The 136655-nt window shown below is 45.3% G+C and overlaps 1 protein-coding gene across 1 annotated transcript; it reads left to right on the top strand.

The window, feature by feature from the left end:
* Positions 1 to 31508: 31508 nt before the first annotated feature.
* On the top strand, positions 31509 to 79092 carry LOC141102344 (CD59 glycoprotein-like). The gene is made up of 3 exons (XM_073591300.1): positions 31509 to 31657; positions 43304 to 43426; positions 78817 to 79092. Exons 1-3 carry the CDS (start codon positions 31606 to 31608, stop codon positions 78921 to 78923), a joined length of 282 nt encoding a protein of 93 aa, XP_073447401.1. The 5' UTR covers positions 31509 to 31605; the 3' UTR covers positions 78924 to 79092.
* Positions 79093 to 136655: the final 57563 nt, after the last annotated feature.

Here is a 136655-nt window from a genome sequence, read left to right as displayed (position 1 = left end):
GCTCTCTTGACCCTATATTCACCTCATGTAGTCAGTTAACAATGTATTTTATCAGCTCCATAGTAGTGCTTTACCCCAAACACCCCCTAAAATGTTATTAAATGTGATGTGTAATTTAAATTCAGGCAGAGTGCCAGAGGCTTTTTTTAGGGGTCCCCAAATCATTTGGAACCCTCAGAGGAGGCCTGTAATGCACACGCAGTGCTCTGGATGGACGGTGGTCTGAGTGGAGGCCTCAGGCCTGCTATAATTATAATGTATTACACACTCACAGTCTGCTCTCTGCTCTGGACATCTGGCGGTCGTCTTGTGAGTCGGGACTCAGGAGTGGGACAGTCTCGTCGGGACTCGGGAGGCCTGGCTGTAATGCACAGTGCTGCTCTCTCTGGTCTCTTGCAGTCGCCGCGATGCACACAGTCACTTCAACTCGCTTGCTGGGAGCAGAAGTGGGCGGAGCTTTGTGAAAACCGGAAGTCAGTTACAAGGGGTAAACATCCCTACCTCACATTTTCGTCGTAATTTCATTCATTAACGAAAGTGGATTTGATTTCTCATAGTTTTTGTCAGTGGATGAAAATGTGCTGTACTTTTCATTTTTGTCACTGTAAAAATGCCGCTGATGAAATCTTTGGCAAAGACGTTTTCATTGACGAAATTAACACTGCTGTCTACCAGTAAATGAATGGCCTCTATAATAAAATGTTAAGGTAACAGCAATAGTAAATATGTATCATCATCCAGAAATCAATAATTAATGAAGTTGGAAGCCTGATCCCCAGTCAGGCGACTAAAAAATGGGGGCATGTTTGATTATTACGGTACAGTAAATGTTGGTAACAATATAAAGCATATAACAGCAATAATAAAAATTATAGTTGATTTTATTGATGCAAAGGACAAAACAGTGGTAATGCGATAAAACATAATAAAGTACAAGTATATCACCAATGGGATCATTAGTATACAGTACAACACATGATCTCAGATATCATTCCTCGACTAGTTTCGTGGACATAAGTCGCTTTGTCAGGAGGGAATCTGAAAATGGTTTATTCTGACTAAACAGTCTGAACCTAACAAATAAGGAAACATACAATGAGGTTTACCAAAATACATGAACAATACAAATTATGTTCTAGCATCAAAATTAACAAAAGGGTAATAAATATTGCAGGGGAAAAGGGGGCAAATCTGCTTACCCATGTCCCAACAGACCACAGGAGCAAGGCCCTACCACCAGAAGATGGTCTCCCACGGTGACCTGGGGGAGCTAACGAGATGACGGGGATAATGAGGATAAGATGTATATTGTAGAGAAGTAAGGTAACCTAAATTACCACACGCGAGACAAGTGAAACATATAATAATGATGATAATAATGATAATAATAATGAAGGGAGAGTGAATAGTGACGGATGTGAAAAGTGAAAAATGAATTAAGTTGCAGAGTGCAAAGAATAAGAGGGAATACGTGTGGTGAACAATAAAGATGAGAACAATAGGAATATATAGTGTTGTGTGGTGGAGGTGAAAGAGTGGCGGGTGAAGGAAAGAGGACCAGAACAGGGAAGGGAGAAAGGGAGGAGAAGGAAAATTGGGGTAGGGCAGAGGATAAATGGTGAAGAAGGGAGGAAGGGGAGGGGAATGGATGGGAAAACCAGGGAGGGGGGGAGGGAAAGAGGAAATGGGGAAAAGGGGGGGGGGTGGGGGGGAGGAGGGGGAAGGAGGGAAGGGGGGGGAAGGGGGGGAGGGATGTGACAGTGTGGAATTGTGGAGTGAAAAAGGGCATAAGGATACCTGATGCTAGTATGAGCATAAAAAGGTTCCCGGGGGAGGCGCCCTGCCAGGGGCTGGTGCCATAGTAAGGTAGATTGGAAGATACTAAGGACTGCAAGCGAAGGGCGAACACATAGCAAGGCATGTTCACCTCGGCCTGGAGCATATAAGAGGAAAAAACACGGTATGAATTATAACCAATGCTGGTGCCCTGGGGTGCGGGACTTAAATATAAAGGTAAGGTTGGTAATCCCCTCAAACTTACAATTGGCTGGCTAGGGTACAAAAACCCGGGGACCAAAAACCGGACTGTCAAACAAACAGGCGGGACCTGTTATTTGTAGCTCCCAACCCCGCGACGCTGTGTCACACGCCAGTAGGATGCCGGCGCATGACGTCACAGGGTCAGAGGTCCCACACAGCACACGCGCGAGGTGGTTGCGCGCGCACCCGCCCTATGGCCACGGGAGCGAGGTCCCTGCCAGGACCAGTGCAAGAGGAGGGGGCGGTCCCATTTGCCGCGGGAAAGCACAGGGAAGGTGCCCGTGCCGGATGCCATAGTTGGGAACAGGGGAAGGGGAAGCAAAGGGTCCCAATACAACAAAATAATAAAACTAAAATTGGAGATTATTCAAGCATAATAAAGGGATAGATTATTAATTGAAAATAACTTAGAAGACTTGAATAGGTAAATTAGGGTTACTATGTGGCTGGGCGGCCCTCAGTGTGATACAGCACCTCATCCCAAAATTTTAAAAGTCAAACCAAAGGAAGGGAGTACAGGGATTATGGCGGTGCCAAGAGAAACACAGTATATTCGATTATTAAGGTTAAAAATAATTTTTATTATTTGACAAGAATTGTTTAAAAATGGACATCAGAATCACAAAAACATGGTGTGCATAATTACTAAAAACATATCTGTAGCAAGCTTCACGTCACTTGGCCTGAAAAGCGAAGCGGCCAATTCAGTGGGTAGGTATTTTAGATGCCCGACATGTTTCGCCAGTGATGGCTTCCTCAGGGACAGATTATTGATACCTAAAGCGCTACAGTGCACTCTATAGAGAGAAATATAACAATCAATATACATGCTAGGACAGATGATACATTAAATACAAAAAGGATATAAAGCAAATAAGTGTACACATGTTTGCGAGCCGTCAGGGTAGACAAAACCCCACCAACCAAATAATGCCACAGGAGACCTCCCCACAACACCAGATAGCCAAGAACCCCCAACCAGACATTCTAAAGATGGAAAATATGTACCTGCAAATCACCAGGAAGGTGCCACACACCTCCAAAGCAGGGCCTCCAACAAAGATCACAATGGGTAGCTGCAGGGAGCAATAGAAAAGGCCTGGCCGAGTATATGTCTAAAAAGTACAATTATTTGTAGATAAGTTCATTATAATGGGTTCTAGAAAGGTCTTATGGCCCCCCATTAGTTAAAGAAAAAAGGAGAAATATAGGACTAACATAGTCTCTTAATAATATACTTACAGAAAATACTCTTTATAATGAATAACAGGACACCGATAAGTCGCCAATGTTGAGGGGAGTTCAACAACGGCAGAGAGAATATCTCTATAAGTTAATAGAAAAGGAGAAATTTTGTGGCATATGATATTGTCCAAAGGATAGTGCGGCTACAGATTGCACAATGACTGTGTCAATAAGTGGACTAAACCAACAATAAGCAGAGTTAGTTTAACACTCACCACTAAGTAGATATGGAATGAGATAGTGGGCTGAGAGAGAACCTGCAGCCGGTTACAGCGCCAGATGAGGCAAGCTGAAGGACAAGAGACAATATCAGCATGGAATAAATCTTTGGAAAAGATAAACCAACTACCTCAAGCACAGATGGTTAACAGAAATACCTACCGGACCAGATGGCAGTGAATGCAATGGTGTCCTGTACATCCCTGGCGTGTGTACTGGCCTGGGATGCCGGCGTTCTTATGCCCCCCACACACGAGCGGCGTCTGACGTCACCGCACGTGTGAGCGGATGAGGGGGAGCCACTGCGCATGCGCCAATCGCAATTCCGTCCGGGCCTACAAGGTCCAGAGAGCATTGCGGTGGTGTCTATGGTGATGTGTAAACACATCACAGACAGCCCGCAGTATCCAAACGCCGCAACTAGCAGCATGATACCTGGAAGATGGTATTAGTTTCCAGTGTGCCGTGGCTGAGGCGGGCAGAGGAGAATCCAATGCCCTTGGGTGTCCATGCAGCTAAGGTGTATCTATTGCAGGAGGCTGAAAGCACCAGATCGAGTGCGCACCCACCACTGTGAGATACAGTGGTGGGTGCGCACTCGATCGCGGGGTCAGGAGCCTCCCCCGGGAACCTTTTTATGCTCATACTAGCATCAGGTATCCTTATGCCCTTTTTCACTCCATAATTCCACACTGTCACATCCCTCCCCCCTTCCCCCCCTTCCCCCCCTTCCCTCCTTCCCCCTTCTCCCCCCATCCCCGCACTTTTCCTCTTTCCCTCCCCCCCTCCCTGGTTTTCCCATCCATTCCCCTCCCCTTCCTCCCTTCTTCCCCATTTGTCCTCTGCCCTACCCCAATTTTCCTTCTCCTCCCTTTCTCCCTTCCCTGTTCTGGTCCTCTTTCCTTCACCCGCCACTCTTTCACCTCCACCACATAACACTATATATTCCTATTGTTCTCATCTTTATTGTTTACCACACGTATTCCCTCTTATTCTTTGCACTCTGCAACTTAATTCATTTTTCACTTTTCACATCCGTCACTATTCACTCTCCCTTCATTATTATTATCATTATTATCATCATTATTATATGTTTCACTTGTCTCGCGTGTGGTAATTTAGGTTACCTTACTTCTCTAAAATATACATCTTATCCTCATTATCCCCATCATCTCGTTAGCTCCCCCAGGTCGCCATGGGAGACCATCTTCTGGTGGTAGGGCCTTGCGCCTGTGGTCTGTTGGGACATGGGTAAGCAGATTTGCCCCCTTTTCCCCTGCAATTTTTATTACCCTTTTGTTAATTTTGATGCTAGAACATAATTTGTATTGTTCATGTATTTTGGTAAACCTCATTGTATGTTTCCTTATTTGTTAGGTTCAGACTGTTTAGTCAGAATAAACCATCTTCAGATTCCCTCCTGACAAAGCGACTTATGTCCACGAAACTAGTCGAGGAATGATATCTGAGATCATGTGTTGTACTGTATACTAATGATCCCATTGGTGATATACTTGTACTTTTATTATGTTTTATCGCATTACCACTGTTTTGTCCTTTGCATCAATAAAATCAACTATAATTTTTATTATTGCTGTTATATGCTTTATATTGTTACCAACATTTACTGTACCGTAATAGTCCAACATGCCCCCATTTTTTGGTCGCCTGACTGGGGATCAGGCTTCCAACTTCATTAATTATTGATTTCTGGATCATGGTACATATTTACTATTGCTGTTACCTTAACATTTTATTATAGAGGCCATTCATTTACTGGTAGACAGCAGTGTTAATTTCGTCAATGAAAACGTCTTCGCCAAAGATTTCATCAGCGGCATTTTTACAGTGACAAAAATGAAAAGTACAGCACATTTTCATCCACTGACAAAAACTATGAGAAATCAAATCCACTTTCGTTAATGAATGAAATTACAACGAAAATGTGAGGTAGGGATGTTTACCCCTCGTGAACTGACTTCCGGTTTTCACAAAGCTCCGCCCGCTTCTGCTCCCAGCAAGCAAGTGAGTTGAAGTGACTGTGTGCATCATGACGACTGCAAGTGACCAGAGAGAGCAGCACTGTGCATTACAGCCAGGCCTCCCGAGTCCCAACGAGACTGTCCCACTCCTGAGTCCCGACTCACAGGACCAGACCGCCAGATGTCCAGAGCAGAGAGCAGACTGTGAGTGTGTAATACATTATAATTACAGCAGGCCTGAGGCCTCCACTCAGACCACCGTCCACCCAGAGCACTGTGTGTGCATTACAGGCCTCCTCTGAGGGTTCCAAATGATTTGGGGACCCCTAAAAAAAGCCTCTGGCACTCTGCCTGAATTTAAATTACAAATCACATTTAAAAATATTTTAGAGGGTGTTTGGGGTAAAGCACTACTATGGAGCTGATAACTTACATTGTTAACTGACTACATGAGGTGAATATAGGGCCAGGAGAGCATGCTGGGGAGGTAAGTGAAGGCAAATATGTCTGAAGGACAAAATAATTAGATAAAAATACAGCATGCATGAGGACAAAGGGGACATTCACAGCATATTACAATCATGGTAATTAGGGAATGAGGAAAGAAATACAATATATTATCAAACATTAAATACAATAAAATGTGATATAAAAGGATAAAAATCTTACCTTAATATACTCCTTCTGCAGGACCTGGATGATGGCAGAACAGGTCTCTGGGATAATGATCCCCAGAGCCTGGGAGGAGATGCCTGTCGAGAACTTCAAGTCCTGCAGGCTTTTCCCCGTCGCCAAGTACCGCAGGGTGGTGACCAGCCTCTGCTCCGCAGTGATGGCTTGCCTCATGCAGGTATCCTGCCTGCTGATATAGGGGGTCAGCGAAGCCAACAAACGGTGAAATACGGGGTTCGTCATCCTGAGAAAGTTCCTGAAATCATCAGGATTATTCTCATGGATCTCACGGAGCAAAGGCATATGACAGAACTGGTCACACTGGAGCAACCAATTCTTGGTCCATGAACTCCTCCCCACCCTGTTCATGGACTGGACTTGTGTCAAGGTCAGGACCCCAACACCAAGCCCCCGCACAGCACGAACTCTACGAGGAGTACGTATACGCAACATGGCTAGAAAACGGTCGGCTGCTCAGAACGAAGTAACAGAACGCACTGAAGAACAGCAAGGCCTGTGAAGAGCGACCTTAAAAACAGTAAAGAACGAACAAGAACACAATGACTCAAATAAGTCACACGGAGCTTGCTTGCACGCACTGAAGAGCAGATACAAACCCACAAGCACAAACTGAACAGCAGAAAATGATCTGAAAGCCACGAGTCTGAAAAAGCGTGAATCGTCTCTCACCAAACTTTTACTAACACGAGATTAGCAAAAGGAGCCCAAAGGGTGCCACGCTTGGTTCTGAACTGGCCTTTTCTAGTCTCGTTGTACGTGGTTTACGTCACCGCGTTCTTGGCGATCGGAAATTCGGACAACTTTGTGCAACCGTGTGTACGCAAAACAAGTTTGAGTCAACATCCGTCGGAAAAAATCCTAGGATTTTGTTGTCGGAATGTCCGATCAATGTCCGGCCGTGTGTACGGGGTATTACAGGTTACCATTTTAGATTTACAGAGAAGGTCTACTGCTAAAATTACTGCCCTCGATCTGACCTTCGTGGTGATACCTCACATGCATGGTGCAATTGCTGTTTACATTTGATGCCAGACCAACGCTTGCGTTCACCTTTGAGAGCAGGGGGGGACAGGGGTGCTTTTATTTTTTTTTTCTCTTTATTATTTTTTTTGCTTTTTTATCTTATTTTTAAACTGTTCCTTTCATTTTTTATTTTTTTTAATAATTTTTATTGTTATGTCAGGGAATGTAAATATCCCCTATGATAGCAATATGTAGTGACAGGTACTCTTTTTTTTAAAAAATGGGGTCTATTAGACCCTAGATCTCTCCTCTGCCCTCAAAGCATCTGACCACACCAAGATCAGTGTGATAAAATGCTTTCCCAATTTCACTTGGCGCTGTTTACATCCGGCAAAATCTAAGTCATGAAATGCTCGTAGCTTCCGGTTTCTTAGGCCATAGAGATGATTGGAGCCATTCTGGTCTCTGATCAGCTCTATGGTCAGCTGGCCAAATCCCCGGCTGCATTCTCAGGTTCCCTGTTGGGACAGGAGAGCCAGAGGAAAACATGGAAGATGGTGGGGGGGGACATTCCCTCCCGCTGCTTGTAAAAGCAGTCTAGAGGCTAATTAGCTGCTAGAGTTTCTTTTACGTGAAATCCGACCGCTGGCTGAAAAGAATGATACCAAGATGGTACCTAAACCTGCAGGCATCATTCTGGTATAACCACTCAAAGTCCAGCAACATACCAGTACATTGCTGGTCCTTGTTGGGCATATATTGAAATCTTTTTTTTTTCATGCAGCCTGTGGGCTGAACGAAAAAAAGAGATTGATTGGTGGGTATGCCCACCATTGGAATACCTCCCTTCATCCACCCACTTCTAATGATGGGCATACATGCACCATTTATATATGCTGAAGCATGGGGCATCCGCCCCAAAAGTTAGGAGCAAATTGCTCCTCCACCCCTGCTGCCCCCATGCTTCGGCATGTATCACCTATGACAGCGCTGGAGTCACGGCTTTATGTATCGTGGGAGCAAACGCTGTTGCTGTCAAGATAAATAAATCCGCGTTGCAGCTGAATGGCGTACCTGAAGACAAAAAAATTTGTTAAAAATAAAACACAGTAAACAGTAAAGTATAAAAAATTCCATACCTGACAAGCAATAATGATAAAACATAAAAACAATAAAACATTGCAGAATAGAATACAGTAAAAAAGAGCAGAACAATAGAGAGATAATAGAGAGAGAGAGAACAATAAAACGACAACTATTTTTGTTTTTTTATTTTATATTTTTTTGTGTTTTTTTTACACTATTTTTGTAACTGTAACTTTTATAACTGTAACCGGTTCCAGGTTCGGATCTCTCAAAATGCGATGGCATCTTGGGAGACCCTGTGAAAGTGTGCCTAGTCTGTTCAGTGCTGTACCCTACGCTAATACTCAACTAGTGTATGGTAGCGTTCAAAACATTCACCAATGCAAAGACCAGGATTGTCAGGACAGGAGGGACAATAATAGTGGGTGTCAACCCTATATCAGCGCTTTCTGCAGACATGGCATCTTTTTTGGGGGGTTTGTTGGGTAGGGGTACTCGGGAGGACATAAAGAAAATGCCTCTTATGCAGCAGACTGCATTTGGTGGGGGATGTGAATGGGGGAAGTCCGGGTGCTGCAGAAGTGGTGGGTTCCCAATTAGGATTGGCGAATGCAGTAGGAAGGGCATTATGGGCACGACAGGCCTGTGTTTGTCTTCTTCTTGGTGGCAGCGGGACACTACTTGTGCTTGCCACCTCACCAGCTTGAACTGCACTTATGGGACTCGCCACATCACCAAGTGTTACTGCAGTGCTGGTTTGACAACGACCGGGGTGTACTAGGCCGCTGTTGCTTGCCAGTTCACCAAAACGCTACCAAAAAACTGTTAGCGATCGCAGGGATCAGGCCTGACTCTGCACCGCTGCAGTTATGTGTTTAGTGTTTTGTAAGTGACAGTGATCGATCGATACTGCACTTGGGTGGGCTGGGCCGGGCAAAGGGGCAAAATGCAGGTGCTAGCAGGTATCTGGGCTGATCCCGCTAACACTGCGTTTTTGGGAACCCTAAACTGCTGGGGACGCTAGTATAGATCTGATCGGATCAGATATTGATCCGTTCAGATACTATACCACTAAAGGAGGTGTATGCTGCGTGCGTGGGTGTTAGCGCTACTCCCACTAACCTGACGCTGCTTGGGTGACGCAGACCCTATCTGACCCTAAAACCTAACTTATATCACTGACGGGCGATCATGGGGCTAAACCTTTATTAGGTAATAAACGGCGGGTGCCCTGACACTATAAAAAATAAACTAACTAACCAGCGTCACCCGTAACAGTTACACAGTGATCACTGGTGAAAGGGTTAACTAGGGGGCAATTAAGGGGTTAAAAACCTTTTATTAGGTAGTATATAGGGGTTCCTGACGCTATAAAATGCTGATGGTGAACCTATATATTTACCACCCTAACTAGCGTCACCATTGACACTAATACAGCGATCAGAAAAACGATCGCTTAGTGACACTGGCAACGGGGGGTGATCAAGGGGTTAAAACTTTTTTTAGGGGGGTTAGGGGGGGGTATCCTAGACCTAAAGGGGGCCTAACATTATCTGCCCTACCACTTATAACTGTCACAAACTGACACCAATGCAGTAATCAGAAAAAAAACTGCTATTGGTGTCACTGTGACGGGGGGGGGGGGGGGGTGAAAAGTGTGCTTGGTGTGTTTTACCCTATGTGTTGTGTTGGTGCACTTACTCAGATGTCTTCTCTCCACGGCGCCGGAATGGGAAATACTGAGCCGAGGAGAGATGACATCACTTCCTCTGCTGCTGTTTTCTATACAGTAACGGAGGAAGATTCTCATTCGTTGGGAGAGACCACGAGGAGGTGGCCATGAATGAGTGGTCTCCTCCTCAGCTTGGATTGCTCCCCTAACGATGCCGACCGCCTTGGGCACCGGGGGGGCAGATCACGTACCAGGTATGTGATTTTGCTTGCCCATGCCATTTTGCTGCAGTATATCTGCGTTAGGCAGTCGGCAAGTGGTTAAGGATGCACATTAGTGCTGCATGGTGAGGAGTCAGAAATGTGGATGGAACTCCACTTTGAGGGACTCATTCTTTCAGCAAATTCTGCATTATACACTGAACCCTCAGCCACAGTTTTTTCGTCCAATGCCATCTCTGAGAAATTTTATATTACCAATGACAACCGCCAGGGATGTCCCTTATCTCCTATCATATTTTCTCTGATGATGGAACCCCTGGCGGAGGCTATTACAAGCGACAGAAATATATCGGGGATTAATGTTGCAGGTCACACTCATAAGATAGGACTTTTTGCAGATGATGTGGTTCTTACACTCACCAACCCGGCTTCTTCCCTGACTAGAGTGCACTCATTATTGCAAGACTATGGAGTGGTGTCATACTATAAACCTAAAAACACCAAACCTTGTATATTGCCTGTAAAAGTTTCTATAAAAACAAATAGCCCAAATAAAACAACAGTTCCCTTTTCAATGAATGTCTAAATCTATCCCCTACCTGGGAATTAAACTAGCATTCCCAACATCCTCTACATACGAAGCTAATTTTCCAGCCTAATTAGAAAATATTAAAAGTGACCTAAACCATATCTCTTCCTACAAACTTTCCTGGTTAGGTAGAGTAGCAGCCATAAAGATGTTTATAGACATAAAGGGGGAGCTAGCATCCCAGTCATCCGTAACTATTATCTTGCAGCAATACTAGTCCACATGAAAGCATGGTTTGAACCAGAATCTGAGAAACTTTGGGTGCAAATTAAAAAGTCCACCTTGAACAATAGGGACTTACCCTCCCTACTGCTAGCTTCATTTATGAATATACAATTAAATTGCCCAAATTTTTCCTCCTGTAGCAGCGACTTTATCAGCTTGGGAAAAATTAAACATTCAAGTAGACCCTAAATTGAAATAAGGTCAAGAGGAACTACCTCTTCAGCTTTATGAATACTTGATTCCAAACCTCAGAATCCTCAGCATGGTTGCAAGACAACATATTGACATAAAAAGAATTACTCTTGAAACAACTGGTACCTCCCTCTTATGCCTTGATCTAAATGCAGCATTTTCATGCCACCCACTCAGATATACATTATGACATACATAAAGACCTATGGCAGTATCTGATGACTAATTATGATAAACCTAAAGGGTTTTCTTGGTTCTATTCCCTTATTCAAATAAAAATTATTTTGGCAAAACATCCAATATGACTAACTGGGAAAAAGAACTTGGATCAGCATACTCCCCTAAAGATTGGCAAGATGCTATGCACTCCTGCTACTGGTATTCCCACTACATTAATCATTGGGACTTAATGCTAAAAATACTTCATAGATCCTATCTTACCCCAGTAAGATTATCTTTAATCTTCCGTTCAGAACCCAACTCCTGTTGGAGACAATGTGGTGCAAAAGGTAGCATTACACATATATTATGGGAATGTAAAAACATACGCAGCTTTTGGTATGTTGTCTTTAACCACTTACCGCCCAGGCCATAGAAGAATGATGGCCAGGCAGTGGTTCTGTTATCCTGACTGGGCATCATATGATGTCCAGAAGGATAACATGCTGGATAACATGCCGGTGCGTGCCTGCGCGACACACTGCATCTCCAATCATAGTATGGAGCCTCTGACGGAGGCTCCTTTCCACGTGATCAGCTGTGACCAATCACAGCTGATCATTGCGTGAACCAGGAAGTGCTAGTAAATGGCATTCCTCGGTTCACGCTGACAGGGAGAGCCGATCAGTGGCTCTCCCTGACAGAGGGGGGGTCTGTGCTGATAATCAGCACATTGATTATCAGCAGAGCCCTATCAGATGTGCCACCACAGCTGTCAATAAGTGCCCATTAGTTGCCAGTCAGTGCCCCATCAGAAACGGATGTCAGTGCCCATATCAGTTCCAATCAGTGTCCATATCAGTTCCAATCAGTGCCCACCACAGTGCCAATCAGTGCCCATTACAGTGCCAATCAGTGGCCAGCAGTTACACCTGTCAGTACCTCATCATCAGTGCCACCTGTCAGTGCTAATCAGTACCGCCTATCAGTGCCGTCTGTCATTGCCCATCCCAGCCACCTGTCAGTGCCCATCACAGCCACCTGTCAGTGCTCATAAGTGCCACCTATCAGTGCCCATCAGTGCTGCCTATCAGTGCCTATCAGGGCTGCCTATCAGTGCCCATCAGTGCTGCATATCAGTGCTGCCCATTGGTGCCATCTGTGCCACCTTATCAGTGCAACCTCATCAGTGCCAACTCATCAGTGCCACCTCATCAGTGCCACCTCATCAGTGCCCATCAGTGCCGTCTCATCAGTGCCAGTCATTGAAGGAGAAAACTAAATTTTATAACCGAAACAAAGAAAAACTTTTTTTTTTCAAAATGATCAGTCTTTTTTAGTTTGTTTAGGAAAAATAAAAACCCCAGAGGTGATCAAATACCACCAAAATAAAGCTCTATTTGTGGTAGGAAAATGATAAAAATTTAGTTTGGGCGCAATTGTCATTCAAATTGCAACAGCGCTGAAAGCTGAAAATTGTCCTGGGCAGGAAGGGGCGAAAGTGCCCGGTATTGAAGTGGTTAAGCTAATTTCCTCAGTAACTGGCCTTATTATTAAACCTACCCCTCATTTAGCTCTACTAAACCTCTCTATTAACAATGTACCAACCCAGTTTAGAAGCATAATAATCCATATACTCATCACTGCTTGATTAACAATAACAGCAAAATTGAAATCTGCTTTAACCCCCACTACTGATGAAGTAATACAAAGGGTTAAAACGCAACACTCCCATAAGAGATCCTTTGCTCTATTACTAGAATTCTTATAAACAATTACTTAATGAGCAATCCCGTGTTCTGGTACAGTATTTTTTGTTTTTCTTTTTACTTTATGCTTTTTCACTGTTATTTTTATAGTAGCTTGCTTAACACAGCTGATAAATATATTTTTGATAACATTTTACAGCTAATCTCTGCCTATCCTCTGCAAGGGTTAGTGGCATCCACATTGCGTGGTAGGATTCGTGTGCCCGCCAAATAAAAGAGATACCCACAGGTGTACTATAAGTTAATAAGCTATACTTCTGTTGCCTAATATGCCATGCAATGCTACTGTTGTAATTTATAATGTTAAACTTTAATAAAAACAAATGAAAAGAAATGCTTAAATAATTAATTATTTAACTAAACACATTAGGTTTTAGTCAACGAAAATGATTTTGTCAAAACTGACACTGGATTTCATGAACTGGTAAGCTAATGCACATAAACATGTACAGAACATCCCATAACAGTTTGTGCCCAAGGCAGACAGAAACAATAGAACAGTGTGTACAACCACCTAACAATAAACACATAATAACCCCACCTCAAGCTATCTAGCAATAATCTATGAGATGCTTCGACAATATTCCAGCTGTGTGAAAAGTGAAATTATTTATCTTCATATATTTGATGAAGGATATTGTTCAAAAATATTACTGTCCCAAGTGAAAGAGCCTGTCCATTCTTTCAGTGTCAATTAAGTAGCTGGCCATAATTTTCTCGGTCACCCTGTGCCCCTAATAGACACAGGGTCACTTACACATAAGAGGGGCATGGGGAGCTGATAGAGGAGTTTCCTTACCTCTCTTAGGTAAGCTGGGTTCCACAGGCCCCCCGCTCATAGTGACTCCTGTCACATATCTCTTTTTTTGGGCAGGAGACTCACACACGAAGAAGACCCTAGACAGGTTGACTCTGCAGTTAGTCCATAGTACCAGTCCCCCAATGCATGTGCCCACACAGTACCCTAAGCAAGAAAGTTTGACTGTGTGCACCGTGACGATTGCCAGAGACCAGAGAGAGCAGCACTGTGCATTACTGGCCAGCAAGGCCTCCTGAGTCCCAATGAGACTGAGTCTGTCCCGACTCACGAGGCGACCGCCAGGCGCCCAGAGTAAAGCAGACTGTGAGTGTGTACACTGTGTAGTACATTAGAATTACAACAGGCCTGAGGCCCTCCTCAGACCACCGTCCATTCAGAGCACTGTGTGTGCATTACAGGCTTCCTCTGTGCACTGGAAGTGGCATCCAGGACACTGTGCATTACAGGCCATCCCTCAGACAACCACCATCCATCACTGTGCAGCATTACAGGCCTCCTCTAACCACCGGAATCCAGGGCACTGTGCATTACAGGCCATCTCTCAGACCTGTCTGAGATTACCGTCCAGAGCACTCTGCAGCATTACAGACATGATTTCATAATATCCCTCAGCTGCTTTCCCAGAATTGAAGTATCTCACCAAAATATATATAGAAGGATGTGGTCACTGGGAGGGGAACTGTCAATCATTTTCCCATGGCACAGGGCACCTAAAGGTCTAAGGACGGCCCTGGGAAGAGCCATACATGTAGTATATTATAGAGAGACAACTTAGAGCTGACTGTGTGGGGTGAGAGAGGAAGTAAAATCAGAATAACTTGATTTCCCCTCCTAATTCAACTCCGCAGATACATAAAACCTCCAATGATGGGCCAAGTCAAGCCAGTGCACCACCACAGCAAAATATTTGAACTGCTCTGTTTAAAAATACAAAATTGACTCAAAGGAACAACAGGCCACTGAGGCCAGTGAGAAGGCCATAGCAAAATGGATTGTGTGCACCGGATTATCAGTCAGACTGATCTGTTGCTGTATGCTGCCTGTCTGGGGAGATGCTCTGCCTGGGTCTTCTGCTGCATTTTGAAAGAAACCGAAAGACTGCCTGTTTAGTTGTGGATGGTGCATCTTCCACTTCCTGTGATCTTGTAAGTGGGGCAATGTATATTTACTCCTCTGCCTTCTTAAGCAGTTCCTGATATTCTCATCCACCACATCAAAAAGGGTTTTCACAGACAGCAGTATTGAAAAAAAACAAGCAGCTGCTGAAAGCAAAGTCGAGAACATTTCATCAGTCAAGGAGGGCAGGGACATGGACATGGTGTCACTCTGGGAGCAAGCTGTATCCCATCCCATGTTGTTTGCGATTTGGCAGACCAACTTTCAGCTTGATGAGTCTTTCGATCATGTTGAATGTACTAGTAATTTTACTTGACCAGCATGTGGGACAGTTATTTTAAAGAGTAGGGCCAAAATGCTCCAATCTCTTCAGTGTTGCAATAGAATGGAAAACTTAAAGACGTTCACTATTGATCTTGCTTTATCAAAGATTCTTTTAACACTTGCCTCCATGCACCAGATGAGACCACACATGTTGTCTGGTCCAACATCTTATGGGAATAGTTTTACATGAGATACAAATAAAGTGAAAACATTACAAAGATACACCAGTAGAGCAGATAACCCTATGATCATTCATCTCCTATCCATTTGATAGTTGACTGTAGTGTAATAGAATAATAAAAATGGCTCATCGCAGATCATTAATTTTGGACTTAATCTCACAGTCACTTTCTGTCATGAGGGAGTCTTCCTCCCTGGAGCTGGGTGGTTCTTCTGCTGCTGCTGTGGTTGCTGCTGTGGGTACATGTTTAATGTACTGGTAGCAGGGGTGGACTGACCCATCGGGCACTCAGGCACTGCCCGAGGCCTGGGGCCAATAGGGGGACCCATGAGAGGCACTATAACACAAGCAGCAGTCTACCAGTTGAAGCGGCTGTAATACCATTCACAGCGTGCTGCTCCACGCCAGCCCCTCCTTCCCTCCCGTCCACAACAGGTGTAAATGTAAATGACATCACCTGAGATAGACGAGAAGAGAGGAGGGGCCGGTGGAGAGCAGCACATCGGAGCAGTATTATTACAAGCATTGGGTGAGGTTGTGCATTTTTTTTTTTTACTGGAGTCTATCAACGCACCAGGCCCGCCATCGGGGGGAGAGCTGCCAGTACAAATGTAGGGGGCCCGGGCCTAAAAAGGTCTGCAAGCCCCATGATACTCTCCTGGTCCTTCCCCTCACGGCGTTCCTCCCTCACAGTGTCCCCCTGTTTGTTCTCTCCCCTCACAGTGTCCCCCTGTGTGCTCTCCCTCCCACAGTGTCCCCGTGTGCTCCCCTCCACAGTGTCCCCATGTGCTCTCCCCGCCACAGTGTCCCCCTGTGTGCTCTCTCCCTCACAGTGTCCCCCTGTGTTCCCCCCACAGTGACCCCCTGTGTGCTCTCCCCCTCAGTGTCCCCCTGTGTTCTCCTCCCCCCCACAGTGTCCCCCTTTGTGCTGTCCCCCCTCAGTGTCCCCCTGTGTGCTCTCCCCCCTGCAGAGTCCCCCTGTGTGCTTCCCCCTCACAGTGTCCCCTTGTGTGCTCTCCACCTTACAGTGTCCCCCTGTGTGCTCTCCCCCTCACAGTGTCCCCCTGTGTGCACTCCCCCCACAGTGTCCCCATGTGTGCTCTTCCCCCCACAGTGTCCCCCTGTGTGCTCCCACCACAGTGTCCCACCGGGGCCACACTGCGTCCCTCTCTGTCCCCGTCGCACTGTGTCCCTCTCTGTCTACATCGCACTGCGTCCCTCTCTGCCCCTGGCGTCCCTCTTTGTCCCCATCGCACTGCGTCCCTCTCTGTCCCCGGCGTCCCTCTCTGTCCCTGTCACACTGCTGCCTTCTCTGTCCCCAGTGATCCTCTCTGTCCTCATCGCACTGCGTCCCTCTCTGTCCTCGCCTTACTGCATCCCTCTCTGTCCCCGGCATCCCTCTCTGACTGCAAGCCCCATTATAGTCTCCTGGTCCTTCCCCCCACGGCGTTCCCCCTCACAGTGTCCCACTGTGTGTTCTCACCCCTCACAGTGTCCCCCTGTGTGCTCTCCCCGCCACAGTTTCCCCCTGTGTGCTCTCACCCCTCAGTGTCACCCTGTGTGCTCTCCCCCCACAGTGTCCCCCGTGTCACACTGCGTCCCTCTCTGTCCCCGGCAACCCTCTCTGTCCCCGTCGCACTGTGTCCCCCTCTGTCCACATCGCACCTCATCCGTCTCTGCCCCTGGCGTCCCTCTCTGTACCAGTCACACTGCGTCCCTCTCTGTCCCTGTTGCACTGCGTTGCTCTCTGTCCCGTCATACTGCGATTCTCTCTGTCCCCGGTGTTCCTCTCTGTCCTCATCGCACTGCGTCCCTCTCTGTCCCCTGTGTCCCTCTCTGTCGCTGTCACACTTCTGCCCTCTCTGTCCCCGGCATTCCTCTCTGTCCTAATCACACTGCATCCCTCTCTGTCCTCATCGCACTGCGTCCCTCTCTGTCCTCGCCTTACTGCATCCCTCTCTGTCCCCGGCATCCCTCTCTGTCCTTGTCGCGCTGCGTCCCTCTCTGTCATCATCACAATGCATCCCTCTCTGTCTTTGGCATCCCTATCTGTCCTCATCGAACTGCATCCCTCTCTGATCCTGGCATCCCCCTGTGTGCACTCCCCCCCACAGTGTCCCCATGTGTGCTCTCTCCCCCACAGTGTCCCACTGTGTGCTCCCACCACAGTGTCCCCTCTCTGTCCCTGGCATCCCTTTCTGTCCCCGTCGCACTGCGTCCCTCTCTGTCCCCATTGCACTGCGTCCCTCGCTGTACCCGTCCTCGCTGTACTCATCCATCCATCCATGCTCAGCTATCCCATCCACCCCCCCATACTCAGCCATACCCAGCAATACCCAGCTATACTCAGCATTACTCAGCCATACCCAGCCATACTCAGCAATACCCAGCCATACCCAGCCATACTCAGCAATACTCAGCCATACCCAGCCATACCTGGCAATACCCAGCCATACTCAGCCATACCCAGCAATACTCAGCCATGCCCAGCCATACTCAGCCATACCCAGCAATACTCAGCAATAGGGATGGGCCGAACACCCCCCTGTTCGGTTCACAGCAGAACATGCAAAAAGGCAAAAAGTTTGTTCGAAAACGCGAACACCGTTAAAGTTTATGGGACACGAACGTGAAAAATCAAAAGTGCTAATTTTATGGGTTAATATGCAAGTTATTGTCATAAAAAGTGTTTGGGGACCTGGGTCCTGCCCCAGGGGACATGTATCAATGCAAAAAAAAAAGTTTTAAAAATGGCCATTTTTTCGGGAGCAGTGATTTTAATAATGCTTAAAGTGAAACAATAAAAGTGAAATATTCCTTTAAATTCTGTACCTGGGGGGTGTCTATAGTATGCCTGTAAAGTATCGCATGTTTCCTGTGTTTATAACAGTCCGAGAGCAAAATTACATTTCTAAAGGAAAAAAAGTAATTTAAAAGTACTAGCGGTAGCGCCGGCAGCTATAATAAATTGTTGGGTCTCTGCAATACTCATAAAAGTCATTGAAAAAAACGGCCTGGGATTCCCCCACAGTGTATTACCAGGCCCTTTGGGTCTGGTATGAATATTAAGGGGAACCCCGAACCAAAATTTTTTTTAAAAAATGCGTGGGGGTCCCCCCAAATTCCATACCAGGCCCTTCAGGTCTTGTATGGATATTAAGGGGAATCCCGCGCCAAAAGTAAAAAAAGTGGCGTGGGGTCCACCTAAAAATCCATACCAGACCTTTATCTGAGCATGCAACCTGGCAGGCCACAGAAAAAGAGGGGGGGGATGAGAGAGCGCCCCCCCTTCCTGAACCGTACCAGGGCACATGCCCTCAACATGGGGAGGATGTCCCCATGTTGATGGGGACAAGGGCCTCATCCCCACAACCCTTGCCCGGTGGTTGTGGGGGTCGGCGGGTGGGGGGCTTATCAGAATCTGGAAGCCCCCTTTAACAAGGGGACCCGCAGATCCCACCCCCCCTGTGTGAAATGGTACCCCTACCATCTCACAAAAAAAAGTGGCAAAAATGTTAAAAAAAGACAAGAGACGGTTTTTGACAATTCCTTTATTAATGTCTTCTTCTTTCCCTGCTTCTTCTTCCATCTTCTTCTGATCTTCATTCGGTTATCTTCCTCCATCTTGTTTTTTCCCCCGCTTCTTCCTCTAATCCTCTGCTTCTTTCTTCGGTCTTCTCGTCTTTCGTCGGTCTTCGGTGTCAGAGGGGGCGGGGTCACCCGTTACGTAACCGTGTGACCCCGCCCCCCCGACATCACAGGGAAATTCATAGGGAAGTCCCCGTGAAGTCCCCGTGCATCAGAGGGGGGCAGGGTCACCGGATGGCCCCGCCCTCAGTTATATAAGAACTGTCAGAAGAACAGAAGCGTCACAAAGAGGGAACCTCCAATAGATGCGGATCGTCCGGAGAATGTAGTGGGGAAGAAGACGCCGGAGGAAGATGCGGACGAGAAGACTGAAGGAAAAAGCAGAGGATCGGAGGAAGAAGAGGAAGAAGCAGGGGAAGAACAAGATGGAGGAAGAAAACCGAATGGAGACCAGAAGAAGATGGAAAGAAGAAGTGGGGAAAGAAGAAGACAATAATAAAGGAATTGTCAAAAACCGTCTCTTGTCTTTTTTAAGATTTTTGCCACTTTTTTTGTGAAATGGTAGGGGTACACACCATTTTTTAAAAAAGATTAGCATGGGGTTACCCTTAAAATCCATATGGATTTTGAGGGGGAACCCCACGCCATTTTTTCTTAATTTTGGTGCGGGGGTCCCCTTAATATCCATACCAGACCTGAAGGGCCTGGCATGGAATTTGGGGGGACCCCCACACATTTAAAAAAAAAAATTGGTTCGGGGTTCCCCTTAATATTCCGAGGGGGAATCCGAGGCCATTTCTTTCAATGACTTTTATGAGTATTGCAGAGACCCAACAATTCATTATAGTTGCCAGCGCTACCACTAGTACTTTTAAATTACTTTCTTTTCCTTTAGAAATGTCATTTTGCTCTCAGACTGTTCTAAACATGGTAAACATGCTCTACTTTACAGGCATACTATAGAAACCCCCCAGGTACAAAATTTAAAGAAATATTTCACTTTTATTATTCACTTTAAGCATTATTAAATTCACTGCTCCCGAAAAAATGGCCATTTTTTAAACTTTTGCACTGATACATGTCCCCTGGGGCAGGACCCAGGTCCCCAAACCCTTTTTTTTACAATAGCTTGCGTATTAACCTTTAAAATTAGCACTTTTGATTTCTCCCATAGACTTTTAAAGGGTGTTCCGCGGCTTTCGAATTTTAGCGAACATCCCAAATTGTTCGCTATTCGGTGAACGGGTGAACAGCCTATGTTCGAGTCGAACTCATGTTCGAGAACAGACAGCCCATCCTTACTCAGCAATACCCAGCCATACCCAGCAACACCCAGTCATACTCAGCCATACCCAGCAATACCTACACATATCCAGCTATACTCAGCAATATCCAGCCATACCCAGCCATACCCATCCATACTCAGCCATACTCAGCCATACTCAGTCGTACCCAGCCATACCCAGCCGTACCCAGCCATACTCAGCCGGACCCAGCCATACTCAGCCAGACCCAGCCATACTAAGCCGTACCCAGCCATACTCAGCCGGACCCAGCCATACTCAGCCAGACCCAGCCATACTCAGCCGGACCCAGCCATACTCAGCTGGACCCAGCCATACTCAGCCATACCCAGCAATACCTACAAATACCCAGCTATGCTCAGCAATATCCAGCCATACCCAGTCATAATCAGCCATACCCAGCCATACCGAACCATACTCAGCCGTACCCATCCATACTCAGCCATATCCAGCCCTACCCAGCCATACCCATCCATCCCATCCATACTCAGCTATACTCAGCCATACCCAGCCATACCAAGCCATACTCATTCATGTTCAGTCATCCCATCCATACTCAGCCATCCACATTCATGGCTCAATCATGCTCAGCCATCCCCACCCACGGCTCATCCATCCCCATTCATGCTCATCCATACCACATCAGTTCTCATCCATGCCACTACAGTGCCTCACAAAAGTGTAATAGGTTGTCAAATTAGATTTGAAATGTATGCCCCTAGAACACCTGATGGTGCTCTCTGCATGTTGGGCCTCTGTATGTGGCCAGGCTGTAGAAAAGTCTCCCATATGTGGTATCACCATACTCAGGAGGAGTAGGATAATCTATTATTGGGTGTAATTTTTGGTATGTACATGCTATGTGTTAGAAATATTGTATAAATGGACAACTTTGTGTAAAAAAAATAAATGCATTGATTTTCTTTCCACATTTTCCAAAAACTTGAAGAAAAAAATGACATCTTCAAAAGACTTATTATGCCTCATAAATTATGGGGTGTTTTCTTTCCAAAAGAAATCATTTTTGGAGCGTTTCCATTGTCCTGGTGCACCAGGGCCTTCAAAAGTGCAAGAGAATTTATGCTCCTAGAACGCCTGATGGTGCTCCCTGCATGTTGGGCCTCTGTATGTGGCCAGGCTGTGTAAAGGTCTCACACATGTGGTATCGCCATACCCAGGAGGAGTGGTAGAATGTCTTTTGGGGTGTAATTTGTGGTATGCATATGCTGTGTGTGAGAAATAACCTGCTAATATGACAATTTTGTGAAAAAAATAAAATAAAAAAAAATAATAATTTTTTATTTTGCAAAGAATTGTGGGAAAAAAGTTACAACTTAAAAAAACTAACCATGCCTCTTACTAAATACGTTGGAATGTCTACTTTCCAAAAAGGGGTCATTTGGGGATTATTTTTAATTTCCTGGCATGTTAGGGTCTCAAGGAATGAGAAAGGCCATCAGTGCTTCAGGTGTGATCAATTTTCAGAGATGTGAACTCTAAAACTTTCGCACATATATGTGCAGTATATATATATATGTAGCAGTATAAATGTTTGCCAAACGTTATGAAGAAAATGACTAAATTTGCAATTTTTTTTTTCTTTTATAGCGCAAAAAAAATAAATAAACCAGCGGCAATTAAGTACCACCAAAAGAAAGCTCTATTTGTGTGAAAAAAAGGACAAAAATGTCATGGGTACAGTGTTCAGTGTTGCATGAGTAATTGTCATTCAAAATGTGAGAGCACCGAAAGCTGAAAATTGGTCTGGTTAGGAAGGGGTTTAGGTGCCCAGTGGGTAAGGGGTTAATTGACTGTGCAGTGTGTGGATGGGTTTTGGGCTACTTGTTCTTAACAACAGAAAAGAAGCATACACTTATATATAGTGTATATATATATATATATATATATATATATATATATATATATATATATATATATATATATATATAGCAAGGAATGAAGATGTGACTTAAAAAAGATGTGACTTAACAAAACTTGGTTTTACAGAGAAAAGACTTTATCTAACGGCTAAATCTGTGTCTGTGTAGTTTTTCAAGCCATAAATAATAACATGATATTAGGAGTGTTTTTTTACTCCAGAAGTGTATGAGTTTTGAAATTCTAGAGAAATGATTAAATAATGCATTATTTAACTAAACACATTAGATTTTAGTAGACTAAGATGATTTTGCCAAAATCAACAATGGGTTTTATGAACTCGTAAGCAAATCCACATAAACATGTACAGAACATCCCATAACAGTTTTCACCTGAGGCAGACAAATAATAGAACAATGGGGACACATAATAACCCCATCCCCACCGAAGACTATCTAGCAATGGTCTATGAGATACTTCTACAATAGGGATGAGCCGAACACCCCCCGGTTCGGTTCGCACCAGAACCCGCGAACGGACCGAAAGTTCGCACGAACGTTAGAACCCCATTGACGTCTATGGGACTCGAACGTTCGAAATCAAAAGTGCTCATTTTAAAGGCTAATTTGCATGGTATTGTCCTAAAAAGGGTTTGGGGACCCGGGTCCTACCCCAGGGGACATGTATCAATGCAAAAAAAACTTTTAAAAACGGACGTTTTTTCGGGAGCAGTGATTTTAATGATGCTTAAAGTAAAAAAAAAAAAGTGAAATATTCCTTTAAATATCGTACCTGGGGGGTGTCTATAGTATGCCTGTAAAGTGACGCGTGTTTCCCATGTTTAGAACAGTCCCTGCACCAAATGTCATTTTTAAAGGAAAAAATCTCATTTAAAACTGCTTGCGGGTTTAATGTCATGTCGGGTCATGGCAATATGGATGAAAATCAGTGAGACAAACGGCATGGGTACCCCCCAGTCCATTACCAGGCCCTTTGGGTCTTGTATGGATATTAAGGGGAACCCCGCACCCAAATTAAAATAAGGAAAGGTGTGGGGCCACCAGGCCCTATATACTCTGAACAGCAGTATACAGGCGGTGCAAACAAGACAGGGACTGTAGGTTTGTTGTTAAGTAGAATCTGTTTGTAATTTTGAACATTTTTAACGTGTTTAGCTCCAGCCAAAAAATCTTTTCTAAGCTTTTTGGAAAACATAGGGAAGGGTTATCACCCCTGTGACATTTGTTTTGCTGTCTTTCCTCCTCTTCAGAAGATTTCACCTCACTTTTTTGTCCCAATGAAAAATGTTTTTTGAAAATTTGGGTTTTTTTGTGGAACAAGGATTGGAAAGCATCAGTGGAAAGGAGAAATTGTTTTCCCATATTAACTCTTACAGGAAAGAATTTCCCTTCCTAGGGGTAGATTTCATCTCACTTCCTGTTGTCTCCTTCCGTTTGCAAGTAGGAGTCGTTTGTAAGTTAGATGTTTGAAAGTAGGGTCCTGCCCTATATACTCAGCAGAAATTTGGGCCTTAGGTGTTGCTGTGGCCACAACACTGTAAGCCCTCACAGGGCCCTGCTGTGAAATATTAGATCAAGAATTGTAATTACATGCCCCTGTTGAACAGGAGCTGAAAAATTAGGCCTTAGGCACTGGTGCTGGTGCCACAACACTGCAACCCCTCACAGACACTCTAGTTGGAACGCAGGAACGAGCCCTGCTGCAAAGTATTGCTTCAAAAATTGTAATTACACGCCCCTGTTAGACAGGGGCAGAAAAATTGGGCCTTAGGCACTGGTGCTGGTGCCACAACACTGCAACCCCTCACAGACACTCTAGTTGGAATGCAGGAACGAGCCCTGCTGCAAAGTATTACATCAAAAATTGTAATTACACGCCCCTGTTAAACAGGGGCTGAAAAATTGTGCCTTAGGCACTGGTGGTGGCGCCCAGAACCAAAAATGTTCTTACAAGCTATCAGCGTGATGATTGAGGAGGAAGAGGATAATTACTCAGGGATAGTCACTCAGCATCAGCATAGGCAGTCTTTGAAGGGATCTGAGATTTCAAAAAAAATTATTCGGTTACATCAGCATCAGGTGCTTGGTAGCTGGTGGTGATCCAAGACTCATTCATTTTTATGAAGGTCAGCCGATCGACCGAGTCGGTGGACAGACGCACCCTGTGATCGGTTACCACGCCTCCAGCAGCACTGAATGTGCGTTCCGAAAGAACGCTGGATGCAGGACAGGCCAGTAGCTCAATTGCATACTGTGCAAGCTCTGGCCAGTGATCCATCCTCAAGACCCAGTAACCCAGAGGATTTTCGGTGGGAAAGGTGTCCAAGTCTGATCTTGCCCCTAGGTATTCCTGCACCATGTAAAACAGACGCTGGCGATGGTTGCTGGAACCGATCATACCTTGGGGCTGCGGACCAAAAAATTGTCTGAACGCATCGGTCAGACGGCCACCTTCTCCACCGCTCCTTCTTTGACTGACCGAAGCCTCAGCAACACGTTGTCCAGAAACAGGAGTTTGTAACCTCCCAGTCTCTGGGAACGCGTTGCACAGACCTTTCTGCAAGGCCTCCCGAAGATGTTTCATCCTCTGCTCCCTCTGCGATGGCAAGATAAGGTCCGCAACCTTACCCTTGTAACGTGGATCAAGGAGGGTTGCCAGCCAGTATTGGTCCTTCTCCTTGATACCACGAATACGAGGATCCTTACGCAGGCTTTGCAGGATCAGGGAGGCCATGCAGCGTAGGTTTGCTGAGGCATTCGGTCCGGAGTCCTCTGGGTCACTAAGAACGACATGGTCCGCAGCCACCTCCTCCCAGCCACGTACAAGTCCATGTGTTTCTTGGGACTGATCCCTTAAAGACTGCTGCTGATGCTGAGTGCCAGGCTCCACCTCCATACTGACACAATCTTCCTCCTCCTCCTCTTCCTCCTCGTCCTCTTCCTGTGTGATCGGCGGGCACGCAGGAACACTGTCTGGATAAAGGGGGCCTTGAGAGCTAAGGAAGTCCTCCTCTTCCTGCCTCTGTTCTGCCTCAAGTGCCCTGTCCATTATTCCACGCAGCGTGTGCTCCAACAGGTGGACAAGGGGGACAGTGTCACTGATGCATGCACTGTCACTGCTCACCATCCTCGTGGCCTCCTCGAATGGTGACAGGACAGTGCATGCATCCCTGATCATGGCCCACTGGCGTGGGGAAAAAAAACCAAGCTCCCCTGACCCTGTCCTGGTGCCATAGTCGCACAGGTACTCATTGATGGCCCTCTGCTGCGTGTGCAGCTGCTGCAGCATGGCCAACGTTGAGTTCCACCTGGTGGGCATGTCACAGATTAGGCGGTTCTTGGGCAGGTTAAACTCCTTTTGGAGGTCCGTCAGCCGAGCACTGGCATTATATGACCGGCGGAAATGCACACAGACTTTCCTGGCCTGCCTCAGGACATCCTGTAAGCCCGGGTACCTGCCCAAGAACCGCTGCACCACCAAGTTAAGGACGTGAGCCAAACAGGGCACATGGGTCATTTGTCCCTGTCGGAGGGCAGAGAGGAGGTTGGTGCCATTGTCGCAAACCACCATTCCTGCCTTAAGTTGGCGTGGCGTCAACCACCTCTGAACCTGCCCCTGCAGAGCTGACAAAACCTCTGCCCCAGTGTGGCTCCTGTCCCCCAAGCACACCAGCTCAAGCACCGCATGGCATCTTTTGGCCTGCGTACTTGCGTAGCCCCTTGAACGCCTACGGAGCACCGCTGGTTCCGAGGAAGAGGCCATGGAGGAAGAAGAAGAGGAGGGGGTGGAGGAGAGAGGTGTGTCACAATCAGCATTTTGGAGGCGTGGTGGCGGAACAACCTCCAACACTACTGCACCTTGTCCTGCATCCTTCCCAGCTGCCAGCAGAGTCACCCAATGCACCGTGAAACTTAGGTAACGTCCCTGTCCATGCCTGCTGGACCATGAGTCAGCGGTAATATGCACCTTACCGCTGACCGCCCTGTCCAGCGAGGCATGGACATTGCCTTCCACATGCCGGTAGAGAGCCGGAATCGCCTTCCGTGAGAAAAAGTGGCGTTTGGGTACCTGCCACTGAGGAACCGCACATTCCACAAACTCATGGAAGGGGGCAGAGTCTACCAACTGAAAAGGCAGCAGTTGAAGTGCTAGCAATTTTGCCAAGCTAGCATTCAACCGCTGGGCATGTGGATGGCTGGGAGCAAACTTCTTTCGGCGGTGCAGCAGCTGGGGCAGGGAAATTTGCCTGGTACAATCTGACGTCGGTGTACCAAAAGCAGATTGCCCACAAGTACTTGGCTGTGACACACCTAATTCTACACCTTCATTCCTCTCACTGCAGGTCTCAGAGAGGACTGAAGGTCTAGTGGGGTTGGAAATCTCAGCTGATGAGGAGCAAGGAGAGATCCTCTTTGTTCTTTGGTGTGGGTCTTTTAGATACGCTTGCCAACAAACTGCATGGCAGGTCAACATATGTCTGGTCAAGCATGTGGTACCCAAGCGGGAGATGTTTTGGCCACGCGAGATACGCTTGAGACATATGTTGCAAATATCAGCGGTGCGATCTGATGCACTCGTCTCAAAAAAGGCCCACACCAAAGAACTTTTTGAATAACGCGCAGAGACTGCAGCGCCCTGCACATGTGGAGCTTTGGGGTGTGATGCAGTCAATGTGCTGCCCTTAGGCTGGCCCCTGGAGGGCATCCTGCCTCGTTGGTGATGTGCCGCCGCCTCCTCCTCCTCCTCCTCCTCTCTCCTATCAGGCACCCACGTTGAGTCAGTGACCTCATCATCCCCTCCCTCCTCATCACTGGAGCAAACCTGGCAGTATGCTGCAGCAGGGGGAGCATGACTGCCAGATTGCTGTCCTTCTTGGGCACCCCCTCTGTCCGTGCTCATGTTACTGCCTTCATCGAGCTCAGTATCGTCATCAGAGCCTTCCAAACGCTGGGCATCCTCCTGGAGCATGTACCCAACACTGTGGTCAAACAGTTCGAGGGAATCCTCATGAGGACATGGTGGAGCTAGGGAAGGAGTCACTGATGACATTGAGCTGAGGGAAGAGGCCGCTGCTTTGCCAGACAAAGCACCCTGGGCATGGGTGAGAGAGGATGAGGAGGATGAGGACGGCTTGGTCATCCACTCGACCAAGTCTTCCGCATGTTGCGGCTCAACACGGCCAGCTGCCGAAAAAAAGGCCAAGCGTGTCCCATGGCCACGTGCTGATGAGGATGCACCGTCTCCACGACCAGCACTAGACACAGAGCCTGCTTGCCCTCTCTTATTGGCTTGTGACTGTCTGCCTCTCCTTCTTGGCCTTCCAGACATACTAATGGCCTGTAGCTGCACTAAGCTGGGATAGAACACCTGTAATTTTCTTCAAGTAGCTTTATATACTGTAACCAGACAAGCCTGCCTGTCAGTAGGAAGATAACAGGAACGGATCTAGCTGAACACTGTGAGCAGGACGCACTGTACTAAATGTAAATAGTCTAGCTGCCTGACCGTGGTACTAATAGGATCAAATAGAACACCTGTAATTTTCTTCAGGTAGCTTTATATACTGTAACCAGACAAGCCTGCCTGTCAGTAGGAAGATAACAGGAACGGATCTAGCTGAACACTGTGAGCAGGACGCACTGTACTAAATGTAAATAGTCTAGCTGCCTGACCGTGGTACTAATAGGATCAAATAGAACACCTGTAATTTTCTTCAGGTAGCTTTATATACTGTAACCAGACAAGCCTGCCTGTCAGTAGGAAGATAACAGGAACGGATCTAGCTGTACACTGTGAGCAGGACGCACTGTACTAAATGTAAATAGTCTAGCTGCCTGACCGTGGTACTAATAGGATCAAATAGAACACCTGTAATTTTCTTCAGGTAGCTTTATATACTGTAACCAGACAAGCCTGCCTGTCAGTAGGAAGATAACAGGAACGGATCTAGCTGAACACTGTGAGCAGGACGCACTGTACTAAATGTAAATAGTCTAGCTGCCTGACCGTGGTACTAATAGGATCAAATAGAACACCTGTAATTTTCTTCAGGTAGCTTTATATACTGTAACCAGACAAGCCTGCCTGTCAGTAGGAAGATAACAGGAACGGATCTAGCTGAACACTGTGAGCAGGACGCACTGTACTAAATGTAAATAGTCTAGCTGCCTGACCGTGGTACTAATAGGATCAAATAGAACACCTGTAATTTTCTTCAAGTAGCTTTATATACTGTAACCAGACAAGCCTGCCTGTCAGTAGGAAGATAACAGGAACGGATCTAGCTGAACACTGTGAGCAGGACGCACTGTACTAAATGTAAATAGTCTAGCTGCCTGACCGTGGTACTAATAGGATCAAATAGAACACCTGTAATTTTCTTCAGGTAGCTTTATATACTGTAACCAGACAAGCCTGCCTGTCAGTAGGAAGATAACAGGAACGGATCTAGCTGTACACTGTGAGCAGGACGCACTGTACTAAATGTAAATAGTCTAGCTGCCTGACCGTGGTACTAATAGGATCAAATAGAACACCTGTAATTTTCTTCAGGTAGCTTTATATACTGTAACCAGACAAGCCTGCCTGTCAGTAGGAAGATAACAGGAACGGATCTAGCTGAACACTGTGAGCAGGACGCACTGTACTAAATGTAAATAGTCTAGCTGCCTGACCGTGGTACTAATAGGATCAAATAGAACACCTGTAATTTTCTTCAGGTAGCTTTATATACTGTAACCAGACAAGCCTGCCTGTCAGTAGGAAGATAACAGGAACGGATCTAGCTGAACACTGTGAGCAGGACGCACTGTACTAAATGTAAATAGTCTAGCTGCCTGACCGTGGTACTAATAGGATCAAATAGAACACCTGTAATTTTCTTCAAGTAGCTTTATATACTGTAACCAGACAAGCCTGCCTGTCAGTAGGAAGATAACAGGAACGGATCTAGCTGAACACTGTGAGCAGGACGCACTGTACTAAATGTAAATAGTCTAGCTGCCTGACCGTGGTACTAATAGGATCAAATAGAACACCTGTAATTTTCTTCAGGTAGCTTTATATACTGTAACCAGACAAGCCTGCCTGTCAGTAGGAAGATAACAGGAACGGATCTAGCTGTACACTGTGAGCAGGACGCACTGTACTAAATGTAAATAGTCTAGCTGCCTGACCGTGGTACTAATAGGATCAAATAGAACACCTGTAATTTTCTTCAGGTAGCTTTATATACTGTAACCAGACAAGCCTGCCTGTCAGTAGGAAGATAACAGGAACGGATCTAGCTGAACACTGTGAGCAGGACGCACTGTACTAAATGTAAATAGTCTAGCTGCCTGACCGTGGTACTAATAGGATCAAATAGAACACCTGTAATTTTCTTCAGGTAGCTTTATATACTGTAACCAGACAAGCCTGCCTGTCAGTAGGAATTTAACAGGAACGGATCTAGATGAACACTGTGAGCAGGACGCACTGCACTAAATGTAAATAGTCTAGAAGATAACAGGAACGGATCTAGCTGAACACTGTGAGCAGGACGCACTGCACTAAATGTAAATAGTCTAGAAGATAACAGGAACGGATCTAGCTGAACACTGTGAGCAGGACGCACTGCATTAAATGTAAATAGTCTAGATAGAAGATAACAGGAACGGATCTAGCTAAACTGAATACAGTGTATATATATATATGCAACACCTGGGATGCATATATATACACAATACACTGTAAGTGCAGCTAACTGACTGACTGTTCTGCCTAATCTATCTAACTCAAATCAAATGACACTGTCTCTCTCTCTCTCTATCTCTCAGCACACCGGAACACACACTACACAGGGCCGCCGTGCAGGCGGCCTTATATAGTGTGGGGTGTGTACTAAATCCCCTGAGCCATAATTGGCCAAAGCCACCCTGGCTTTGGCCAATTACAGCTCTCTCTACTGACGGCGCTGTGATTGGCCAAGCATGCGGGTCATAGTGCATGCTTGGCCAATCATCAGCCAGCAATGCACTGCGATGCCGCAGTGAATTATGGGCCGTGACGCGCCACACGAATTTAGCGCGAACGGCCCATAACGTTCGCAATTCGGCGAACGATCGAACAGCCGATGTTCGAGTCGAACATGGGTTCGACTCGAACACGAAGCTCATCCCTATTCTACAATATTCCAGCTGTGTGAAAAGTGAAATTATTTATCTCATATATTTTATGAGGGATATTGTTCATAAATATTACTGTCCCAAGTGAAAGAGCCTCTCCCCCAATGCCCATAAGCACACAGTACCCTAAACAAATTGTCCGAAACAGAGCATTACTTACCCAACTAACTTCTGACTCTCTCGTAGAACATACCGGCCACTGGGGAGAGGTGCGGACAGGAGAAGAGAGGTGCAGACTGGCTCTTCTCCCTGGAGTCCTTTCAGCTGCTGGAGAGAAGACAGGATTGCTGGGCTCACTCTGTCCTGCTCTTGGGGATCTGGGCAGTATGTATAGGAGTGGAGTGTGGGGGATATGACAGTGGGCAATATGTATAGGAGAGGAGTGTGGAGGGTGTGACAGTGGAAAGTATATACAGTAGGGGAGTGTGGAGGGTATGACGATGAGCAATAAGTACAGGAGAGGAGTGAGGAAGGCATGATAGTGGACCATATGTACGGGAGGGGAGTGTGGAGGGTATGACAGTGGGCAGTATGTACAGAGGAGGAGTATGGAGGGTATGACAGGTTAGAGGTTGGACTTGATGGACTTGTGTCTTTTTTCAACCTCGCCTACTATGTGACAGTGACAGTATGTACAGGAGAGGAGTTTGGATGGTATGACAGTGGGCAGTAAGTACAGGAGAGGAGTGTGGAGGGTATGACAGTGGGCAGTATGTACAGGAGAGAAAGGAGAAAAGGGTAAGACAGTGAGCAGTATGCCCACTCTCATACCCTCCACACTCCTCTCCTACACATTTCCTCTTGTCATACACTGTGCACTCCTCTAATACACATTGTGATTTTCCTAACCTCACTTGTTCTGGAATGGAAACACTTAAACACAACCATGTTCCAGAATACAGAACATTCCTTCTGGAATAATGACCAGTACCTTCTCCATGCTTCGCTTACTACAGAGGAATCATTGTACTGTCTCAGGAAGTGAACAGATTCTGATTAGCAATATTGATCAAATATTACCAACAGGACCTGCGCAAAAAAAGAAAAACAAGTTCTGAAATGTGACCAGCAGTGACATGGCTCCGCCCCCCAGTCCTATAAATATAGGGGCCCGGGGCCACTACACAGTTCATAGCAGAGCTTGTAGAACATCATGATGAAAGCTGTGATCACTCTCCTAATCCTGGGGCTCCTCTTCATCCATGGTAAGTAAGAACATTTCCATATTATACATTTTGTCTTACTATCCCAGAGTCCAGTGTATAACAATGCATTGTCCATAGTCCAACATCTATACTAGCAGCACACTGACTTTGTTTTCATCCCAATTTCTTCTGCTGAATATTTGTTACTTTATATTGAAGCTCCTGCCGGGAAGAAATGAAAAGCAACCCACATTACACAATGTTAGGCACATAGTTAACCCATTGATTGCCACCAGATGTTACCCCCTTCCAACCCAGTGTCATTAGTACAGTGACAGTATATAGTATTAGCACTGATCACTGTATTAGTGTCACTATCGATGTCAGTGTCAGTTAGTCAGTTAGTGACCCTCCCAGATAGTGTCTGTTAGTGGCAGATCTCCCACCACACTATCATAGTCACACTCTAATTTTCTGATCACCATCATTACAGTATAGCATCTATAACTGTGTAAAGCTGCACGATTAATCGTTAAACAATCGAGATTCTACCCCCCCCTTCATAATCTTAACACAGCATATTCCTGATTCAGTGCAGAGAGTTCTCTGCACAGCTGTCAAAAAGAAAAAAGCAGATATCCTGCCAAGTTTATTACAACATCGCTCAGGAGAGATAAAGAGAAATATTGTAACATTTTGTTCTTTTAAAGATCAAAGAAATGAACTTCTGTCTGTAGATGAGGGCAGTTTAACCACCTAAAGACTAAACCCTTTTCTGACACTTGTTTCTTACAAGTTAAAATCAGTATTTTTTGTTAGAAAATTACTTAGAACCCCCAAACATCATACAGTGGTTATAAAAAGTCTACACACCCTTGTTAAAATGTCAGGTTTCTGTGAAGTAAAACAAATTAGACAAAGATAAATCATCTCAGAACTTTTTCCACCTTTAATGTGACCTATAAACTGTACAACTCAATTGTAAAACAAACTGAAATCTTTTAAGGTGGGAAGTAAAAATAAAAATAAATAAATAATGTGGATGCATAAGTGTGCACACCCTCTTATAACTGGGGATGTAGATGTGTTCAGAATTAAACAATCACATTCAATCTCATGTTAAATAGTAGGGATGAGCTTCGTGTTCGAGTCGAACCCATGTTCGACTCGAACATCGGCTGTTCGATCGTTCGCCGAATTGCGAACGTTATGGGCCGTTCACGCTAAATTCGTGTGGCGCGTCACGGCCCATAATTCACTGCGGCATCGCAGTGCATTGCTGGCTGATGATTGGCCAAGCATGCACTATGACCCGCATGCTTGGCCAATCACAGCGCCGTCAGTAGAGAGAGCTGTAATTGGCCAAAGCCAGGGTGGCTTTGGCCAATTATGGCTCAGGGGATTTAGTACACACCCCACACTATATAAGGCCGCCTGCACGGCGGCCCTGTGTAGTGTGTGTTCCGGTGTGCTGAGAGATAGAGAGAGAGAGAGACAGTGTCATTTGATTTGAGTTAGATAGATTAGGCAGAACAGTCAGTCAGTTAGCTGCACTTACAGTGTATTGTGTATATATATGCATCCCAGGTGTTGCATATATATATATATACACTGTATTCAGTTTAGCTAGATCCGTTCCTGTTATCTTCTATCTAGACTATTTACATTTAATGCAGTGCGTCCTGCTCACAGTGTTCAGCTAGATCCGTTCCTGCTATTTACATTTAGTGCAGTGCGTCCTGCTCACAGTGTTCAGCTAGATCCGTTCCTGTTATCTTCTAGACTATTTACATTTAGTGCAGTGCGTCCTGCTCACAGTGTTCAGCTAGATCCGTTCCTGCTATTTACATTTAGTGCAGTGCGTCCTGCTCACAGTGTTCAGCTAGATCCGTTCCTGCTATTTACATTTAGTGCAGTGCGTCCTGCTCACAGTGTTCAGCTAGATCCGTTCCTGCTATTTACATTTAGTGCAGTGCGTCCTGCTCACAGTGTTCAGCTAGATCCGTTCCTGTTATCTTCTAGACTATTTACATTTAGTGCAGTGCGTCCTGCTCACAGTGTTCAGCTAGATCCGTTCCTGCTATTTACATTTAGTGCAGTGCGTCCTGCTCACAGTGTTCAGCTAGAGCCGTTCCTGCTATTTACATTTAGTGCAGTGCGTCCTGCTCACAGTGTTCAGCTAGATCCGTTCCTGTTATCTTCTAGACTATTTACATTTAGTGCAGTGCGTCCTGCTCACAGTGTTCAGCTAGATCCGTTCCTGTTATCTTCTAGACTATTTACATTTAGTGCAGTGCGTCCTGCTCACAGTGTTCAGCTAGATCCGTTCCTGTTATCTTCTAGACTATTTACATTTAGTGCAGTGCGTCCTGCTCACAGTGTTCAGCTAGATCCGTTCCTGTTAAATTCCTACTGACAGGCAGGCTTGTCTGGTTACAGTATATAAAGCTACCTGAAGAAAATTACAGGTGTTCTATTTGATCCTATTAGTACCACGGTCAGGCAGCTAGACTATTTACATTTAGTACAGTGCGTCCTGCTCACAGTGTTCAGCTAGATCCGTTCCTGTTATCTTCCTACTGACAGGCAGGCTTGTCTGGTTACAGTATATAAAGCTACCTGAAGAAAATTACAGGTGTTCTATCCCAGCTTAGTGCAGCTACAGGCCATTAGTATGTCTGGAAGGCCAAGAAGGAGAGGCAGACAGTCACAAGCCAATAAGAGAGGGCAAGCAGGCTCTGTGTCTAGTGCTGGTCGTGGAGACGGTGCATCCTCATCAGCACGTGGCCATGGGACACGCTTGGCCTTTTTTTCGGCAGCTGGCCGTGTTGAGCCGCAACATGCGGAAGACTTGGTCGAGTGGATGACCAAGCCGTCCTCATCCTCCTCATCCTCTCTCACCCATGCCCAGGGTGCTTTGTCTGGCAAAGCAGCGGCCTCTTCCCTCAGCTCAATGTCATCAGTGACTCCTTCCCTAGCTCCACCATGTCCTCATGAGGATTCCCTCGAACTGTTTGACCACAGTGTTGGGTACATGCTCCAGGAGGATGCCCAGCGTTTGGAAGGCTCTGATGACGATACTGAGCTCGATGCAGGCAGTAACATGAGCACGGACAGAGGGGGTGCCCAAGAAGGACAGCAATCTGGCAGTCATGCTCCCCCTGCTGCAGCATACTGCCAGGTTTGCTCCAGTGATGAGGAGGGAGGGGATGATGAGGTCACTGACTCAACGTGGGTGCCTGATAGGAGAGAGGAGGAGGAGGAGGAGGAGGAGGAGGAGGAGGCGGCGGCACATCACCAACGAGGCAGGATGCCCTCCAGGGGCCAGCCTAAGGGCAGCACATTGACTGCATCACACCCCAAAGCTCCACATGTGCAGGGCGCTGCAGTCTCTGCGTGTTATTCAAAAAATTCTTTGGTGTGGGCCTTTTTTGAGACGAGTGCATCAGATCGCACCGCTGATATTTGCAACATATGTCTCAAACGTATCTCGCGTGGCCAAAACATCTCCCGCTTGGGTACCACATGCTTGACCAGACATATGTTGACCTGCCATGCAGTTCGTTGGCAAGCGTATCTAAAAGACCCACACCAAAGAACAAAGAGGATCTCTCCTTGCTCCTCATCAGCTGAGATTTCCAACCCCACTAGACCTTCAGTCCTCTCTGAGACCTGCAGTGAGAGGAATGAAGGTGTAGAATTAGGTGTGTCACAGCCAAGTACTTGTGGGCAATCTGCTTTTGGTACACCGACGTCAGATTGTACCAGGCAAATTTCCCTGCCCCAGCTGCTGCACCGCCGAAAGAAGTTTGCTCCCAGCCATCCACATGCCCAGCGGTTGAATGCTAGCTTGGCAAAATTGCTAGCACTTCAACTGCTGCCTTTTCAGTTGGTAGACTCTGCCCCCTTCCGTGAGTTTGTGGAATGTGCGGTTCCTCAGTGGCAGGTACCCAAACGCCACTTTTTCTCACGGAAGGCGATTCCGGCTCTCTACCGGCATGTGGAAGGCAATGTCCATGCCTCGCTGGACAGGGCGGTCAGCGGTAAGGTGCATACCGCTGACTCATGGTCCAGCAGGCATGGACAGGGACGTTACCTAAGTTTCACGGCGCATTGGGTGACTCTGCTGGCAGCTGGGAAGGATGCAGGACAAGGTGCAGTAGTGTTGGAGGTTGTTCCGCCACCACGCCTCCAAAATGCTGATTGTGACACACCTCTCTCCTCCACCCCCTCCTCTTCTTCTTCCTCCATGGCCTCTTCCTCGGAACCAGCGGTGCTCCGTAGGCGTTCAAGGGGCTACGCAAGTACGCAGGCCAAAAGATGCCATGCGGTGCTTGAGCTGGTGTGCTTGGGGGACAGGAGCCACACTGGGGCAGAGGTTCTGTCAGCTCTGCAGGGGCAGGTTCAGAGGTGGTTGACGCCACGCCAACTTAAGGCAGGAATGGTGGTTTGCGACAATGGCACCAACCTCCTCTCTGCCCTCCGACAGGGACAAATGACCCATGTGCCCTGTTTGGCTCACGTCCTTAACTTGGTGGTGCAGCGGTTCTTGGGCAGGTACCCGGGCTTACAGGATGTCCTGAGGCAGGCCAGGAAAGTCTGTGTGCATTTCCGCCGGTCATATAATGCCAGTGCTCGGCTGACGGACCTCCAAAAGGAGTTTAACCTGCCCAAGAACCGCCTAATCTGTGACATGCCCACCAGGTGGAACTCAACGTTGGCCATGCTGCAGCGGCTGCACACGCAGCAGAGGGCCATCAATGAGTACCTGTGCGACTATGGCACCAGGACAGGGTCAGGGGAGCTTGGTTTTTTTTCCCCACGCCAGTGGGCCATGATCAGGGATGCATGCACTGTCCTGTCACCATTCGAGGAGGCCACGAGGATGGTGAGCAGTGACAGTGCATGCATCAGTGACACTGTCCCCCTTGTCCACCTGTTGGAGCACACGCTGCGTGGAATAATGGACAGGGCACTTGAGGCAGAACAGAGGCAGGAAGAGGAGGACTTCCTTAGCTCTCAAGGCCCCCTTTATCCAGACAGTGTTCCTGCGTGCCCGCCGATCACACAGGAAGAGGACGAGGAGGAAGAGGAGGAGGAGGAAGATTGTGTCAGTATGGAGGTGGAGCCTGGCACTCAGCATCAGCAGCAGTCTTTAAGGGATCAGTCCCAAGAAACACATGGACTTGTACGTGGCTGGGAGGAGGTGGCTGCGGACCATGTCGTTCTTAGTGACCCAGAGGACTCCGGACCGAATGCCTCAGCAAACCTACGCTGCATGGCCTCCCTGATCCTGCAAAGCCTGCGTAAGGATCCTCGTATTCGTGGTATCAAGGAGAAGGACCAATACTGGCTGGCAACCCTCCTTGATCCACGTTACAAGGGTAAGGTTGCGGACCTTATCTTGCCATCGCAGAGGGAGCAGAGGATGAAACATCTTCGGGAGGCCTTGCAGAAAGGTCTGTGCAACGCGTTCCCAGAGACTGGGAGGTTACAAACTCCTGTTTCTGGACAACGTGTTGCTGAGGCTTCGGTCAGTCAAAGAAGGAGCGGTGGAGAAGGTGGCCGTCTGACCGATGTGTTCAGACAATTTTTTGGTCCGCAGCCCCAAGGTATGATCGGTTCCAGCAACCATCGCCAGCGTCTGTTTTACATGGTGCAGGAATACCTAGGGGCAAGATCAGACTTGGACACCTTTCCCACCGAAAATCCTCTGGGTTACTGGGTCTTGAGGATGGATCACTGGCCAGAGCTTGCACAGTATGCAATTGAGCTACTGGCCTGTCCTGCATCCAGCGTTCTTTCGGAACGCACATTCAGTGCTGCTGGAGGCGTGGTAACCGATCACAGGGTGCGTCTGTCCACCGACTCGGTCGATCGGCTGACCTTCATAAAAATGAATGAGTCTTGGATCACCACCAGCTACCAAGCACCTGATGCTGATGTAACCGAATAATTTTTTTTGAAATCTCAGATCCCTTCAAAGACTGCCTATGCTGATGCTGAGTGACTATCCCTGAGTAATTATCCTCTTCCTCCTCAATCATCACGCTGATAGCTTGTAAGAACATTTTTGGTTCTGGGCGCCACCACCAGTGCCTAAGGCCCAATTTTTCTGCCCCTGTCTAACAGGGGCGTGTAATTACAATTTTTGATGTAATACTTTGCAGCAGGGCTCGTTCCTGCATTCCAACTAGAGTGTCTGTGAGGGGTTGCAGTGTTGTGGCACCAGCACCAGTGCCTAAGGCCCAATTTTTCTGCCCCTGTCTAACAGGGGCGTGTAATTACAATTTTTGATGCAATACTTTGCAGCAGGGCTCGTTCCTGCGTCCCAACTAGAGTGTCTGTGAGGGGTTGCAGTGTTGTGGCACCAGCACCAGTGCCTAAGGCCCAATTTTTCTGCCCCTGTCTAACAGGGGCGTGTAATTACAATTTGTGAAGCAATACTTTGCAGCAGGGCTCGTTCCTGCGTTCCAACTAGAGTGTCTGTGAGGGGTTGCAGTGTTGTGGCACCAGCACCAGTGCCTAAGGCCTAATTTTTCAGCTCCTGTTCAACAGGGGCATGTAATTACAATTCTTGATCTAATATTTCACAGCAGGGCCCTGTGAGGGCTTACAGTGTTGTGGCCACAGCAACACCTAAGGCCCAAATTTCTGCTGAGTATATAGGGCAGGACCCTACTTTCAAACATCTAACTTACAAACGACTCCTACTTGCAAACAGAAGGAGACAACAGGAAGTGAGATGAAATCTACCCCTAGGAAGGGAAATTCTCTCCTGTAAGAGTTAATATGGGAAAACAATTTCTCCTTTCCACTGATGCTTTCCAATCCTTGTTCCACAAAAAAACCCAAATTTTCAAAAAACATTTTTCATTGGGACAAAAAAGTGAGGTGAAATCTTCTGAAGAGGAGGAAAGACAGCAAAACAAATGTCACAGGGGTGATAACCCTTCCCTATGTTTTCCAAAAAGCTTAGAAAAGATTTTTTGGCTGGAGCTAAACACGTTAAAAATGTTCAAAATTACAAACAGATTCTACTTAACAACAAACCTACAGTCCCTGTCTTGTTTGCACCGCCTGTATACTGCTGTTCAGAGTATATAGGGCCTGGTGGCCCCACACCTTTCCTTATTTTAATTTGGGTGCGGGGTTCCCCTTAATATCCATACAAGACCCAAAGGGCCTGGTAATGGACTGGGGGGTACCCATGCCGTTTGTCTCACTGATTTTCATCCATATTGCCATGACCCGACATGACATTAAACCCGCAAGCAGTTTTAAATGAGATTTTTTCCTTTAAAAATGACATTTGGTGCAGGGACTGTTCTAAACATGGGAAACACGCGTCACTTTACAGGCATACTATAGACACCCCCCAGGTACGATATTTAAAGGAATATTTCACTCTTTTTTTTTTTTACTTTAAGCATCATTAAAATCACTGCTCCCGAAAAAACGGCCGTTTTTAAAAAAATTTTTTGCATTGATACATGTCCCCTGGGGTAGGACCCGGGTCCCCAAACCCTTTTTAGGACAATACCATGCAAATTAGCCTTTAAAATGAGCACTTTTGATTTCGAACTTTCGAGTCCCATAGACGTCAATGGGGTTCTAACGTTCGTGCAAACTTTCGGTCCGTTCGCGGGTTCTGGTGCGAACCGAACCGGGGGGTGTTCGGCTCATCCCTATTAAATAGGAGTCAGTACACACCGGCCATCATTTAAAGTGCCTCTGATTAACCCCAAATAAAGTTCAGCTGTTCTAGTAGGTCTTTCCTGACATTTTCTTAGTCGCATCCTACAGCAAAAGCCACGGTCCTCAGAGAGCTTCCAAAGTCAAACCCGAACATTTTGCCAGGGCATGGCAATTTTTTTTAGTATACATTATAGTATTGTAAAAGACCTTGGACACCTTTGGGTGCCCCAAGGCCAGTAGTAATGTGGCGCGTGTAGCGGCGGACATTGGGCGCGGCCAAATTGACAGTAGGAGGCTTAACGGGACATGGTTAAAGTGGACTTCCACCCAAAAAAAATAAAAATAAAAAAACATTTGTAGAATTTTTTTTACTCACCTCTTTAATGCCTGTTGCTAGGGGGTCCCTCGTAATCTGCCTCCTTCGGCTCCTGGGCTCCTGATGTCACTTCCCTCGGCACAGGAAGGGAGATCAGCCCTCCCCCCTCCCTCTAGGCAATCATCTGGGACATGTGACAGGTCCCAGATGATTGCACAGCCAGTCACGGCGTGCGGCGCGGTTCGCGCATGCGCAGTGGGTGCCTGGCTGTGAAGACACAGCCGGGTGCCCACAGTTAAAATGCCTGCGCCGCTGAGCGGAGGGAGAGATGAGCGGGGCTTCGATCCCCTGCATTGCTGGACCCTGGGACAGGTAAGTGTCCGATTATTAAGCAGTATTTGTAGCTGATGACTTTTATTTTTTTTAGTGGGAACTCGGCTTTAAGTAAAACAAAAACATTCTTTTCACCATAAAATATGCTTTGATTGCTGTGCCACAAGTAAGAGTCTTACAGACTCAGCACAATCATTTTTGCATTACTTCATGCACAAAAGCTGGTCATCCTGGCACACACCATCAGGCCGGCTGCTGTAAGCTGAGCTGTGCATGCGCAGCTCAGCTTACATTCCATGGATTGCTGTGAACAAGCAGGTAGGTGTATTTTATTGGAGAAGAGAAATTGCATGTCTCCTCTGCAATAAAAAAACCCGCCTGCTGGCAGCATGTAATGACAGAACTTTTGTTCCACTTTAAGACACACAAACTTTGGGACAAACTATCATTTATAAAAACACAATACAACATCTACTTTTCTGCACCCCAAAAGATCATTTCCTTTTGCAGGGGGGGAGGGGAGGAAGCATAACATGACATTTAGGGCCGGTTCACACTGCTGCGATGCGGAAACCCTGCAAATCCACTGCGGTTCTCGCATCGCATGTTTCCCGGCCGCAGTTCACACTGCCCTATGAGAACTGCTGGGAGTGTCAGGTAAAAGACACCCCCAAATCACTTCACATATCGCAGTGCCATCTGCAAACTCGGACAGGAATCGGATGAACACCCATGTGATCCGATTCTGCTGCGGACAAAAAAAAAGGTCCTGTGCGAGTTTGATGGAAATTCAGCCATACGATCTTTATGGCTGAAATCGCATGGCACAGAGATCGCATGTCATTATCAATGCAGTGCCAATCACATGCGATCTCTGACATTGCACCAGTGTGAACCGCCCCTTAAGCCGAAAGTCTGCTTTAATATTCAACAAGCTTTATTGCAAGTAGTGCAAACTCACAAAGCCAGGATGTAAGAACAGACCCTCTCCTACTCCTTCAATGTGCTTCTCCCCCGACAGGGGCTTAAGGTGGCCATACACTACACAATCTTATTATACAATCTTTATATCAAATATGCAGGCCCTTACACTAGATCATTCTTGGAAGATGAAAATCTGATTGTACAAGAAGATTGTGTAGTGTATGGTCACCTTCAGTCCTGACCTGTGAGCTGGAAACACTTGGATTACAATTTGTTGGCCTTTGCAGTCAGTTTGCACCTCCAGTAATCCCAGTGACTGTTGTCAGAGTAAAATATGTCCGACCTTTGCCATCAGTAATTAAAAAAAAAAACCTCATTGTTGTAATGAATGTAAATGTCATTGTTGGTGTCAGACCCTCCTCTCCCTGCACTCTTCCATTCCCAAGCTGACCCCATTGATGGGGGTGAAGAGGCTGTATCACTATGGAGTCTGTATACAGAAGGGGGAACGTATCACTGCAATAATGTCACAAAGTTCTACACCTCTGTATACACCATAGCAATACAGATCCCCAGACATTTCCAGCCGCCCCTCCTCCCCCCTTCACATTACACATTTGTAAAACAACACATTGAATCCGACCTGCTGAACCTCCATGCAGACTCTGGTCATTCTCTGCAACATGAACACACGGGGGAGGGGCGTGGCTGAGGGGGCGTGTCCTTCTTTCTTCAGGGAGTACATCCACCAGACACAAGGAGGAGAGCTCAGGGGACCCCTAGAGGCAGTGAGTGGAAATACAGAGCAGCTCCACGGACTCCAGCAATCTTTTACTATTTACGGCCCTGCCGATGGGACCGGAGAGAGGAAGCACGTCCCTGGCTCTGCCCCTGGTCCATGTAGAATAATGTGTCCGGGTTTCTGATAGGTTGAAATTTGGACAGATGATTGAAAAACCGGACTGTCCGGGTGAAAACCAGACAGGTGGCAACCCTAGGCGGGGCGGCGGTAGTGGCGCAGAGTTTTTTGGCTGGGCGGTGGGGTTGTGTGGTTGTGTGGTGGGAGAGGGGGTAAGATCACTTGCTGGTTGCTGCCTGGCTTACCAGTGCCTATCAATGCTGACCCCTAAACTCACCTGCCTGGCACACTGACCTACCTACCTGACCTACATACATACACTGACCTACCTGACATACATACACTGACCTACCTGACATACATACACTGACCTACCTGACCTACATACACTGACCTACATTTCCACATTTTGTCACGTTACAACCAAAAAAATAAATTAATTTTATTGGGATTTTATGTGATAGACCAACACAAAGTGGCACATAATTGTGAAGTGGAAGGAAAATGATAAATGGTTTTCAGAATGTTTTACAAGTAAATATGTGAAAAGTCTGGGAGGCATTTGTATGACCCCCCCCCTGAGTCAATATTTTGTAGAACCCCCTTTCTCTACAATTACAGCAGCAAGTCTTTTTGGGGATGTCTCTACCAGCTTTTCACATCTAGAGAGATAATTTCAAGGGGTATGAATACTTTTTTAAGGCACTGTATCCCATAGTTTGTAAACGATATAACTTTCACACAAACCACTCAATATACACTTATTGTGATTTTTTTTTTACCAAATACATGTAGCAGAATACATTTTGGCCTAAATCTATGAAGAAATTTAAATCTATTGGATGTTTTCTAAGAGAGAAAAGAAAAAATATATTTTTGTTTGTTAAATGTTCATTCTTTTTTTGTTTTTATCTTAAAAAGATAAAAAAACAATGGTGATCAAATACCACCAAAAGAAAGCTTTGTTTGGGTGAATAATGATATAAATTTAATTTGGGTACAGTGTTGCATGACCGAGCAATTACCAGCTAGCAAGTAGCGCAGTGCTGAATAGCAAAACATGTCCTATTCATGAAGGGGGTAAAACCTTCCGGAGGACAAGTGGTTAAATTGCTGGCAGAATGACAGATTGCATTCCTACATACCAGACCCGTATCATAGATGAGAAAAAAAGGAAAAATTTGGCATGGGGTTCCTCCTTGGCCTGGTATGGATTTTAGTGGGGAAGCCCCACACAAAAATCATGGCAAAAAGAGTGGGGTCTCCTTCAAAGATCCACACCAGACCCATGCAGACTGGATAGCTAGGAAAGAGAGGGGGTGAACATCTCCCTCCAATCATACCTGGCCATATGCCCCCAGTGTGGGGATGGTAGCTTGCTATGGGGTACCCCCCGGCAAAACACATTTTTCTCTGATGAGGACAAGTTCTCTCCTTCGGGTACCATTAGGTGGAGGTGTTCTATAGTCCTGGGCGGGGCTTGGGATGTCAGTGGATGAGAGGCAGTGTGTTGTCAGTAGAAGAGGTTGGAGGCTCCCTGTCTGTGTGTTGCTAATCTCTATATATCTTCTTCTAGGTGAGGCTCTGCGGTGCTATCAGGGATGCTGTACTGGGACAGATGGATGTTGCCTTCCAGTGCAAACCTGTGCAAAGGATGAGGACAGATGCCTCATGAGAAGTGGGATTGGCATGTCCCTGAGTAAGTGTCTTCTATATTATTAGACCCGTGCTTACTACTTTATCATTTAAAGTCGCAATCCAGACATTTTCTTATAATCCTCCCTCTGGCCTCCCCTTCAGCCTGGCACAGTTGTACCGGCTCCTCTCCTGTAGTAATGGGGTATATGGAACAATAAGTATTGTGTGTATATAAATGTCTATACAGAACAGCAAAAAGTTCATAGAGTCCAACTGGAGCATTCAGGTTAACTTCCTGCTGATCTCAATGTACCAGATGCAGCACCTCTGAAGGGACTGAAGTCTCTCTATGAAAACAGATAAGAAGAACAGCAGGGCACAATCTGAGTGTAGTATATTAACAGGCTTATTGTGGGGAAAAGACAAATGGCAACTCACATTGTGACAGTTAAATCAGGCTTATCACATAGTAAGGGCTTCTGATGGACAGTCTCACAACAACAGACAACCTCACACCAGGAATGAAACATTGGGTGGATGGATACACCTGCAGAACCAAGAGGACACACCGGGGGCGCCAAACTAAGTGCAGCATTAAATGTACTAAACACTAGTAAATTGGCAACTGTAGTGAGAAGAAGAAAATAGGATTTTTATAACAGTTTACCTGTAAAATCTTTTTCTTGGAGTACACAGGGGCACAGAGCAGATTAACCCGGGACACAGAGCAGCCATAGTAATTACTATGTGGGTTATAGGCCACCTTCAGGTGATGGACACTGGCACACCCAAGACAGGAAGTTGCCTCCCTATATAACCCCTCCCATACCGGGAGTACCTCAGTTTTTGTAGCAAAGCAATATACATATATCCCAACAAGAGGGGAGGGACCTCTGTGTCCCGTGATGTACTCCAAGAAAAGGATTTTACAGGTAAGCTGTTATAAAAATCCTATTTTTTTTATCGTACATCATGGGACACAGAGCAGCCATAGTAATTACTATGTGGGATGTCCCAAAGCAATGCTATCTGAGGGGAGGGAGACACAGAAAACACAGGCCGCCATCAGACATGAGGACCTATACTGCTGCCCGCAGCACACTACGCCCAAAGGCGGCATCCTCATGCCCTTTTACATCCACCTGATAGAATCTAGTGAATGTATGGGCCGAAGCCCAAGTTGCAGCCTTGGAGATCTGAGTCATGGATGCTTGGTGATGCACTGCCCAGGAAGCACTTACTGCTCTGGTGGAGTGCGCTCTAACTTGAAAGGGTGGAAACCTCCTTTTCAAACCATAAGCCTGGAAAATAACTTGCCAAATCCACTTAGAAATAGTAGACTTTGACGCTGCCTGCCCCTTCCTGGGACCTTCTGGCAGCACAAACAAAACATCAGATTTCCTAATCTGAGCTGTCGCTTTCAGATAGACTTTGACTGCTCTCACTACATCAAGCGAGTGCAATGACTTTTCCTTCACAGAACTTGGTTCTGGAAAAAATGAAAGCAGGGTCACGTCCTGGTTCAGATGAAACCCTGACACTACCTTAGGAAGAAAGGACGGGTGAGGACGCAACACCACCCTGTCCCTGTGAATAATTAAATATGGCTCTTTACAAGAAAAAGCAGCCAACTCTGATACTCTTCTAGCAGAAGATATAGCAACCAATAAAACCAATTTCCTTGTCAAAAGGACAAAAGGAATATGGCGTATCGGCTGAAAAGGTTGTTTTTTGTAATACTGACAAAACTAGATTCAAATCCCATGAGCACAAGGGCGGTCTAACTGGTGGATTTATACGCATTACCCCTTGTATAAAGGCCCAGATTAGGGAATGTGAAGCATTGAAACAACACTGATAAGGCCGAGATTTGACCCTTGATAATACTCAAGGCCAGCTTAATTTCTACTCCCAGCTGTAGAAAGGCAAGAATTCTACCTATGACATACTTCCGGGGATGTGATCTCTTGGACTCACACCAAGAGACATAAGACCTCCAGACCCTATAGTAAAATGACTCTGGAGGCTGGCTTCCTAGCATTAATCAGGGTAGAAACCACCAAACCTGAAAGCCTGCAATTCTTTAGAATATGGGCTTCAATAGCCAAACTGTTAAATTTAGCGTTTGTAAGGTAGGATGGAATACTGGTCCCTTTGAAAGCAGGTCTGGGCGCAGCGTAAGGGACCATGGGTCCCCTACTGCCATTTTTACGATCTCTGCATATCAGGATCTTCTGAGCCACTCTGGGGCTAACAGAATTACTGGCTTCCCCTCCTGCTTGATTCTGCAAAGAAAACGCTGTATCAACTGAACTGGAGGGAACACATAAATCAGTGAAAACTGATCCCACGGGGCCACTAAAGCATCTGTTCCGCAAGGGAGTGGGTCCCTTTTTCTTGACACAAAGTTGATTAACTTCTTGTTGAACCTGGACGCTAATAGGTCCACACTGGTGCCCCATCTTTGGCAAATTTCCTGAAAGATATCGGGGTGTAGAAACCATTCACAGTGAGTGGTGGAGTGTGAGCTCTCTCCCTGCCTCAGCCCCAATGCTGCTCCAATTAAGGCAGAATCGAAATACATAAACTGTTGTTATGTGCCGTAGAGTGTCTGTGGGTCCAAGAGCCCTAAAGGTCTGCAGCAATCTAACCTATTAAGGAAGGAATCTTCTGATACTTTTTCTCTACACATTACCTTGTATCGCTGTATTGTTGTATAGCCAACCATGACTAGAAAAAAAGGAGAGGAACAGCAGCAACAGCCCCAGGAGAACTTATCCTCTCAAACTACCCGTTCATCTAAGGAGAAGGGGAACCAAGTGGCATCCGCAACGGCAGCTGCAGCAAAGTTAGAAAAGTTTGCATATACCCCCTCACAATCTCCAGTCAGGGGTAATCAGTTACCACCTGAGAAAACACAGTTGGAAGGTACTGGCGATAGAAAGAGTCTGGGGAAAACTACAGCAACATCGTCCGCTAATATAAGAACAGCAAATAAAAAAAGCCCTGAGAAAGATATCCTTAGAAAAGCTACCCAAGTTACTCCTGATTTAAGTATAGTCAGCGAACCGGAGCCTACGCTAAAAGATGTACTGTGTGCAGTAAACTCTTGCAGGAGATCACTGAGTAATTTGTGTGAATAGCTAAGGGGCCTCAAGGAAGAGCTATGTACTATGGGCCAAGAGCTTCAGAAAGTAGTGCAGAGAACCACCATCTTGGAGGAGAGGCTAAGCCAAGTAGAAGATATCTTACACCCAATGAGGCAAGAGTTCAAAATAATGCAAGCCCAGTTAGATGCAAATAAATCTTGGGGCTGAGACTTTTTCGCATCTCTTCGCTATCGTGAGAGCACATAGAGTGCCTACCAGGTCTACTCACTCGGGAGGTCGCCCCAGGTTTCACGGACATTAAGCACACCTTACGGAACCACAAAATACCATACACACTACTATACCCAGCACATTTGCCTTATGGCCCTATGGGCAACCCACTTTTTTGATTCTGTTGGAGGAGTCACGGAGTGGCTCAAAGATAACAAAAAGAACTTTTAGAGTTCGAGTATAAGGAATCTAAATTATTGATGTTAACTGTTTTTTTTGCAGCAGCAGGGGCTGGGAGGGGGAGGGGCGGGTTGGTGAAAGTTGCCAATGAGAGAATTAACACGGTTGTGGGTGAAGATTCTCTTGGTGACATTGTTACAAGGGACTTGGTTGAAGGGAAGGGGGGAGGGAGGGGAGAGCAAGTGATGAAAGTCAGGGTAAATGACTCACAAATAGGCTGGGGGTCAGGGTTTTGGATGGAATGGGTTGAGGGGGTTAGAAAGGTCACAAGGAATGCCCCTAGGGCTGGCCAAGATAGGCAAGGGGGAAGGAAGAAGGGGTCACTCAAGGGAATGGGAGTCAAAGAGGTAATAGCAAAATTAAAATGTCATATTGCACTGAAGTTATGGACCAGGAGGGGGAAAAAAATGAGTATAGACACTTAAGTCACCTAAATATATTAAAGAATAGAAAAGAAATTCCAGAAGGGGCTGGGGGAAGGGAAGGGGGTGGTGAGGGTTCCCCTCTCTTGCTCTCTCCTTTCCCTCTTTTCACAGTATTAGCATTGATTGTAGTTTTGAAGGTCACAGATGATTTAAAGCAAACAATAAGCCGTCTGGTAGAAAGACGGGAACACTTGATAGGTTAGAGTTGTCAAAAGGGTGGTTGGAGTTTATTGTTAGATAATATAGCTGTTCTAGGGCAACCTTCTCTTCCAGTTCTGATTTTCTTTTTATTGAGCTGTGGGTTTATTTTTTTCTCTTTCTCCGTATTTATTTTATTTTTTTTTATTTTTTTGTTTATCTAATGCTGTTTAAGACATTCGGAATAAGCTCATGGAACATTAGGGGTATGGGTGACCCTATTAAAAAAGCTACTGTACTCTCGGAATTGGAATCTTATGGTACCGAATTGATATGCCTGCAGGAAACACATTTGACTAATGAGACTAAATTACAAATTAGGAATAAGATGTTCCAGATACAACTCCACTCAGTGTACTTCTCTTACTCAAGAGGAGTGAGCATTCTGGTTAAGAAAGGGCTGGTGTTTTACTGCAGGGATGTCAGGATCGACATGTTGGGTTGCTACATTTTTTTGCATTGTTTGATAGAGGGTAGACTATTTGTTATAGCAAATTTGTATATTCCTCCCCCATTTAAGATGGAGATCTTGTATCGACTACTGGAGTTTCTGGAGGACAAAAAAGATATGCCGGTTATAGTGGTGGGGGACTTCAACGTGGTGCTTAATAGCAGTTTGGATAGGTTTTTGCCTGGGACCAGGGGTGAAAGGGTGCCAGAAGGGTGCTAGCTCAGTTCCTTGGGGAGATTGGATGGTGTGACTTATGGAGAGTTCGTAATCTAAACGATTGGCAATACTCTTGCTTCTCGTGATCACACCGCACACTCTCCTGCATCGATCTGGCTATAGGTAACAGAGAAGTACAACCCTTAATAAGTAAAATAGAATACCGGCCAAGAGGGATATCGGACCACTCACCCCTGACAGTAATGGTAAATATACGTGATAGACATACTCAGAGAATGTGGTCAATGAACCCAATATGGTTGGAGAAAATAGGGAGTAGGGAAGAAATAACTGCAAGATTAAGGGAGTTTGTAGAACATAACACAGGATCAGCATCAGAGGGGATGGTTTGGGACTCCTTAAAAGCATTTTTTAGGGGGCTCTTAATCCAACAGATATCAAAGGTAAAGAAGCAATCAAGGGCAAGGGGAGAGCACATTAGAAAAGAGGTATTGGAGTTAGAGAGACAATATGAGATGGACCCAAGCCCGGAGAAGCAGGAGATCTGGGTTAAGAAGCAACAGGAGTATAACATGGAAAAAACTAGAAATGTTGAAAATAGGAGACTCTTCCTGAGGCAAAAGTGCTTTGAGGAAGGGGAAAGAGTGTGCCGAACGTTGGCATTATTGGCCAACACTAATTCTCCCTATTCAACAATTCCTATGAGCAAAACAATAAGAGGGGAATATCGTCCGACCCTTTGGTAATCAAGGAAACATTTCTGGAATTTTACAGTGAGTTATATAAGTCACGACGGTGCTCACTGCGGGGAGAGATGGATAGATTTCTAGAGGGTGTTGATTTGCTGGTTCACTCGGCAATAGATAAGAGCAGGCTGGAAGCCTCCATAACTCTGGAGGAATTGAAGCAAGCCGTGTCGGATATGCCCAACCAGAAATCCCCGGGCCCAGATGGACTGCCCTTAGAAATCTACAAACACTATGGGGAGGTGCTGGTCCCAGAGCTTTTGAAGACATTGAACTGGGCAGCTACAGTAGGTAGACTGCCCTCCTCAATGTCAGAAACCAATATAGTAATAATACAGAAAGAGGGGAAAGACCAACTCGATGCATCTTCATATAGACCAATATCATTGTTATGCTCTGATATCAAAATTTTGGCAAAAGTTCTGGCAATAAGGTTAAACAATTGCATTTCAAGCCTTATACACCCAGACCAGTCAGGGTTTATCCCTGACAGGTCTACCAGCATAAACATCAGAAGGACATACTTGAATCTTCAGGCCCCAGTAGAGAATAAGGGTTCCAGAGATGTCTTGTCCTTGGATATTGCCAAGGCATTCGACAGCCTGGAATGGGGTTATCTCTGGTGGGTACTGGAGAGATTCGGTTTTGGTCCCCTATTTATTAAATGGCACCCGAGCGCCAGATTAAAAATTAACAACGAATACTCAGAAAGGCTATCCCTTGAGAGGGGGACAAGACAGGGGTGCCTGCTGTTCGCCCTGGCAATGGAGCCTTTTGCAGAAGTAGTGAGAAATTTGTTCGGATTGCAGGGATTCAAAAAAAAATCTGGGGAAGAAAGAATATCGTTATATGACGACAATGTTTTACTCTTCCTGGGCAATATGAGGCCATCACTAGAAAAAGCGATGCAGTTGGTGGAGGGTAGGGATGAGCCGAACACCCCCCAGTTCGGTTCGTACCAGAACTTGCGAACGGACCGAAAATTCGCACGAACGTTAGAACCCCATTTACGTCTATGGGACTCGAACGTTCGAAATTAAAAGTGCTTATTTTAAAGGCTAATTTGCATGGTATTGTCCTAAAAAGGGTTTGGGGACCCTGGTCCTGCCCCAGGGGACATGTATCAATGAAAAAAAACTTTTAAAAACGGACGTTTTTTCGGGAGCAGTGGTTTTAATGATGCTTAAAGTAAAAAAAAAAAAAAAAAAGTGAAATATTCCTTTAAATATCGTACCTTGGGGGTGTCTATAGTATGCCTGTAAAGTGGCGCATGTTTCCTGTGCTTAGAACAGTCCCTGCACCAAATGTCATTTTTAAAGGAAAACAAGTCATTTAAAACTGCTTGCGGCTTTAATGTAATGTCGGGTCCTGGCAATATGGATGAAAATCAGTGAGACAAACGGCATGGGTACCCTCCAGTGGACTTTGGGTCCTGTATGGATATTAAGGGGAACCCCGCACCCAAATTAAAAAAGGAAAGGCGTGGGGCCCCAAGGCCCTATATACTCTGAGCAGCAGTATACAAGCGGTGCAAACAAGACAGGGACTTTAGGTTTGTTGTTAAGTAGAATCTGTTTGTAATTTTGAACTGGTACATTTTTAAAGTGTAGCTCCAGCAAAAAAATCTGTTTTTAAGCTTTTTGGAAAACATAGGGAAGGGTTATCACCCCTGTGACATTTGTTTTGCTGTCTGTGCTCCTCTTCAGAAGATCACACCTCACTTTTTGTCCCAATGACAAATGTTCTTTGAAAATTTGGGTTTTTTTGTGAAACAAGGATTGGTGATAAAGCATCAGTGGAAAGGAGAAACGTTTTTCCCATATTAACTCTTACAGGAGAGAATTTCCCTTCCTGGGGTAGATTTCATCTCACTTCCTGTTGTCTCCTTCCGTTTGCAAGTAGGAGTCATTTGTAAGTTGGATGTTTGAAAGTAGGAGCCTGCCCTATATACTCAGCAGAAATTTGGGCCTTAGGTGTTGTTGTGGCCTCAACACTGTAAGCCCTCACAGGGCCCTGCTGTAAAATATTAGATCAAGAATTGTAATTACACGCCCCTGTTGAACAGGGCCAGAAAAATTGGGCCTTTGGTGATGGTAGTGCTGGTGCCACAACACTGTAAGTCCTCACAGTTACTCTTGGTGGGCGCTGGAACGGGCCCTGCTGTGAAATATTAGATCAAGAATTCTAATTACATGATCCTGTTAAACAGGGGCTGAAAAATTGGGCCTTTGGTGGTGCCACAACACTGCAACCCCTCACAGATACTGTAGTTGGAACGCAGGAACGAGCCCTGCTGCAAAGTATTGCATTAAAAATTGTAATTACACGCCCCTGTTAAACAGGGGCTGAAAATTGGGCCTTAGGCACTGGTGCTGGTGCTACAACACTGCAACCCCTCACAGATACTCTAGTTGGAATGCAGGAATGAGCCCTGCTGCAAAGTATTGCATCAAAAATTGTAATTACACGCCCCTGTTAAACAGGGGCTTAAAAATTGGGCCTTAGGCACTAGTGCTGGTGCCACAACACTGCAACCCCTCACAGATACTCTAGTTGGAATGCAGTAACAAGCCCTGCTGCAAAGTATTGCATCAAAAATTGTTATTACACACCCCTGTTGGCTGAAAAATTGGGCCTTAGGCACTGGTGGTGCCGCCCATAACCAAAAATATTCTTACAAGCTATCAGCATGATCATTGAGGAGGAAGAGGATAATTACTCAGGATAGTCACTCAGCATCAGCATAGGCAGTCTTTGAAGGGATCTGAGATTTCAAAAAAAATTATTTGGTTACATCAGCATCAGGTGCTTGGTAGATGGTGGTGATCCAAGACTGATTCATTTTTATGAAGGTCAGTTGATCGACTGAGTCGGTGGACAGACGCACCCTGTGATCGGTTACAAAGCCTCCAGCAGCACTGAATGTGCGTTCTGAAAGAACGCTGGATGCAGGACAGGCCAGTAGCTCAATTGCTTACTGTGCAAGCTCTGGCCAGTGATGCATCCTCAAGACCTAGTAACCCAGAGGATTTTCGGTGGGAAAGGTGTCCAAGTCAGATCTTACCCCTAATTATTTCTGCACCATGTAAATAAGATGCTGCCGATGGTTGCTGGAACCGATCATACCTTGGGGCTGCGGATTAAAAAATTGTCTGAACGCATTGGTCAGGCGGCCACCTTCTCCACCGCTCCTTCTTTGACTGACCGAAGCCTCAGCAACACGTTGTCCATAAACAGGAGTTTGTAACCTCCCAGTCTCTTGGGAACGCATTGCACAGACCTTTCTGCAAGGCCTCCCAAAGATGTTTCATGCTCTGCTCCCTCTGCGACGGCAAGATAAGGTCTGCAACCTTACCCTTGTAACGTGGATCAAGGAGGGTTGCCAGCCAGTATTGGTCCTTCTCCTTGATACCACGAATACAAGGATCCTTCTGCAGGCTTTGCAGGATCAGGGAGGCCATGCAGCGTAGGTTTGCTGAGGCATTCGGTCTGGAGTCCTCTGGGTCACTAAGGATGACATGGTCCGCAGCCACCTCCTCCCAGCCACGTACAAGTCCATGTGTTTCTTGGGACTAATCCTTTAAAGACTGCTGCTGATGCTGAGTTCCAGGCTCCACCTCCATACTGACACAATCCTCCTCATCCACTTCCTGTGTGATTGGCGGGCACGCAGGAACACTGTCTGGATAAAGGGGGCCTTGAGAGCTAAGGAAGTCCTCCTCTTCCTGCCTCTGTTCTGCCTCAAGTGCCCTGTCCATTATTCCACGCAGCGTGTGCTCCAACAGGTGGATAAGGGGGACAGTGTCACTGATGCATGCACTGTCACTGCTCACCATCCTCATGGCCTCCTCAAATGGTGAAAGAACAGTGCATCCATCCCTGATCATGACGCACAGGTACTCATTGATGGCCCTCTGCTGCGTGTGCAGCCGCTGCAGCATGGCCAACGTTGAGTTCCACCTGGTGGGCATGTCACAGATTAGGCGGTTCTTGGGCAGGTTAAATTCCTTTTGGATGTCTGCCAGCCAAGCACTGGCATTATATGACCGGCAGAAATGCACACAGACTTTCCTGGCCTGCCTCAGGACATCCTGTAAGCCCGGGTACCTGCCCAAGAACCGCTGTACCACCAAGTTAAGGACGTGAGCCAAACAGGGCACATGGGTCAGTTGTCCCTGTCGGAGGGCGGAGAGGAGGTTGGTGCCATTGTCGGAAACCACCATTCCTGCCTTAAGTTGGCATGGCTTCAACCACCTCTGAACCTGCCCCTGCAGAGCTGACAGAACCTCTGCCCCAGTGTGGCTACTGTCCCTCAAGCACACCAGCTCAAGCACCGCATGGCATCTTTTGGCCTGCGTACTTGCGTAGCCCCTTGAACGCCTTATGGAGCACCGCTGGTTCCGAGGACAAAGCACAGGAAGAGGCCATGGAGGAAGAATAAGAGGAGGGGGTGGAGGAGAGAGGTGTGTCACAATCATTAGTAGTGGCATTTTGGAGGCGTGGTGGCAAAACAACCTCCAACACTACTGCACTTTGTCCTCCATCCTTCCCAGCTTCCAGCAGAGTCACCCAATGCGCGGTGAAACTTAGGTAATGTCCCTGTCCATGCCTGCTGGACCATGAGTCAGTGGTAATTTGCACCTTACCGCTGACCGCCCTGTCCAGCGAGGCATGGACATTGCCTTCCACATGCCGGTAGAGAGCCAGAATCACCTTCCGTGAGAAAAAGTGGTGTTTGGGTACCTGCCACTGAGGAACCGCACATTCCACAAACTCACAGAAGGGGGCAGAGTCTACCAACTGAAAAGGCAGCAGTTGAAGTGCTAGCAATTTTGCCAAGCTAGCATTCAACCGCTGGGCATGTGGATGGCTGGGAGCAAACTTCTTTCGGCGGTGCAGCAGCTGGGGCAGGGAAATTTGCCTGGTACAATCTGACGTTGGTGTACCGAAAGCAGATTGCCCACAAGTACTTGGCTGTGACACACCTAATTCTACACCTTCATTCCTCTCAGTGCAGGTCTCAGAGAGGATTGAAGGTATAGTGGGGTTGGAGATCTCAGCTGATGAGGAGCAAGGAGAGGTCCTCTTTGTTCTTTGGTGTGGGTCTTTTAGATATGCTTGCCAACAAACTGCATGGCAGGGCAACAAATGTCTGGTCAAGCATTTGGTGCCTAAGCGGGAGATGTTTTCGCCACGTGAGATATGCTTGAGACATATGTTGCAAATAGCAGTGGTGCGATCTGATGCACTCATCTCAAAAAAGGGCCACACCAAAGAACTTTTGGAATAACACGCAGAGACAGCAGTGCCCTGCACATGCGGAGCTTTGGGGTGTGATGCAGTCAGTGTGCTGCCCTTAGGCTGGCCCCTGGAGGGCATCCTGCCTCTTTGGTGATGTGCCTCCTCCTCCTCTCTCCTATCAGGCACCCATGTTGAGTCAGTGACCTCATCATCCCCTCCCTGCTAATCACTGGAGAAAACCTGGCAGTATTCTGCAGCAGGGGGAGCATGACTGCCAGATTGCTGTCCTTCTTGGGCACCCCCTCTGTCCGTGCTCATGTTACTGCCTTCATCTAGCTCAGTATCATTATCATTATCAGAGCCTTCTAAACGCTGGGCATCCTCCTGGAGCATGTACCCAACACTGTGGTCTAACAGTTTGAGGGACTCCTCAGGAGGACATTCTGGGGCTAGAGAAGGAGTCACTGATGCCATTTAGCCGAGGGAAGAGGCCGTGTTGGCAGCTGCTTTGCCAGACAAATTACCCTGAGCATGGGTGAGAGAGGATGAGGAGGATGATTACGGCTTGGTCATCTTCTCGACCAAGTCTTCTGCATGTTGCGGCTCAACACAGCCAGCTGCCGAAAAAAAGGCCAAGCGTGTCCCATGGCCACGTGCTGATGAGGATGCACCGTCTCCACGATCAGCACTGCTGCCTCTAGACACAGAGCCTGCTTGCCCTCTTTTATTGGCTTGTGACTGTCTGCCTCTCCTTGTTGGCCTTCCAGACATATTAATGGCCTGTAGCTGCACTAAGCTGGGATATATACATATATATATATATATATATATATATATATATATATATATATATATATATATACTGATACTGCAGCTAGCAAAATCAACTGCCTGCCTGTAGTATGAGAACACCACCAACCTTCTACAGGTAGCTTCTTTAGCTGAACACTGTGCAGAGCTCACAAAAAACTAACTTGTAGCTTATTTAGCTGCCTGCGGTAGTGATAGGATCAAGAAAACACCACCAACCTTCTACAGGAGGTAGCTTTAGCTGAACACTGTGCAGAGCTTGCAAAAAAATAACTTGTAGCTTATTTAGCTGCCTGCAGTAGTGATAGGATCCAGAAAATACCACCAACCTTCTACAGGTAGCTTTAGCTGAACAATGTGCAGAGGTCGCACTACACTAACTTGTAGTTTTAGCTGAACACTGTGAGGAGGATGCCTGCGGTAGTGATAGGATCAAGAAAACACCACCAACCTTCTACAGGTAGCTTTAGCTGAACACTGTGAGGAGGACGCACTACCCTAACTTGTAGCTTTAGCTGAACACTGTGCACTACACTAACTTGTAGTTTTAGCTGAACACTGTGCAGGGGTCGCACTACACTAACTTGTAGCTTTAGCTGAACACTGTGCAGAGGTCACACTACACTAACTTGTAGTTTTAGCTGAACACTGTGCAGAGGTCGCACTACACTAACTTGTAGCTTTATCTGAACACTGTGCAGAGGTCTCACTACACTAACTTGTAGCTTTAACTGAACACTGTGAGAAGGAAAAAAATTCTACCGAATTCGAAAAAAACTATCAAATTCGAAAAAATTCTACCGCATTCGAAAAAAAACTATCAAATTCAAAAAAATTCTACCGCATTAAAAAAAAACTATCAAATTCGAAAAAATTCTACCGCATTCGAAAAAAAACTATCAAATTCGAAAAAATTCTACCGTATTCGAAAAATAACTATCAAATTTGAAAAAATTCGACCACATTCGAAAAATAACTATCAAATTCGAAAAAATTCTACCGCATTCAAAAAAAATTTGACCGAATTTGAAAAAGTAAGTTATAAAAGTAGTTATATATAACCATTTTGCAAAATTCGAATTTCATATAGAATGAAATCGAATTCCAATAGAAAAGATTCAAATAGAATAGAAAATAAGAATAGCATGCAAAAACAATAAAACAGAATAGAAAAAATATAATATATTCTATTCTAATCTTTTCTATTCAAATTCGAATTCATTCTGTACCAAATTCCAATTCCGGAAGAAGTTTTATATATATTATTCTATTGTTTTTTCTATTCTAGTCTTTTCTATTAGAATTCGATTTCACTCTATTTCTATATGACCATTTTCTGAAATTCGAATTTCATATAGAATGAATTTGCATTCAAATAGAAAAGATTAGAAAAAAATTGAAAATAATAGAAAAGAATAGCATAGAAAAACCATAGACCAGCATAGAAAAAAATTATATATATATATTTATATATATATATATATATATATATATAAAACCATCTTCCGAAATTCAAATTTGAATAGAAAAGATTAGAATAGAGTAGAAAAGAATAGACTAGAAAAACAATAGAACAGAATAGAACAAAACATAATATATACATATATTATATTTAATTCTATTTTGTTCTATTGTTTTTCTAGTCTATTTTCTATTATTTTCTATTCTAATCTTTTCTATTCAAATTCAAATTCATGCTCGAATTTCGTCCAGAATGAATTCAAATTGGAATAGAAAAGTTTAGAATAGAAAAGAATAGCATAGAAAAACAATTTAACAGAATAGAAAAAAAAATTATCTATCTATCTATCTATCTATCTATCTATCTATCTATCTATCTATCTATCTATCTATCTATCTATATCATCTTCCGAAATATGAATTTCATATAGACTGAAATCAAGTTTGAATAGAAAAGATTAGAATAGAATAGAAGGTAATAGAAACGAATAGCATAGAAAACAATAGAACAGAATAGAAAAAAATATAATATATATATATAGATTGTAGTGTAGAGGAGAAGCACACACAGCTTTCAATCTAGTGTCAGCAAACAGGTCCTCCCACCGTCCTTGTATATATAAAAATAAAGTTCAGATGTGTTCTGACTGATCTAAGGAAGGGTGCGAACAAATCAGCCTGAAACGTAATCTTTGTCTGAACAGATGATTGTAATGATTCTGTTTGGAATTACTCTACTTGCTTTGTAATCTTTTTCTAAAGATTTGATGGAATAAAGCAACAAATAAATCTTTAAGTACAGCAACCTTTGCAACAATATATATATATATATATATATATATATTGTTCTATTGTTTTTCTAGTCTATTCTTTTCTATTCTGTACTTCTATTCTAATTCGATTTTCGAAATTAGAATATCTGAAAATGGTTATATATATATATATATATATATATATATATATATATATATATATATATATATATATATATATATATATATAAAACCATTTTATCATTTAAAACCAATAATAAAAAAGAATAGAATAGAAAAACAATAGAACAGAATATAATAAAATACAATATATGTTTTTCTAGTTTATTATTTTCTATTCTTTTCTTTTCTATTCTAATCTTTTCTATTCAAATTCAAATTCATTCTATACGAAATTCGATTTTCAGAAGCCATGTTCCGAAATTCGAATTTCGTATAGAATGAATTTGAATTTGAATAGAAAAGACTATTAAAGAATAGAAAATAATAGAAAAGAAAAGAAAAGCATAGAAAAACAATAAAACAGAATAGAAAATCGATTTCTATTGTTTTCAAAATCGATTCAAATTTGTTTTCGAATTCGATTATGTTTTTGAATTCGATTCGAATTTGTTTTCGAATTTGATCTGAATTTGTTTTCAAATTCGATTCAAATTTGTTTGCTTTTTTTCGGATTCGTTTAAATTAATCACTTTTGTAATTGGGAAATTCAGGTGCATCCGAATTTCCGAATAATAAAAAATTAGTCCGAATTTCGATTCGGAACTAAACTAAATGCACATGTCTGATTAGGAAAACACCACCAACCTTCTACAGGTAGCTTTAGCTGAACACTGTGCCGAGGTCGCACTACACTAACTTGTAGTTTTAGCTGAACACTGTGAGGAGGATGCCTGCGGTAGTGATAGGATCAAGAAAACACCACCAACCTTCTACAGGTAGCTTTAGCTGAACACTGTGAGGAGGACGCACTACCCTAACTTGTAGTTTTAGCTGAACACTGTGCAGAGGTCTCACTAAACTAACTTGTAGCTTTAATTGAACACTGTGAGGAGGACGCACTACACTAACTGTCTAGCTGCCTGACTGTGGTACTAATAGGATCAAAAGAACACCAGCAATTTTCTTCAGGTAACTGTAAATACTGTAACAACACAAGCCTGCCTGTCAGTAAGAAGATAACAGGAACGGATCTAGCTAAACTGAATACAGTGTATATATAACACCTGGGATGCATATATATATACACAATACACTGTAAGTGCAGCTAACTCACCAACTGTCCTGCCTAATCTATCTAACTTAAATCGAATAACACTGCCTCTCTGTCTATCTATCTATCTCAACGCCGGAACACACACTACACAGGGCCGCCGTGTGGGGCATGTACTAAATCCCCTGAGCCATAATTGGCCAAAGCCTCCTTGGCTTTGGCCAATTACGTCTCTCCGTTCAGACAGCGCTGTGATTGGCCAAGCATGTGGGTCATAGTGCATGCTTGACCAATCATCAGCCAGCAATGCACTGCGATGCCGCAGTGAATTATGGGCCGTGACGCGCCACACGAATTTGGCACGAACGGCACATATCGTTCACAATTCGACGAACGGGTGAACAGACGATGTTCGACTCGAACATGAAGCTCATCCCTAGTGGAGGGGTTTGGGAGATTTACGGGCCTGGTAGTCAATTGGGAGAAGTCTATGCTTCTCCCGATCGACTCAACCATTAGCACTCTCCCCCCGCGGCATACCTTGCATTAAAATAACAGAGAAGATTAAATATCTCAGAATAGTCTTGCCAAATGACCCTAACCAATATATCAGGGATAATTTAGTTCCACTCCTAGAAAAATGTAAAAGGAAAGGCGACATTTGGTGTCGACTCCCTCTATCTGTGGAGGGCCGAGCCAACTTGGTCAAAATGATATGGATGCCACAACTATTGTATATACTTCATAATTTCCCGGTCTGGATTGGAAGGAACTGGTTCTTAAAAATAAATGCTCTCTTCAGGGAGTTAATATGGAGGAAAGGTCAGACCAGGATTAGCCTACAAACTTTGCAGCGACCTACTAGGGAAGGGGGTATGGCATTCCCCCACCCATAGGCACTACTTGGCTACTCAATTGCAGCATATGGGGGGCTGTGAGACTCTGGAAGCGGCGAACGCCAGCGGAAAAATTATGTTACTGGGCAGCCCACACAAATCCTTAGCAGGAGCATTAGAGGCTGGGTCACTTCAGTGCGAGCTTCCAACACATAAGGTGGTTACTAAAGTATGGCAGTCAGTTAAGAGAGATATGGGGTACAAGGGCCTTACTGAGTTTTCACCTATATGTCACAATAAGCAGCTGCAGGAGTTACTAACCATAGAGAAAAATAAGATATGGGAAAGACACGGTATATACAGGTTGGTCCAACTGTTCAACGGCAATATATTAAAATCTTTTACTGAGTTGAGACGAGAATTTGGAATCCCAAATGAAACATTTTACTGCTACCTATAGATCAGGCATGCTTTGGACAGACAACTTAGGAACAGTCCATTGGAATGGTGTAAAAAACAGCTTCTTAACAAAGTATTTAGGACAAGCAGCACTAAAGGCTTAATATCAGCGATATATGGGCAAATTATAGATAGGATGACAATGCTACAAACACTTTCGGGTACCAGGGAGGGTGGGAGGCTGATGTGGGGGAGTTGGCAGACGATCAGTGGAGTAGGATACTGGAGCTTGGTCCGCTGGTGTCTGTCTCTCCGTCGCAGCAGGACTCGCATTTCTTGCTACTGCACAGAGCTTACTATACACCCAAGAAGTTGTATAGGTTTGGTCGAAGACTGGACGATAAGTGCCCCAGATGTTTGGAGACAGGGGATCTTATACACATGATGTGGAGATGCCCAAAATTAGTTAGATACTGGTCAGAGATTGTAAATATCATCAAAACCAGGTTTAAGATTAGATTGGAACTAGAGGCCAAAGTATGTGTTCTGGGTCTAGTTAGAGAGAATCTCGGGAATGGTAGCTCAATTACTGCAATGGTGAGATGTCTATATCAATACTGGTTGTCAGCAGTACCCCCAACCCCGGAAGATTGGGTTAGGACAATTGATGCTTTGGTGAGAACTGAAAAGACAATCCATATTAGAAGGGGAAGTTATGGTACATTTGCAATGATCTGGAAGCTATGGCTCCAAGGAATGAATGATCCTTTATGAACCCCCTAAAGACACCTGTAGGAGTTCTGTGGCTCAGAGTGAAACCTAGAGGGTATAGAAGTAAGGAGAGAAGAATAATTTAATCTTGTATTACCAGGTTTTTTTCTCAGAAAAGAGGTGCAGGAACTCACTCTCCCCCGCCAACTCTCCACCCCCAATCCTGTCGTTCCATGGAGAGAGAAGTAAAGCATTGCCAAATCCATGTAGACCCAAAAGGCACAAAGTGCGGCACTAAGGAGCGCATAGCACACAGGGCTCAAAAAAGTGTACTCTGCAGTGATAAGGTGTGTGTATCACACATGGCACAGAAAAAAAAATCAGCGGACAGTGCTTGCATATCTCCCCCAATGTAACCATCTTTGCTCACCTCTGTGCCCCCCATTCAAACCTCACCTCTGCAAACCTTGTCCACAGATGACCTATGCCCCCCTTCCACAGCTCACCTCTTCTTCCCCCGTCTGCAGCTCACTTCTTCTTCCCCCCATCCACAGCTCACTTCTTATTCACCCCATCCACAGCTCACTTCTTATTCCCCCCATCCACAGCTCACTTCTTATTCCCCCCATCCACAGCTCACTTCTTATTCCCCCCATCCACAGCTCACCTCTTTTTTACCCTGTCCACAGCTCACCTCTTTTTTACCTTGTCCACAGCTCACCTCTTTTTTACCCTGTCCACAGCTCACCTCTTTTTTACCCTGTCCACAGCTCACCTCTTTTTTACCCTGTCCACAGCTAACCTCTTCTTCCCCCCGTCTGCAGCTCACCTCTTCTTCCCCCCATCTGCAGCTCACTTCTTCTTCCCCCCATCTGCAGCTCCCCTATACTTCCCTCCTGTCCACGGCTCACCTCTTCTTCCCTCCTGTCCATGGCTCATGTTTTCTTCCCTCCTGTCCACTGCTCACCTCTTCTTCCCTACTGTCCACGGCTCATCTCTTCCAACCTCCTGTCCACGGCTCATCTCTTCCAACCTCCTATCCACGGCTCATCTCTTCTAACCTCCTGTCCACGGCTCATCTCTTCCAACCTCCTGTCCACGGCTCATCTCTTCCAACCTCCTGTCCACGGCTCACCTCTACTTCCCTCCTGTCCACGGCTCATCTCTTCCAACCTCCTGTCCACGGCTCACCTCTTCCAACCTCCTGTCCATGGCTCACCTCTTCTTCTCTCCTGTCCATGGCTCACCTCTCCTTCTCTCCTGTCCACGGCTCACCGCTTCTTCTCTCCTGTCCATGGCTCACCTCTTCTTCTCTCCTGTCCATGGCTCACCGCTTCTTCTCTCCTGTCCAGGGCTCACCGCTTCTTCTCTCCTGTCCAGGGCTCACCGCTTCTTCTCTCCTGTCCACGACTCACCTCTTCTTCCCTACTGTCCACGGCTCATCTCTTCCAACCTCCTGTCCATGGCTCATCTCTTCTAACCGCCTGTCCACAGCTCATCTCTTCCAACCTCCTGTCCACGGCTCATCTCTTCCAACCTCCTGTCCACGGCTCACCTCTTCTTCCCTCCTGTCCACGGCTCATCTCTTCCAACCTCCTGTCCACGGCTCACCTCCTCTTCTCTCCTGTCCACGGCTCACCTCTTCTTCTCTCCTGTCCACGGCTCACCTCTTCTTCTCTCCTGTCCACGGCTCACCTCTCCACTTCTCCTTCTCTCCTGTCCACGGCTCACCGCTTCTTCTCTCCTGTCCACGGCTCACCTCTTCTTCTCTCCTGTCCACGGCTCATCTCTTCTTCTCTCCTGTCCATGGCTCACCACTTCTTCTCTCCTGTCCATGGCTCACCGCTTCTTCTCTCCTGTCCAGGGCTCACCGCTTCTCTCCTGTCCACGGCTCACCGCTTCTTCTCTCCTGTCCACGGCTCACCTCTTCTTCCCCCGTAGCTCACCACTTCTCTCTCTCCTGTCTGCAGCTCACCACTTCTCTCCCCCATTTGCTACTCACCACTTCTTCCCCTGATTCGCTACTCCCTCTGTCCGTAACACACCTCTTCTTTTCCCTGTCCCTCCTCAATTCTGCACCCCTGTTCACATGTCATCTTAGCACCCCCCACAACTCACCTTTCTACCACCTGTCAACAACCTAACTCTGCAGCCCCCACATCTACAGCTTACACTCCCAGCTTGCACCTCTGTCCACATGTCATCTTAGCACCCCCCACAACTCACCTTTCTACCACCTGTCAACAACCTAACTCTGCAGCCCCCACATCTACAGCTTACACTCCCAGTCCACAACTACACCTTCAAACAACCTGCCAGCCCCCCTACAAGCTCTTGCCACTGTATCACCTGCCCCCCCTCCCCACTACTCAGCTATCACTTTGCACAACATCTCCCTCTTTCCAGCTTTAACAACTTCACCCCCCTCTTCACAAATTCACCCCCACTGCGGTCCACAGCTGCCACCTCCCCTGCAGATACCACCCCCCTCTTCCCTCCATAGTTTTTAGTGCACTCACCTCTTCTTCATAGCTTGCGGTGCAGCTATCATTGATACATTTTGATCATGCAGGCTTTTTTCCGGCCGAACACTTCACTCGGCTCTCAGCTGCAGGGAGGCACAGCAGAGCGGGATGAGAGCCGCGGGGCAGGGCAGGATGGTCGGGGCGGGATGGAAGCCGTGGGGCAGGGTGGGACGGTCGGGAGCCGCAGGGCAGGGTGGGATGGAAGCTGCAGGGCAGGGTGGGATGGTCGGGAGCCGCGGGGCAGTGTGGGACAGAAGCCACAACTTCCGAAGTTCCACAGAAAGTAAAAAAATAAATCAAATATGCAGCGGTTGCGTTGTGGGGACTCCGTGCACTGACTGACTTACACATGTCCCAACAATAGGACACAGAAGCCGGTGGGGGAAGAAAGTAGTGCCTACCTCCTCTACTGCCTTCTGTGTTCAGTGACTGGGGAGAGGACAGGGCTGCCAGAGGTGGCGGAACTCTGTTCCGCCGCGTTCCAGCAGAAAAAAAGCCCTGTGTATTACTAATCAAAGCATGATATGTATTAGTCTATACACTAAAATGTAGTTTATGGTTAAGGGTGGGGGGAGGATAGAGTGCAATAGGGGTGGGGGGTTGGTAAGGTAATAGTAAGGGTAAGCAAATACAAAATAAAAAATAAAAAAAGAAGCCATTCACCTGGAAACAGCTGCTGGCGGCTTAAGAAATCTGCCTGCCAATTCTCTACCCCCGGAATGAAAACTGCCCCCTTGGTGATTGATGTAGGCAACTGCTGTGGCATTATCGGATTGAATCCTGACGGGACAATCCTGCAATCTGGATGTCCAGGCCCTCAGAGACAGACGTGCCGCCCGAATCTCTAGGATGTTAATGGGCAAGGTTTTCTCAACTTCAGACCATTTCCCTTGGACTGTAGTCTCCTCTAGGACTGCTCCCCAGCCTGACAGACTGGCATCTGTAGTCACAATCTTCCAAGTAACCGGCATAAAGGATTTTCCCTTCTGCAAATTCTTGGCTACCAACAACCAACTGAGGTTCTGACGAACTCCTGGGGTCAGATTGATCGGTAAATCCAAGACTTGGACTTTCTTGTTCCAAGCTGACAAAATCCTGTTTTGCAACAGTCTTGAACGAAATTGGGCATAGGGGACTGCTTCGAATGAAGCCACCATCTTCCCTAATAACCTCATTCATAGGCGGATGGAAGGATTCTTCTTCGCCTTGATCAGCTGGACCAGCTCTTTTATAGCACTGACTTTTGCTTGGGGCAAAAACACCTTTCTCTGGGTCTTGTCTATGACCAGACCCAAATACTCCAGTTTTCCTGCTGGATGTAAGGCTGATTTCTCGAAGTTGACGATCCATCCCAAGTGTTCCAGATACTTGACTGTGGTGGACACATTCTGATTTAGGCGAGCGATTGACTGATCTACCAGCAGCAGGTCGTCCAGATATGCCATCACTGTTATACCCCGGGTCCTTAGCTTTGCCAGTAGTGAGGCTAGCACCTTTGTGAATACCCGAGGTGCAGTAGCCAACCTGAAGGGTAGGGCCACAAATTGGAAATGGTGACTTTCTACCGCGAAGCATAGGAACTTTTGGTGAGCGGGACAAATGGGTACATGTAGATGTCCACTGATGCCAGAAATTCTTCCCCCCGTAGGGTGGAAACTACTGACCGCATTGACTACATTCGAAAAGCATGGATGTTTAGGAACTGGTTTAGGTCCTTGAGATGCAGTATGGGTCTGACATCCCCATTCGGTTTTGGAACCATGAAGAGATTTGAATAAAATCCCATACCCTGATCTCCTGTGGGAATCTCTATGATTACCCCCTGAGACACCAAACGGTCTAGTGCCAGAAACAAAGATCCTCTTTTTGTTAGGTCTTTGAGCACGTTCGATTTTAGAAAACGGGATGGTGGAAACTCCCGAAACTCCAGCTTGTAGACTAGAGATACTATGGAGATGACCCATTTGTCCTGGATCTCCTCCTGCCAAGTCTCTGAAAACTGCAGAAGCCTTCCCCCCACCCTTTTGAACGGGGACGCTCCATCAAAGGAAGGCCTTGGGACTCTGCTTTGTAGGCTTTGTAGGCTTTTGTCCCCAGGGCTTCTTTGGCCCCTGGGTTTGACCTTGAGGTTTACCTGTAGAACCTGACAGCAGAGGCCATTGTGACTGCCTGGAGGCTGTTGCCCCTGGTCCTGGAGAGGATGAACGTTTAAAGGAAGGACGTTTACTCTTCCTTTTCACTGGTAAAAGGGTACTTTTACCACTTGAAATCTTCTGAATGTATTTGTCCAAATCCTCCCCAAACAGCTGTTCCCCATGAAAGGGGAACCCAGTCACCAGCCTCTTGCATTGTGACTCGGCTGACCAGTGCTTTAGCCACAGACTTCTGCGCATCTGCACTAGCAAGAGAGCAATGCCTGATGAATAGAGTCGTTAATAGCGTCAACCGCAAAACATAAGGGCAGATCAGCCATGTCCTGAGCCTGTTGAGCAGGCACATATCTTATGACCTGCTTCATTTGGTACTTTAAGGATTGACAAACACCAATTGCTGCCACTGCAGGTTGAATCAACGGCCATAGCAAAGGAGGTTTTAAGCAGAGATTCCAGTCTCTTATGTACTGGGTCCCTAAACACCTGGACATTGTCCACTGGACAAATTAGACTCTTAAGAAATAGCGCCATCAACCACTGGCACACTCCATTTCTTGGTGAATTTTTCCTCCATAGGATAAAGTAAGAAAAACTTTTTTGGAGGAATAAAATGCTTAACTGGGTGCTCCCAATCAGCAACTAAAAGCTGTTCCAATAATGGATGGAGTGGAAAAGCATGTAAGGCCTGAGGAGGCCTTAGAGACCCCAAAGAGGGAATTGAGGTTTCAGCCACCTCAGCAGAGGGTAACTTATAGGCCGACCAAACCATCGCCTGAGCTGTTACGAACATACACTCCGAATCCATGTGCACGTCGGCTTGCGCTTTAAACACCCCCTTTTCTCCTTGCTGGCTGATCGTATCTATCAAGATGCACGCGCGCGCCCATGAGTTGGCCGCAGAGGGGGAAGGGAAGGAGAAAGAGGATCTTCTTAGGGGGATCGTTGAGCAGATGGCGATCCCCCTCCTAATTCCTTTCAAGGCTAGAGAGTGGGGAAAGGTCAGCTGACCCATTCAGAGCTATTCAGAGCCGCTATGTCTTAAGCATTCACACCCTCTAGTGGTGAAAGATAGGCAAGACAACATTTTACTCAAAACAGGAAGAAATCCACAGGTGTTCCTTAGGATTGTCTTCACTTATCTCACCTTATCCCCCCCCACCGCAGGATACTGCTGGAGACCAGACAGACCCAAACTTCACCCATCATGGCGGGTCAAGTCATGACAGACCTTCAGGGACTGGGACCCCAATTACAGGGTCCTCTTTCCTGGACCTGTACAGCACCCTGCCAGAAAAACTTTAAGTATTTGTAAGAAAGACCAAAGTGCTGGATCCCAGGGTCCAGCTCTCCATGGAGAAGCAATTACAGGCATAACCTCATTCTTCTTCCAAGAGGCCAAGGCAACATCCCTTGACCTCTTCAAGGCACTTTGAATGGATCCAGTTGCACAGCTCCTTGACCCAGTAAGGACCCTGTAGCGGAGCTCTCTTTAGAACTTCTTTACCCATGACCAACACCTAGACACTGGTGAAAAAACTGAGGTACTCCCGGTATGGGAGGGGTTAAATAGGGAGGCAACTTCCTGTCTTGGGTGTGCCAGTGTCACCTGAAGGTGGCCTATAACCCACATAGTAATTACTATGGCTGCTCTGTGTCCTGTGAGGTACAATAAAGAAATGAAACTTTTTCTATGTAATCTGTGAAGGGTCATATCATACATCTGGGATGGGGACCCTCTTCCTACAACTTGCCTGGAAAGTCCAGACGTCAGGATGGACGCCAGCTTAACCACTTTTCGAACAGTCACTTACCTGGCATCATGCTGGTATCATTTTTTATAGCCAGTGGCCAGCTCTCTTGTAAAAACAATACTAGCGGCTAAATAGCCGCTGGATTGCTTTTACAAGCAGCAGGGGGCAACATCCCCCCCACTGCCTTCCATGGCTTTACTAGGATCCCCCGTCTCACGGGAGTCCTGATCGACCAGCCAGTGCTTTGATCATCTTATGTACCTTTGGTAACATTCTATGTTTCATTGAATAAAGCTTTAATGTGAAAAAAAACCTGGAAGTGATGACCTGACATACCTTTCCGGCGTACTCGGATGTCAACAGCGCCATTTACAAAAAACAAAAGCATTTGAAAATACTGATCTTGGTGTGAGAAAATGCTTTTAAGGGCAGATGAGGGATTTGGTGTCTTATAGACCCAGATCTCTTCATAAAGAGGACCTGTCACTGCCTATTACTGTCACATGGGATGTTTACATTCATTATAAACCCCAGATCTCTCCATAAAGAGGACCTGTCACCACCTATTACTGTCACGTGGGATGTTTACATTCATTATAGACCCCAGATCTCTCCATAAAGAGGACCTGTCACCATCTATTACTGTCACATGGGATGTTTACTTTCATTATAGACCCCAGATCTCTCCATAAAGAGGAGCTGTCACCGTCTATTACTGTCACATGGGATGTTTACATTCATTATAGACCCCAGATCTCTCCATAAAGAGGACCTGTCACCATCTATTACTGTCACATGGGATGTTTACTTTCATTATAGACCCCAGATCTCTCCATAAAGAGGACCTGTCACCGTCTATTACTGTCACATGGGATGTTTACATTCATTATAAACCCCAGATCTCTCCATAAAGAGGACCTGTCATCCCCTATTACTGTCACATGTGATGTTTACATTCCCTGTGACAGCAATAAAAGTGATAACAACAGCATAAAAAAATAAAAAATAAAGTTTGCACGTTCCCCCGGGCTTGCACACAAAGGTAAACGCATATGTCCTTCCTGCATGCACACAAACAACGATTGTCCCACACGTGAGGTATTACCATGAACATCAGATCATGGGCAGTAATTCTAACAAGAAATATGCTGACTATGAACCTAAGAACACCATCCCTACAGTCAAGCACGAAGGTGGAAACATTCTGCTTTGGGGTTGTTTCCCTGCTAAAGGTACAGGCCGACTTTGCCGCATTGAGGGGCCAATGGATGGGGGCCATGTATTGTAAAATCTTGGAGGAGAACCTTCTTTCCTCACCCAGAACACTGAAGATGGGTGGTGGATGGGTCTTCCAGCATGACAATGACCCAAAACATACCGGCAAGGCAAAAAAAGTGTGGCTGAAGAAGAAGCACATTAAAGACCTTAATATTATAGAAAATTTATGGAGGGAGCTGAAACTTTGAGCTGCTAAGCAACAGCCAAGAAACCTTAACGATTTAGGGAAGATCTATAAAGAAGAGTGGACCAAAAAATCCCTCCTGAGATGTGTGCAAACCTGGTCACCAACTACAAGAAACATCTGACCTCTGTGCTTGCCAACAAGGGTTTCTCCACCAACTAATAAGTCATGTTTTGCTTGGGGATCAAATACTTATTTTACTCACTGAACTGCATCTCCATTTATAACATTTGTTTTATGTTTTTTTTTCTGGATTTTTGGTTGATATTCTGTCTCTATCCTATAAAATACACCTATGATAAAAATTCTAGACCCTTCATTTCTTTGCAAGTGATCAGATCAATATTTTCCCCACTATATATATACTTGTATATCCACCTAACACCTGAAGTCTCATAGGGCCCTAATACTTGCTTAGGAAATATCTTTTTCTAGTAATACATAATCTTTTGGGCTATTTCTCCCAGCCAACGCTTTTCTCGTTCCAATTTTGCACCATCTGCTCCTGAAGAAGTGGAAGCCCACAAAATGTTTTGAGCTTTAAGTAAATGGATGGCAGCACTCCCAAAAATTGACATTTTAAAGTACTTTTGACTGATCGCTGTCTCTTGCTTACTGGGCACTTTCACCCCCCTTCCTGCCCAGGCCAATTTTCAGCTTTCAGAGCTGTCGCACTTTGAATGACAATTGCGCGGTCATAGAACACTGTGCCCATTCAGATAGAGCTTTCTTTTGGTGGTATTTAATCACCACTGGGTTTGCTAAACAAATAAACAATAAAAACTTTCGAGAACTCCCCCCTTTGTTTAGTTTCTATTATAAAATTTTGCAAATAAGTAATTTTTCTCCTTCACTGATGGGCACTGATAGGTGGCATTGGTGGGCACTGATAGGCGGCACTGATGGGCACTGATAAGTACTGATATGCGCACTGATAGGCAGCATTGATGGGAACTGATGGGAAGCACTGATGGGCACTAGGGATGAGCCGAACACCCCCCGGTTCGGTTCACACCAGAACCTGCGAACGGACCGAAAATTTGCACGAACGTTAGAACCCCATTGACGTCTATGGGACTCGAACGTTCGAAATCAAAAGTGCTCATTTTAAAGGCTAATTTGCATGGTATTGTCCTAAAAAGGATTTGGGGACCCGGGTCCTACCCCAGGGGACATGTATCAATGCAAAAAAAACTTTTAAAAACGGACGTTTTTTCGGGAGCAGTGATTTCAATGATGGTTAAAGTAAAAAAAAAAAAGTGAAATATTCCTTTAAATATCGTACCTGGGGGGTGTCTATAGTATGCCTGTAAAGTGGCGCATGTTTCCCATGTTTAGAACAGTCCCTGCACCAAATGTCATTTTTAAAGGAAAAAATCTCATTTAAAACTGCTTGCGGGTTTAATGTAATGTCGGGTCCTGGCAATATGGATGAAAATCAGTGAGACAAACGGCATGGGTACCCCCCAGTCCATTACCAGGCCCTTTGGGTCTTGTATGGATATTAAGGGGAACCCCGCACCCAAATTAAAATAAGGAAAGGTGTGGGGCCACAAGGCCCTATATACTCTGAACAGCAGTATACAGGCGGTGCAAACAAGACAGGGACTGTAGGTTTGTTGTTAAGTAGAATCTGTTTGTCATTTTGAACGGCTACATTTTTAACGTGTTTAGCTCCAGCCAAAAAATCTTTTTTAAGCTTTTTGAAAAACATAGGGAAGGGTTATCACCCCTGTGACATTTGTTTTGCTGTCTGTGCTCCTCTTCAGAAGATTTCACCTCACTTTCTGTCCCAATGACAAATGTTTTTTGAAAATTTGGGGTTTTTTGTGGAACAAGGATTGGAAAGCATCAGTGGAAAGGAGAAATGTTTTTCCCATATTAACTCTTACAGGAGAGAATTTCCCTTCCTAGGGGTAGATTTCATCTCACTTCCTGTTGTCTCCTTCCGTTTGCAAGTAGGAGTCGTTTGTAAATTAGATGTTTGAAAGTAGGAGCCTGCCCTATATACTCAGCAGAAATTTGGCCCTTAGGTGTTGTTGTGGCCACAACAACGTAAGCCCTCACAGGGCCCTGCTGTGAAATATTAGATCAAGAATTGTAATTACATGCCCCTGTTGAACAGGGGAAGAAAAACTGGGCCTTTGGTGGTGGTGGTGGTGGTGCTGGTGCCACAACACTGTAAGTCCTCACTCTCTCTTGGTGGGTGCAGAAATGGGCCCTGCTGTGAAATATTAGATCAAGAATTGTAATTACATGCCCCTGTTGAACAGGGGCAGAAAAATTGGGCCTTTGGTGGTGGTGGTGGTGGTGGTGCTGGTGCCACAACACTGCAACCCCTCACAGACACTCTAGTTGGAACGCAGGAACGAGCCCTGCTGCAAAGTATTGCATCAAAAATTGTAATTACACGCCCCTGTTAAACAGGGGCAGAAAAATTGGGCCTTAGGCACTGGTGCTGGTGCTACAACACTGCAACCCCTCACAGACACTCTAGTTGGAACGCAGGAACGAGCCCTGCTGCAAAGTATTGCATCAAAAATTGTAATTACACGCCCCTGTTAAACAGGGGCAGAAAAATTGGGCCTTAGGCACTTGTGCTGTTGCTACAACACTGCAACCCCTCACAGACACTCTAGTTGGAACGCAGGAACGAGCCCTGCTGCAAAGTATTGCATCAAAAATTGTAATCACACGCCCCTGTTAAACAGGGGTTGAAAAATTGTGCCTTAGGCATTGGTGGTGGCGCCCAGAACCAAAAATGTTCTTTCAAGCTATCAGCGTGATGATTGAGGAGAAAGAGGATAATTACTCAGGGATAGTCACTCAGCATCAGCATAGGCAGTCTTTGAAGGGATCTGAGATTTAAAAAAAAATTATTCGGTTACATCAGCATCAGGTGCTTGGTAGCTGGTGGTGATCCAAGACTGATTCATTGTTATGAAGGTCAGTCGTTCGACCGAGTCGGTGGACAGACGCACCCTGTGTTACAAAGCCTCCAGCAGCACTGAATGTGCGTTCTGAAAGAACGCTGGATGCAGGACAGGCCAGTAGCTCAATTGCATACTGTGCAAGCTCTGGCCAGTGATCCATCCTCAAGACCCAGTAACCCAGGGGATTTTCGGTGGGAAAGGTGTCCAAGTCTGATCTTGCCCCTAGGTATTCCTGCACCATGTAAAACAGACGCTGGCGATGGTTGCTGGAACCGATCATACCTTGGGGCTGCAGACCAAAAAATTGTCTGAACGCATCGGTCAGACGGCCACCTTCTCCACCGCTCCTTCTTTGACTGACCGAAGCCTCAGCAACACGTTGTCCAGAAACAGGAGTTTGTAACCTCCCAGTCTCTGGGAACGCGTTGCACAGACCGTTCTGCAAGGCCTCCCGAAGATGTTTCATCCTCTGCTCCCTCTGCGATGGCAAGATAAGGTCCGCAACCTTACCCTTGTAACATGGATCAAGGAGGGTTGCCAGCCAGTATTGGTCCTTCTCCTTGATACCACGAATACAAGGATCCTTACGCAGGCTTTGCAGGATCAGGGAGGCCATGCAGCGTAGGTTTGCTGAGGCATTCGGTCCGGAGTCCTCTGGGTCACTAAGGACGACATGGTCCGCAGCCACCTCCTCCCAGCCACGTACAAGTCCATGTGTTTCTTGGGACTCATCCCTTAAAGACTGCTGCTGATGCTGAGTGCCAGGCTCCACTTCCATACTGACACTATCTTCCTCCTCCTCCTCCTCGTCCTCTTCCTGTGTGATCGGCGGGCATGCAGAAACACTGTCTGGATAAAGGGGGCCTTGAGAGCTAAGGAAGTCTTCCTCTTCCTGCCTCTGTTCTGCCTCAAGTGCCCTGTCCATTATTCCACGCAGCGTGTGCTCCAACAGGTGGACAAGGGGGACAGTGTCACTGATGCATGCACTGTCACTGCTCACCATCCTCGTGGCCTCCTCAAATGGTGACAGGACAGTGCATGCATCCCTGATCATGGCCCACTGGCGTGGGGAAAAAAAAACAAGCTCCCCTGACCCTGTCCTGGTGCCATAGTCGCACAGGTACTCATTGATGGCCCTCTGCTGCGTGTGCAGCTGCTGCAGCATGGCCAACATTGAGTTCCACCTGGTGGGCATGTCACAGATTAGGCGGTTCTTGGGCAGGTTAAACTCCTTTTGGAGGTCCGTCAGCCGAGCACTGGCATTATATGACCGGCGGAAATGCACACAGACTTTCCTGGCCTGCCTCAGTACATCCTGTAAGCCCGGGTACCTGCCCAAGAACCGCTGCACCACCAAGTTAAGGACGTGAGCCAAACAGGGTCATTTGTCCCTGTCGGAGGGCAGAGAGGAGGTTGGTGCCATTGTCGCAAACCACCATTCCTGCCTTAAGTTGGCGTGGTGTCAACCACCTCTGAACCTGCCCCTGCAGACCTGACAGAACCTCTGCCCCAGTGTGGCTCCTGTCCCCCAAGCACACCAGCTCAAGCACCGCATGGCATCTTTTGGCCTGCGTACTTGCGTAGCCCCTTGAATGGCTATGGAGCACAGCTGCTTCCGAGGACAAAGCACAGGAAGAGGCCATGGAGGAAGAAGAAGAGGAGGGGGTGGAGGAGAGAGGTGTGTCACAATCATTAGAATTTTGGAGGCGTGGTGGCGGAACAACCTCCAACGCTACTGCACCTTGTCCTGCATCCTTCCCAGCTGCCAGCAGAGTCACCCAATGCGCCGTGAAACTTAAGTAACGTCCCTGTCCATGCCTGCTGGACCATGAGTCAGTGGTAATATGCACCTTACCGCTGACCGCCCTGTCCAGCGAGGCATGGACATTGCCTTCCACATGCCGGTAGAGAGCCGGAATCGCCTTCCGTGAGAAAAAGTGGCGTTTAGGTACCTGCCACTGAGGAACCGCACATTCCACAAACTCACGGAAGGGGGCAGAGTCTACCAACTGAAAAGGCAGCAGTTGAAGTGCTAGCAATTTTGCCAAGCTAGCATTCAACCGCTGCGCATGTGGATGGCTGGGAGTAAACTTCTTTCGGCGGTGCAGCAGCTGGGGCAGGGAAATTTGCATGGTGCAATCTGACGTCGGTGTACCAAAAGCAGATTGCCCACAAGTACTTGGCTGTGACACACCTAATTCTACACCTTCATTCCTCTCAGTGCAGGTCTCAGAGAGGACTGAAGGTATAGCGGGGTTGGAGATCTCAGCTGATGAGGAGCAAGGAGAGGTCCTCTTTGTTCTTTGGTGTGGGTCTTTTAGATACGCTTGCCAACGAACTGCATGGCAGGTCAACATATGTCTGGTCAAGCATGTGGTACCCAAGCGGGAGATGTTTTGGCCACGCGAGATACGATTGAGACATATGTTGCAAATAGCAGCGGTGCGATCTGATGCACTCATCTCAAAAAAGGCCTACACCAAAGAACTTTTTGAATAACGCGCAGAGACTGCAGCGCCCTGCACATGTGGAGCTTTGGGGTGTGATGCAGTCAATGTGCTGCCCTTAGGCTGGCCCCTGGAGGGCATCCTGCCTCGTTGGTGATGTGCCGCCTCCTCCTCCTCTCTCCTATCAGGCACCCACGTTGAGTCAGTGACCTCATCATTCCCTCCCTCCTCATCACTGGAGCAAACCTGGCAGTATGCTGCAGCATGACTGCCAGATTGCTGTCCTTCTTGGGCACCCCCTCTGTCTGTGCTCATGTTACTGCCTTCATCGAGCTCAGTATCATCATCAGAGCCTTCCAAACGCTGGGCATCCTCCTGGAGCATGTACCCAACACTGTGGTCAAACAGTTTGAGGGACTCCTCAGGAGGACATGGTGGGGCTAGGGAAGGAGTCACTGATGACATTGAGCTGAGGGAAGAGGCCGCTGCTTTGCCAGACAAAGTACCCTGAGCATGGGTGAGAGAGGATGAGGAGGATGAGGACGGCTTGGTCATCCACTCGACCAAGTCTTCCGCATGTTGTGGCTCAACACGGCCAGCTGCTGAAAAAAAGCCCAAGCGTGTCCCACGGCCACATGCTGATGAGGATGCACCGTCTCCATGACCAGCACTAGACACAGAGCCTGCTTGCCCTCTCTTATTGGCTTGTGACTGTCTGCCTCTCCTTCTTGGCCTTCCAGACGTACTAATTGCCTGTAGCTGCACTAAGCTGGGATATGTATATATATATATATATATATATATATGTACTGATACTGCAGCTAGCAAAATCAACTGCCTGCCTGTAGTATGAGAACACCACCAACCTTCTACAGGTAGCTTTAGCTGAACACTGTGAGGTGGACGCACCCCACTAACTTGTAGGTTTAGCTGAACACTGTGAGCAGGACACACCCCACTAACTTGTAGGTTTAGCTGAACACTGTGAGGTGGACGCACCACACTAACTTGTAGGTTTAGCTGAACACTGTGAGGTGGACGCACCACACTAACTTGTAGGTTTAGCTGAACACTGTGAGGTGGACGCACCACACTAACTTGTAGGTTTAGCTGAACACTGTGAGGTGGACGCACCCCACTGACTTGTAGGTTTAGCTGAACACTGTGAGCAGGACGCACCACACTAACTTGAAGGTTTAGCTGAACACTGAGCAGGACGCACCCCACTAACTTTTGTAGGTTTAGCTGAACACTGTGAGTAGGACGCACTGCACTAACTGTAAATAGTCTAGCTGCCTGACTGTGGTACTAATAGGATCAAAAGAACACCAGTAATTTTCTTCAGGTAGCTGTATATACTGTAACAAGACAAGCCTGCCTGTCAGTAAGAAGATAACAGGAACGGATCTAGCTGAACACTGTGAGCAGGACGCACCGCACTAACTTGAAGGTTTAGCTGAACACTGTGAGGTGGACGCACCCCACTAACTTGTAGGTTTAGCTGAACACTGTGAGCAGGACGCACCCCACTAACTTTTGTAGGTTTAGCTGAACACTGTGAGCAGGATGCACTGCACTAACTGTAAATAGTCTAGCTGCCTGACTGTGGTACTAATAGGATCAAAAGAACACCAGTAATTTTCTTCAGGTAGCTGTATATACTGTAACAAGACAAGCCTGCCTGTCAGTAGGAAGATAACAGGAACGATTCTAGCTGAACACTGTGAGCAGGACGCACTGCACTAACTTGTAGGTTTAGCTGAACACTGTGAGCAGGACGCACCCCACTAACTTGTAGGTTTAGCTGAACACTGTGAGCAGGACGCACTACACTAACTGTAAATAGTCTAGCTGCCTGACTGTGGTACTAATAGGATCAAAAGAACACCAGTAATTTTCTTCAGGTAGCTGTATATACTGTAACAAGACAAGCCTGCCTGTCAATAAGAAGATAACAGGAACGGATCTAGCTGAACACTGTGAGCAGGACGCACCGCACTAACTTGTAGGTTTAGCTGAACACTGTGAGCAGGATGCACCCCACTAACTTGTAGGTTTAGCTGAACACTGTGAGCAGGACGCACCCCACTAACTTGTAGGTTTAGCTGAACACTGTGAGCAGGACGCACTGCACTAACTTGTAGGTTTAGCTGAACACTGTGAAGTGGACGCACCACACTAACTTGAAGGTTTAGCTGAACACTGAGCAGGACGCACCCCACTAACTTTTGTAGGTTTAGCTGAACACTGTGAGCAGGACGCACTGCACTAACTGTAAATAGTCTAGCTGCCTGACTGTGGTACTAATAGGATCAAAAGAACACCAGTAATTTTCTTCAGGTAGCTGTATATACTGTAACAAGACAAGCCTGCCTGTCAGTAAGAAGATAACAGGAACAATTCTAGCTGAACACTGTGAGCAGGACGCACCGCACTAACTTGAAGGTTTAGCTGAACACTGTGAGCAGGACGCACTGCACTAACTTGTAGGTTTAGCTGAACACTGTGAGGTGGACGCACCACACTAACTTGTAGGTTTAGCTGAACACTGTGAGCAGGACGCACCCCACTAACTTGTAGGTTTAGCTGAACACTGTGAGCAGGACGCACTACACTAACTGTAAATAGTCTAGCTGCCTGACTGTGGTACTAATAGGATCAAAAGAACACCAGTAATTTTCTTCAGGTAGCTGTATATAATGTAACAAGACAAGCCTGCCTGTCAGTAAGAAGATAACAGGAACGGATCTAGCTGAACACTGTGAGCAGGACGCACTGCACTAACTGTAAATAGTCTAGCTGCCTGACTGTGGTACTAATAGGATCAAAGGAACGCCAGTAATTTTCTTCAGGTAGCTGTAAATACTGTAACAAGACAAGCCTGCCTGTCAGTAGGAAGATAACAAGAACGGATCTAGCTAAACTGAATACAGTGTATATATATATATATATATATGCAACACCTGGGATGCATATATATACACAATACACTGTAAGTGCAGCTAACTGACTGACTGTTCTGCCTAATCTATCTAACTCAAATCAAATGTCACTGTCTGTCTCTCTCTCTCTCTCTCTCTCAATGAACGCCGGAACACACACTACACAGGGCCGCCGTGCAGGCGGCCTTATATAGTGTGGGGCGTGTACTAAATCCCCTGAGCCATAATTGGCCAAAGCCTCCTTGGCTTTGTCCAATTACGGCTCTCTGTTCAGGCGGCGCTGTGATTGGCCAAGCATGCGGGTCATAGTGCATGCTTGGCCAATCATCAGCCAGCAATGCACTGCGATGCCGCAGTGAATTATGGGCCGTGACACGCCACACGAATTTGGTGCGAATGGCCCATATCGTTCGCAATTCGACGAACGATCGAACAGCCGATGTTCGAGTCGAACATGGGTTCAACTCGAACACGAAGCTCATCCCTAATGGGCACTGATTGGCACTAATAGTGTTGCACTAATAATCAGGACATTGATGATCAGTGCCCTGATTATCTGCGTACATGTCCCTTGTCAGGATTGCCAGTTACCGACTCTCCTCTCCTCACACTGTGACAGTGCATGAGGAAAGTACTGCCGATAACTGGCAAGTCTGTTTACACTGTGATCAGCTGTGATTGGCCCTTTACTATGATCTTTGATCGGCTGTGTCCAAAGGACCCAGCAATCACAGAGCGCACCAGATGCGTGCCCCAGGGGGTGAGCGAGGGGCGTGGTTCCAGGAGGACATCCATGGACACCCTGCTGGAACAACAGAGCCACACTGTAGCCATCTTTCGACTATAGCACGGTTAGGAAGTGGTTAACAGAGTAAATTTTGGTTGGGGCCACCATCTTATTCTACATATAGGTGCAATATGCTACTGTATTTTGTGTTTAATTGATTTTATGATTTTAACCTGCATTAATAAAAGTTGTATTTTTTTTAACTACTTAGAGACCGCCCGCCTGCCCACAATGTACTGCGGATGGGCGGTTGCTGTAGGCAAAACAACATACCCGAACACCACTACCTACTTCCGGGGTATCGGCCGCACACACCGCCCGCCCTGCACCCACTGTGATTGCACACAGCAGGAACCTGTCAGCAAGTCCCAGCCAATGATTCAGGGCCACGACCTGCTGATTGGCTGTGTCCAATCACAGCCCAGAGCTCTGTGTTGTTTACCAACACAGAGCTGTAGGAAGGGAGTGAGAGATCTCTTAGTAAAAGCAGCACACTGTACACACATTACACATAGTTAGGCACACATTTAACTCCTTGATCACCCCTAGATGTTAACCCCTTCCCAGCCAGTGTCATTAGTACAGTGACAGTGTATAGCATTATCACTGGTCACTGTATTACTGTCATTGGTGATTACAGTGGCAATTGGTCAGTTCCCCCAAGGTCAGTTAGTGTCAGATCACCCACTGCACTATCACTGTCCCATTATAAGTTGTTCATTGCCGCCATTAGCAGTGTAAAAAAATACATAAAAATTCCAGTATTCCATGGTTTGTAGGTGATATAGATTTTACGCAAATCAATCAATAGACACTTATTTAGATTTGTAAAAATCAAAAACATGTAGCAGAATACACAGAACTTATTGGATATGTTTTATAGCAATAAGTAAAAAGTATTTTTTTTCACAAAATGTTTGGTCTTTCGTCATTTGTTTAAAATATAAAAAAATATAAAATATATATACAGTGGGGCAAAAAAATTATTACATATCATTCCCAGTACACAGGTCATTTTAATTTTCTTTCAAAAAAATCTTCATTTTTGGGTGTATAATTATTTTGTGTGGTTGGGCAGCAGTATTAAAGTATAAATTCTTCATGCTGGGGGTTGTAGTACTCCAACCTCCTAAGTGCATACTACAGTTAAAAAGTTCAGCAGGATCAAAATTTGGGCATTGATGTGTGAAAATACATTGCTATCGTGTGGCCCTCTGGACGTGTCGGGGGGCCGCATTGGAGACCCTCTATAATTTTCAAGTTGACCATTACTGCTTTAACCCCTTAAATCCCAGGACAGCTATAAACATACCTTGGTAGCAAAGGGGTTAAATGGTACACGAAATCCCGACTCACCTGACAGAGAATTGTTTCTCTTTGTCGCTATTATTGAATCATTTCCTTTTATTTGTTTCTAATCATCTTTTTATTACATTCTGTTGTTTTTCAGGTAAAACGTGGTTCACCGGGGGGTGTTTTACAGGTCAAGAATGTATGAAATATGAATTAACTGACCCTAATATAAGGTGCTGCGAAGGGGACCTCTGTAACGAGTGATCCGGAGATCCAGAAGAAATGTGATTGGATGGAGGCGGAGCTCACCACACCAATGATGTGATCAATCATTTAATTTCCTGCCTGATATATAAATCTCATCCGATATCCATCAATGTTATATTATCTGATCATCACCTTCATAATAAAAATCATATTCAGTGATATATAAGAGTCGCTCTGTTTATTCCTAATCAATATTCTTATCACATATCTGTAATCCTGTAAACCGATCGTTTCATTCATTTTATTAATTATTTGATTAAAATCAGCATAAAGTCTAAAACCATCATAAAGTTATAAAATAAATCATTGCCCCCCCAGAAATAAAATACAGAACTCACATCAATACTCATCCTATCTCCAGCATTGTACCCCACAGACCCCAAAGAGGGAATTATCACTTAATGAAGGCGAAATTCACTAGCCAATCATGTGCAAGGAAGTTTTGCTGGCACATGATTGGATGATTGATGTCAGAGTCAGTGAAAATTCTCTTTCCATATTGGACATTCTCTACTCCTTTATTAAAGTTGTGACCATCCAATGTTATAGACACCTTCCAATCCAGCGATAACCCGGTGTTCCGTCAGATTAGGTGACTCGTCAGAATTTGTAATGGAAGTGACATTCCATTGCCGCCATCTTGCTACACCCCACACTCCTCCATAGTAAGGATACAGTGAGAAAGCGGCAAGCGGACATCTTGTTACACCCACCGGAGTCTTGAATTTCTTTAATATCTTTATTTATCCAAACAGTTTACAATTTTTGACATTATTACAATAAAAACATAAAGAGAAAAGCACATACATCATGCATCACATAGATGGTGGTTATTCAATATGAAATAATCCGATACTACCATCCTGTAAAAATACCACCTAAATACAACCTAGCGATCAACCATACAACCCTATCTTACAACCCATGCATAACCTACCCCACAAACCTACCAACAGACAAAAACAGGTAAGAAAAAAGAAAAAAAAAAAAAAAAAAAAGGGGGGGGGGAAGGGGGGGATCGAGGGTAAATATAACCTCTACTCTCACTATCATATACATCTATATTCTTAATGGTTCCCAGCCTCCTGTATCACACGTAGTAATTCTGACGAGGCACTATACGCTGCCCACCTATCCCAAGTAGCTGTTGTCCGTTTAATCTGTTTATTAGATCCTTCCTCTATCACCTTTCTTTCCTCCAGGGTCCGCATCTCCGTCATCTCACACTCCCAATCCAACATGGAGGGTGCATCTACGCATTTCCATTTTCTGGCTATACATGTACGCGCAGCTGTTAGGAAATATTTTAGTGGGCCTTTCTTTATACTTTTCAGTGATCCAGGTATCATAGATAGTACTGCAATTTGTATATTTGGGTATAGTTCCTTCGCTGTCATAGCCCTGAAAATCTCAAAAATTTTCTGCCAGAATGGAAGGATTTTAGAGCAATAGTACCATATATGGGACATTGTACCTGTCCTTTCCTGACATCTCCAACATTCCTCTTTATTGATTGGACTTATCCTATGAAGGTCCACTGGGCACTTATACCATCTAGCTAGGATCTTATAGTTTCTTTCTTGGTGCTTAGTGGACACTGAGAGTTTATGTGTAACTGCTATGGCTTTTTCCCATTTTTTTCCTGGGGATCTCCACCCCCAGTTCCTCTTCCCATTTCTTAATGTATGGCAACTCTACCTTCTGATCCTCCTCAATTAAGATTTTATATACTTTCGATAGTACATGTATCGGTCTATCCGCATGAATAAGGATTTTTTCTAACGCCATTAAGGGTCTAACTATTTCTACTTCTTTTATAAGGGATGTAACATATCTTTGGAGTAGACCATGCTGCATCCATTCTTTTCTATATTCCTCCCCCATGGTCTCTAACGGAAGCACCTTATTTCCCTCCAATGTTTCTATTATCCTCGTATCGTCATGACTATGCCATTTGAGGAATGATTTTACTCTAAGTGAAAGTGGAAATTCTGGGTTGTCAAACAGAGGGGTCATGGGTCCTCTGAAAGTAGATACTCGTCCCGCTTTGATCAGTATGTCCCACGCTTTCATTGTTGAAGCCACTAAAAAGGGTATATAACCATACGGCGAACTATACATTTTTTTAATCCAAGGCAGAGATTTCAGCTTCAACCCTGTGATCTCTTCCTCTAGTCCCACCCACTGTTTGTTGTTCCCATTATGAAACCAATCTACCATTCTAGTAACCATTACCACCCTAAGATATATTGCTATATCCGGGAGAGAAAGACCCCCGTTTGCTTTAGTCATGTTTAGTACTTTTCTACTAATTCTAGGCATCTTGCCTACCCAGACGAATTGCCCAATAACCCTGGATATTTTTTTCAAGATGTTCGCTGCAGGGAACAACGGGATCGTTTGTAGGATATACAATATCTTTGGAAGTATGTCCATTTTTATAACATTTACCCTGCCTAGCCATGAGAAAGTGCCTCTATTATATATCTGGAGAGTTTTCGTTATTTTTTGCACCAGCGGGATATAATTATATTCTTCCAATTTCTTCAAGTCCCTAGGGATATAGGTACCGAGATATTTAATAGCATTTTCCTGCCATCGGAAGGAAAAGTCCTTCTTAAGTAATTCTACCAAGTCTTTAGACATATTAATATTCATTGCCTCGGATTTATTATAGTTGACTTTGAAATTACTCAGGGTGCCAAAACGATTAAACTCCATTATCAGGTTTGGTAGTGTTGTTAACGGGTTTGTAACATACAGCAAGATGTCATCTGCATAGACAGACAGCTTGTACTCCATATCCCCCACTCTTACACCTTGTATATCTTTATTTGCCCTGATTGCATTTAATAAGTGTTCCATGATTAGTATATATAATATTGGAGATAAAGGACAGCCCTGTCTGGTTCCATTTGCTATAGCTATTTCCCCGGACAAGCTACTATTCGCCCGGATCTTGGCTGTTGGATGTTGGTACAGGGTCATTATCTTATCTATCATTACAGACCCAAGCCCCCACTGTATAAGTGTCTCTTTAAGAAAGCTCCATCCCACCCTGTCAAATGCTTTTTCAGCATCTATTGCTAATAAACAGGATGGGATGGAGCCCCTCTGTACAAATTCCATCAATGTAAGCGTTTTCAGGGTATTATCCCTAGCCTCTCTTCCCTTGACAAATCCTACCTGGTCCAGGTGTATATAATCAGGTATTGTAGGGATAAGTCTATTGGCAATGATTTTTGAGTATATTCTAAGATCAAGGTTTGTCAAGGAAATCGGTCTGTAGTTCCCGCACAGGGTATGATCCTTATCCGGTTTTGGTACAAGAGTGATATACGCCTGCATACTCTGAGAACAAAAGGGCACTGCTGTAGATACCGCGTTAAAGGCCTGTCTCATTATGGGCATAAGTTCCTTTTTAAAAGTTTTATAAAACCGAGGGGTGAAGCCGTCCGGGCCTGGACTTTTCCCGGGTGTTAGCGAGTCAATTACTGTTTGAATTTCTTCCATAGAAAAGTCGCGCTCAAGCTGGCATGACTCCATGGGTGTTAAAGTCGGGATTGCCGTTTCCTTTATATACTGTTGTATTTTTTGTTGGACCAATTCTGGGTTACTATCCGTCTTACAGTTAGGTATGTTATATAATTTCGTGTAGAATGCTTGAAACTCTTTAAGAATCCCTTTTGGATCATAACTCATATCTCCGACATCCGTCTTTATCTTGGCAATCGGTACTGTGCTGCATCTGTTTTTTAGGGCCTTCGCCAGTAGTTTACCTGGCTTATTGCCCTGTTGATAAAATAGGGCCCGGCTTTTATCCCTAACATATAATGTCTTTTCATTTAATAGTGTTTGCAGTTCTGCTTTTAACTCTGTTACTATCATTAATGTTTCACGTGTAGGATTTTGTTTATGGTGCGTTTCCGCGTTCTCTATTGCTTTAAATAATTGAGTTATTCTACAATTTTTCTGTTTTTTCAATCTAGCCCCATGTTTTATAAATAAACCCCGCAGAACACATTTCAATGCTTCCCATTGTATAGGCAAGGACGTAGTATCTCCATTATGATCATTAGTGAAGTCCATTATTGCTTTTCTTATTTCCATTGCACACCCCTCATCATAGAGTAGGTTGTCATTAAGACGCCAATTACCCCTATTGTTCTTCCCCAAGAGTAGATCTATTTTCAGAAACACGGGTGCATGATCGGACCATACTGAGTAACCTATCTCCGCAGCTAAGATATTGTTTATCCCTCTCTGATTTATTAGGAAGAAATCTATACGATGATATGATCCATGAACGTTAGAATAGAATGTATAATTCTTCTCTATCGGATGCAGGAGGCGCCATATATCCACCAGATGACATTTAGTCAATAATTCTTTAAATTTCTTCTTATCTTTACTACTCTGAGCTGTCGTCGGTGTTGTGGTGTCAATCTCGCTATCCATAACAAAATTGAAATCCCCCCCGACTATTACTATACCTTCTGCTTTTCCCAGAAGTTGACTTATCAGTTGCAAGCCTACTTTAATCTGATTTTGATTAGGTAGATATAGGTTTATGAGGGTGTATTTTTTACCATATATAATAAGCTTAAGTAGTATTGCTCTGCCATCCCTATTGCGCCATTCTTCTATGACTTGATAAGGAATTGTTCTATGAATTGCGATAGACACCCCCCTCGACTTAGAGTACCCATAGGAATCATGGAACCATGTGGTGTAGTATTTATTTCGAAGATTAGGAATATGGTCCGTCCGAAAATGCGTCTCCTGAAAAAAGATGACCCCAACCTTCTGCTTGTGAAGAGAGTATAAAACCTGTGATCTTTTTGAAGCCGAGTTTAAACCCCTAATATTGTAGGAACAGATATTCATTGCTCTTCACAACTTAGGGAGAAAAGGGCAAAGGGAAGGGAAGGGAAAGAAAAAAAAAAAAAAAAAAAAAAGGGGAGAAAAAATCTATACAACCCACACACGCCCCCTCACACACACACCAATTCGTATCCTAATGACTATAAACAGTCTATCTTACTTTAATGTAAGTTCCCTAAACTAGGGGGAACGGAGCCTGACTTCCAATTACCGCCACCCAGTCGGTGGTAACACGCTGACTTTTAAATATACTAACAAAAAAAAAAAAAAAAACTTATATTTCATTACATTACCCAGCACCCTGCTGGCATTGGGATCAGGGGGGGGGAAACATCCTTTCATAGTGGATAGCAACCTCCCCAGATCACACAACTACATCACTCTGCAACAATCTAGAGAATATATATATAATAATACCATAACTAATCCGAGGGGGAAGAGAAAAAAAAAAAAAAAAAAGGGGGGAAAGGGGGAAACCCCCATCCCAACGCTCTCCCTCTAACAAATCTCTACATCATTTAATCCATGTATAACCCCATACATAGAATATCGATAGAATACATGCTCAGAACCTTTAGAAACTATAAAAATCATGGCAAAACCACTACATGACCGAAAACCAACTTCCTGATATGTGATATTATATAATATACTCTGGTCCTGGCAAACCAAAAAAAAAAAAAAAAAAAAAAAAAAACCCCACCCTCTCCTCACCCTAACACTCTCCCTGGCGCACACATATAAAACCCCATGACCCACCCATCCCCCTAAGGTACCTGAAACAGTGAGTATTATAGTGTTATCATTATTCACATACCAACATCAATTGAAAAAAAAGAGTCTCAATACCTAACCCCATCTTACACACACTCCCATCTTGGTTAATAACAGCTATCAAAAGAAAGTATGTTGTACAAGCTTTGTGCGTAACTCTATGTTTACCAACTATATGTGAAAAGAGCAAAAAAAAAAAAAAAAACCCCATCCCCCCCCCCACCCCAACACACCCTCCATCATACACCAATGTAACCCCATAACTCCTCATCCCCCTATATACCTACAAACAGTAATAACAATAATATTATGCAAATAATAATCACAACTTATATGCAAAAAAAAAAAAAAAAAAAAAAAGGAAAATTATAACAATGCCTAACCCAATCCCACACACCACTCCCTCATAGTGTTAATGTCAGGTATCGATAAAATTGATAGTGTTCCAAAATTTGTACTAGACACTATGTTTACCACACAAAAAAAAAAAAAAAAAAAAACATTTTAACCCTCCCCATCCCATCTATCCCTTTATCCCACCCCTATAAAAACGCCATAACCCCTCCTCCCCCAATATACCTACAAGCAGTGTTTATTACAGTGTTTGTCAATTTGCATAAAATAATCACCACTTATATAGAATGTGTATCAATGCCTAACCAAATCTCATACTCCACTCCCCAATAACGTAATTATCAACTATCAAAAAAAAAAATATAGTGTTCAAAATTTGTGCAGGACCCTATGTTAAAAAAAAAAAAAAAAAGAAAAAAAAAAAGAAACCCCCCCCATCCCCCCCAATAGCACGTGCTGTAGAGGCTCTCTACCCCCCACCCCCCCCTCCCCCATCATCTCAGCACGATTATCTAAGCATTTGTTATATATGAAATAGGCCAGTCCGGTAGTTCTATGACCTTCTTTCTGTGCCTGTAATTGGAATGGGAATTTCCATCTATACTGGAGATTACTCTTCCTTAACTGTTCCACTAGAGGTTTTAACGCCCTTCTGCGGTCTAACGTAAATTTAGACAAGTCTTGAAAAAATTGTACTGTGGCACCCTCATATAAAATAGACTTCTTCAGACGTGCAGCGTACATAATCCTGTCTTTTATATGAGCATAGTGCATCTTGCATATAACATCTCGTGGCATGCTAGGATCCAATCTTCTTATTCCTGTTGTTCTATGGGCCCGATCGATTATCAAATCTTTTATTTCAATCCCCGGGATTAGTTCTTGGAATATCTTTTGCAGCGTGTTTATTAACTCTTTGGCCCCAACATCCTCTTTTAAACCTCTTATTCTAATATTGGATCTCCTGCTTCTATTTTCTTGCTCATCCATATTGTTAATTAGCTGATGTATTTGTTTTCCTTGTTTCTGCATATTTTCCTTTAACTTCCTTGATTCCTGCTCAATTTTTAAGACTTTAGTGTCTAGTGCGACTGTTTTTTCTTGTGTGTTTTTGATAGACTCCTTAAGCTCAAGTAGCTCCATTTTGTATGAATTCTCCAATCTAAACACATATTGGTCCATATCTTCCCTGGTTGGCAGGGATTGGATATATTTCCTCATATCCCAATGCTCTTTTTCCAATTCTTTTGGATCACTACCCGAGCCTGTGGTATCTAATAGTGAGCTACTTCTGGGGTGTTGTGATTGCATTTCTCCTGATGATCTAGATGCCCCCGAAATTTCCGCTATATTTGAAATATCTTGTGGCGTTTGTACGGCTTGCATTGCACGGGGAGATTGTAGCTGTAATTGTTGAAATATCTCCTTGATATCTGCCGTTTGTGTAGTTTGTGTCCCAGTGGGGTTTTTACTTTTACCCTCCTCTTTATCTTTCTTATTTTTCTGAGGTTGCGGTGTTTTATTTCCCTTTTTGGGCGCCATATTTTACCGATTTTTATCAACCACCTCCCTGTAGTAGTTTCTCCAGCCCTTTTCTTTGTGAAGAGTTATAGTCCCGAGGTTAAAATCCCTCGTCTGTCCTTTAATATATTCTATGAGGGAGTGCTACCATATGTAACCTCTTATTTTAAATTTTGCTTTCTTCTCTCATATCCCTTTCTCCCTCTCTACTCCCTCCAGTCGGTTTTGGGATTTCAGTATACTTTGTGCTTAAATTTTCCTTATCTTCCTTTAAACAGTAATTGAGCTCTCCTTCCACAAGCCACACAATCAAATCCACAGGTCAGCTAGTATATTATTTCAGGGAAGTAACCATATGTTAAATAACAGTCTTTGGCGTACAGGGGTTCCCAAAATCTTTCCATGTATTATCTTGCAGGTATCTTATATGTCCATACAAATCAGGTCAGTGATATATTTAATTATCTTACCAGCTCCGTGCAGTAGTAGCTTTGCCTGGTAAGATTTTCCTCATACAGCGTAACACAGTGTGGGGATCTCTTAGCCTCCTGATCTCTGCCGGTTTGATCCTCAAGACCTTCCCACTCCGCGCGCTCCCGCCACCGAGCCGTCTCCGCCAAGTCCGCCGTCTGCGTGTGCAGACCCGCCAGGCACCCGTGTGGCTGTGCGCCCTCGTGGTTCGGTCTCCGGTCTCTCAGCCAGAACCCCACAGGTAAAGCTTTTCTCTAGTCTTCCCCAGTTATGCTGTTTGTGCCCGTCTTGTTATGAACCAGGCTGCGGATGTTTGTCAGCTCCCCGCAGCTTGCCGCCTTACAGCGTCTCCGGCCTCTGAAGCATGTCAGCGTGTCTGCCACTCTAGCTTACTGAGCGGCCATCTTGGGTATCAGCTCCTCCACCTCAATAAACCAACCCGGAGTCTTGAATTTCACAAGTAATTTTAATAGTAAGCTGATCTTATATGGTGAAGTTCAGTATTTAGAAATCCGTCGGACGGTTTAGATGCTGAATTTTAAAAGCAGCGGAGAGTCTGCCGATCGCACAGGTTTGCTAATCTGACAGAACACCGCTCAAAAATCAACGTAGGTAAGAGGTAAGACGCAGGCTGTGATTGGTCAGAGGGCATAGTGGCTGAATAAACTACAAATTCCAGACATGACATGGATATGATCACCATGTATAAATACATGAAGGGGATGTGATCTCTATGTATAAATATGTAAGGAAGGGTATAATCTCTATGTATAAATACATAAGGGGGGATATGATCACCATGTATAAATACATAAGGGGGGATATGATCTCCATGTATAAATACATAAGGGGGATATGATCACCATGTATAAATACATAAGGGGGATATGATCTCCATGTATAAATACATAAGGGGGATATGATCACCATGTATAAATACATAAGGGGGGATATGATCTCCATGTATAAATACATAAGGGGGATATGATCACCATGTATAAATACATAAGGGGGATATGATCTCCATGTATAAATACATAAGGGGGATATGATCACCATGTATAAATACATAAGGGGGATATGATCACCATGTATAAATACATAAGGGGGGATATGATCTCCATGTATAAATACATAAGGGGGGGATATGATCTCTATGTATAAATACATAAGGGGGGATATGATCTCCATGTATAAATACATAAGGGGGATATGATCTCCATGTATAAATACATAAGGGGGATATGATCTCCATGTATAAATACATAAGGGGGATATGATCACCATGTATAAATACATAAGGGGGATATGATCACCATGTATAAATACATAAGGGGGGATATGATCTCCATGTATAAATACATAAGGGGGATATGATCTCCATGTATAAATACATAAGGGGGATGTGATCTCCATGTATAAATACATAAGGGGGGATATGATCTCCATGTATAAATACATAATGGGGAATATGATCTCCATGTATAAATACATAAGGGGGATATGATCACCATGTATAAATATATAAGGGGGATATGATCACCATGTATAAATACATAAGGGGGATATGATCACCATGTTTAAATACATAAGGGGGGATATGATCACCATGTATAAATACATAAGGGGGGATATGATCACCATGTATAAATAAATAGGGGGGATATGATCTCCATGTATAAATACATAAGGGGGATATGATCTCCATGTATAATTATATAAGGGGAGATATGATCTCCATGTATAAATACATAAGGGGATATGATCTCCATGTATAAATACATAAGGGGGGATATGATGACCATGTATAAATACATAAGGGGGGATATGATCACCATGTATAAATACATAAGGAGGATATGATCTCCATGTATAAATACATAAGGGGGGATATGATCACCATGTTTAAATACATAAGGGGGGATATGATCACCATGTATAAATACATAAGGGGGATATAATCTCCATGTATAAATACATAAGGGGGGATATGATCACCATGTATAAATACATAAGGGGGATATAATCTCCATGTATAAATATATGAGGGGGGGTATGATGGTCACCATGTATAAATACATAGGGGGGATATGATCACCATGTATAAATACATAGGGGGGATATAATCTCCATGTATAAATACATAAGGGGGACATGATCATCGTGTATAAATACATAAGGGGGATATGATCTCCATGTATAAATACATAAGGGGGATATGATCTCCTTGTATAAATACATAAGGGGGGGATATGATGACCATGTATAAATAATAAGAGGGGATATGATCTCCATGTATAAATACATTAAGGGGGATGTGATTTCCATGTATAAATACATAGGGGGGATATGATCACCATGTATAAATACATAAGGGGGATATGATCTCCATGTATAAATACATAAGGGGGATATGATCTCCATGTATAAATACATAAGGGGGATATGATCTCCATGTATAAATACATAAGGGGGATATGATCTCCATGTATAAATACATAAGGGGGATATGATCTCCATGTATAAATACATAAGGGGGAAATGATCTCCATGTATAAATACATAAGGGGGATATGATCACCATGTATAAATACATAAGGGGGGATATGGTCACCATGTATAAATACATAAGGGGGGATATGGTCACCATGTATAAATACATAAGGGGGATATGATCACCATATATAAATACATAAGGGGGGATATGATCACCATGTATAAATACATAAGGGGGGATATGATCACCATGTATAAATACATAAGGGGGATATGATCACCATGTATAAATACTTAAGGGGGCTATGATGATCACCATGTATAAATACATAAGGGTGATATGATCTCCATGTATAAATACATAAGGGGGGATATGATCACTATGTATACATACATAAGGGGGATATGATCTCCATGTATAAATATATAAGGGGGACATGATCTCCATGTATAAATATATAGGGGGAATATGATCTCCATCTATAAATACATAAGGGGGATATGATCTCCATGCAGAAATACATAAGGGGGATAAGATCTCCATGTATAAATACATAAGGGGGATATGATCTCCATGTATAAATACATAAGGGGGGATATGATTATAATGTAGAAATACATAAGGGGGATAAGATCACCATGTATAAATACATAAGGGGAGATATGATCTCCATGTATAAATACATAAGGGAGGATATGATCTCCATGTATAAATACATAAGGGGGGTATGATCTTCATGTATAAATTACATAAGGGGGATATGATCACCATGTATAAATACATAAGGGGGATATGATCTCCATGTATAAATACATAAGGGGGATATGATCTCCATTTATGAATACATAAGGGGGATATGATCTCCATGTATAAATACATAAGGGGGATATGATCTCCATGTATAAATACATAAGGGGGAATATGATCTCCATGTATAAATACATAAGGGGGGATATGATCTCCATGTATAAATATATAGGGGGGATATGATCTCCATGTATAAATATATAAGGGGGATATGATCTCCATGTATAAATATATAGGGGGGATATGATCTCCATATATAAATACATAAGGGTGATATGATCTCCATGTAGAAATACATAAGGGGTGTATGATCTCCATGTATAAATACATAAGGGTGGATATGATCATAATGTAGAAATACATAAGGGGGGATATGATCTCCATGTATAAATACATAAGGGGGGATATGATCTCCATGTATAAATACATAAGGGGGGACATGATCTCCATGTATAAATACATAAGGGGGGATATGATCACCATGTATAAATACGTAAGGGGGATATGATCACCATGTATAAATGCATAAGGGGGATATGATCAAAATGTTTAAATACATAAGGGGGATATATTCTCTATGTATAAATACATAAGGGGGGATATGATCACCATGTATAAATACATAAGGGGGGATATGATCACTATTTATAAATACATAAGGGGGATATGATCTCCATGTATAAATACTTAAGGGGGATATGATCTCCATGTATAAATACATAAGGGGATATGATCACCATGTATACATATATAAGGGGGGTATGATCTCCATGTATAAATACATAGGGGGGATATGATCTCCATGTAGAAATACATACGGGGAGATAAGATCACTATGTATAAATATTTTTTAAATGGAAAGGGACATTGAGGCCTTAGATTGGCCCCAGGGACTTTAAACGGTGCTGAGATCAAATAAGGTAAAGAGCATAGGATAAAATAAGATTAAATTTTATTTAACAAGATTGGCACGGGGCCTGAGAATCCAGATCTTTCCCACAGTGAGTAAACTAGAATCAGACTTTAGAACGAATTGGGAAACCAATCTTCAATCCTGTTCTATGAAAATGATGGAATTATTGTGTGGTCATTATAATGAAGAACTGACCTCTTTGGACAAAGAAATAGAAAAACTATATGCTGAAAATAGTTCAATTGTTTCAAGTGAGCTCTTTTCTAGCCGTGAGGGAACGTTCAAAGCGCATATAGAGACCTATGTAGCGGAAATTTTAAAAACAAAAGAAAAGAAATTCCTAAGAGATAAAGTATCGTATGACAATAACCAAGCTTACGCTTGGACACAGATTAAATCTACTAAGAAACGAAATACAAAAATGCAAACTCCCAGAGATACCCATTCCAAACAGAATGATTCTGACACCTCTTCTGCTTCCTCCCTTTCTTCACAGGCTCTGGAAGGTTTTAAGGACTCTGGATCCTCGAAAACACTCACCAACGGTAAGACCAACGCACCTACGGGTCCAAGTAAGCGGCACCAAAACACTAATCGAACACCAATTCACACTAGAGCCATTACGGCGAAATTCAACAATACCTCACAGGCACCGGGTCACCGGGATACTCTTCAAAGTATCCAAACAAGCACTCTATTACCTTCATTATTGGCACCTTCCACTAACAACACTAATGATTCCATCAGTCGGATTTTCGCCCGGCCCTGATTTTCACACAACCGGTACACGAATCGAAAAAGACAATCACCATGGAAGGATCCCAGAAACAGGCCAAAAATTTGAAATAATCAATTTATCTTCTATCCCCCTCAGTACTGACCAATTTTCTGTCTTGGAATTAGGTTTAACCTTCTGTCCGACACAGAAAATTGACCAGTTTGAATTTATAAAAGATCTCAATTTATTTGCTCGTAAACTAATGCTTCGCATTATGTTTGACAAACCTGCACAATCCAACTCTATGTTACCACACTCCCAACCCGTAGTGGAAAATATCACACTAAATGAAATCAAAGCAATGGAAGAGCTCATGGAGCTTTGGGACGAAGGCCATATAGATGAGACAGACCTTTTGGAAGCCCATACCCTAGTTGGTGATGGCCCTCCCAATTATGAACCTTGTGCACCCTACCGAGCAGTCCCTTTTACCCCTAAGGAATATAAACCTAGATCCAAAACTTTCCCTACACCACAGGGTAACCCCAATGTTTGGGCGTTTATCCACCAGGTCACAGAGGACATCTGTAGGACCAAATGGAAGGGCACAAAACAATCTAACCTAACGAACCAACAAAAAATAGCTTTAAAGTCACTACAGTTGGACTCTCGTTTAGTAATCAAGCCCTCAGACAAGGGAGGCAATTTGGTAGTGATGACCACCGAACAATATGAATCTATGGTCTTACGTTTATTACAAAATCGAGACTGGTATAAGAAAGTCTCAGAAACACATGTTACTAACATGATTACACATTATAGAAAACTAATTGGAACTGCCTACCATCGGGGTTTGATTACTAAATCAACGTGGGAGTTTCTCAATGTGCCCTGTCCTCGGATTCCTACACTGTACGCTAGACATGTGCATTCATTTTCGTCCGAATGCATTTTGGTCCGAATTTCAAGTATTTTCATTATCGTTTTACCAAACGATAACGAAAGTGCAGAATCCGAAAAACGAAAGATCCGACATAAACAAATGCTTTATTTTCGTTGCTACAACTGTTCGATATAGATAGGAGATTCGACATGATGATGACAATAACAATCTGTGTCCATCAAACCTGTGGTCGAATGTGCCTAACCTTAACTCTATTAGTCCAAGATTATTCTACATAGAGAGAAAAGATTTGACATAGAGAGAAAAGATTCGATGTAGGGGAGAAAAGATTCGACGTAGGGGAGAAAAGATAAATAAAAATAATGATGATGATGAATGTTATTGGCTGATTGTAACCAAAGAGAAGGAGCAGTAAAATAGCTAGAACTAAGTACACACGTACTTTGGCTTATGGTGTCTGTTGAAAGTTCTAAGAAGATTCGACAGAGCAGGTAAACTATACGGCGTACAGTTTAGCTGCTCCGTCGAATCTTCTTTGAACCTTTCGACAGACACCATAAGCCTTCAATGACAGATTCGACCTTAATTTGGATTTTCGGACGAATGCAATATTTAACGAAAAACAAAATAAATAAAAACGAATTTCGGGAGTAACTAAATAAATTTATTTTTCGGACGAAAACGAAATTCCGAAACGAAATATTTCAGTGTGCACATGTCTACTGTACGCCTTGCCCAAGGTACATAAGGACCTGAACAATCCTCCTGGTAGACCGATAGTGTCCGGAAACGGATCTCTCACTGAAAATGCCAGCCAATTGATAGATGAATTTCTGAGACCCCATGTAGAAGGCCTCACTTCTTACCTACAAGATACCAGTGAACTCCTTAGAACGCTGGATGGTTTGACCCTTCCAGAAGGAGCATGGCTGGTGGCTTTGGATGTGGAAGCCCTCTACAACTCCATCCCCCACGAGTTGGGGGTGGCAGTTGTAGAGGGCTTCATCTCTCGCGATGGTGATGTCCCTCAGACATATAAGGGATTTATTTTGGATCTTTTGAGGTTTATCCTCATGAATAACATTGTTTTGTTTGCCCGCTCCCATTACCTCCAGGTGCAGGGGGTCGCTATGGGGACCAGATGCGCCCCCCTTATGCGAACCTGTACCTGGGGGAGTGGGAGCAAAAACTTTTCTTTAGAGAAGATATGCAAATCTTTGTGGAAAATATACCGATATGGAAACGATATATCGATGATGTATTCCTAATTTGGACGGGTAGTAGAGAGGATCTCTCCCTTTTTTTTGAGGGCCTCAAAACCAATCCTTATAACTTAAGTTTCACCATGGAAGCTAATCAGACCACCTTAACATTTCCTTCCAAATGGCCAGCTTTATAGTCCCAATTTTCTAGCCACATGTCAATCCATCGGCGTAGTCTATATAATGATATGCGAATGCAATTCATTCTACGTATGGAAAACCAAACGTCCCTTTTTCCATCAGATTAGAGACCATGCTTCTCTAGTGCTCAAAAAAAAGATGGAGACTCCCATAAGCCGGCACATGGGTCTTTAAAACCAATTTGACGATAGCAAAATGCACTTTTATGCTCTGGAGCATGTCCCCCCAAATGAAAGAGGGGGGGATTATGATAAGATTCTATTACAACGCGAAACTAGGTGGATTGTCACTCTTAATCACTTGACGACTGCCTCACGCCGATGTACGTCGGCAAGGTGGCACGGACAGGCAAAATCACGTACATATACGTGATTTGCCTTCCGCGGGTGGGGGGTCCGATCGGTCCCCCCCCCGGTGCCCGAGGCGGTCGCCATTTGTTCCCGGGCGATGAGAGGTCAGGGGGAGGCCATCCATTGTTGGCCACCCCCTCCCGATCGCTCCCGGCGAATGAAAATGCTTCATTTCCCTCTGTAATGTAAACAGAGGGAAAGGAAGTGATGTCATCCCTCCTCGAGCCGGTCTTTTTGATCCGGCGCCGAGGAGAGAAGACATCAAGTAAGTCTGCACAACACTACACTAACAGTAGAACACGCCAGGCACACTTGTCACCCTCCATCACCCCCCGATCACCCCCCTGTACCCCCTGTCACTCTGACACCAATAGCATTTTTTTTTTTGCATTGGTGTCAGTTTGTGTCAGTTACAAGTGTTGGGGCAGTTAGGTTAGCCCCCTTTAGGTCTGGGGTACCCCCCCTTAGGTCCAGGGTACCCCCTAACCCCCCCAATAAAGGTTAACCCCTTGATTACCCCCCGTCACCAGTGTCGCTAAGCGATCGTTTTTCTGATCGCTGTATTAGTGACACAGGTGACGCTAGTTAGGGAGGTAAGTATATAGGTTCGCTGTCAGTGTTTTATAGCGACAGGGACCCCCATATACTACCTGCTAAAGGTTTTAACCCCCTGATTGCCCCCTAGTTAACCCTTTCACCAGCGATCACCGTTTAAGTGTTACGGGTGACGCTGGTTAGCTAGTTTGGTTTTTGTAGTTTATTATAGTTTATTACAGTTTATTATAGTTTTAGGGCATCCGCCGTTTATTACCTTATAAAGGTTTAACCCCCTAATTGCCCGGCGGTGATATAAATTACATTTTTAGGGTCAGCTAAGGTCTGCGTCGCCCCAGGCAGCGTCAGGTTAGCGCCAGTACCGCTAACACCCACGCACGCAGCATACACCTCCCTTAGTGCTATAGTATCTGAGCGGATCGATATCTGATCCGATCAGATCTATACTCCCCAGCAGTTTAGGGTTCCCTGAAATGCAGTGTTAGTGGGATCAGCCCAGATACCTGCTAGCACCTGCATTTTGCCCCTCGGCCCAGCCCTGCCCAGCCCACCCAAGTGCAGTATCGATCGATAACTGACACTTACAAAACACTAAGCACACATAACTGCAGCGTTCGCAGAGTCAGGCCTGATCCCTGCGATCACTAACAGTTTTTTGGTAGCGTTTTGATACAGTCGCTGACAGTCAGGAGCTTTTTTGCCTGTGAGTCTCACTAGTGTACCCCTAAATTTAGAGCCCAAAATGGCAAATCGAAGGTACACTAGTGAAGAGGCCTACACGTTTCTGAGCATGACAGATAGTGAAGAGGAAGTCACTCATCTGTCAAGTTCAGGCTCAGAATACGATCCTGTAGAGGACAGCGGCTCCATGACAGATAGCTCTGTCGACAGAGTTGTGGTCCCTGCTAGAGTCAGGCGTACCAGACCCCAATCTTCTTCTGTCCTTGAAGTGCAAGAACCGCAGGGCTCTCGTATGGAGCAGAGAAGTACTAGCGCCGCTATTCCTTCTGGTGAACTGGCAAGCACCAGCGGCCTAGTACACCCTGGTCGTATATCCAGCACTGCAGTATCACGTGGTGACGTGGCGAGTCCCATAAGTGCAGTTCAAGCTGGTGAGGTGGCAAGCACTGGTAGTGTCCCGCTGCCACCAAGAAGACAAAGACAGGCCCGTCGTGCCCATAGTGCCCTTCCTGCTGCATTGGCCAATCCGAATTGGGAACCCACCACTTCTGCAGCACCCGTACTTCCCCCTTTCACTGGCCAACCCGGAATTCAGGTGGAAACAGTTGACTTTACGCCACTGGATTTTTATTCACTGTTTTTCACCGAAGATCTCTATAGATCTATTGTGGACCAAAGCAATTTTTACGCTGGTCAACACATCGCCGCTAATCCCCAGTCCTCCCTTGCCAGAGATTGGAGACCAATTACGGTCTCCGAATTTAAGACCTTTCTGGGCCTTTCCCTCCTCATGGGGTTGAATAAAAAGAGTAAGTTGCGGTCATATTGGTCCACTGACCCAATTTACCGTTCGCCCTTGTTCTCTGCTTCCATGGCCAGGGCACGATACGAGCAGATTTTGCGGTTCATGCACTTCAACGACAATGAACTCTGTCATCCTCGTGGAGACCCTGCATACGATCGGCTCTACAAAATTCGGCCCCTCGTAAACCACTTCAACCAACGTTTTGCAGACTTGTTTACCCCCATCAAGTTGTCTGCGTTGATGAGTCCCTGATTAAATTTCCTGGCCGCTTGTCATTCAAACAGTACCTTCCCAGCAAGCGTGCCAGATACGGGGTCAAGATGTATAAGCTCTGTGACAGGGCCACAGGCTATACATATAGTTTTATGGTTTACGAGAGCAAAGATAGTCACGTAGAGCCGACAAACTGCCCTGACTACATAGGAAGCGCTGGCAAGATAGTGTGGGACTTGGTGTCACCCTTATTCGGAAAGGGGTACCACTTGTACGTGGACAATTATTATACGAGCGTGCCACTTTTTAGTCACTTGTTTGATCAGCAGATTGGAGCATGTGGCACCGTCCGACCTAATCGCCGGGGCTTTCCCCAGCGGCTTGTAGATTCCCGTCTTAGGCTGGGGGAGAGAGTCTGCTTGAAGTATAATAATTTGCTCACTATGAAGTGGAGGGATAAGAAGAATGTTTTCGTTCTCACCTCCCTTCATGCAGACACGATGACCCAAATTCCTACGGCGACTGGTGTTGTGGAGAAACCCCTCTGTGTCCACGAATACAACCTTAATATGGGAGGGGTGGACCTCAACGACCAGTTGTTGGCGCCGTACCTAGTTGCCCGTAAGGCCAGACGCCCCCCCCACCATCTTCCATGTTTTTCTCTGGCTCTCCTGTCCCAACAGGGAACCTGAAAATGCAGCCGGTGATTCAGCCAGCTGACCATAGAGCTGATCAGAGACCAGAATGGCTCCAAACATCTCTATGGCCTAAGAAACCGGAAGCTACGAGCATTTCATGACTTAGATTTCGCCGAATGTAAACAGCGCCATTGGGAAATTGGGAAAGCATTTTATCACACCGATCTTGGTGTGGTCAGATGCTTTGAGGGCAGAGGAGAGATCTAGGGTCTAATAGAGCCCATTTAAAAAAAAAAGAGTACCTGTCACTACCTATTGCTATCATAGGGGATATTTACATTCCCTGAGATAACAATAAAATTAATAAAAAAAAAAATAAAAATGAAAGGAATAGTTTAAAAATAAGATAAAAAAGAAAAAAAATAATAAAGAAAAGAAAAAAAAAAAAAAGCACCCCTATCCCCCCCTGCTCTCGCGCAAAGGCGAACGCAAGCGTCGGTCTGACGTCAAATGTAAACAGCAATTGCACCATGCATGTGAGGTATCACCATGAAGGTAAGATCAAGGGCAGTAATTTTAGCAGTAGACCTCCTCTGTAAATCTAAAGTGGTAACCTGTAAAGGCTTTTAAAGGCTTTTAAAAATGTATTTATTTTGTCGCCGCTGCACGTTTGTGCGCAATTTTAAAGCATGTCATGTTTGGTATCCATGTACTCGGCCTAAGATCATCTTTTTTATTTCATCAAACATTTGGGCAATACAGTGTGTTTTAGTGCATTAAAATTTAAAAAAGTGTGTTTTTTCCCCAAAAAATGCGTTTGAAAAATCGCTGCGCAAATACTGTGTGAAAAAAAAAATATGAAACACCCACCATTTCAATCTGTAGGGCATTTGCTTTAAAAAAATATATAATGTTTGGGGGTTCAAAGTAATTTTCTTGCAAAAAAAAATAATTTTTTCATGTAATCAAAAAGTGTCAGAAAGGGCTTTGTCTTCAAGTGGTTAGAAGAGTGGGTGATGTGTGACATAAGCTTCTAAATGTTGTGCATAAAATGCCAGGACAGTTCAACCCCCCCCCCAAATGACCCCATTTTGGAAAGTAGACACCCCAAGCTATTTGCTGAGAGTCATGTCGAGTCCATGGAATATTTTATATTGTGACACAAGTTGCGGGAAAGAGACACATTTTTTTTTTTTTTTTGCACAAAGTTGTCACTTAATGATATATTGCTCAAACATGCCATGGGAATATGTGAAATTACACCCCAAAATACATTCTGTTGCTTCTCCTGAGTACGGGGATACCACATGTGTGGGACTTTTTGGGAGCCTAGCTGCGCACGGGACCCCAAAAACCAAGCACCGCTTTCAGGCTTTCTAAGGGCGTAAATTTTTGATTTCACTCTTCACTGCCTATCACAGTTTCGGAGGCCATGGAATGCCCAGGTGGCACAAAACCCCCCCAAATGACCCCATTTTGGAAAATAGACACCCCAAGCTATTTGCTGAGAGGTATAGTGAGTATTTTGCAGACCTCACTTTTTGTCACAAACTTTTGAAAATTGAAAAAAGAAAAAAAAAATACATTTTTCTTGTCTTTCTTCATTTTCAAAAACAAATGAGAGCTGCAAAATACTCACCATTAGGGATGAGCCGAACACCCCCCTGTTCGGTTCGCACCAGAACATGCGAACAGGAAAAAAGTTTGTTCGAACATGCGAACACTGTTAAAGTCTATGGGACACGAACATGACTAATCATAAGTGCTAATTTTAAAGGCTTATATGCAAGTTATTGTCATAAAAAGTGTTTGGGGACCCGGGTCCTGCCCCAGGGGACATGGATCAATGCAAAAAAAAGTTTTAAAAACTTGCATATAGCCTTTTTCAGGAGCAGTGATTTTAATAATGCTTAAAGTCAAACAATAAAAGTGTAATATCCCTTTAAATTTCGTACCTGGGGGGTGTCTATAGTATGCCTGTAAAGGGGCGCATGTTTCCTGTGTTTAGAACAGTCTGACAGCAAAATGACATTTTGAAGGAAAAAACTCATTTAAAACTACCCGCGGCTATTGCATTGCCGACAATACACATAGAAGTTCATTGATAAAAACGGCATGGGAATTCCCCAAAGGGGAACCCCGAACCAAAATAAAAAAAAAAAAATGACGTGGGAGTCCCCCTAAATTCCATACCAGGCCCTTCAGGTCTGATATGGATATTAAGGGGAACCCTGGCCAAAATTTAAAAAAAAATGACGTGGGGTTCCCCCTAAATTCCATACCAGGCCCTTCAGGTCTGGTATGGATTTTAAGGGGAACCCCGCGCCAAAAAAAAAAAAAAAAACGGCGTGGGGTCCCCCCAAAAATCCATACCAGACCCTTATCTGAGCACGCAACCTGGCAGGCCGCAGGAAAAGAGGGGGGGACGAGAGTGCGGCCCCCCCCTCCTGAACCATACCAGGCCACATGCCCTCAACATTGGGAGGGTGCTTTGGGTAGCCCCCCAAAACACCTTGTCCCCATGTTGATGAGGACAAGGGCCTCATCCCCACAACCCTGGCCGGTGGTTGTGGGGGTCTGCGGGCGGGGGGCTTATCGGAATCTGGAAGCACCCTTTAACAAGGGGACCCCCAGATCCCGGCCCCCCCCCTGTGTGAAATGGTAAGGGGGTACTTACCCCTACCATTTCACTAAAAAACTGTTAAAAATGACAAGAGACAGTTTTTGACAATTCCTTTATTTAAATACTTCTTCTTTCTTCTATCTTCCTTCATCTTCTGGTTCTTCTGGCTCTTCTGGTTTTTCCTCCGGCGTTCTCGTCCAGCATCTCCTCCGCGGCGTCTTCTATCTTCTTCTCCTCGGGCCGCTCCGCACCCATGGCATGGGGGGGAGGCTCCCGCTCTTCTCTTCTTCTTTTCTTCCTTCTTCTCTTCTTCATTTTCTTCTCCGGGCCGCTCCGCATCCATGCTGGCATGGAGGGAGGCTCCCGCTGTGTGACGGCGCTCCTCGTCTGACAGTTCTTAAATAACCGGGGGGGCGGGGCCACCCTGTGACCCCGCCCCCCTCTGACGCACGGGACATGACAGGACTTCCCTGTGGCATTCCCCGTGACGTCACAGGGAAGTCCCGTCAAGTCACCGTGCGTCAGAGGGGGGCGGGGTCACTGGGTGGCCTCACCCCCGTTATTTAATAACTGTCAGACGAGGAGCGCCGTCACACAGCGGGAGCCTCCCTCCATGCCAGCATGGGTGTGGAGCGGCCCGGAGAAGAAAATGAAGAAGAGAAGAAGAGAAGGAAAGAAGAAGAGAAGAGCGGGAGCCTCCCCCCCATGCCATGGGTGCGGAGCGGCCCGAGGAGAAGAAGATAGAAGACGCCGCGGAGGAGATGCTGGATGAGAACGCCGGAGGAAGAACCAGAAGAGCCAGAAGAACCAGAAGAACCAGAAGATGAAGGTAGAAGAAAGAAGAAGTATTTAAATAAAGGAATTGTCAAAAACTGTCTCTTGTCATTTTTAACATTTTTGACAGTTTTTTAGTGAAATGGTAGGGGTAAGTACCCCCTTACCATTTCACACGGGGGGGCGGGATCTGGGGGTCCCCTTGTTAAAGGGGGCTTCCAGATTCCAATAAGCCCCCCGCCCGCAGACCCCCACAACCACCGGCCAGGGTTGTGGGGATGAGGCCCTTGTCCTCATCAACATGGGGACAAGGTGTTTTGGGGGGGCTACCCCAAAGCACCCTCCCAATGTTGAGGGCATGTGGCCTGGTACGGTTCAGGAGGGGGGGGCCGCACTCTCGTCCCCCCCTCTTTTCCTGCGGCCTGCCAGGTTGCGTGCTCAGATAAGGGTCTGGTATGGATTCTTGGGGGGACCCCATGCGGTTTTTTTTTTTTTTTTTGGCGCGGGGTTCCCCTTAAAATCCATACCAGACCTGAAGGGTCTAGTATGGAATTTAGGGGGAACCCCACGTCATTTTTTTTTTTTAATTTTGGCCGGAGTTCCCCTTAATATCCATATCAGACCTGAAGGGCCTGGTATGGAATTTAGGGGGACTCCCACATCATTTTTTTTTTTTTAATTTTGGTTCGGGGTTCCCCTTTGGGGAATTCCCATGCCGTTTTTATCAATTAACTTCTATGTGTATTGTCGGCAATGCAATAGCCGCGGGTAGTTTTAAATGAGTTTTTTCCTTCAAAATGTCATTTTGCTGTCAGACTGTTCTAAACACGGGAAACATGTGCCCCTTTACAGGCATACTATAGACACCCCCCAGGTACGAAATTTAAAGGGATATTACACTTTTATTGTTTGACTTTAAGCATTATTAAAATCACTGCTCCTGAAAAAACGTCAGTTTTTAAAACTTTTTTTTGCATTGATCCATGTCCCCTGGGGCAGGACCCAGGTCCCCAAACACTTTTTATGACAATAACTTGCATATTAGCCTTTAAAATTAGCACTTTTGATTTCTCCCATAGACTTTTAAAGGGTGTTCCGCGGCATTCGAATTTGCCGCGAACACCCCAAATTGTTCGCTGTTCGGCGAACTTGCGAACAGCCGATGTTCGAGTCGAACATGAGTTCGACTCGCACTCGAAGCTCATCCCTACTCACCATGCCTCTCAGCAAATAGCTTGGGGTGTCTACTTTCCAAAATGGGGTCATTTGGGGGGGTTTTGTGCCATCTTGGCATTTTATGGCCTTCAAAACTGTGATAGGTAGTGAGGAGTGAAATCACAACTTAACGCCCTTAGAAATCCTGAAGCCGGTGCTTGGTTTTCGGGGCCCCGTATGCAGCTAGGCTCCCAAAAAGTCCCACACATGTGGTATCCCCGTACTCAGGAGAAGCAGCAGTATATATTTTGGGGTGTAATTCCACATATGCCCATGGCATGTTTGAGCAATATATCATTTAGTGACAACTTTGTGCAAAAAAAAAAAAAAAATTGTCACTTTCCCGCAACTTGTGTCAAAATATAAAATATTCCATGGACTCAACATGCATCTCAGCAAATAGCTTGGGGTGTCTACTTTCCAAAATGGGGTCATTTGGGGGGGTTTTGTGCCATCTTGGCTTTTTGTGGCCTTCAAAACTGTGATAGGTAGTGAGGAGTGAAATCACAACTTAACGCCCTTAGAAATCCTGAAGCCTGTGCTTGGATTTCGGGGCCCCGTATGCAGCTGGGCTCCCAAAAAGTCCCACACATGTGGTATCCCCGTACTCAGGAGAAGCAGCAGAATATATTTTGGGGTGTAATTCCACATATGCCCATGGCATGTTTGAGCAATATATCATTTAGTGACAACTTTGTGCAAAAAAAAAAAAAATTGTCACATTCCCGCAACTTGTGTCAAAAAATAAAATATTCCATGGACTCAACATGCCTCTCAGCAAATAGCTTGGGGTGTCTACTTTCCAAAATGGTGTCATTTGGGGGGGTTTTGTGCTATCTTGGCATTTTATGGCCTTCAAAACTGTGATAGGTAGTGAGGAGTGAAATCAAAAATGTATGCCCTTAGAAATCCTGAAGGCGGTGCTTGGTTTTCGGGGCCCCGTACGCGGCTAGGCTCCCAAAAAGTCCTAAACATGTGGTATTCCCGTACTCAGGAGAAGCAGCAGAATGTATTTTGGGGTGTAATTCCACATATGCCCATGGCATGTTTGAGCAATATATCATTTAGTGACAACTTTGTGCAAAAAAAAAAAAGTGTTACTTTCCCGCAACTTGTGTCAAAATATAAAATATTCCATGGACTCAACATGCCTCTCAGCAAATAGTTTGGGGTGCCTACTTTCCAAAATGGGGTCATTTGGGGGGGTTTTGTGCCATCTTGGCATTTTATGGCCTTCAAAACTGTGATAGGTAGTGAGGAGTGAAATCAAAAATGTATGCCCTTAGAAATCCTGAAGGCGGTGCTTGGTTTTCGGGGCCCCGTATGCGTCTAGGCTCCCAAAAAGTCCCACACATGTGGTATCCCCATACTCAGGAGAAGCAGCTAAATGTATTTTGGGGTACAATTCCACATATGCCCATGGCCTGTGTGAGAAATATATCATTTAGTGACAACTTTGTGCAAAAAAGAAAAAAATTGGCACTTTCCCGCAACTTGTGTCAAAAAATAAAGTATTCCATGGACTCAACATGCCTCTCAGCAAATAGCTTGGGGTGTCTACTTTCCAAAATGGGGTCATTTGGAGGGGTTCTGTGCCATCTGGGCATTTTATGGCCTTCAAAACTGTGATAGGTAGTGAGGAGTGAAATAAAAAATGTATGCCCTTAGAAATCCTGAAGGCGGTGATTGGTTTCGGGGTCCCGTACGCGGCTAGGCTCCCAAAAAGTCCCACACATGTGGTATCCCCGTACTCAGGAGAAGCAGCTGAATGTATTTTGGGGTGCAATTCCACATAGGCCCATGGCCTGTGTGAGCAATATATCATTTAGTGACAACTTTTTGTAATATTTTTTTTTTTTTTGTCATTATTCAATCACTTGGGACAAAAAAATAAATATTCCATGGGCTCAACATGCCTCTCAGCAATTTCCTTGGGGTGTCTACTTTCCAAAATGGGGTCATTTGGGGGGGTTTTGTACTGCCCTGCCATTTTAGCACCTCAAGAAATGACATAGGCAGTCATAAACTAAAAGCTGTGTAAATTCCAGAAAATGTACCCTAGTTTGTAGACGCTATAACTTTTGCGCAAACCAATAAATATACGCTTATTGACATTTTTTTTACCAAAAAGACATGTGGCCGAATAAATTTTGGCCTAAATGTATGACTAAAATTGAGTTTATTGGATTTTTTTTTATAACAAAAAGTAGAAAATATCATTTTTTTTCAAAATTTTCGGTCTTTTTCCGTTTATAGCGCAAAAAATAAAAACCGCAGAGGTGATCAAATACCATCAAAAGAAAGCTCTATTTATGGGAAGAAAAGGACGCAAATTTTGTTTGGGTACAGCATTGCATGACCGCGCAATTAGCAGTTAAAGCGACGCAGTGCCAAATTGGAAAAAGACCTCTGGTCCTTAGGCAGCATAATGGTCCGGGGCTCAAGTGGTTAATGCCTTGAAACATCCAGGTCTCAATGATGCCCTGAGTTATAAACCTTTTTTGTAATTTCATTTATTCAATATTCTAATTTTAATTAAGTGTTTTTTATTTTTTCCTCCCTCTCACCACCACCTACGTTCTCATATATATATGGTTTTTATATATTTATAATTTAATATTTTTTCAGATGTCTCGATTTGATGTGCGGTGTGAGCTCCTATTTTTTCTTTCAGTCCCTTTCCTCTCTATCAATGTGGTATGCACGGACACCCGGGGCACTTAGTTTATCTTTTCCTAATCAATGTCTTGATCTCTTTGTTGCCCTTTAGCTGACATCCAGTGCTGCCTCTCTCCCTCCCGTTACATACAGTGTACAATAATGTCTTAATATCTAGTTTTTAGTACTAAGTTAACATTATGGCCATTTTAGGACATTGAATCTTTAAAAACGGATGCGGTTTGGTTAAACCACACCATGCGGCGTCAATGTTTTACATTTACAATTTAATTCCCATTTTGATCCTGCGGAATCTCCGTAGTGCCTAGTTTGAGGGCACAGGATTCTCCAAGATGGCCGCGGGTGAGTCCCGCACATTCGACGCTGTTCGACGTCAAGATGGCTGCAGGCCAGCCCTGCATATTCAACGCCGTTTGACGTCTTTTTCGATTGACAGGTCGGGAGGTGTGCGCATGCGCATTTGTCTTTTTTGGTCCGCAGCGTGACGATGAGTCAGACGTCGTCACGCTGGAGAGGCGTTAAAAGCGGGGTTTTCCCCGCCAGAAGTGCTGTTGTGAACAAAACTTGTCCTTGCAGTAAGTCTTTTTACTTACCTACTTTTTTGTTAATAATTATCTACTTTTTCATCCATGACCCCAAACTTAGTTTACCTCTTATATCTACATCTCTAGGTTCTCTGTGGTTAGTTTGCAGACGTATCTTCAGGTCTGGTTCACCCACCAGCTGTTTGTGGGCGCTCCGGCCCTGTATGCTGCCCATTTTACGACTGCTAATTTACTGCAACATAGGAACCGTCTGTCTACTTATACAGAAATTTAGCCTTTCACCTTCTGTTGGATGCAACCCCTTGCTACCTATAAATTGATTCTATTAGAGGTATATATATTATTTTCTTATATTCCTATTTAGGATTTTATTCCCAAAATACTATTACTAGTCAAACATCACCTACATTGATATGACTATAATACCCATGTATTTGATTTTTCTCCTTTTTAGAGTGTTTCATTTACCTCTAGAATTTTTATCCCTCTCTGCATGCCCTTTTCAGAAAGGTGGGGACTGAGGAGCAAAATATCCACCATTGCTCAAATCTCTATATGTATTTGATAACTTTTTTACAGGTAAGACTATTACCGTATTTATCGGCGTATAACACGCACCGGCGTATAACACGCACCCCAATTTAGGAGGGAATTTTAAGGAAAAAAAAACTTTTAGGAGGAAAGTTGAAGGGAAAAAAACTTACATTTAAATGCCCATCATTGCAGCCTTCTCAGTGCAGCCTTGCCCCAGTGCAGCCATGTCAGTGCAGCCTTGTCAGTGCAGCCTTCCCCAGTGCAGCCTTCCCCAGTGCAGCCATGTCAGTGCAGCCTTCTCAGTGCAGCCATGTCAGTGCAGCCATGTCAGTGCAGCCTTCTCAGTGCAGCCTTCCCCAGTGCAGCCTTCCCCAGTGCAGCCTTGTCAGTGCAGCCTTCCCCAGTGCAGCCTTGCCCCAGTGCAGCCTTCCCCAGTGCAGCCTTCCCCAGTGCAGCCATGTCAGTGCAGCCTTCTCAGTGCAGCCATGTCAGTGCAGCCATGTCAGTGCAGCCTTCTCAGTGCAGCCTTCCCCAGTGCAGCCTTGTCAGTGCAGCCTTCCCCAGTGCAGCCTTGCCCCAGTGCAGCCTTCCCCAGTGCAGCCTTGCCCCAGTGCAGCCTTCGATCCCCTGTCCCTGCTTGCTGGGCTTCAAAATCACCGACCGCGATTTGAAAATGGCGCCGCCGGCGCCGAAATACACAGAGCCGGTCCTCGGCTCTTTCCGGCGGGTCTTGTTCACTTTCGGCTCCACTCGTAGTCCCGAGCGGAGCCGAGTAGGTTCGGATAGCTCCGCTCGGGACTACGAGTGAAACCGAAAGTAAACGAGAGCCGCCGGAAAGAGCCGAGGACCGGCTCTGTGTATTTCGGCGCCGGCGGCGCCATTTTCAAATCGCGGTCGGCGATTTTGATATTTTGACAGCTCGGGATCGGCGTATAACACGCACCTGCGACTTTCCCCTGATTTTAAGGGGAAAAAAGTGCGTGTTATACGCCGATAAATACGGTAATTAACATTAATTATGATGAGGTGGTTTTTTGATTGGGTTTTTTTTTTTTTTTTTATAAACAATTTTGGATATATGTATGCTGCATATATATATATATATATATATATATATATATATATATATATATATATATATATATATATATATATATATTTTTTTTTTTTTTTCTGTTTTGATGTATGATATGTTTATACACATATATTTCTGTACTTATATATTTTCCCTATGATTAAACCAATATATATTCTTGATCACAATTTATAAGCAGACATTTGTTTACATATATATTTTTTCTGTTTTCATAGTTGACCATAATATCACAATATATATCCTGAAGAAGCTTAAGAAAGCGAAACATGTTGAGAGAGTGGTATTAACTTCTGTATTGATGAATTATTTCATTTGCTTTATATGTTATCTTTAGCCAATGTATGGTTTTTAAAAGATTGTTAAATAAAATTTAATCTTATTTTATCCTATGCTCTTTACCTTATTTGATCTCAGCACCGTTTAAAGTCCCTGGGGCCAATCTAAGGCCTCAATGTCCCTTTCCATTTTAAGATTATATACTTTGGGATGTGGTGCTTTTGATTTTTCCTTTCTTCCGAATCTTTACTCACTATGTATAAATACATAAGGGGGATATGATCACCATGTATAAATACATAAGGGGGATATGATCTCCATGTATAAATATATAAGGGGGGATATGATCATAATGTACAAATACATAAGGGGGATATGATCTCCATGTATAAATACATAAGAAATACATAAGAGGGGATATGATCTCCATGTATAAATACATAGGGGGGAAATGATGATCATGAATAAATACATAAGAGGGGATATGATCTCCATGTATAAATACATAAGGGGGATGTGATCTCCTTGTATAAATACATAAGAGGGGGATATGATCACCATGTATAAATACATAGGGGGGATATGATCACCATGTATAAATACATAAGGGGGGATATGATCACTGTGTATAAATACGTAAGGGGGGATATGATCTCCATGTATAAATACATAAAGGGGGATGTGATCTCCATATATAAATATGTAAGGAAAGTTCGTGCTCAGTCTGAAGCTGTGGAGCTTGGTGTAAGTGGAGCTGGATTAAGTGGGAGTTAAAAACAAGAGTTAGAGTATACAAGTCTTGGTGTTTGTTTGCTGTTTGCTGTCTGTTGCTGTTTGCTGTCTGTTGCCGTTTGCTGTCTGTTGCCGTTTGCTGTCTGTTGCCGTTTGCTGTCTGTTGCCGTTTGCTGTCTGTTGCTGTTTGCTGTCTGTTTGCTGGGTTGCATTTGGGGGCTTTTCCTTTTAGTTTTTAATTTGCCTTTGCTGTCACTTTTTAAATAGCTTTTTTTTTTTTTTTCCTGGTTTCATCAGTCTATCAATTAAGGGGTGTGGTTAATTGCTCACAGGTGCCTATTTAACTGGTTGTAGGACTCAGTCTGAGCGTGCTCAGTCTGAAGCTGTGGAGCTTGGTGTAAGTGGAGCTGGATTAAGTGGGAGTTAAAAACAAGAGTTAGAGTATATAAGTCTTGGTGTTTGTTTGCTGTTTGCTGTCTGTTGCTGTTTGCTGTCTGTTGCTGGGTTGCATTTGGGGGCTTTTCCTTTTAGTTTTTAATTTGCCTTTGCTGTCACTTTTTAAATAGCTTTTTTTTTTTTTTCCTGGTTTCATCAGTCTTTCAATTAAGGGGTGTGGTTAATTGCTCACAGGTGCCTATTTAACTGGTTGTAGGACTCAGTCTGAGCGTGCTCAGTCTGAAGCTGCGGAGCTTGGTGTAAGTGGAGCTGGATTAAGTGGGAGTTAAAAACAAGAGTTGAAAACAGGAGGTTATAATAGGGGTCATAGTACCTGTGCAGTGTGAGTATCTGAGTGTTGTCTGAGTAGTGTGTGTGGATCATTAGTACTTGTGTATTGTGTACCTGTGTATTGTCGTGTACCTGTGTATTGTCTTGAGTATTAGTGCCAGGAAGCTAGCTGTTAGGTAATTTGGACAGGGTAAAATCCTCAAATCCTCACTAAGTTTAATAGGTACGATGCCCGGCGGGTGTGGAGAGGCGACTCTTTGTACATCTTGCCGCATGTATGCATTCCTTGATCATCCGATCGAGGACGAATACTGCTGTGCAAAATGTAAGCACATTGTTTCCCTGGAAGCCCAGGTTCTGAATCTGGGGAAGCAACTGTCAGCACTGAGAAGTCCCTCCATACTAAAGGTGAGCCAGGAACGTACACGGCAGGTGCCGGCAAGGGCCAGCACAGAGGCGGGTGGAGACAAAGAGGTGCAGGCACTAGCAAAGAGTAGATGGGTGACAGTCAGGAGGGGTAGAGGGGGAAGTGCCAGAGAGGCCGATCCAGGACTGGAGCATCCCAATAAGTACGCTCCATTGAGTGACATTGGTGTAACCAGTCAGGGACCAGCACTGCTGGAGATGAGGGACTCTCCTAGCTGCCAGGGGAAGAACTCCTCCAGTGAGAGTGGGGGGGCAACAAAGGGAAAGGAAAGACAGATTCTGGTGGTAGGGGACTCAATTCTTAGAAGGACAGAGAGGGCAATCTGTAACCAAGACCTGAAGCGCCGAACAGTATGTTGTCTACCGGGCGCTCGGGTTCGGCACATCACGGATCTTGTGGACAGATTACTAGGAGGGGCTGGGGAAGACCCGGCTGTCATGGTGCACGTTAGCACCAATGACAAAGTCAGAGGCAGATGGAGTGTCCTAAAGAACGATTTTAGGGACTTAGGAGCTAAATTGAGGAAAAGGACCTCCAAGGTAGTGTTCTCAGGAATACTACCGGTACATCGAGCCACACCAGAAAGGCAGAGGGAGATTAGGGAAGTAAACAAGTGGCTGAAGAGCTGGTGTAGTAAGGAGGGGTTTGGGTTCCTGGAGGACTGGGCCGACTTCTCAGTCGGTAACCGGTACTATAGAAGGGACGGACTGCACCTAAATGAGGAGGGTGCAGATCTGCTGGGAATGAAGATGGCCAAAAAGTTAGAGGGGTTTTTAAACTAGGCGATGGGGGGGAGGGTCCAGAGACAGTGATAGCCAGCGCGGAAGATATTCCAGAGGGTAGTATTGGGGGCATTAGTGGTAGGTTAACCAAAGCACAAAAACACAAGGTGAGTATAGTAGCAAGTCCTAGTTGCAATCTTGAAACACCCAATACGAGGACAATATGCGACCGGTCTAAATTATGTGGCATGTTCACCAATGCCAGGAGCATGGCGGACAAGATGGGTGAACTAGAGATACTGTTGTACAAGGAGGATTTGGATTTTGTGGGAATTTCAGAGACCTGGTTCAACAGCTCTCATGATTGGCTGGCAAACATTCAAGGGTATACCCTATACAGCAAGGATAGAGAGGGTAAAAAAGGGGGAGGGGTATGCCTATATATCAAGAATAATGTACAAGTGAATGTGAGAGATGACATCACTGAGGGGGCTAGGGAGGAGGTGGAATCTTTATGGGTAGAGCTCCAAAGGGATGAAGCTAAGGGGAAAATAATAATGGGAGTATGCTATAGGCCCCCTAACCTGAGGGAGGAAGTGGAGACGGATCTCCTATCACAAATTGGATTAGCAGCAAGGATGGGAAGTGTTATCATAATGGGGGATTTTAATTATCCAGACATAGACTGGGCGGAGGGAACCGCGCATTCATTTAAGGCTCGCCAGTTCCTTAGTGTCTTGCAGGACAATTTTATGGGTCAGATGGTAGACGCACCAACTAGAAATAAAACATTACTAGATCTACTGATTACCAACAATACAGACCTGATAACAGATGTGGAAATACGGGGCAATTTAGGTAACAGCGATCACAGGTCAATTAGTTTCAGTATAAATCACACAAATAGGAAACATGAAGGGAACACAAAGACACTGAATTTCAAAAGAGCCAACTTCCCTAAACTACAAACCTTGCTAAAAGGCATAAATTGGGATAAAATATTAGGAACAAAGAATACGGAGGAGAGATGGGTTTGCTTTAAGAGCATATTAAATAAGGGCATTAGCCAATGTATCCCATTGGGTAATAAATTTAAAAGACCGAACAAAAATCCTGGATGGCTTAACTCCAATGTAAAAATGCATATAAAAGCAAAGGAGAAGGCCTTCAAAAAATACAAGGTTGAGGGATCATCCTCAGCATTCAGACTTTATAAAGAATGCAATAAGAAATGTAAGGGTGCAATTAGGACGGCTAAGATAGAACATGAAAGACACATAGCGGAGGAGAGCAAACAAAATCCCAAGAAATTCTTTAAGTATGTAAACAGTAAAAAAGGGAGGACAGACCATATTGGCCCCATAAAGAACGAGGAAGGACATCTGGTTACAAAGGATGGGGAGATGGCAAATGTATTGAATTTATTCTTCTCCTCAGTCTTCACGAGTGAATCGGGGGGCTTCAGTAACCAAAACTGCAGTATTTATCCTCATGACACAACACAGGAAGCACCTCCATGGTTAACAGAGGACGGAATTAAAATTAGACTTGAGAAACTTAACATTAATAAATCACCGGGACCAGATGGCTTGCATCCGAGGGTACTTAGGGAACTCATTCAGGTGATTGCCAGACTGTTGTTCCTAATTTTTACAGACAGTCTATTGACTGGAATGGTACCAGCTGATTGGAGAAAAGCCAATGTAGCACCAATATTTAAAAAGGGCCCAAAAACATCCCTGGGAATTACAGACCAGTTAGCCTAACATCAATAGTATGTAAAATCTTGGAGGGGATGATAAGGGACTATATACAAGATTTTAGTAATAAGAACGATATCATTAGCAGTAATCAGCATGGATTCATGAAGAATCGTTCTTGCCAAACCAATCTATTAACCTTCTATGAGGAGGTGAGTTGCCATCTAGATAAAGGAAGGCCCGTAGATGTGGTGTATCTGGATTTTGCAAAAGCATTTGACACAGTTCCCCATAAACGTTTACTGTACAAAATAGGGTCCGTTGGCATGGACCATAGGGTGAGTACCTGGATTGAAAACTGGCTACAAGGGCGTGTTCAGAGGGTGGTGATAAATGGGGAGTACTCAGAATGGTCAGGGGTGGGTAGTGGGGTTCCCCAGGGTTCTGTGCTGGGACCAATCCTATTTAATTTGTTTATAAACGATCTGGAGGATGGGATAAACAGTTCAATCTCTGTATTTGCAGACGATACTAAGCTAAGCAGGGCAATAACTTCTCCGCAGAAGTGTGGAAACCTTGCAAAAAGACCTGAACAAATTAATGGGGTGGGCGACTACATGGCAAATGAGGTTCAATGTAGAAAAATGTAAAATAATGCATTTGGGTGGCAAAAATATGAATGCAATCTATACACTGGGGGGAGAACCTCTGGGGGAATCTAGGATGGAAAAGGACCTGGGGGTCCTAGTAGATGATAGGCTCAGCAATGGCATGCAATGCCAAGCTGCTGCTAATAAGGCAAACAGAATATTGGCATGTATTAAAAGGCGGATCAACTCCAGAGATAAAACGATAATTCTCCCGCTCTACAAGACTCTGGTCCGGCCGCACCTGGAGTATGCTGTCCAGTTCTGGGCACCAGTCCTCAGGAAGGATGTACTGGAAATGGAGCGAGTACAAAGAAGGGCAACAAAGCTAATAAAGGGTCTGGAGGATCTTAGTTATGAGGAAAGGTTGCGAGCGTTGAACTTATTCTCTCTGGAGAAGAGACGCTTGAGAGGGGATATGATTTCAATTTACAAATACTGTACTGGTGACCCCACAATAGGGATAAAACTTTTTCGCAGAAGAGAGTTTAATAAGACTCGGGGCCACTCATTACAATTAGAAGAAAAGAGGTTTAACCTTAAACTACGTAGAGGGTTCTTTACTGTAAGAGCGGTAAGGATGTGGAATTCCCTTCCACAGGTGGTGGTCTCAGCGGGGAGCATTGATAGCTTCAAGAAACTATTAGATAATCACCTGAATGACCGCAACATACAGGGATATGTAAGGTAATACTGACACATAATCACACACATAGGTTGGACTTGATGGACGTGTGTCTTTTTTCAACCTCACCTACTATGTAACTATGTAACATCTGTGTCCCCAGGCTGTGGTACTACAAGAGCCTGCATCTTTTGCCAGGATTAGGACCTGGAGGAGGAGGAGGAGGAGGAGTAGGATCTGGAGGAGGAGGAGGACCATGTGTGAGGTCACAAATGTGGGTAGCAGATGTTATTTGGCCCCTCAACCCCTTATTGAGAGCTTCCAAAATTAAGGACTCACACAGGAGTATTTGGCCCTCCTCCATCTGCAGCATTTTGCAGGCAGTTATGCAAGCAAAGTCCTCCTCCACAGTGTGGGGGGTTCTCAGGGCCTCTGTAGCCTTCCAAAAGAGGCCTATGGCAGCCTCCTCCAGGGTACTCCTCTTCCTGCCACTTTGTCTTTGCAGGTGTAGAGGAGGGACCTGGATATCAGGCAGCCTGCTTGGCCCAGCCACCTCCTGGCTGAGACTTCCCTGTGTATGAAAAATGGACATGGTTGTAGTTTTTGCTTCATCAATCACAATCATAAATTAGTACTCCAAACTAACATCTAGTTAACATCATTGATTGGACAAGCAGAAATATTTAGAGAAATGCTATACCTGGCTCAAGCTGGGCTTCTCCACATGTTGCTGCCTGGAAGGCCCAGGTTGGGCGTCAGAAGCCTCAGCTGGGGGGGAAGGAAGTGTGGAAGGAAGATTGGAGAGTGCTGGCCTGGGTTCAGTCTGACCTGCCAGAAAATGCAGCCTGTCATAGTACCACAGCCTGGGGACATAGACATGTCATCTGCAGCTCCGGATCTCTGGGAATCCTGGACCTTCTTGTGCTCCCTTAGATAAGTGCTCCTCAGGCCACCAATTAGGATCTTCAAATAGGTCATGTCTGCCGTGGGGATCACCATCTTCACAAATTCCTGCAATTGATCCAGCACTGCCTTCCTCTTTGTTTGGTTCTTATAATGTGGGTGGTTTATCTGCCACAGACAAGGCAGCTCCCTGAACATATCAATGAAGATTGCCATAAAGTCGTTATCTTTCAAGATATCCATTTTCACTGCAAGACACAACACAAGACAAACCCTAATGTCAGGCAAAACTCTACTAATCTTGTTACAATATAGTCCTCAATCTAGAAGCAGTATAGGCCCAAGTTTGGCTCTTACCTTCGTTATCACGATCGGCGCCTCCGATACTCCTTCCTCCGCTCACAGATCGTACGTACTATGCACACGTGTTACGCTTTATACATACTGCGCATGCGTGTAACTCCGCCCGCCCCTGACGTTCTTTCTAGTCTATTCCCCGCCCCTTTTCATTTGGTGCAGTGGGGGAAGAGCACATGATGGAGTCAGAGCAGGTGCGTGCTAATTATAGCAACGAGGAGCAGGAAAGCCCGGAGCCGGAAACGTCTGGATCCAGAAGGAGACAATTTAAGGCATCAAATATGTTCTTTGGGGAGATGTTGGAGATAGTCGACATCCTAAAGAGGGCCGACTATCGTGGAAAGTATGGACCTTACCCCAACCCCAATGTCAGCAAGGCCAAGATCATGGCGAAAGTGGTCAAGAGTCTGCACCGGAATTTCGGGGTACGACGATCGAAAGATCAGCTCAGGAAGCGATGGTCGGACCTGAAATTAAGAGAACATGAACAGTACAGAAAGATCCGGAGAGTGCTGCAAAAAAGTAAGTAGTTGTGCTGTGTTCCGATTCTTTTTGTGTTTATTATGTTTGTGCTGCTCCATGTGCTTTTCTGAACTGTTGTACAGTTTAAAATGGCAACTTTCATGTTCATGGGCACATTATTCGTTCGTATCAAACATTTTTATTTCGGCCTAAAAAACACCATTGTTTTGGCCATATGCATTTGCCCACATTTTTAGGGCCTACTTGTCTGAAAATAATTTGGTTGTGTAGATGGGTTTGTTACTAGAATGAAATGCAAACTAGATTCTGTGTAAGGAGAGGACACTCAGCAGCTGTTTACACATCTGGACACAGGAGCACTAGGGAGCCCACACCGGTGCTCCAGTGTATACTATAGGGGGTCTCCATCTGTGAAGCTTGTACAAAACAGGTAAAGTATTGAAGTTTGACAAAGAACACTAAAAATTCTACATCTGCCAAAATCGACAATTGTACCCCACTTCCAAGCAATTTTTTATATTTATAGTTCTGCCATCAAATATCTGTGTGCTAAGTATACAATTTTTTTTACATAGGGGAGAAAAGACTCAGAGGACACCCCTCATCCGAGGAGACCAGAGACCCCTCACCTCTGGAAGAAGGGGAAATACCCCAAAGACAAGAAGAGCAGGAGGAGGAAGAAGACGTGGTGGAACTAGTCACCACAACAGGTGAGTGTCTGCGATCACAGGCTCAGGTAAGAGATGGATGCCGGCATATTTATAATACATGTTTTTTTGGTTTCTATCTTTTTAGGTGATCGTGATGTTGTGGATCCAGGGCATTTCACCTCGGAAAGCGCACAGATCCTGATTGGGGAGATCATGGGGTATAATGTTGCATTGGAAAACATCACGAAAAACATCAATGATGTTATTACAAAAAATAACAACATCATTGATGTTTTGGGGAGAGTTTAAAACCCCTCCAAATCCCTTTCTTTTATGGTGTGCTACAATTTTAAAATTTTTTGTCAAATTGTAGAAAAAACAAATTTTTAAGAGGCACACAGTGTGTCAACATGTGCTATCTGCCATCACGGGAGATCAATGGACGTGTTTTGGGGGTGCAACCCCTTCCTTAATAATAAAGTGGCTCAAAATATGTCCCTTGATCCCCCGTGATGGCAGCTAGCACATGTTGACATTCGTAAATTGGTGTGCATGTTCAAAATTTGGCTTTTCCTGGGGTGACTTCACCCCATCTGAACGCAATATCAAACACAGCTCCTAAATACTCATGTCTGATATTGTCTTCAAGTTCTACCTAATGTGAACTTTGTAAGTTCAACATTTGTGGCTTTCTTGTTGGTTTGAAACATGCCTGTTTTATCGTAAATGGACATTTCTACTTTTTCTAATGCCACCACAAAAATTGTTATACAACAAACATGTTGGTTTGTTTTAAAAACCTTGTCAAAATGCACATGTGATTGTGCTGGTATTAAAAAGATTGTTAATCAAGACTGTGTGGATAATTGTCTCAACGCTACAACACTTTTGTGGTGCTCTAATTGCTGCTTTCTGTGACAATGGGTGTTATTTCATAAGGGCAAATCCACTTTGCACTACAAGTGCACTTGTAGTGCAAAGTGTCTTTGCCTTTAGTAAATAACACCCAACAGTGCTTTGTATAAGGTTACACAATCACACCATTTTCAGGACTCACCACATTTCTGTCAGGGTCAGCTAAAACAAACACAAGCAGTAAATGTCACCAAAGATTTGCTTGTCTTTGTCTTCTTCTTGGTAGCAACGGGACACTACTTGTGCTTGCCACCTCACCAGCTTGAACTGCACTTATGGGACTCGCCACATCAGCAAGTGTTACTGCAGTGCTGATTTGACTAAGACCAGGGTGTACTAGGCCGCTGGTGCTTGCCAGTTCACCAAAACGCTACCAAAAAAAACATTAGCGATCGCAGGGATCAGGCCTGACTCTGCGAACGCTGCAGTTATGTGTTTAGTGTTTTGTAAGTGACAGTGATCGATCGATACTGCACTTGGGTGGTCTGGGCTGGGCCAGGCGGAGGGGCAAAACGCAGGGGCTAGCAGGTATCTGGGCTGATCCCGCTAACACTGCATTTTTGGGAACCCTAAACTGCTGGGGACGCTAGTATAGATCTGATCGGATCAGATATTGATCCGTTCAGATACTATACCACTAAGGGAGGTGTATGTTGCGTGCGTGGGTGTTAGCGCTACTGGCACTAACCTGACGCTGCCTGGGGCAACGCAGACCCTATCTGACCCTAAAACCTAACTTATATCACTGACGGGTGATCAGGGGGCTAAACCTTTATTAGGTAATAAACGGCGGGTGCCCTGACACTATAAAAAATAAACAAACTAACCAGCGTCACCCGTAACGGTTATACGGTGATCACTGGTGAAGGGGTTAACAAGGGGGCAATTAAGGGGTTAAAAACCTTTTATTAGGTAGTATATAGGGGTTCCTGATGCTATAAAATGCTGATGGTGAACCTATATATTTACCTCCCTAACTAGCGTCACCAGTGATACTAATACAGCGATCAGAAAAACGATCACTTAGTGACACTGGCAACGGGGGGTGATCAAGGGGTTAAAACTTTAATAGGGGGGGTTAGGGGGGTATCCTAGACCTAAAGGGGGCCTAACACTATCTGTCCTACCACTTATAACTGTCACAAACTGACACCAATGCAGTAATCAGAAAAAAAAACTGCTATTGGTGTCACTGTGACGGGGGGGGGGGAGGTGAAAAGTGTACTTGGTGTGTTTTACTGTATGTTTTGTGTTGGTGCACTTACTCAGATGTCTTCTCTCCACAGCGTCGGAACGGAAAATACCAAGCCGAGGAGAGATGACATCACTTCCTCTGCTGCTGTTTACTATACAGCAACGGAGGAAGATTCTCATTCGTTGGGAGCAATTGCGAGGGGGTGGCCACGAATGAGTGGTCTCCTCCTCAGCCTGGATCGCTCCCCTAATGATGCCGAACATCCTCACATGATGCAAACCCGGAAGTCACGCCGCACAGGTGTCCCCAATGCAAATTTGAGCACTTTTAAATAAATAGCGCAGCAGATGAGAGGTTAGCTGTACCCCAGTTGATGTCTTTTCAGACGAAACGCGTCAAAAAAAGGGTGTAGGACGCTACCTTAAACCATCTGTCTACTGCGCTAAATACAACTTTTTACGTTTTTATGAATTTTGTTTTTATCTGGAAGTTTTCGTTGGAATTTTTTATACAATAAATTCCCTTGATAAATTGGAATTTACACTATGTGGAGCCTTCTTTCTCCTATTCCCCCTGCTTCAAACTGTCTGAGATCCAAGTGAGTGTTGGAGGACGAATTGGGAGACTGTTTGTGACTGGAGTTCTTCTCAGGATCCTCCGATTGCGGACCAGGAACAGCTATAATCCTACCGTGTCTCACGGTTTAAGCTCGTATGACTCACCGCCGTACGGCCTGGGCATTTTACATTATTTTCATACCTGGCTGATCATTGGAAGAGTCCATCAATAATAAGAATAGATGATATTATGAGCCATATGTTTATACTCCAAGATGTCTCCGTTTGATTAAACGAACTGTCCTCACCTCAGAGACTTATCACTTATCCCTACCCCTATATGCTGGAGTTTTGTTCTGAGGGTTTGGGCTTAAGTCTAGGATGCACATTCAATTCACATTGTCTTATCACAGAGGACATGATAATAGTGGTTTCCTTTGAATAGTGGATTTCCCACTGGTTCATTGTCCTTTATATGAGGTCTAACATGACCCAACTTTTTGATTTACACTGTTTGTTACTCAACACATTCTAGTGTTGCCGATTGACACATCATAGCGCTACACTTTTTGTTTATATATTTATTGTCACAATTAGTCTAATTGGTTGTGTTGGCTGCTTATTGTTTCATTATTTTTATTTTTATTTTATTTGTTTGATTGGCGCAGCATTTTCTTCTTTATTTTTACTTAATGATGCCAACCGCCTCGGGCACCGGGGGGCAGATCACGTACCAGGTACGTGATTTTGCCTGCCTGTGCCATTCTGCCGCAGTATAGGCGGTCGGCAAGTGGTTAAGGATGCACATTAGTGCTGCATGGTGAGGAGTGAGAAATGTGGATGGAACTCCACTTTGAGGGACTCATTCTTTCAGCAAATTCTGCATTATACACTGAACCCTCAGCCACAGTTTTTTCGTCCAATGCCATCTCTGAGAAATTTTATATTACCAATCACAACCGCCAGGGATGTCCCTTATCTCCTATCATATTTTCTCTGATGATGGAACCCCTGGCGGAGGCTTTTACAAGCCACAGAAATATATCAGGGATCAATGTCGCAGGTCACATTCATAAGATAGGACTTTTCGCAGATGATGTGGTTCTTACACTCACCAACCCGGCTTCTTCCCTGACTAGAGTGCAATCATTATTGCAATACTATGGAGTGGTGTCATACTATAAACCTAAAAACACCAAACCTTGTATATTGCCTGTAAACATTTCTATAAAAACAAATAGCCCAACTAAAACAACAGTTCCCTTTTCAATGAATGTCTAAATCTTCCCCTACCTGGGAATTAAACTAGCATTCCCAACATCCTCTACATACGAAGCAATTTTTCCAACCTTATTAGAAACTATTAAAAGCGACCTAAACCATATCTCTTCCGACAAACTTTCCTGGTCAGGTAGAGTAGCAGCCCTAAAGATGCTTATAGACATAAAGGGGAGCTAGCATGCCAGTCATCCGTAACTATTATCTTGCAGCAATACTAGACCAAATGAAAGCATGGTTTGAACCAGAATCTGAGAAAAAATTTGGGTGCAAATTAAAAAGGCCACCTTGAACAATATGGACTTACACTCACTACTGCTAGCTTCATTTATGAATATACAATTAAATTGCCCAATTTTTTCCTCCTGTAGCAGCGACTTTATCAGCTTGGAAAAAATTAAACATTCAAGTAGACCCTAAATCAAAATAAGGTCAAGAGGAACTACCTCTTCAGCTTTATGAATACTTGATTCCAAACCTCAGAATCCACCCATGGTTGCAAGACAACATATTGACATAAAAAGAATTACTCTTCAAACAACTGGTACATCCCTCTTATACCTTGATCCAAATACAGCATTTTCATGCCACCCACTCAGATATACATTATGACATACATAAAGACCTATGGCAGTATCTGATGACTAATTATGATAAACCTAAAGGGTTTTCTTGGTTCTATTCCCTTATTCAAAACAAAAATCATTTTGGCAAAACATCCAATATGACTAACTGGGAAAAAGAACTTGGATCAGTATACTCCCCTAAAGATTGGCAAGATGCTATGCACTCCTGCTACCGGTATTCTCACTACACTAATCATTGGGACTTAATGTTAAAAATACTTCATAGATCCTACCTTACCTCAGTAAGATTATCTTTAATCTTCCGTTTGGAACCCAACTCCTGTTGGAGACAATGTGGTGCAAAAAGTAGCATTACACATATATTATGGGAATGTAAAAACATACGCAGCTTTTGGTATGTTGTCTTTAACCACTTACCACCCGGCCTATAACAGAATGATGGCCAGGCAGTGGTTCTGTTATCCTGACTGGGCATCATATGATGTCAAGAAGGATAACATGCCGGATAACATGCCAGCGCGTGCCTGCGCAACACACTGCATCTCCGATCATGGTATGGAGCCTCTGACGGAGGCTCCTTTCCACGTGATCAGCTGTGACCAATCACAGCTGATCATTGCGTGAACCAGGAAGTCCTAGTAAACGGCATTCCTTGGTTCACGCTGACAGGGAGAGCCGATCGGTGGCTCTCCCTGACAGAGGGGGGTCTGTGCTGATAATCAGCACATTGATTATCAGCAGAGCCCTATCAGATGTCCCACCACAGCTGTCAATATGTGCCCATCAGCTCCCAGTCAGTGCCCCAACAGAACCGGATGTCAGTGCCCATATCAGTGCACATCAGTGTCCATATCAGTTCCAATCAGTGCCCACCACAGTGCCAATCAGTGCCAATTACAGTGCCAATCAGTGGCCAGCAGTTACACCTGTTAGTACCTCATCATCAGTGCCACCTGTCAGTGCCACCTGTCAGTGCCAATCAGTACCACCTATCAGTGCCGTCGGTCAGTGCCCATCCCAGCCACCTGTCAGTGCTCATCAGTGCCACCTATCAGTGCTCATCAGTGCTGCCTATCAGTGCCTATCAGTGCCCATCAGTGCTGCATATCAGTGCTGCCTATTGGTGCACATCTGTGCCACCTTATCAGTGCATCCTCATCAGTGCCACCTCATCAGTGCCAACTCATCAGTGCCAACTCATCAGTGCCCATCAGTGCCATCTCATCATTGCCAGTCAGTGAAGGAGAAAACTAAATTTTATAACCGAAACAAAGAAAACTTTTTTTTTTTCAAAATGATCAGTCTTTTTTAGTTTGTTTAGGAAAAATAAAAACCCCAGAGGTGATCAAATACCACCAAAATAAAGCTCTATTTGTGGTAAGAAAATGATAAAAATTTAGTTTGGGTGCAGTGTTGCATGACCATGCAATTGTCATTCAAATTGCAACAGCGTTGAAAGCTGAAAATTGTCCTGGGCAGGAAGGGGTGAGAGTACCCGGTATTGAAGTGGTTAAGCTAATTTACTCAGTAACTGGCCTTATTATTAAACTTACCCCTCATTTAGCTCTACTAAACCTCTCTATTAGCAATGTACCAACCCAGTTTAGAAGCATAATAATCCATATACTCATCACTGCTTGATTAACAATAACAGCAAAATAGAAATCTGCTTTAACCCCCAATACTGATGAAGTAATACAAAGGGTTAAAACGCAAAACTCCTATAAGAGATCCTTTGCTCTATTACTAGAATTCTTATAAACAATTACTTAATGAGCAATCCTGTGTTCTGGTACAGTATTATTTGTTTTTCTTTTTACTTTATGCTTTTTCACTGTTACTTTTATAGTAGCTTGCTTAACACAGGTGATAAATATATTTTTGATAACATTTTACAGCTAATCTCTGCCTATCCTCTGCAAGGGTTAGTGGCATCCACATTGCGTGGTAGGATGCGTGTGCCCGCCAAATAAAAGAGATACCCACAGGTGTACTATAAGTTAATAAGCTATACTTCTGTTGCCTAATATGCCATGCAATGCTACTGTTGAAATTTATAATGTTAAACTTTAATAAAAACAAATGAAAAGAAATGCCTAAATAATTAATTATTTAACTAAACACATTAGGTTTTAGTCAACGAAAATTATTTTGCCAAAATTAACACTGGATTTCATGAACTAGTAAGCTAATGCACATAAACATGTACAGAACATCCCATAACAGTTTGTGCCCAAGGCAGACAGAGACAATAGAACAGTGTGTACAACCACCTAACAATAAACACATAATAACCCCACCTCAAGTTATCTAGCAATGGTCTATGAGATGCTTCGACAATATTCCAGCTTCATATTTGATGAAGGATATTGTTCAAAAATATTACTGTCCCAAGTGAAAGAGCCTCTCCATTCTTTCAGTATCAATTAAGTAGCTGGTCATAATTTTCTCGGTCACCCTGTGCCCCTAATAGACACAGGGTCACTTACACATAAGAGGGGCGTGGGGAGCTGTTAGAGGAGTTTCCTTACCTCTCTTAGGAAAGCTGGGTTCCACAGGCCCCCCCGATCAAAGTGACTCCTGTCTAGGGATGAGCCGAACACCCCCCTGTTCGGTTCGCACCAGAACATGCGAACAGGAAAAAAGTTCGTTCGAACATGCGAACACCGTTAAAGTCTATGGGACACGAACATGAATAATCAAAAGTGCTAATTTTAAAGGCTTATATGCAAGTTATTGTCATAAAAAGTGTTTGGGGACCTGGGTCCTGCCCCAGGGGACATGGATCAATGCAAAAAAAAGTTTTAAAAACGGCTGTTTTTTCAGGAGCAGTGATTTTAATAACGCTTAAAGTCAAACAATAAAAGTGTAATATCCCTTTAAATTTCGTACCTGGGGGGTGTCTATAGTATGCCTGTAAAGGGGCGCATGTTTCCTGTGTTTAGAACAGTCTGACAGCAAAATGACATTTTGAAGGAAAAAACTCATTTAAAACTACCCGCGGCTATTGCATTGCCGACAATACACATAGAAGTTCATTGATAAAAATGGCATGGGAATTCCCCAAAGGGGAACCCCGAACCAAAATTAAAAAAAAATATGACGTGGGAGTCCTCCTAAATTCCATACCAGGCCCTTCAGGTCTGGTATGGATATTAAGGGGAACCCCGGCCAAAATTAAAAAAAAAAAATGACGTGGGGTTCCCCCTAAATTCCATACCAGACCCTTCAGGTCTGGTATGGATTTTAAGGGGAACCCCGCGCCAAAAAAAAAAAAAAAAACGGCGTGGGGTCCCCCCAAAAATCCATACCAGACCCTTATCCGAGCACGCAACCTGGCAGGCCGCAGGAAAAGAGGGGGGGACGAGAGTGCGGCCCCCCCTCCCTCCTGAACCGTACCAGGCCACATGCCCTCAACATTGGGAGGGTGCTTTGGGGTAGCCCCCCAAAACACCTTGTCCCCATGTTGATGAGGACAAGGGCCTCATCCCCACAACCCTGGCCGGTGGTTGTGGGGGTCTGCGGGCGGGGGGCTTATCGGAATCTGGAAGCCCCCTTTAACAAGGTGACCCCCAGATCCCGGCCCCCCCCCTGTGTGAAATGGTAAGGGGTACCCCTACCATTTCACGAAAAAAGTGTCAAAAATGTTAAAAATGACAAGAGACAGTTTTTGACAATTCCTTTATTTAAATGCTTCTTCTTTCTTCTATCTTCCTTCAATTTCTGGTTCTTCTGGTTCTTCTGGCTCTTCTGGTTCTTCCTCCGGCGTTCTCGTCCAGCATCTCCTCCGCGGCGTCTTCTATCTTCTTCTCCTCGGGCCGCTCCGCACCCATGGCATAGGGGGGAGGCTCCCGCTCTTCTCTTCTTCTTTTCTTCTCTTCTGTTCTTCTTCATTTTCTTCTCCGGGCCGCTCCGCAATCCATGCTGGCATGGAGGGAGGCTCCCGCTGTGTGACGGCGCTCCTCGTCTGACAGTTCTTAAATAACTGGGTGGGCGGGGCCACCCGGTGAACCCCGCCCCCCTCTGACGCACGGTGACTTGACGGGACTTCCCTGTGACATCACGGGGAATGCCACAGGGAAGTCCCGCCAAGTCACTGTGCGTCAGAGGGGGGCGGGGTCACCGGGTGGCCCCGCCCCCCATTATTTAAGAACTGTCAGACGAGGAGCGCCCTCACACAGCGGGAGCCTTCCTCCATGCCAGCATGGATTGCGGAGCGGCCCGGAGAAGAAAATGAAGAAGAACAGAAGAGAAGAAAAGAAGAAGAGAAGAGCGGGAGCCTCCCCCCTATGCCATGGGTGCGGAGCGGCCTGAGGAGAAGAAGATAGAAGACGCCGCGGAGGAGATGCTGGACGAGAATGCCGGAGGAAGAACCAGAAGAGCCAGAAGAACCAGAAGAACCAGAAGATGAAGGAAGATAGAAGAAAGAAGAAGCATTTAAATAAAGGAATTGTCAAAAACTGTCTCTTGTCATTTTTAACATTTTTGACACTTTTTTCGTGAAATGGTAGGGGTACTTATGTACCCCCTTACCATTTCACACAGGGGGGGGCGGGATCTGGGGGTCACCTTGTTAAAGGGGGCTTCCAGATTCCGATAAGCCCCCCGCCCGCAGACCCCCACAACCACCGGCCAGGGTTGTGGGGATGAGGCCCTTGTCCTCATCAACATGGGGACAAGGTGTTTTGGGGGGCTACCCCAAAGCACCCTCCCAATGTTGAGGGCATGTGGCCTGGTACGGTTCAGGAGGGAGGGGGGCCGCACTCTCGTCCCCCCCTCTTTTCCTGCGGCCTGCCAGGTTGCGTGCTCGGATAAGGGTCTGGTATGGATTTTTGGGGGGACCCCACGCCGTTTTTTTTTTTTTTTTTTGGCGCGGGGTTCCCCTTAAAATCCATACCAGACCTGAAGGGTCTGGTATGGAATTTAGGGGGAACCCCACGTCATTTTTTTTTTAAAATTTTGGCCGGGGTTCCCCTTAATATCCATACCAGACCTGAAGGGCCTGGTATGGAATTTAGGGGGACTCCCACGTCATTTTTTTTTTTAATTTTGGTTCGGGGTTCCCCTTTGGGGAATTCCCATGCCGTTTTTATCAATGAACTTCTATGTGTATTGTCGGCAATGCAATAGCCGCGGGTAGTTTTAAATGAGTTTTTTCCTTCAAAATGTCATTTTGCTGTCAGACTGTTCTAAACACAGGAAACATGCGCCCCTTTACAGACACACTATAGACACCCCCCAGGTACGAAATTTAAAGGGAAATTACACTTTTATTGATTGACTTTAAGCATTATTAAAATCACTGCTCCTGAAAAAACGGCCGTTTTTAAAACTTTTTTTTGCATTGATCCATGTCCCCGGGGCAGGACCCAGGTCCCCAAACACTTTTTATGACAATAACTTGCATATTAGCCTTTAAAATTAGCACTTTTGATTTCTCCCATAGACTTTTAAAGGGTGTTCCGCGGCATTCGAATTTGCCGCGAACACCCCAAATTGTTCGCTGTTCGGTGAACTTGCGAACAGCCAATGTTCGAGTCGAACATGAGTTCGACTCGAACTCGAAGCTCATCCCTACTCCTGTCACATATCTCTTCTTTTTGGGCAGGAGACTCACACAGGAAGAAGACCCCAGACAGGTTGACTCTGCAGTTAGTCCATATTACCAGTCCCCCAATGCATGTACCCACACAGTACCATAAGCAAGAAAGTTTGACTGTGTGCACCGTGACGATTGCCAGAGACCAGAGAGAGCAGCACTGTGCATTACTGGCCAGCAAGGCCTCCTGAGTCCCAACGAGACCGAGTCTGTCTCGACTCAGGAGGCGACCGCCAGGTGCCCAGAGTAAAGCAGACTGTGAGTGTGTACACTGTGTAGTGCATTAGAATTACAACAGGCCTGAGGCCCCCCTAAGACCACCGTCCATTCAGAGCACTGTGTGTGCATTACAGGCCTCCTCTGTGCACTGGAAGTGGCATCCAGGGCACTGCGCATTACAGGCCATCCCTCAGACAACCACCATCCAGCACTGTGCAGCATTACAGGCCTCCTCTGACCACCGGAATCCAGGGCACTGTGCATTACCGGCCATCTCTCAGACCTGTCTGAGATTACCATCCAGAGCGCTCTGCAGCATTACAGGCATGATTTCATAATATCCCTCAGCTGCTTTCCCAGAATTGAAGTATCTCACCAAAATATATATAGAAGGATGTGGTCACTGGGAGGGGAACTGTCAATCATTTTCGCATGGCAAAGGGCACCTAAAGGCCTAAGGCCGGCCCTGGGAAGAGCCATACATGTAGTATATTATAGAGAGACAACTTAGAGCTGACTGTGTGGGGTGAGAGAGAAAGTAAAATCAGAATAACTTGATTTCCCCCCCTAATTCAACTCCGCAGATACATAAAACTTCCAATGATGGGCCAAGTCAAGCCAGTGCACCACCACAGCAAAATATTTGAACTGCTTTGTTTAAAAATACAAAATTGCCTCAAAGGAACAACAGGCCACTGAGGCCAGTGAGAAGGCCATAGCAAAATGGATTGTGTGCACTGGATTATCAATCAGACTGATCTGCTGCTGTATGCTGCCTGTCTGGGGAGATGCTCTGCCTGGGTCTTCTGCTGCATTTTGAAAGAAACCGAAAGACTGGCTGTTTAGTTGTGGATGGTGCATCTTCCACTTCCTGTGATCTTGTAAGTGGGGCAATGTATATTTACTCCTCTGCCTTCTTAAGCAGTTCCTGATATTCTCATCCACCACATCAAAAAGGGTTTTCACAAACAGCAGAATTGACAAAAAAACAAGCAGCTGCTGAAAGCAAAGTCAAGAACATTTCATCAGTCAAGGAGGGCAGGGACATGGACATGGTGTCACTCTGGAGGGTTTTAGTATGTTCCGCTCCGCAAAAGGCAGCAGTAGGTCATGCAGTGATGTGAGCTTTTTCCATTTAACTAGGGGGCAAGCTGTATCCCATCCCATGTTGTTTGCGATTTGGCAGACCAACTTTCAGCTTGATGAGTCTTTCGATCATGTTGAATGTACTAGTAATTTTACTTGACCAGTGTGTGGGACAGTTATTTTAAAGAGTAGGGCCAAAATGCTCCAATCTCTTCAGTGTTGCAATAGAATGGAAAATTTAAAGACGTTCACTATTGATCTTGCTTAATGAAAGATTCTTTAACACCTGCCTCCATGCACCAGACGAGACCACACATGTTGTCTGGTCCAACATCTTATGGGAATAGTTTTACATGAGATACAAATAAAGTGAAAGCATTACAAAGATACACCAGTAGAGCAGATAACCCTATGATCATACATCTCCTATCCATTTGATAGTTGACTGTAGTGTAATAGAATAATAAAAATGGCTCATCGCAGATCATTAATTTTGGACTTAATCTCACAGTCACTTTCTGTCATGAGGGAGTCTTCCTCCCTGGAGCTGGGTGGTTCTTCTGCTGTGGTTGCTGCTGTGGGTACATGTTTAATGTACTGGTAGCAGGGGTGGACTGACCCATCGGGCATCGGGCACTGCCCGAGGGCCTGGGGCCAAAAGGGGGACCCATGAGAGGCTCTGTAACACAAGACGCAGTCTACCAGTTGAAGCGGCTGTAATAATACCATTCACAGCGTGCTGCTCCATGCCAGCCCCTCCTTCCCTCCCGTCCACAACAGGTGTAAATGTAAATGACATCACCTGAGTAGGGATGAGCCGAACACCCCCCTGTTCGGTTTGCACCAGAACATGCGAACAGGAAAAAAGTTCGTTCGAACACGCGAACACCGTTAAAGTCTATGGGACACGAACATGAATAATCAAAAGTGCTAATTTTAAAGGCTAATATGCAAGCTATTGTCATAAAAAGTGTTTGGGGACCTGGGTCCTGCCCCAGGGGACATGGATCAATGCAAAAAAAAGTTTTAAAAACGGCCGTTTTTTCAGGAGCAGTGATTTTAATAATGCTTAAAGTCAAACAATAAAAGTGTAATATCCCTTTAAATTTCGTACCTGGGGGGTGTCTATAGTATGCCTGGAAAGGGGCGCATGTTTCCTGTGTTTAGAACAGTCTGACAGCAAAATGACATTTTGAAGGAAAAAACTCATTTAAAACTACCCGCAGCTATTGCATTGCCGACAATACACATAGAAGTTCATTGATAAAAATGGCATGGGAATTCCCCAAAGGGGAACCCCGAACCAAAATTAAAAAAAAAAAAATGACGTGGGAGTCCCCCTAAATTCCATACCAGGACCTTCAGGTCTGATATGGATATTAAGGGGAACCCCGGCCAAAATTTAAAAAAAAAATGAGGTAGGGTTCCCCCTAAATTCCATACCAGACCTGAAATGGTATGGATTTTAAGGGGAACCCCGCGCCAAAAAAAAAACAAAAAAAAAAAACGGCGTGGGGTTCCTCCAAAAATCCATACCAGACCCTTATCCGAGCACGCAACCTGGCAGGCCGCAGGAAAAGAGGGGGGTACTGCCAGGTCACATGCCCTCAACATTGGGAGGGTGCTTTGGGGTAGCCCCTCAAAACACCTTGTCCCCATGTTGATGAGGACAAGGGCCTCATCCCCACAACCCTGGCCGGTGGTTGTGGGGGTATGCGGGCGGGGGGCTTATCGGAATCTGGAAGCCCCCTTTAACAAGGGGACCCCCAGATCCCGGCCCCCCCCGTGTGAAATGGTAAGGGGGTACATACCCCTACCATTTCACTAAAAAACTGTCAAAAATGTTTAAAATGACAAGAGACAGTTTTTGACAATTCCTTTATTTAAATACTTCTTCTTTCTTCAATCTTCCTTCATCTTCTGGTTCTTCTGGCTCTTCTGGTTCTTCCTCCAGTGTTCTCGTCCAGCATCTCCTCCGCGGCGTCTTCTATCTTCTTCTCCTCGGGCCGCTCCGCACCCATGGCATGAGGGGAGGCTCCCGCTCTTCTCTTCATCTTCTTCTCTTTTTCATTTTCTTCTCCGGGCCGCTCCGCACCCATGCTGGCATGGAGGGAGGCTCCCGCTGTGTGAGGGCGCTCCTCGTCTGACAGTTCTTAAATAACGGGGGGCGGGGCCTCCCGGTGACCCCGCCCCCCTCTAACGCACTGGACATGATGGGACTTCCCTGTGGCATTCCCCGTGACGTCACAGGGAAGTCCCGTCAAGTCACCATGCGTCAGAGAGGGGCGGGGTCACCGGGTGGCCCCGCCCCCCGTTATTTAAGAACTGTCAGACGAGGAGCGCCGTCACACAGCGGGAGCCTCCCTCCATGCCAGCATGGGTGCGGAGCGGCCCGGAGAAGAAAATGAAGAAGAGAAGAAAAGAAGAAGAGAAAAGCGGGAGCCTCCCCCCATGCCATGGGTGCGGAGCGGCCCGAGGAGAAGAAGATAGAAGATGCCGCGGAGGAGATGCTGGACGAGAACGCCGGAGGAAGAACCAGAAGAGCCAGAAGAACCAGAAGAACCAGAAGATGAAGGAAGATAGAAGAAAGAAGAAGTATTTAAATAAAGGAATTGTCAAAAACTGTCTCTTGTCATTTTTAACATTTTTGACAGTTTTTTAGTGAAATGGTAGGGGTAAGTACCCCCTTACCATTTCACACGGGGGGGGCCGGGATCTGGGGGTCCCCTTGTTAAAGGGGGCTTCCAGATTCCGATAAGCCCCCCGCCCGCAGACCCCCACAACCACCGGCCAGGGTTGTGGGGATGAGGCCCTTGTCCTCATCAACATGGGGACAAGGTGTTTTGGGGGGTTACCCCAAAGCACCCTCCCAATGTTGAGGGCATGTGGCCTGGTATGGTTCAGGAGGGGGGGCCGCACTCTCGTCCCCCCCTCTTTTCCTGCGGCCTGCCAGGTTGCATGCTCGGATAAGGGTCTGGTATGGAATTTAGGGGTAACCCCACGTCATTTTTTTTTTAAATTGTGGCCGGGGTTCCCCTTAATATCCATATCAGACCTGAAGGGCCTGGTATGGAATTTAGGGGGACTCCCACGTCATTTTTTTTTTAAATTTTGGTTCGGGGTTCCCCTTTGGGGAAATCCCATGCAGTTTTTATCAATGAACTTTTATGTGTATTGTCGGACCGGCAATTCATTAATAGCCGCGGGTAGTTTTAAATGAGTTTTTTCCTTCAAAATGTCATTTTGCTGTCAGACTGTTCTAAACACAGGAAACATGCGCCCCTTTCCAGGCATACTATAGACACCCCCCAGGTACGAAATTTAAAGGGATATTACACTTTTATTGTTTGACTTTAAGCATTATTAAAATCACTGCTCCTGAAAAAACGGCCGTTTTTAAAACTTTTTTTTGCATTGATCCATGTCCCCTGGGGCAGGACCTGGGTCCCCAAACACTTTTTATGACAATAACTTGCATATTAGCCTTTAAAATTAGCACTTTAGATTTCTCCCATAGACTTTTAAAGGGTGTTCCGCGGCATTCAAATTTGCCGCGAACACCCCAAATTGTTCGCTGTTCGGCGAACTTGCGAACAGCCAATGTTCAAGTCGAACATGAGTTCGACTCGAACTCGAAGCTCATCCCTACACCTGAGATAGACGAGAAGAGAGGAGGGGCCGGTGGAGAGCAGCGCATCGGAGAAGTATTATTACAGGCATTGGGTGAGGCTGTGCATTTTTTTTACTGAAGTCTATCAATGCACCAGGGCCGCCATCGGGGGGAGAGCTGCCAGTACAAATGTAGGGGGCCCGGGCCTAAAAAGGACTGCAAGCCCCATGATACTCTCCTGGTCCTTCACCCCACGGCGTTCCTCCCTCACAGTGTCCCCCTGTTTGTTCTCACCCCTCACAGTGTCCCCCTGTGTGCTCCCCCCCACAATGTCCCCGTGTGCTCCCCTCCACAGTGTCCCCGTGTGCTCTCCCCGCCACAGTGTCCCCCTGTGTGCTCCCTCCCTCACAGTGTCCCCCTGTGTTCCCCCCACAGTGTCCCCCTGTGTGCTCTCCCCCTCAGTGTCCCCCTGTGTTCTCCTTCCCCCACAGTGTCCCCCTGTGTGCTGTCCCCCTGTGTGCTCTCCCCCCTGCATTGTCCCCCAGTTTGCTTCCCCCTCACAGTGTCCCCCTGTGTGCTCTCCCCCTCACAGTGTCCCCCTGTGTGCACTCCCCCCACAGTGTCCCCATGTGTGCTCTTCCCCCCACAGTGTCCCCCTGTGTGCTCCCACCACAGTGTCCCACTGGGGTCACACTGCGTCCCTCTCTGTCCCTGGCATCCCTTTCTGTCCCCTTCGTACTGTGTCCCTCTCTGTCCACATTGCACTGCGTCCCTCTCTGCCCCCGGCGTCCCTCTTTGTCCCCGTCGCACTGCGTCCCTCTCTGTCCCCGGCGTCCCTCTCTGTCCCTGTCACACTGCTGCCTTCTCTGTCCCCAGCATTCCTCCCTGTCCTCATCGCACTGCGTCCCTCTATGTCCTTGTCACACTGCGTCCTTCTCTGTCCTCGCCTTACTGCATCCCTCTCTGTCCCCGGCATCCCTCTCTGACTGCAAGCCCCATTATAGTCTCCTGGTCCTTCCCCGCACAGTGTCCCCCGTGTGCTCCCCCCACAGTGTCCCCCTGTGTGCTCTCCCCACCACAGTTTCCCCCTGTGTTCTCCCCCCTCAGTGTCACCCTGTGTGCTCTCACCCCTCAGTGTCACCCTGTGTGCTCTCCCCCCACAGTGTCCCCCATGTCACACTGTGTCCCTCTCTGTCCCCGGCACCCCTCTCTGTCCCCGTCGCACTGCGTCCCCCTCTGTCCACATCGCACCTCGTCCCTCTCTGCCCCTGGCATCCCTCTCTGTCCCAGTCACACTGCGTCCCTCTCTGTCCCTGTCGCACTGCATCCCTCTCTGTCCCGTCGTACTGCGATTCTCTTTGTCCCCGGTGTTCCTCTCTGTCCTCATTGCACTGTGTCCCTCTCTGTCTCCTGCGTCCCTCTCTGTCCCCGTCACACTGCTGCCCTCTCTGTCCCCGGCGTTCCTCTCTGTCCTAATCACACTGCGTCCCTCTCTGTCCTCGTCGCACTGTGTCCCTCTCTGTCCTCGCCTTACTGCATCCGTCTCTGTCCCCGGCATCCCTCTCTGTCCTCGTCACGCTGCGTCCCTCTCTGTCATCATCACAATGCGTCCCTCTCTGTCTTTGGCATCCCTATCTGTCCTCATCGAACTGCATCCCTCTCTGATCCCGGCATCCCCCTGTGTGCACTCCCCCCCACAGTGTCCCCATGTGTGCTCTCCCCCCCACAGTGTCCCACTGTGTGCTCCCAGCACAGTGTCCCCCTGTGTCACACTGCATCCCTCTCTGTCCCCGGCATCCCTCTCTGTCCCCGTCGCACTGCGTCCCTCTCTGTCCCCATTGCACTGCGTCCCTCGCTGTACCTGTCCAAAGATTCTTTAAACACTTGCCTCCATGTACCCGACAAGACCACAGGTCCAACATATTATGGGAATAGTTTTACATGAGATACAAATAATGTGGAAAAATAACAAAGATACACCAGTAGAGCCAATCATTCATTTTGGACTCACTTTCTGTCATGGGGGAGTCTTTCTCCCTATAGCTGCGTGGTTCGTCTGCTGCTGCTGTGGTTGCTGCTGTGGGTACATGTTTAATGTACTGGTAGCAGTGATGGACTGACCCATCGGCTCTCGGGCACTGCCCGAGGGCCTGGGGTCAATAGGGGGCCCTGGGAGGGCATACTATAACGTAGATCAGAATCGCGCTCCTGTGCGCCCTCTGGGGCACGCACAAGGGAGTATCCGTGACTGCCGGGAACTCATGACCCGGCGCATCACGGTAAATGGCCACTGACAGCGGCTGTTTACCACATAATCACTTCATCAAATGACGGAACGATCACTTGTAAACAAACCAGCATCATGTCCGGTTCCTCTCTCCCCTCTCTTTACCGATCGGTACAGTGTGAGCAGGGAGAAGAGAGATTGGGTGCAGCAGCGATGTGGGCTGGATCTGTAGTGCCCACAGCGCTGCTCTGTGCCCATTGCAGCCTCATCCATCCATCCATGCTCAGCCATCTCAGCAATACTCATCCATCCCATCCATCCATGTTCAGCCATCTCAGCAATACTCATCCATCCATCCATGCTCAGTCATCTTAGCAATACTCATCCATCCATCCATGCTCAGCCATCTCAGCAATCCTCATCCATCCATCCATGCTCAGTCATCCATACTCAGCAATACTCATCCATCCATTAATGCTCAGCCATCCACACTCAGCAATACTCATCCATCCATCCATGCTCAGCTATCCCATCCACCCCCATCCATACTCAGCCATACCCAGCAATACCCAGCTATATTCAGCCATACCCAGCCATACTAAGCAATACCCAGCCATACTCAGCCATACCCAGCAATACTCAGCCATGCCCAGCCATACTCAGCCATACCCAGCAATACTCAACAATAGGGATGGGCCGAACACCCCCCTGTTCGGTTCGCAGCAGAACATGCAAAAAGGCAAAAGTTTGTTCAAACACGCGAACACCGTTAAAGTCTATGGAACACGAACGTGAAAAATCAAAAGTGCTAATTTTATGGGTTAATATGCAAGTTATTGTCATAAAAAGTGTTTGGGGACCTGGGTCCTGCCCCAGGGGACATGTATCAATGCAAAAAAAAGTTTTAAAAATGGCCATTTTTTCAGGAGCAGTGATTTTAATAATGCTTAAAGTGAAACAATAAAAGTGAAATATTCCTTTAAATTCCGTACCTGGGGGGTGTCTATAGTATGCCTGTAAAGTAGCGCATGTTTCCTGTGTTTATAACAGTCCAAGAGCAAAATGACATTTCTAAAGGAAAAAAAAGTCATTTAAAAGTACTAGCGGTAGCGCCGGCAGCTATAATAAATTGTCGGGTCTCTGCAATACTCATAAAAGTCATTGAAAAAAATGGATTGGGATTCCCCCACAGTGTATTACCAGGCCCTTTGGGTCTGGTATAAATATTAAGGGGAACCCCGAACCAATTTTTTTTTAAAAAAATGCGTGGGGGTCCCCCCAAATTCCATACTAGACCCTTCAGGTCTGGTATGGATATTAAGGGGAACCCCCCGCCAAAAGTAAAAAAAAAATGGCGTGGGGGTCCGCCTAAAAATCCATACCAGACCTTTATCCGAGCACGCAACCTGGCAGGCCACAGAAAAAGAGGGGGGGATGAGAGAGCGCCCCCCTTCCTGAACCGTACCAGGCTACATGCCCTCAACATGGGGAGGATGTCCCTGTCAAGTCTCTCACTTATCAGACCGGAAAGTCCACTTGGGCAAAGGGTAGGCTCCCTTATGTGTCCCAGGAAGAAAGCGTCCAGGGTATCTAAGGATCTAGACTTCTGCTCCAGTAAATGATGAGCCCAAGTCTGGGGCTCGCCGGACAGCAGTGCAATGACAAATCCCACCTTAGTGGCGTCCAGGGAGAACGTGCGAGGCTGTAGCTCAAAGTAAAGCTCGCAGGCGTTACGGAAGGCCCGGTATTTGCGACGAACTCCAGTAAATTTCTCAGGTGTGGGTACCCTGGGTTCTGGAGGGAGCATTATTACGGAGGGTGCTGAGGAGAGTCCGGCAGATTGTGCCCCTTGGGGGGAGGAGCAGCTGAGAGGGCTTGGACCTGACCCTCTAATCTGGTGTAGCCTTCTTGTAGGCTCTTGACTGCTTGGGTAAGGCCCGCAAGGTGCCTACAAAGTTCATCCATGGGGGAGGCCCCCTGCTCGGACTCGGTCATGGCTGCCTGATACTGTCAAGTCTCTCACTTACCAGACCGGAGAGTCCACTTGGGCAAAGGGTAGGCTCCCTTACGTATCCGACTTGCGGCCCCTGGTAGAGCTGACAGGAGGCCCACGAGTGCGGAGTGGTATGAGAGCCTGTGCAGGAGTCCGTGTTCCGGAGGTTAGCAGTCTTCAAACAGCAGATGATAATCAGCGGCACAGACAACAGATGCTGAGCAGGAGATGGAGACAGGTTAGTGCACAAGCTGGGTTTGGCAACAGGCGGGCAGCAGAGGTACAGAAGGAGCAGGCAGAAGCGAAGTCAAAACAGGCCGGGGTCAAATGCAGGCGGAGGTCAGGAGAGTCCAGAAGGCAAGCCGGGTCGTGAACAGATCAGGAACACAGGAATCACAGGAACTAGGAACAGGAAACAGGAAACAGGAACTAGGCACGGAGCTGTTGATCAGGCAGCACTGATCAGAGGGAGAAGCAAGCCTAAATAGGCTGATTGGCGCCAAACGCCGCGTTCGTGCACGCACCGTTACGCACAGGGGCCCGCGCACCTGCACACGCCCGAGCGTGCCCCCGGACAGCGGCATGCACACCAGCGCCACCAGGGGAACGCATAGCAGCTCCCATAGGCATACGCGCCCATGCACCACCGCGTCCACCACGGCCAGCCGGCATGCCAACACCAGTGCCCATAGAAGCAGGCGCCCGAGCACCCGCAGGAAAGCGCGCACCAACGCGCCACAGCGTGCGACGACGCCCAATCAGGTAAGCTCTCTGACAGTGCCCCCTCCTCAAGGGCAGACATCGGATGCCCACTTGGGCCAACTTGGAGGCATGTGAGTCCTTGAAAGCTTGCAGGAGTTCCCTGGCATGCAAATTATCTTCTGGTTCCCATGAATTGTCTTCAGGGCCATATCCCTTCCACTTTATGAGGTATTGGGTTTGATTTTGTCTTTTTCTGCAGTCTAATATTGCCTCTACTTCAAATTCCTCCTCGTTGTCTACAAGGATGGGTTTGGGTGGACCGACAGTACGGCCAACAAAAGAATTGGGGATAACCGGCTTTAAGAGAGATACATGGAAGACCGGGTGCACCTTCAGGGAATTCGGCAGATCAAGCTCGTAGGCAACATCATTAATTTTCCTCCTTACCAGGAAGGGACCCAGGAACTTAGGGCTTAGTTTTTTGAATGGACATGCCAGTTTCAGATTGGCGGTAGATAACCATACTGGGTTACCAGGTTCCAACACGAGTTCTCCACGCCTCTTTTTGTCAAACACCTTCTTATAACCTTCTTGGGCCTTGGCCATGGTATCTTGTAACAGCTTATTGTTCACCGAGAAGAAATTCAGGGTCTCAGATACTGCAGGAACAGAACATTCAGGTATTGATCCAGGTAAAAAGGTCGGATGAAAGCCATAGTTGGCATAGAATGGAGTCTGGTTGGTGGCTGAATGCAAGGAATTATTATAAGAGAACTCTGCAATAGGGAGTAGGGGGGCCCAATCGTCCTGGGAGAATGCGGAGAAGCAGCGGAGATACTGCTCCAGCGTCTGATTCGTCCTCTCAGTTTGCCCATTGGACTGGGGATGGTAGGCCGAGGAGAATGCCAACTCAATTTCCAAGGAGCCACAGAGGGCCTTCCAGAATCTAGAGGTGAATTGGACACCACGGTCAGAAACTATATTCTTCGGAACTCCATGCAGCCTGACAATTTCTTTAATAAACATATCAGCCATCTCCGTGGCCGATGGGGTACCCTTCATTGGGAGAAAATGAGCCATTTTAGACAATCTGTCTACCACGACAAAGATGGAGGAGAAGCCTTCTGATGGGGGGAGTTCAATGACAAAATCCATTGAGATCATGCTCCATGGTCTCTCTGGGACTGGAAGAGGTTTTAACAGTCCCCAAGCACTGGCCCGGCTGGTTTTGCTTCTAGCGCAAGTATTGCAGGAATCAATGAACCTTCTACAATCCCTGATGAGATGAGGCCACCAGAAGGTACGTAGTACCAGATCACTCGTTTTTCGTGAGCCGAAATGTCCAGCTAATTTGTGATCGTGACACAGTTCCAATACCTGTACCCTTAGTTCTTCGGGGACCACAATCTTGTTTTCATGCCAAAATAGGCCATCCTTGGTACAGGCCCCAGCGGGCGGCGTCGCCCCCATAGAAGCCCGTCTGATTTGAGAGATTAGATCTTCCTGAAGAAGCAAGAAATTCCCAGGGGGAAGGATGGTATCTGGAAGTGTGGTTTCTT

The sequence above is a fragment of the Aquarana catesbeiana genome, linkage group LG07 (assembly GCF_042186555.1).
Source record: "Aquarana catesbeiana isolate 2022-GZ linkage group LG07, ASM4218655v1, whole genome shotgun sequence".
In the NCBI taxonomy this organism is placed as follows: Eukaryota; Metazoa; Chordata; class Amphibia; order Anura; family Ranidae; genus Aquarana; species Aquarana catesbeiana.
Note: the sequence above shows the minus strand (reverse complement) of the source record. Positions and strands in the feature narration are given on the sequence as shown.

Coding starts and splice junctions, on each gene's coding strand:
- LOC141102344 (XM_073591300.1), top strand. CDS start 31,606: ATGATGAAAGCTGTGATCACTCTCCTAATCCTGGGGCTCCTCTTCATC. Junction 31,658..43,303: donor GGGGCTCCTCTTCATCCATG/GTAAGTAAGAAC, acceptor ATCTTCTTCTAG/GTGAGGCTCTGCGGTGCTAT. Junction 43,427..78,816: donor TGGGATTGGCATGTCCCTGA/GTAAGTGTCTTC, acceptor GTTGTTTTTCAG/GTAAAACGTGGTTCACCGGG.